This window comes from Pteronotus mesoamericanus, unplaced genomic scaffold (genome assembly GCF_021234165.1).
Source record: "Pteronotus mesoamericanus isolate MK-2021 breed Mesoamerican mustached bat unplaced genomic scaffold, CSHL_Meso_final scaffold_54, whole genome shotgun sequence".
NCBI lineage: Eukaryota > Metazoa > Chordata > Mammalia > Chiroptera > Mormoopidae > Pteronotus > Pteronotus mesoamericanus.
In genome coordinates this window covers 21,991,148-22,101,320 of record NW_026555321.1, presented here as the reverse complement: position 1 = coordinate 22,101,320, position 110,173 = coordinate 21,991,148, and the positions used below count along the sequence as shown (strand labels likewise).

The window sequence follows — 110,173 nt, the reverse complement described above, 5'->3', positions numbered from 1 at the left end:
AAGCTTTTAAGTCATCATGTTTTCTTTGCTTCTGCCCTTAAAAACTCGGAGGTAATTTTTCTACCTGCCTCTAGGAGCTGGACTGAACTAGATGTTCCTTTGTGAATCAACATTTACGGCCCTCATTTCCCCTTTGGCCCGAATCCACTGTTTGTTCCTTTTCGATGCATTTTTGTATTGCTATCTCAAACTGCTTCTAGAACAAGTCAGCACATTTCTTTTTCTAACCTTGCCTTTCTGCACTTGAATGCTATTCACGACAACTATTTGCTTGATATATGTTCTCAGTGACAGAGGTTTATTTTATAGTTATTTTTCTCAGCTGCAACTTTTAGGTACTAGACTCAAGCGTGTTTGCAAACAGACAACCATCACCCATAGTTTACCAGGTGTTAATGTACCTGTGTATGAGACGGAGGGCAGAATTTTTTGGAGTTAAGTAGCCATAACAGAAACACAGAGCATTGTATTTTTCCTATTCAATGAGTTACTTTCATAGCACTAGGCCAGGCACCCATCCAAGAGCTTTATACATGTTAATCTTCACAAAAACTCTATGAGTTAGGTATGATTTTTTGTTTGCTTGTTTGTTTTAGCCTCACCAGAGGACATTTTTTTATTGCTTTTAGAAAGAGGGGAAAGGAGAAGGGGATTAGAGAGAGGGGAAGAGCAGAAGAAAGAGAGGGAGGGAAACATCGATGTGAGAAACATCAATCGGTTGCCTTCTGTATGTGCCCTGACTGGGGACCAAACCTGCAACCCAGGCATGTGCCCTGATCAGGAATCAGACCTTATAATTTGCAGGATGACACCCAACCGAGCTACATCAGCCAGTACAGGTATAATGTTTTATCTCCCCCAGTTTACAGATGAGAAAACTGAGGCATGGAGAGGCTAATTAAGTTACCCTAGGTCTCACATCTAATAAATGGCAGAACTAGGATTAGGGACAGGGTCTTCTGCCTGCAGTCCACGCTCTCTACCCTTAGTCTCTGCTAGAGAGAACCTGGGTACTGGGATCCTGGGCAAGCCACTTACATCCTCCCTGTCACCTGGGGACAACGAAATCCACTGCACATAGACTTTTTGGGATTAAATGAGGCTCCATGGAAAGGCAGTGTCCAACCCACAGTGGGAACTCAACTTTGTCCTCTTCACCTAAGTCTGCAAAGAAATCCAGACAAAGCTTCAGGAGGCATCCAGGCCAAGAGACGTAACTCACCCAACAAAACACTATTGGTAAGCACCAAAAGCAGACTGTAGACCCTCGTCTTTTCATCTCATGCAGGTATCTGATCACTGAGGTTTTTCTAAACGTGTATGAAGAAACTAACTCAAATTTAGTTTTGACACATTTTAATAGTGGACATAATCTTCTTGAAAAGGAAGCTGAGAGATTTATAGTCAAATGTTCTGACAAACTCAGACAATCAGTTAACTACTTCAACTTTCAAAAACACAGTATAAATTTAAGGAAGGACATCGTACCTCATGATTCTGTAGGTATTTCCAGTGACAAGGGTCTGTCACTGTGCCTCCTAGTCAACATGTCCTATGACCATTTCAGAAGCAGGGGGCGGACCCTACATATTTTAAGCAGAAGCTTGGAACAGTCTGCAACTCCAAAATCCCCTCATATGAACCCACATGGGTGTAGTATTTTTAGTCTGCCAAGCCCTATCAGAGCTATATTTTCAGTAAATCCTCCTATCCCCATGAGTTATTATCACTATTTTACGGGAAAGTACAAGGAAGCCCAGAAAGGGAGAGATTTTCATCCAGCCAGCACTTGCTTAGCGCCTGTTTCAGGCAGCATGCTGACTGAGGATCCGGGCAGGACCTGGCCCCTGCTTTTAAGGAGTTTGCAGTTAAAAGTGGGAGAGACAAAATTCATAGAGCACAGCAGAGTATGGCCAGTGCTTTTAGGGGGGCACACATGAGAAATGAGGAGGAACTCTCCCCAGGTGCGGTCAGGGGGTGTGGGAAAGCCTCCCCAAGCAAGGTAAAGGGCCACAGGAATGTGCGTGGGAAGAGGGAGCCGAGCCGAAGGACCGCGTGTACAAGGGCACAAAGCGAAAATGGAGTGCACTTCTAAGGTAGAAATAAACAATAAAAACATAACTCAAATAAAAATATGATTTTAGAGAGTGGTGAGCACTATGAAGGAAATAGGGCAATGAGCCAGAGAAACGGGGAGAAGCCAAGTTTGAAGCGCAGCAGTCAGGGAAGGGGGCGTCTGGGTGCAGGCCTGAGGGGAGGAAAGGCCAGTCATGGGTGAGGTGAGGAAGGGATTCCAGATAAACAGCAAGCACAGGGGAAAGCTGGCTGCAGTTGAGAAACAGGAAGGCGGCCTCTTGTGGCTGGAGCACAATGAAAGATGCCGCAGTGAATGATGGGGCAGGGGGGTGAGGGCAGGGCAGGGCTTGTCAGCTCTGTAGCAATTTGGATGCTCCTGGGTGCACTAAGTCTTTGAAGTGCTTGGAGGGAGGGAGGGGTGACACTGCTCACTTACATTTCTGAAGGGCTACTCATTCTGAAGGAGAATGAGTTATTGGGGGCAGGGGTAGGGGTGATACCAGAGAGGCTATGGCCAGAATCTAGGTAAGAGATTGGGTTAGTTTGGATCAGGGTAATGGCAGTGGAAAAGAAGAGGCAGTGGCTGGACCAGAGATGGATTCTGGAGGCAGAACTGACAGGGCCTCCCAATGGCTTGGATACGGAGGTGTGGGTAAGGAAGGGATTAAGGATAACTCCTCACCACTGGCCAACAGGATACTGTCCTCATAGGGAATTATTGTGAGAATCCAGAGTTCTCTCTTGGGAGTGTTCAACATGAGATGCTTATCAGACATTCAAGCGAAAATATTCCATAAGCAGGTATCTAAGAGAGCAGCTCTGTGGGGAGACCAAGACTAGTTTTCAATGTAGGGGTCACTGGCCTGTAGATGGTATTCAAAGCTTGAGAATCAAATGGAATATTCTAGGGGAGTATGTTGAATGAGAAAACCCACGTCAGCCCAGGGGATGGAGTGGGAGCTTTAGAAGAGGAAAAGCCAGAAAACTACAATGAGATGGAGTGGCCAGTGAGGTAGGAGGGAGAACCAGGAGTGCCAGGCCATGAAACCAAGAGGCAGAGAGGGAGAGGCCAGCTGGGTGAAATCACACCCAGGGACTAACTAGGTCACTGGTGACCTCGAGAGCACGACAGCAGGTCCACGATGGGGATGGGAGCGGGGCTGGAGAGGGTTAGGAAGAGAGCGGGGAGCAGGAAGTGTTATAGTCACTGCAGAAATGTGGGCGAAAGGGAACAAATACATGGAGCAGTAGATAGAGGCATATGGAATTGAAGTTTGGTTTTAGAGAAAGGAGTCACAGGATGTGTTTATGTGCTGACAGGGAAGGCCCGCTGGAGAGAGGGGAGCCACAGGAGCAGGTTGCTGAGCTGGCAAGGACACCATGCATCACCTTCTTGCCTCTAGTTGCACATCCCAGCTTTCTGCTGACCTCTTTGCTATGATCCTCACACGCTGGCACCCTTCAGGGCCCCAGGCACGGTGTTCTTCTCTCCTCTCTCTCCACTCCCTCTTCAGCAGGTCTTACCGGGTGGGCCTTTCTGACTCTCCAAGGTTTCAAGTGCCTCCTGCACATTGACATCTTTGTCTCCACTTGATCCTCTCAGACATGGAACATTTCCACAGGCACCACTCACTAAAAACAGCCCCCGTCTGCTCCCTCTGCCTCTCTTCTACTTATGCTCGGAGCAAGAGAGGCCTTCCTGTCCAAGTTCTTTAACCTTTATTTTATATGCCCAGCCTGACTGCACGTTACAAGCCCAACCGGCTAGTAAGTGGCGAAACCAATCTATCAAGCCAGCTCAGTTTGACTCTGAATCCAGGCTTCTGCATACTTCCCTTAAAGAAGCTCCTGTAGGTACTTTATTTTCAACATGTACCATAAAATCATTTTATAGCTGTTCACATTTAAGTCAGCAAGAGAAAGTATCACTTTATGATAATAAATATTAATGAGAAAAAAGTCTAGCAAAGTGGTTTATTCTTACAAGTTATTGCTGGGAAAAAAATCCTTCCAACAAACAGGCGCAGTAGAAATGCCCTAGAAAAGTGTCAGGTTTTCAGATTTCTTCACAACGGCTTTACGATTTTTATATATTCATATTTTTAAAGAGCCACTTTCAGATGACAGTAACTCCTTGGTGTCTGTTTTTATTTCCAAGTTTGTGATTTTTTTTTAAGAGAGGCTACTTCAGGGCTGTGAATTGTTTCACCGTCTTTTCGCTCTCTCTCTTCAGTTCCTCAATGTGGGCGTCCAGGCGCTCTAGAATGTGATGGGACCGGAGCTCTTCCTCCTCCAAAAACCTCGTGGCTATTGAACCGAGGGGAGACACAGGCAAGGGACACTAGGAGGGAAACAAATTGTGACATATGTAAATTGAATAGTCTGTTTCTAAGACACATTATGCATGATATTTTCTAACTAGCAATATTAAAAGGTGATTTTTAAAAAATACTTTTTCCTCTGAAGGGATTTTTTGTATTTTTATCCTAATGACAAGAATACTTTTTTTTTTAAAGTTCAGCAAAGATTCACACAGCTTTTTTTCCTCTCTGACCTGAGTTGTGTAAGTATAAAATCCATATAATATAATTACTGGTCTAAAGAATATCCCACTTCAGACGTGTACATCCTCCTATAGCCCAGAAGAAAATACACTTATGCCTTGTTGTTCATACTCGCTTTTAAAATCTGAATGTTACTTTGACTTGAAAACACAAACTATCTACCTATAATAGATTAGAAACCATTTAAAAACCAACTCTTTCCCGCCTCCAAAATTTCCATCCCAGCCCGTGTGAAACCCTTGCGGCGGTGGTACTTCAGAGCTCCGACTGCAGGAGGGCAACACAGGACCTGCGCGCCTGCAGTCCATCCTCACCAGCTGCGAGGGTTTCCTGTAAAGTCACCTCAAGCACTGAATTAGTGAACAGAGGACCTGCCCCCAGGAGAAAAACACACACATCCATCTCAGAGAGAGTATCGCGCTAAATCCCACCCATCCTGGTAGATTGTGTTTTCTTTATTTTACAAAAGAGAAAACAAGGTTCAGAAGCGGTTAGGTACTTGCCCACGGCCAGCCTGCTAAGGGATGCCACAGATGGGGTTCAACCTCCGTCAAGGGGCCCCAGAGTCCGAGCTTCTTGCTACACTGCACAGCCCTTCCCCCCTCCAGCCTGTGGTCATCTCACAAGAGCTGAAACAAGAGGACAGAGCAGCCTCGGCCACCTCAGCTGGGAGTGTGCAAGTCTAGTCACCCAAAATTTTCACAGCCCTGCACCAGTCCATGAACACTCTGGCAGAGCTCTGAGTACAATATTTCAAGCAAGGAGGCAAATTCACAAATACCGAACCCACGGCTAATGAGGACCCACTGTATCACCCCAGTAGAGTCTGAGGTAACGTTCTATAATCAGATGCAATTCCTTTCTCCACCCCCGCCCACTCCCTTTTCCCTTTCCAACAGTTCCTTTTCTCTATCTTCACTGCCTCAGGACTATCCTGCCATCGAGAGATATTCCTTGAACCAACCATTCCAATACAAAAAAAGGGGGGGGGGGGGAATTTCCAATTAGGGTTAGAAACAAATGAGTATCTATAACTTATATTTCAGAACTAAGATGTATTTTGTAAGCAGTCACGGCTAACGTATCTTCATAAGTAAATCCATAAGACAGAAATACATGAGAATAATAAAGCACACTTAAGATAGAGAACCAGTAAGAAAACAAATCACACTCCTCACCCTTAAAATAAAAGGTAAAATCAAACTAAATCAACTTAATAAACTAGTAAGATCAGAAAGTTTCCATACCGAAGACATAAACTCTTCTTGGTCATTTATACTCTCAGAGATAGTGTCAGAAAAAACGGCTTCGTTTGGGTCTAGCACTGAAGGCAAAGAGTGAGCTTTATACAGAAAGTTGGAAGGCAAAGAGATGCTGGAGCTGCAAGAGCTGATGTGAGCACTCAGGGGGCTGAGGACCCTGGGCACGGGCTCTATGCTACCCGACGCTTGTCCTCTCGGAGAAGAAGGAAGACCTGTTTTGTAGCACTCGGTCTTTACTCCACCATGACTGTGCTGGCCATGGGATGGCCTGGAGAGCAGATTGGGAAACAAAACAAACAAAAATTGTAGCAATTTTTCTCATTCAAAACAGAAATGTTGTAGAAAGTTCACTTAAAAATAAAGGGACAGGCTAACTAGTAAGGCTGTAATTTATAAAGTAAGCAGCCCACTCAGACCAGGTGTTCCTTCATTCACTCAGGTTCAAATATCCAATCCCCACTGCCAGACCCCGGCCCTCACGCCCTTACAATATAGCAAGAAGGGCAGACAAGCTGCCAGAGGAATCTAGGTGGAATAAGGGGAAGAACTGTGCACATAAGAAGGGCACCTCCCCTCATTGGGGGTGGAGGAGGGTTAGGGCAGTGAGGGTGTCAGCAAAGGCTTATGGGAGGAAAACAGGTAAGCCCTAAAGTAAGACCTGAAGACAGGTGGTTTTTCACCAAACGCTGACTCACAGTATCAGCCTATAATTAACCAAAAATACAAAAGAAGCTTTTTCTATAAAGCCAACTTCTTACGGGGCAAGTGGGGTTGCGGAGGTGGCAGGCAGCATGGAAAGGCTCAAGGGAATAAGGATGTTGTCTATACCTACATGCAGAGCACCTCACACACAGGCTTGAATGGGAGTGCTTACAGCTCCCTCTGTTTCTTAACCTGATAGTATCTTTACTTGTGGATAGTGCACTTCAGAATTAAACGTACAGCCTTCTGATGAAGATTTAATATCTATAAGTCAGAAATTATTCTTAGAGAAATGAGAATTAAATTACAGTAATACACATTTTAAATAAACCGCAAAGAGATTTTACTTGAACTCTGTATTCTTGAACTCAGGTGCTCTGCTGTGTGTTGGTTTTAAGAGCACGTCCTGATTTTTTTTGCACATCTGAGTAGAAATCTCCAGCTTAGATTTGGTATCCATCAAATCTCTCTGTAGTTGTTGATTTTCAGACACTAATTTATTTAATGCCTCAATATAATTCTCCTGGAGGTCTGCTATTGAAATCTCTTTTGCCTAATAAAAAAGAATACTAGAGTCACTTAATCTGTATAAGAATACTTGTGATCAGTGATACCGCTGCTAGTGGAAAATTACATTCTTTTTTAGTTGTAACTAGTTCATCTATGGCTTTTCTTTGGAAAAAGTGAAGATCTGGTGTGGTGTAAGTGGGGTGAAGTGTTAGAGCACAGTGGGCTTCCCTGACGAGTCAAGAGACATGCCTGGGGCAGGAGGAAGGCTCAGAACTGGCAGGGAGGAAAGCTAAAGTGAGGACCAGAAACGGAAAAAGCAACGTAGTGGCCAGGGGTTCTTCTCAAAGAAAGAGGAGTTTGAACAGCCCCAGGATACCTGTGGACGAAAATTGAGAGGCCAAAACAAAAAGAAGAAGAAGAAAGAAAGAAAAAAGAAAAATTGAACAGAAGTTTCTAAAAAGGAACTCTGGCCAGCAGGGACAACTTAAATAAAACTCTCTGGCCTTAGATATTTTTACATTACATTGGCACCTATTCTTGTGCGTGAAATAAATTTGAACATGATAAAGCAGCACTCAAGTATAAAGTGGGAATTACTACTCTGATCTGGCCTGAGGTTTGTGATCATAAAGTTTATTGCTCTTTAATTCTAAGTGTTGCCTGGTAATAAAGTAAAAGTGGTCTGAACCATTTTTTTTCTGATGATAAAATATTTTCATTAGCAGTCTGAAAAATTACAGTAATCTCTGGAGTTTAATACAATGTTCAGCTTGTTTTTTCTGTAAAGAATTTTCTGAAAATAAGCTGATCAGAGTGGTTTGACATAGAATTTACCTAACAAAAACATACTTTAAAATACAGCCTTTTACCTCTCCGTGCCCCACTTGTGACAAGTTACAAAATCTTTCGGTAAGTTGTCAATCCTAAGTTAAAATCCACCCCACCTAAAAAAAAATTTTGCAGAGCACAGGATTTAAACTACAAACTACTGTTAATTTTTAAATGTGGTAAACAATTTATTTTACCAAAGCTATTGTTTTCATTAAGATAATTTATTTATTAAAAGTTATTTAACCCAAACATTCCTTTGTAAAAGTAATTCTACCTTCCTAGGCAGTAAAATGCAGTAAGACACTTTCTAATAACTAGTCTTAACATGTACACAATATCTGTACTGTGTGTAACTTCAAAACCAGATGAAGTTTAAACTGCTGACAGGTTTTCACCAGCCAGAGTTTGATACCTGATGTCATTAAAAAAATTTTTTTTTAAAGATAATGCTTGCCTTTGCCAGGCATCTTTTTAAATTTTCTCAAAGTTTATTTTATTAACAACAATTACAGGTAAAAGAATGTAAAATGTAATACGAAAAAAACTGCAGCAAGCACACACCTGGCTGTTTATAAAGAAAGGACAGCACTACCACTGTCTGATTTCAGGAGACTGCAGGAGAAAGAAAGCTGAACAGAATCTCTGGTCATGGTCAGGCTTAAGCACCCGTGAGAGTTCCCAACTCATATGTGAACTGGTCATCACTGCGTAAGAGAAGATTCTATCAATCAGTTATTGCCAAAGCCTGGGCCTTCTGAAGTTTCTGTGTTATAAGCCAGTTAGTTCTTGGATTTCTCCACTACTAGCTTAGTATTGGCTTTATTGGGGTACATAAAGCCATTTCCATCCCTCCATCCATCTTCCCCCATACAAGATGTTTAGCTGTTGTCTCCTCTCCTATTTTTACCATTTTTGTAAGTTTGTGCTTTAAAAATAATTCCTTTTGCTATAGATTTAGAGGGCTTAGGGAGAGAGCAAGGTTAGAGGCATATTTTCCTCTGCCACCTTAAGTTACAGCATAATATTTCATAGTATAGAAAGCCACAAATTAACCGTCTTTCTATAGATTAACATTTAGTTTATTTCAAAATTTTGGATATTGCAAACAATTCTGAAATAACCACTTCTGCTCATTTGCTCCTATAGGACGGGTTCTTTGGGAATGCAAATGGATACAACCTTTCTGGAGAATTATTCCACAATAACTATCAAATTCAGAAATGCACATGACCCAGGAGTTTATATTGATGGATATTGTTAAGTTGTCCCCTAGAAAGGCTTTATCAATTCACTTTCTCATTAACAGAGCATGAGAGGGCCTGTTTCTCCATATTTTTACCAACAATGGCTATATTAGTTTTTAAAAATCATTGTGAATCCAGTTAGCAAGAGAATAGTTATTTATTTTGTTCTGATTATTAGTGAGGTTGAGCAGCTCTCCTTGTCTACTGGATTTTTGTGAATTACTACTTCTATGAATTATCTGTTTATGTCCTTTGACCATTTCTGTACTGAATAATCTTTTACTATCTTTGTAGGAAATCCTTATATTAATATTTTACCTTCTGCATGTTTAAAGATTGTTTCCCCAGTCTATCAGTCTTTTTCTATGGGACCTTTTGCCACCCAGAAATTTTACATTTTTATGTTGTAAAATTCCTTATACTGTAAGAGTTTTTATTGTTTCAGGAGGTCAAGAGAATCTTATACTATAAAAATAGTGCCCCCTGATTTCTTTTAGTTGAAATAAAGTATTTACCTAGAGTTTCTCACTTCCTCCCACCCAACCTCCATAATCCATAACTGTGAAATCAGAACTACATGGGAGCAAATGGGGCACTGAGTAACTATCCATCTTTGGAGACACGTATTCTCTTGGAAGCACAGAAAGAAGGATTTCTACAGTCTCTGAGCATTTGACCTACATCAAAAAAGATGGGTTAGAATAGATGGGTCACTTTGCAAATTATAAGAATTTATAACCAAATAGTTAAAAGAGCATCAATACCATAACTCACGGTTAGCTAATCATGTGCTCTCAGGTTTCACAGGAATTTGTACACATTCCTTACGCTTCCTACCAGATTACCCTCAATCTCTTAAAGGGAAGAATTCTCTGTTCATCCTTGTGTCATCACCCACTAAAATGCTCCCAACATAAAAGATTTGAGAATATTTGATTAAATTATTTCTTACAGAAATATAATTAAAACTAAATTATTTAAAAGATGATACACTTTATAATGAAAAAAGTACTGTTAAAATAATAATAATATAACAATGACAGCATCTAACACTTTCTATATACTTACTAAATGCCAAGCACTATGCTAAGCCCTTTCTATACATTCTCCCTATTAAGAAACCAGACTGCATGTGTATTTTATCAAATACGTAATATAAAAAATACCTTCAAATTACTGGAATGGAGAATCATATTTTGCTCATTTCCATCACTATTTTCTGCAGAAGGATCATTCCATATTTGATCTTAACTCTCTCTACCATATGAATATTTACAAAGTGATTTCTTTAAAGGCTTGGATAGTAGAAAAGCTTAAGTTTCTATATATGTACCTCATGTAAACCCAATTCCAATTTCATCACCATTTCAGAAAGACGACGATTTTCTAACTTGAGTGACTCCAGCTGATCCAAAATGTCCTGAGAAGTGAAAAGCAGAAAAAAAAACAAATAACCAAAAAGAACAAATAAATAAATCTTGAAAAATTTTTTCACATGTAATTTTCATTGGGCAAAGTTACATTCTTCATTGATACATATAAATATTTTCTAAAAAGATTTCTTTAAAAGGTGTTTAAAAATGAATTAACACACATGTAATTAAAATACTGTTCTAAGAAGAGGACTCAGTTCCCTGGCAAATCCCTAGCCACGCTCCTGGGTTAGCCTCCTCTGATTTGGCTTCTACCTCCAACATCACATAGACAGCACTCTTTTCACATAATAATTCCTTACTTTCAGTCCTCATTCTCCTTAGCTTTTCTGCGTGACCAGAGAGTCCTGCCTTTCTTGGCTTCCTGCTTCCTTAGTGAAGACTGCTCTCTTCCTTAGGGCTACTATTTTTTTTTTAAGCTCCATGCCAATACCTTTTTTACCCTAAATGAGTAATGTCCTATGTTTGGTTCGAGTCTCTGCCCTTCATACGCTACATTTTCTCATTAAAATCTCTAAGTTTCTCAAGATGTTTCAAATGCCAATGCCATGCAAAGACTTCCATAACTGAATGTCTTATTCTGATTATAATCTTGAACTCCAGGCCATCTGCGGAATCAACTATTAGGTATTTCCATATGATTAATCATAAGCCAAATGTGCCAAAGCAATGTCCCCTCTACCAGCTTCCCTATTCTGTATACCTTTTGTATAGATTCATTATCCTCTCCAAAACTCCCCCCTATCTTTCTCTATTTCACTAAAATGCATCACTTTCCACTCAGGTGCCCAAGCTGGAATCGTGTGCCATCCTTCTTTAACTGTCTAACCCACCCTCCCTGTCCAATCAAGTACAAAGCCCCGTCAATTTTCCCAGCCAAGTATCTCCAACAGTCATCCGTGTCTCTCTCCCTCCGTTGCCCACTACTCAGGCCACTGTCTCACTGTTACAGCAGCATCTGGGCGGACCCTTTGTCCTCTTGTTTCTTCCCCGTATGATGGCCAGAGATTTTTTTATCCTGAGTAAAGCCATTGTCGACTGACCACTCCCGGTAACACTCAGACTCTTAGATGTGACTAACGGGACCCTGCAGGAGCTAGTTTCTGCCTTCCAGTTTCATCCCCTGTCATTTGCCCCACCTGGAGTTCACTTTGTCACAGAGAATATGTCACACTTTCACCTCACACCACAGCAACAGTCTCTTTACTTGTGTCCTGTCTTTGCTCCCCACCAATCCTCACTAGAGTGCTTGTTAGCCAGCATGCTCTCAGCTCAAAGCAGGGGTCTAAAAAAACTTACTGAATTAAATACCACAGAAATGGTACCTTTAATAAACTCAGTCCTCAAAAACGAACTTCAAATAAAAAGAGGTTTTGTTTGAGTGTCACCTTGTGCTCTACAGCTTTTTCTTCTGCCTTTTGTATCTCTGCTTTCAGTCGCTTTTCTATGTCGGAGGAGGAAGTTTTGGCAGAAGCAATGGTGATATCTCGCTGATGTAACTCACGAGTTAAACGAGAGATTTCCATCTTCATTCCTTCCAGTGCAGAACTGTAACTTTGATCAGCCTGTAAAATCTGTTCTTTCAGCTACAAAGAAACAGAAAGGAAAGCATGGAAAATTATGACAAAGTATGTAGATAGAAAAATATATTAATAGTTAGAATAATATGGTAATTTTTACCTTACTTCAAGACATGAATTTTTTCCTAGATTGACTCTGCAGAAAATTAGCAATTTACCAAGTTGCATATCTGTACTTAAGGTCAGCTAGTTATACCCATAATCATTTATTATATCTCAAAACAGGGAGAGATAAGTTATTCAAATACTGAGAAAAAGTATCAAGGCCCACGAACACATTATTTAGAGGACAGCACCTGGGACCTTCATTATTTTTTCAGATGCAAATCTAAAAATTTTGCTTTTATGGTCTCCTGGTCCACAGAAGGTAACAGCAAGACAAGGAGAAGAAAGGGGCTAGAAGCAATCTCAAAGAAGTAATTTAAAAAAAAAAATAGAATAACACACAGGACAGCCAGAGCCTGTTAACGCAGAGATAAACAGCTCTGCACACCTCACTCGCCAATGAGAATGTCACCTACACCATAGCACAGAAGAGGAGACATACCCACAACCACCTTTAGTCAATGAAAAAATATTAAATGCTAGCTCATGTAATACTTTTTACAAGCAGAGAAGTGTATCTAAATATATCTTAGAAATATTTCCATTTGAAAGTATGTTTTAAAATAAAGTTTTAGAGCACAAAGAAGAAAGGCTTCAACTACCTCAAAAATATTTATATGGCATCCCTGAGGAGGACAAAAAAGACACTTCGCCTAGGTACTTAACAGGTGCTCGTTTCCTCCTGAATATCAAGTGGCCCTTTGGACTGCATTTTCCTCTCATTAAAAATAACTCCTACAACCTCTCAACCCACAGCTCAATCCATAAATCAAACAACACTGTGGCTCCAAACATGCAGATTTTTACCTTCTTAATCTCTGTCCTGTACTCATTGTTAAACACTTCCATCTTTTTCAGTTCTTCATATTTTTCCATTAGTTCTTGGCTCAGCTGTTTACATGTTGTACTCACAGACTCCAGGCTGTATGACAAAAACAGGATCACAGATTTAAAACAAACGCTGGGCCCCGACCAGCGTGGCTCAGTTGGTTGGGTGTCCTCACATAAAGGAAAAGGCCGCCGGTTTGATTCCCGGTCAGGGCCATGCCTGGGCTGGGTGTTCAGTCGGTCCCAGTTGGGACATGTGCTAGAGGCAAACGATTGCTGTTTCTCTCTCACATCAATGTTTCTCTCCCTCTCTTCCTCTCTTCCCCACCCCCTGGCTCTCAAAATAAATAAATAAAATCTTTAAAGGAACAAAACAAAACTCTGAAACCCACAATTTGAATTATCTAACTTACCTTTTTGATGTCCAAGACATATCTCAAACATCACCTCCCACCCCAAATTAAAAATCATTTCCAATTTCCTTATCACCAGAGGCAGCTAAGCCCAATTCCAATTTTTGGAGATATTCTTGATTTCTGTGTTTACCTACAGTCTTTCCTTTTGCTTAAAATTTAACTGGTTAAAAATTCTAAAGATTATAGCTAATTTTTTTCTCTCTAGTTGTATGGGAGCTGCCATCATAATCTAACCTTCACTGCATTTAATTACAATCCCATTCTACACAGAGCTGCCAGAGTAATCTTCTTTAAAGAGTTTCCAACTTGTCACCCTCACTTAAGAATCAATCCCTTATCGGATATTAAGAACATCAGGGGCAGCATACCTCTCCTATCTCACTGCTCATCTCTACAAATAAAATCTTTTTACTCCTAAATCAAAAGGCTGCACTGTCTGCCATGTGCCATTTGCATCGCCTGACTTCTTGCCTCTGCATATACCATCCCCTTGACCACAAAGCACCGTCCTCTCCCGCCTGGCAATGGGTGGTCAACATCCTCAAGAATCAGATCAGCATTTTTCTGATAGAGCCACCCCAATCCTCATTCCCCTAATCACCTTAAAAATAGCTTATTTTAAATTTTTATAGCTTGAATGTGCACATTTTCTAGAATTGTCTACTTTAAATCTACTACTCTAAATCGCTCTCAGGTCCTCTAACATGTACATTTTGTCTCTTGAACTACAAAGTCTAATTAAAATCACGTCTTTTACTCATTTCCCTCCAGCTGTGCCCACCATCCCCACAGCCCCTGGATCAGTTGGTTCTAGACTGCTCAATAACTGCTTAATAATTACCGAGATTGTCTTACCCACGCTGCCAACTTACCAGGTAAGCTATCATTCAAAAATATTATCCTTGCAATACAAAAACACAAAAACTACTTGAATTCTTCCAGTCAAGGAGTATATTACTCAAACTGAATAACACAAATAAACTATCTAAAAGGTTCTTTTTTTACCCTGATCAATGTGGCTCCGTTGGTTGGGCATCATCCTGCAAAGCGAAAGGTCACCAGTTTAATTCCCAGTCAGGGCACATGCCTACAGCCTAGGTTTCGGGTTCCTTTGTCAGGACGCATACAAGAGGCAACCCATTGACATATCTCCCTCTCTTTCTCCTTCCCTTCCCCTCTGTCTGAATAAATAAATATTTTTTTAAGAAAAATAAAAGGGTTCCTTTTTCTAGTTGCCTTTCGATACAAAAAATTCATTTTTTTTATCCTTACCCAAGGACATTTCTTTTTTTTTTTTTTTAATGCTTTTAAAGAGAGGGGGAGAGAGAAACATTGATATGAGAAAGAAGCACTGATTAGTTGCCTCTCATATGCACCCAGACCAGGGATCGTGCCCAGACCAGGAATCAACCCACAGCTGAGCCACACAGGCCAGGACCAAAAAAAGAATTTTTTACAGCCATTGTTTCGGTACTGAGCACTGGTATTTGTATCTATTCATTCCCATTTTACCTGTTGTTAAAAACCCTAATATGCTCATTTACTTGGGACTTAGTATGTGATTACAATATGTCAAACACTGAGTTAGAAAGCTCACAGATAACCCTGTCCTACCAACAGGTGAGAAAATCAGGGCCTAAAGAGGCTAAGATGTCCAGGGTCACCCTACAAGTCAGAAACAAGAGGCAAGTCTTCAGAGCCTGAGGACAGCACAGTAAAATATATATATATGGAAAAGATGATCAAAAGCCAATCAATGGAAAAATCTAAAATAAAAATGTAAAATTAGTTCTGTCAAAAAGAATAATAAGATTTAAATTATTTTATTCAATCTGAAGAGTGTACATATATCTAAATAATGATAACCAGGACTATGGTAAGTATTCCAAGGTGAAAAAAATAAAATAAAACAAAAACTGTATATGCATGTGTGTAGGCACATATAAGTATTATGTAAAGAAAATACTTGTGCCCTGGCTCATGTGACTCAGTGGACTGAGCACTGGCCTGCAAACCAAAGGGTCGCTGGTTCGATTCCCAGTCAGGGCACATGCCTCGGTATGGGAGAGGTCCTCAGTAGGGGGCACGCGAGAGGCAACCAAACATTGGTGTTTCTCTCCCTCCCTTCCCCTCTCTAAAAATAAATTAATAAAATCTTAAAAAGAAAAAAAAAAGGCAATACTTGGTGGTTTCTAAAAACAGAAAAAAAAGCAAAAACAAAAAATGTATTACTTAAAGATAAAAGGGTAAAACAGCAGTAGTTTATATATTTTATCTTTTAGATACAGAAAATGTTACTGTACAAATGACCACGATTTGTATTTAAAATAAAATATCAAACTCTTCCCAGTCGAAACTCTTACAGAGGTATGACTGACAAAAAACGTTCACAAGTATGACAGCAATACAAGTGAGCTGGGCATGGTATAGCATAAGTCAGGATTAAAGTAACGCCCAAGAAAATACCAACAGCATTTCAGGACTAAAGGAAGGAGACCTCGTGTCCAGTGTGATCTCGCCAAGAGCAGTTCCAGGGAGCTGGCTAGTAGAGAGAAAAGCGTAACTGAAGGGCTTCCACACAGGTGAAAGGTGAAGAAGTGCTGGCAATCAGTACAGACAACTCTTGAAGAATTTGGTTTTGAAAGAGGGCAGAGAAATATGGAAGTAACTTGATGGGGATATAGGATTAAAGGAAGGTTTCATTTTTTTCCCCAAGATGGGAAATAGAAAAGCATATTTTATACCACTGGAAAAATGATCACAGAGGAAGAACTTTATGATGCAAAAGAGAAAAGAACAACTGTGGAAACAGAAAACGAGTGGCGTTTTAGGAGCACAGACATGTCATCCATCAATGAATCCACTGTAACGGATTATGGGCACAGGTACCAGCAGACTGGTAGATTTGGTGGCTGGAGGATTAGGAAGTTCTCCTTTAATTGCTTCTGTTTTCTCAAAGAAATAAGAAGTCAGGCCATTTGTGGATGTTAGAGAAAAAGAAACGTTTTTTTCCTAGTGACTATTATCTTAGTTTACTTTATCAATAGGATGATAAAAATCATTTTAAACAACTTGACCACTTTGAAAATGTGTATGTAAGCATCTACCTGGTTTCCAGACGAGTCACCTCTGCCTGCAGCAGTTCCTCACTGGTGTGGGTTAAATCCAGCTGGGAGAGCACATTGTCTAAGTCCTGCTCCTGAGAGGTGCACCTCCTTTCCATGTGAGACTCCTCCAGTGACCTGGGAAAGGATATAAGAGGACTACTGAAGGCCTTTTATCTGTGCAAACAAAAATAATGCATAAAATGTTCAAATTTCCCAACTGTTTCTGGGAACAAAACTCTTCAAGACTCTTCAGATTGTATCCTGCTTTATGAAAAGAACACTGGGAAAGTAAAGAGAAAAGCTATGATGCTTCTCAAAAATGTTGGCAGCAGTTTACTCCTTTCCCAACTGGAATTTTGGCCTGATATTCAAGGGGAAAAGACAAAATGACAAAAATCACTTTGTTGACACTTGATACCTTAAGTCAAAGAAACTGGAAAATTATCAGAGTTCTGGCAACAGAAATGTGCACCAGAGTTAAATCAAGCATATGGAGCATAGCTCCTTCTATTTCCTTCCACTACAAACCTCATAGCAGTAATTCACATACAGAAATAAAATCAGTTTTAGGAATTTTCTTAAAAGAGCTATCTCAATAGCTGGCTTATCGATGATATTGATGATAAAGAACTAATATTCATGACCTAACCTACACCCCTATCCAAGAGATGTGGACTATAATTCCTTTCACATTTGGAGTTTGGCCAAGGGTAGAGATTGACCAAGAGGTCTCTATACACCAGAGTCTCCAGGTTAGGGACCCAAATTGGAGGCAGAAAAACCATATAAAACTTTGTAATACTATAAAAATTTAACTCAAAAATTAAAACTGAGTAAGAAAACCCATAGTATGAACAAACACAAAATTATACAACATTAAAACTGGTGTTTGATGTCAAAACACCAAATAGCTATGATAAATAGTATTTAAAATGAAATATACCTTATGGCCTCGACTGTGTGTTGAGTGTCCATTGCCTTTAATTTTGCTTGTAGCTTCTCCTTTTGCATTTTTGCCTCATGAATGAAATTTTCTTGAGACTGAAGAGCCACCTTCAATTGTCTCTTTTCTTCCTGCAGAACCTACAAAATACTCAGAGAAATTATTACAATTTTTCTATTTCAAGTGAAAAGGAAGCCAGGGAATCAGATTATAAGTTATATAACAGACACGATATTAATAAAACTATCCATATCTGATCCATCAGCCTCAGAATCGGAATAAAACCCATAAATTTTGGAAATAGTTCTGGTTTAATTACTCTCTCTTAAAACATACATGCACACATTTTCCCACATTTCCCCAACTACAGTAACTTTAAAACACACCTCTAACAGTTTTTCAGATTCCCTCAATTTTTCTTCTTTTTGCCGCTGCTCTTGCATCACAGTCATATTGGTTCCAACCAAGTCGTTGACCTTCATGGTGAGGCGCTCAATTTCCAACTCATTGGCACAGATAGTGTCATTGGCCCGCTCCAGCTTACTGCTCAGGTGCTGGATTTCCGACTGACGGGACAGCTCCACAGACTCTAATTTCTGTTTCCGATTGGCAAGCTGAGCCTAGAAACACACAGATCACCAATAAGTAAAAGTGAAATGATGAAAGAATAATCAATGAATAAGGAAAATGAAAATGAAACTGAGTTTTACTTTCATAAAAACATAAAGCATTAGCTCATTAAAAATATAACCCATTCATAGGAAAAAAAACTCTCATGAATGATAAAAACTAGGCATAGAGGGAAACTTTCTCAACTTGATAAAGACTATCTATAAAAACTATACAGCTACCACATAAGGAATATAGTTAATAATGTTGAAATTACTATGGATGATGTCAAGTGGGTACTAGATTTATCGGGGATTATTTCACAAGTTATATAAATGTCTAACCACTATGCTGTATACCTGAAACTAATATAAAATTGAATATCAACTGTAATTTAAAAAACTAAAGAAGAATTAAAAAAAAACAAAAAACAAAGAAAAACCAGCCCTGGCCAGTGTGGATCACTTGGTTGGAGCATTGTCCCATAAACTGAAAGGTTGCAGGTTCAATTCCCGGTCAGGGCACATGCCTAGATTGTGGGTTTGATTCCTGGCTCACGCATGAGAGGCCACCAGTTGATGTTTCTCACATCAATGTTTCTCTCCCTCTCTCTAAAATCAATAAGCATGTCTTTGGGTGAGAACTCCTTTTTTTAAATGTACAGCTAACATTATACTTAACAGAGAAACTTGAAGCTTTCTCACTAAGCTCAGGTATAAGGCAAGGCTGTTCCCTCTCCCCACTCCTTTTCAACATCACACTGGATGTCCTTGCTAATGTAATAAGGCAAAAAAAGGAAATAAAAGGTAAGCAGATTGGAAAGAAAGACATACAACTGTCTTTGTTCACAGATAACGTGACATCCATTTAAAAAATCTGAAAGAATCAACCAAAAAACCCTCCTGAATTAATAAGCAAGTATAGCAAGGTGCAGATACAAGGTTAATGTACAAAAGCCAATCGATTTACCACATACCAACAATGAACATATGAAATTTAAATTAAAAACATATATCATTTACATTAACAACCTAAAAAATTAAATACTAAGTATAAGTCTTGGAAAAATATGTACAAGGTCTATATAAGGGAAATTACAAAACTCTGATGAATGAAATCAAAGAACTAAATAAATGGAGAGATATTCCATGTTCACGGATAGGAAGACTGAGTATTTTCTGAATGTCAGTTCTTCCCAATGTGAACCACAGATTCAACACAATCCCAATCAAAATCCCACGAAGTTACTTTATAGATATCAACAAATTGATTCTAAGGTTTATATGAAGAGGTAAAAGAGTAAGAATATCCAACACAATATTGAAGGAGAAAAACAAAGTTGGATGACTGAAGCTATCTGACCTCAAGACTTAATACAAAGCTACAGTAATCAAAACAATGTAGCATTGACAAAAGAATGACAAATAGATAAATGGAACAGAATACATAGCTCAGAAATACAGCCCCATAAATACAGTCAGTTGAACTTTACTGATAAAGACAAAGACAATTCAAAGGAGCAAAAATAGCCTCTTCAACAAATAATGTTGGACAACTGGTTATCAACATGCAAAAAAAATAAATCTAGACAAAGACCTTACACCCTTCACAAAAATTAACTCAAAATGCATCATAGACCTAAATGTAAAATGCAAACTATAAAACTCCTAAAAGATAACATAAGAGAAAACCCTTGATCATAGGAAACAGAGATGCCTTTTTCAGATAACATGAAAGACACACTCCCTGAAAAAAATTAATAAGCTGAACTTCATTAAAATTAGAATTTCTGCTCCTCAAAACAAGGTCAAAAGAATGAGAAGGGAGGCCACAGACTAGAAGAAAATATCTGCAAAAGACACACTTGGTAAAGGACTGTTATACAAAATTTAAAAAGAATTCTTAAAACTCAACAATAAGAAAATCATCCCATTTTTCAAATGGGCCAAAAACCTGATCTGACATCTAGCTGCATTCTGCCAAGTCCCACGGCTGCTATGCAGGTTAAGTATAGAAAAGGTTGGAAGAAACTTACTCCAAAATATTAATCATAGTAATTCTCATTTTATCTACATTTTCTCATTTTTCTAAAATGAACATGTACTTTAGAATTTCAATAGCTAACTAAAGAAAACAACTCTAACAAATATATAACTCAAGGAGTGAGAAGTTATTATGAGTTCCACTTTTAAATGTTAAGAAATATATAGGAAAAATTTACATCAAGAATTTTTTAAAATTGGGGGAAGTATGAATGTTGATATCCATTTACCCAATCTCCCAGATTTTCTACATTTATTGTTCAAAGTGATCCACATATGAACAAAATGCAACATGTCAGCTTTGACTGGATTCTGATTTTGAGCATCCAACTGTAAAAAGACATTATTTCCCACAACTGGGAAAATTTAAACATACCAGATATTAAATTATATTAATAAGTTATTTATTCTGCTAATGTGATACTGGTATACTAAACTTATGTTTTTTTCAAGTTTTTATTGTTGGGAAATAAGACACTGTCTGTTACATGCTTTGTAATATTTTATCCAGAAATAAAAAGTAAGGAAGGCTGAAACAAGATTAGCAAATGAGTTAGTTGTTCAGTGGGTACAGGGTCTGTTTTCCAAGTTGAAAAAGTTCTAGAGATCTGTTACACAACAATCTGCATCTATTGGGTTGGCCAAAAAGTTCATTTAGTTTTTTCTGTAAGCGGGCTCTAGTAGTGCTTAGCTGTTTTTAACCTCATTCGAAACAATTTTGTTAGACTGCATTGTGACAGCTGTCATATCAGTGAGCATTTTAAAAAACTTATCAAAATTGAATTTTTGTGCAGCCATTTTAAAATTGAAGATGAAAGAAAATATGCAACATTGTCAATGTATTATGCTTTATTATTTTTAAAAAGGTAAAAATGTCAATGAAACCCAGAAAAAAGATTTGTGCAGTATACAGAGAAGGTGCTGTGACTGACTGAACATGTCAAAAGTGGTTTGCGAAGTTTCTTGGTACTATTGACATTTTGGCCAAATAATTCTGTGGCTGTGGGCCTGTCTTATGCAGTGAAAGATGTTTAGCAAGCAGCACCCTTAGCCTCTGCCCACTAGAAGCCAATAGCAGGAGAGAGCCAACATACTCAAAATATCCATAGCAATAAAGGTATTGGTGAATATGAAAACTGTGCCTTTATTTTATGGAAAAAACTAAACAGACTTTCTGGTTAACCCAGTAGTTAACATCACTGTACTGTATACTCTTTAAAATGGTTAAGATGGCAAATTTTAATGTGCTTTTTACCACAGTTTTAAAAAAACTGGCAAAATGATATCATTAATGCTGAGAAACAGTGTACAGGAGTTTATTTACTTCTTTTTTATAATAAGGACCATACAGTGCTGCCACACACTGAATCACAGAAAGATTTCATTTTGCTTAGTTTGCTAAGGGAGAAAGAGGAATATAAGGAACTTTGTTTTTAGTTAAACAGTAGTTTTAATTTAAACAAAACTATGAGAAAAATAATTCAAATACCCTTGGAAGGGAAAACAAATGTTGGCATTTTAAACGCTTATTATTATAGCCCTGGCTGAATTTTGGTAAATAAAAATCTTATTTTTACTAACAATAAAGTTTTAATTATGCAGAGTAATTACAACAGTAATTTGAAAATAAAAGATCTGCAAACGATAATAAGTACATGCCATAGATGAATAATTTAGAACTATTAAAAACTCAATTTTCTTCTTTGTCAGTCTGAAGGCTATAATTAGAATATAACAACATCTTATGGGTATTTATGTTTGTTTAGTGGTTTAATTCGAGTTAAAAAACTCGGGTCTAGACACCCAGGACCCCCACCCCCGCCATTCTCAGTGGGGTCTCTCTCAGCAGAGCCGCTGGCAGTAGTAGAACAGCCAGCTAATATCTCGGTGGGGTGGGGGGTGGGGGGTTCAAAAGCCAATACATTACTGAGACTCCAAGCAGAAAATAATGCAGACTGTTTTTTTTAATAAATAAAGAAATAAGGCTTATCTCCAGCTCTCTTAATTTATTCAATCTATTCCCTCCTCCTACAAAACAGGAAACTACTAACCGCGACAGATTATCATATAAAATAGATAACACATAACTATATATTCTAGAGAACTGCACATAGAAGAAGCATTGAGACAGTGTCTAACATATAATAGACTGCCACAAATATTCATTTCTCTCAATGTTTCCCTTTATGGCCTTGGTTCTTAATTGAAAAAGCAAACAAACTGAGTATGTCTCAAAAAGAAATATTCCTAAATTAGTGTCTATATTTTAGCTTTGCTTAGGTCATTAGTTCTTCATTAAAAAATGGTTTATACTAATATTCTAAAAAGTGTTTCTGTTGCCACAAGATACCGCTTTTAATTAGTGTGCGCACCAATGCAGTGTGAATCTCTCAGCATTTGTGTCCAAACAGGGAGACTCGCTGCAGCTCCAGGCTGAGACACCTCAGCCAAAGTACCCCAGCTATAACAGTGTCAAGCAAGACACAGGCAGAAGTAGAGCCAGGGCAACAGCCAGAAACAGTCAGAGCCAGTAAGCCAGAGACACAGAGAAACAGAGAAGAGAGAACAGGGGTAGAAAGAGAGAAGTGGAGGGAGAAGGGGAGAGCCCAAGATTAGGAAATGAACATGAATGTGAACGTAGAGCGAGCATGAGAATGCAAGTTTGACAGAGTGAGCAAGAAGAGAAGGAGCGTGACTGAGGAAGCAGGGAGCCAGGGAGGAAAGCAGGCAAGCAAAGGAACCAGTTGGGCACAAGGACACACATGGACATGAGTAAGCACATGTGCGTTGCATTAAGCTAGTTCAAACTTAATCAAAACCTCTCTTCCTCTCGTTCTGTTAAAATGTCTTAAAGCCTACCTGAATTATCTCTGACTGTTCAGCCAGAGCTTTTCTTTGTGCCTCCAGAGATGATACCTGTTGCTGGTATATCAAACGTTGCTTTTCCCAGTCCAGTGATTTCTGACGAAATTCCTGAAAAGGCAATTAAGGTACTTAACTTCTAAGTGCTTCCCCTTGCTGTCATACTGGCCAGATTCACTTTTACTTTAATTTTTCCCCATGTCCCTGGTCCACATGCACCTTTCTCCACAGCAGGAGCCCCATTACTCACTTAGCTGATAGAACTGCAGAGCAAGACTGAATTCTACACATACTGTGCTTCTGAACATCTGTCTTTCTAAATTTAACACCCTAATGGTGAAGAGTATGAAACACAGAGGTTAAACCCAGGGTTAAAGACCAATTTCATAGACTTGCTGCCACCTATGGGCTGTTCTAATTTTTTAGTGATTTTTCAGAAAACTGATGCTAAGATAACTAAACTTCGAAAATACAGATCTCCCTCACTACCCAACTTCTTGATATCCAAACCCAGAATTAAATAGATTCAAATAAATTTTTAGATATGTCCCTTAGTAGCCAAACTCTTACTTCTCAGTACCTAAAACTCGGAACCAAATAGATCCAGATAACACAATATCCTTTGATACACACATTTTTACTATCTCAACAGGAGAACTGCAAAGACTTGAATAACGAGAGAAATCTGTACTAAATTTTAACAGATATTTATAACCCAAAGCAAATAGTTCAACGTTAATGATGGGTCACTAATACATTGAGTTACATGATCAAGAAAATAAGCCCAATATTTATGAAAATAGGGCATATCAAAGGGAATGAAAACTCAGTCTTTCTATCACTATCCTCCTTAAACTCCAGAAGTCTCATGCTAACTTAGGGTGATTATTGTTAACCAACTTTCAGATCATCACTCATTCATTCATTCATTCATTCATTCAACCGTTCGATCATATATGCCAGGTACAGTTCCAGATATTAGGGTACAAGTACTAACAAAACAAATAAAAATCCCAGCCTCACTCAATGTGAGAGCAATAGATAACACATTGATTGTATATAGTATATTAGATGGTAATATGTTTTAGAGAAAATGGAGCACAGAGTGTTCAGAGTTTGGGCTTGCAACTTTATAAATGGATGGTCAGACTAACTTTTAATTAGACACTTACAAAGATGGGAATGAAATTACACTATTCTGGGGAGAGGGAAGGAACAGCAAGTACAAAACATTAAAGTGGAAGCATCCTGGTATGTTTAAGGATGAACAAGGAGGACTGGTGTGACTGGAATGGAGTAAAAAAAAAAAAAGGGGGGGGGGAAGGGTCAGCGCATTAACAGAGAGAGAGTCTATGTAGGTCGGGGCGTCCAATGTGGGCCACATGCAGCTCAGGATGGCTATGAATGTGGCCCAGCACAAAATCGTGAATTTACTTAAAACATTAGTTTTATTACTAAGTTTTATACAAGTTTTATTACTTAGATATGTATGGGTGATCACAAACTTGGGACCTGCTCGACGATTTTAAAAGATTATCGAAAGGGCCGCTGCATAATTAAGATTATTACGTGAGGACCTTTTTGCTTATCTGTGGTGGTAGATATCACAAAAATTATGCATGGACCTTTTTTTTGCTCATCAGCTTTTTTAGTATTCGTGTATTTAACGTGCGGCCCAAGACAACTCTCTTTCTTCCAGTGTGGCCCAGAGATGCCACAAGCTTGGACTCCCCTGCAGCCTAGGGTATCCCAACGTTAAAGGCTGGGGAGCAAAAGAGTTTCAGAAAGAGTGGCTAACAAGGTAGGAGAAAACTCAGTAAAGCATGATTGTTCTGCAAGCCAAATCAAGAAACTGTTTTAAGGAGAAGGAGCGACGGCTGGGTCCAACGCTGCAGCCAAGATAAGGAAGATGAGGGCTAGCCACGGGCTTGAGTAATGTGGAAGTCACCTCCATGTAAGTAGCTTCTCTAGAGAGTGGGGCAAAAGCCCTACTGAGTTGGGGGAGAGAAAAATGGACAAAAAGGAGACAAGTATAGATGTTCAAAGTAAAGTCGTTTAGGTATAAAGGGAAGGAAGAAAGTGGGGCAGTATTCAGGGGAGGAAGAGAAAAGTCAAGAGGGAATATTTAAGAGGGAAGAAATTTGGATGTTGGTGGAAAATACCCAGTAGGGGTGAAAAAACTAAGGATGCAGAAGAGAGAAGGAAAATTCTGGAGCAATGTCATGGGGAAGGAAGGGGGAGCATGAACAGTTTCTCTAGCAGGAAGGCAGGGCACATGGGCAGATGCAAATAGGTGGCTAGACACAGTGCTGGAAGTTTGTGAAAGTCTCTTCTCATTGCTTTTAGTTTCCCAGCGAAACAGAAGGTGAGATCATGACCTGACGGTGCGACTGTGAGGAAAAGTGTTGCAGGTGTGAGAAAAGAGAAGGTATGAAACAGTCATGGAAAGCAGGAGAATGAGAGGAAATACAGTACAAGTGACCACCAATTTAAAATGAGGTCAATCCGCATGATTACATTTTTCTCCAGCCATATTCTGCAACACATGGCAAGTACAGAGTGGGCAGAAAGCTGGATTTAACCAGTTATGGGTTCTGCGAAGGAAATGTGACAAAGCAAGAGAGAAGCACAGGTGCCAAAACGGAATGTAAGGAATGTAAGGACGGAGTTTAAGCTGATTAAGGATTGGTAAGTGAGGACGCGAGGTGGGTGTGGCGCAGTGAAAGGGTGGCAGAACTCATTCACTTTAAGGGATGGGGTCAAGCGATGACTGAGAACCCAGCGACTAGAGGGAGTGAGCTGAAAAGGAAGGGATGGTAGTCAGAGAATGACATGCTTAACATGTGAGTCTAGGAGGCGTGCAAAAATTGGTAAAGATGACATCTAAGGAACAGTGACGGGAACGGATGAGGCAGGGAGGAGATGAAAATATCTATGGAGAAAAGAACACCAGGGAATTCAAAGACCAAGAGTTTTATAAGCATCATCCTTGTGGACCCTGAAAGCCTCAAGAACCATGGTAAGAGTAATGCCGGATGGAGCGACAGTGAACAGGGGCTGAAATCTTTGGGCAGGGCAGTAACCCTGGGATCGGAAGATGACTGCTTTGGCTGTCGTGCACTGGTAGATGGTATAGCTTCATGACGTGGAAATCAAAGAGGGGGCTTTGAGATAGAAATTGGTCAGGAAGTGGTAATGAGGGATTTGGCAGGGGAAGCCCAGGTATCACTGAAGAGGGCTGGAGAGAAAGCAGTACCTCTGCAGTCCTAAGATTCTAAGCTCTTCAAATGGGTAAAAATAGTGACATGTAAAAGAACATTAAACAGAAATTGCAACTCTAAGTAGCAATAATGCATGGGCATTCAACAGTGCGCTCTGAGTAGAATCACTATAAGTAATCATAAAAAGATACTGAACAATGTTTCTCAAATAAGAATCAGCTAGGGGAGCTAGATAAAATGCAGATTCCTAGGTCCCGTGCCATACTACTGGATCAGAATCTCTGAGAGCCTAAGAGAGTCCTGGCTGATTCCTAGGTGCACTGGAGAACCAAGGGCAGAGACAGGAGGGGAGTGGCAGATTCCAGGGAAAAAGGACTGTGCTGCTCCTGCAGCTGCTCTTGGCAATACTAACTCACCACCTCCCTTAAGCCCTTCAGAGAATCAATCCAGTGTACAATAATCAAGGTCAGCAAAGGGGGACGTAAAAGGCTTCCTACATCTAAATGGGAACTGACGGTAAGCAATCTGATATGTAGACTACTCTGTACAAAAGAGCCGCCTGCTTTGAACAGTTACTAAGCCTCTATCTATAGGTGATAAATAAGACAAAGACCACTGCTCGCCAAAGACTGCTAGTAACCGCTGGTCAGTGTTCCCAATATTGGCATTTTGGGTACAATAATCCTTCCTGTGTGGAACAGTCTCCTGTATGTTTAGTGTTCCTGGTCCCTGTCCCCTAAACACCAGAATCACTCCCAGTCACTTTGACAACCAAAACAGTGTCTCCACACATTCCCAAATGTCCCTGGAGGGTGGTCCTGCCCTGTTGAGAATTAGCAATAGCTGGTAACCCCATCAACCACAGGGAACCACACATGGTGATAGGATGAAGGAGCTCGGTGGCAGTCCTGGAGAGGGTGCAAAACCGATTTTGGAAACGAGCACTATTAGAAATACCACTTGGCTCCAAGAGAGCTGACAATTGCTATGAAGAAATTACTATGAACGTACCTCTATTTTTCCAGTTAACCTCTCAATTTCAGATCGATCTTCCCTGTGATTTTTGGTGTTTCCTCTGAAGTCCCTTATTTGTTTTTTTTGTAGTTTTTCATAGCTTCTCTTCAGTTTGCCTAACTGTAGACACAGTTATTTCTAGACTTAAAATGTAAGAATGTAAACAGTGGTGGTGGAACAAATTGGTATTCTGAAAGCAAGAGCAGTGCTAAATAGTACTACTGAAAAGAGCTTAAGAACATGTTTGATTTGCAAATTAAAATACAAAACAACTCAAAACTACATATAAAACATAAACCCTAGAGAAGGAATGCATGGAGTCAAAGAAAAATAGAGGGAAAATATTTTTCTAAACAAAGCTTTAATTTTTAGTACAAATACCTTGTTTTAAGAGCCCCACAACTCATCCCAACCCTCACGCACAGCATCAAGGCTGGTGGTTCTTGAGCCACTCCCCTGTGGGACACTGATACTCAGTAAGCAGGAGAGAAGTATTTGGGAATTGAGTAAAAATAAAAGCAATTTTTTCCCAATCTAAAGAATAAGATTGAGTTAATAGATATTATAGAATTTTCTTACTTCTCTTATTTATCCCCAAATGCTTCTGAAACCTTTGGATCCTCCATTACTTAAAATCTAGTAACTGATTTAACTTAAAAAAAATATTTAATGTAAGTTTTTGGTGTCAATATGCCACCATATTATACAAAAATAGCTCTATGTCTTTTGGGTACTCAACCAAGAAACTTATTTCAGAATCTCTGTTCTAGGTAGCATCAAACATATAATTAGGCAAAATTTCCAACCCTGTTCCTCCTATGGAACTTTACAAAGTAGAAATTAGCCCATTAACAAAATTCTCAAGGGTTAAAGGGACAAAATGATACCACACATAGAATTAAAATCTCACTTCTTCATGTAGTTTCTTTAACTCTTGCTTATAGTCCATGGCCATCTCTTGCTTGCCTTTTTCAAGTTCTTCTACCTGCTGACGCAACATTCCAACCTAGAAGTAGACAGGTGGTAGCATTTCTCATTATTAGCATTGAAACAATATCCCTGAAACATAAAAATGGAAAATAACCTTGGTACTCATTTATAAATACAATTTCTCAAATGTATACGGTATTACCCCACTTTTCAGTAAGTCAAATATCTAAGTATTTAATAACCTGTAACAATGCCAAAAAAATGGAAAACAACTGTTCTATTTCTAGGTTTAGGTGAAAACCTGCTCCCAGTGTCTATTTTCCCCAACTCTTTTTCTTTAAAAAAACAAAAACCTCATGAAACAAATTAAGAGGGATAAAGTTATAAGAACCTTGGAAACTAAGAATATTGAACAAAAATCTGAGTCATCAGGAGTAAGCTCTATAAATCAAAATGCAAAATAGTAATGTCAGACAGAAAAGACAGTAGGAGACTTGTACCTGCTTTACCATACGTTCCACTTCAGAGAAATCCGTTCCACCAACTAGAGCAAGGACGTTTTATCTTAACCCATTTCACCATGGTTTGATACCAGCCACAGCTAGTTCATGTCCAGCCCTCACCTCTATCACTAACCATCAGTATTTCTCAACCTCTCTCCCAGTTACAATTTCATCTATTAATAAATGAGAAGGGAGAGGGAGAAGGAGGATCAAGAGGTACTTTTCTCAATTACAATACAGAATGGTAATTTTAGAAACAAAACTAAAAAATAGATCCTGAAAGTTTTTATCACAAGAAAAATATTGTAACTGTGTATGATGATGGATGTTATGCAGACTTACTGTGGTGATCATTTTACAATATATACAAATATTAAATCATTACTTGCACACCTGAAACTAATATGTTATAGCTCAATTATACCTCAGTTTAAGAAAACAAAAAAAATTATTTTTAGAACAAAAAGTTAATGGAATTCCAATGAAAAATTCTAGTAGGATTATTTTGAACTTAAAAATGATCAAATTTCTGAAGTTCAAATTAGAAGAATGATTAAACATAGCCAATAAAATGGAAAAGGGAAAAGTACTTTTTAAAAAGGACCAAAGTGAATCTTTACTGGATTTCTGAGTAGGAGGAAACTTTCTGAGCTTAAAACTAATGAGTCATTTAAACACAAGAGAATTGACTACGTAAAAAATGTAAAACTTCTATATTAAAAAAAGTCCCATTAAAATTAAAAAGCAAATAAACTGAAAAAACCGCTTATAAAAATATTTCAAAAGATTTTTAATTTTTATGTATTTTCTTCTAAATTGTTTCCATCTTGTTCAGAGACCATACTCTGACTTCAAGGCTTTGAATTGTGTCGAGATTTACTTTCTGGCCCAGCAAATGCTCAATTTTGGAAAGAGTTCTGTTAGAAAAGAATGTGTACTCTGCAGTCCTCTTGTGCAACGTTCTGTATGTATAAATTAGGTCAAGTGTGTTGATCATGATGCTCAAGTCTATATCCTTACTGATGTTTCTCTTATTCCATCAGTTACTAAGGAAAGTGGGTTAAAACCCCAGCTACAATTGACTTACTCTATTTCTCCTTGTAGTCCTGCCATTTTTGGCATAGAGATAACACAGAGCAAGAGAGAAATTTCTTTTAAGACTATTTTATTAGAAACGTACACATTTATATATATTTTTGTCTTAGTTTGAGTTCCCCCAAGTGTAGCCTGAGACACGGACTTCGAGGCAGGTAATTGAAAGTGATCCCAGGTAGCACAGTGAGGAAATGAAAAGGGAGACCCAGAGAAGGGAGGAAAGCCAACAAAACGGTGTGTTACTGAGTCAATTTCTGCAGTTAAGCAGCTGGGCTAAATCACACTGGGAACTCACCAAGGAACCAGACAGAATGTGTTTCAGAATAGTCCCTCTAAGGGACAGGAAGCTGGAGAATTTATCCACGGATTCTAGTTCCTCCACTCCTTAAGGCTTGCCCCGTGACTCTTAACATCCCATGCTTCTAGGTTTCTCCTGAGCAGCTTTCCGGGCTCCAGAGAGAGAAGCATAGTGTAGTGAGATGCTGGCAGTGCACAGGAGCTGTATGAGTATGACAGCCAAGATGAAACAAGGAGGCAATGAAGTGCTAGAGGCCACACAGAATGTCTGCTACAGCTAGGTATACTGGAGTTTCGTATTTTATCATTATAAAGTGTTTCTCTTCACCTGGGTAATGTTCATTGCTTCTGCTTCAAATATTATATATTTTTCCTAATATAAATGTACCTATACAATATCTCTATTCAAAGTGTTTACATGATACATTATTTTTATTTTACTTTTTACTTTGAACTTTGCTGTACCTTTATAAACACCAAATAATTGAGTTTAATTATTTTTACCCAGTTGGACAATTTTTACCTTTTAATTGGGCCATTTAGTGCATTTACGTGAAACTAACATAATGTTATAGCTCAATTATACCTCAGTTTATGAAAACAGAAAATAGTAGATTTTTTTAGAACAAAAAGTTAATGGAATTCCAATGAAAAATTCTAGTAGGATTTTTTTTAACTTGAAAAAGTGATTTTGAAGTTCAAATTAGAAGATGGATTTTAATCTCTCATCTTATTAAGTGCTATTTGTATTTAATAAGCTCTATGTTCCTTTTTCTCTTTCTTGACTTCTTTGGAAATGATAACTTATCATTTCATTTTTCTCCTATTAGTTTAGAAAATACATACTCTATTAAAATGTTAATATATACTTCTAATGGTTCTCTCAAGATTAACACACAGGTCTGCAACTGAATAAATCTAATGTTTATTAGTAGTTTTACTAATTCCCAGGACTAATTCTCAGGCAACTGAATGACTATGGAAATACTTTTAATTCCATTTACCCCCAATCTGACATAAATGCCATTCTAATCCTATACATATGTTAAACTGAAAAGGATACTGTTGTTATATACAGTTAATAGCCATTTAGGTTTACCCACATATTTATGATTTCCTTTCATTTCTTCCTTCCTCTCTTATGCCCCCATTTGGGATCACTTTCCTTGTGCCTGAAGAATATTCCCTAGTATTTCCTTGGCACAGGTCTGTTAGTGATAAATTCTTTTCCATTTTTACTGATTTGAAAATGTCTTTCATCTTCATTCTGGGTATAGATTTCTGGTTTGCAGAGGAAAAGAGTCATTTCTTTGCCAAGGTCATTCTACTGTCTTCTGGCTTCCACTGTTTCAGCTGACAACTCAACTGCTGGGAACTGATTGTAGATAATCTGTCTTTTTTTTCTTGGTAGAAAAACTTTTTGGCTGGTTGTTTGTTTGCTTTTCAGATTTCTACTTTGTCTTTAGTTTTCAGCCTAGCTAAATATCTTTTATTTATCTTGCTTGAGATCCTTACATTCCTTAAATACACAGTCTTCCTCACTTTTGGCAAAACTTCAGCCAATTTACTTTCAAATATTGCTTCTGCCTATTCTCACTAATTTTTTTCCTTCAGGGATTCCAAAAGCAGCCATATTTACTTTCTCACTGTATCCTCTTTCTTTTGCTTTCTTTTCTATATTTGCTAGCATTTGGTCTGTTTTATTGTAAATATTTGCTTCTGTGCCATCTTCAGTTTACTAATTACCTCAGTCTTTAAGACCTTAATTTTAATTATTCTCTTTTTCAATACTTTCATTTCCACTCATTTTGGTATTTTCTTTCATTTCCAGCTCTTTCTTGAATTGCTCTTATCTCTTGTCTCTTTGAACACAGTAAATACAGCTACCCATAAAGTCTAAGCATAATAGTACCACTGTCTATATTCTCCTTGGGTCTGTTTTTATCTTCTACTGCCTTTCCTTTTTCAAATTTTTGTTGTCTTGTCTCCTTATGTGTCTAACCTCACTTTCTCAGTGGTTATCAAGCATCATGGTTGCAAACTTGTTAGAAAAAATACTCCAAGACCCAGAATGGTCTCTTTTTCCTTTGGAGAAAATATGTTTGCTTTTCCCAGGTTCCCAGAAGCCCTAGCACTTCAGAAACTGCCTGGGGACAGGATCCTCTAGGGTCACCTTCAACTAGTTCACAGATTTAGATGTCTGCAGCTTAGCAGCAGTTTGAAGAGGGCCTGTTCTACAACTGGCCCATCCTTATTCTTTGCAGGTTCCCAACCCAAAATGAGGGGGGTTCAGAACCACCTTGGACACCAAATCCTTTATTCTCTTAACCCCTTGAAGTTATCAAAAACCCATTCAGTCTCTATCCTCTCAGTGGTCTTCTCTCATTTCAGCTAATAATTGGCCCAAGCTCTGTACTCACCTCCATGGACCTTTTAGCCTCACCCAGATCCCGACCTGGTAATTCTTTACCGTCTTGTCAGCACTCTCCTTCAAGCAAATTATTTTTAATCTAACTTACCTACTTGTCCTCAGTAGGTGAATTGGCCCAAATGACCTAGTCTGCCATTACCAAATGTTAAAGTCTGAAAGATTCACATTTAACTAAAAACATCCGGAGTGAAATTTACTTCTAAAGCAGAATTCTATAGCTAATCAAACTTTCAATCAGACATGAAAAAAGAACAAAGACATTTCCAGATATGTAAAAGTATGTTCTACCAAAGTGAAGAAGTAGATTTATAAAACCTGCAGGATAATGGTGATGGGAGTTCCCAAGATGAAGCTATACTGCTAGCCTAGAGAGCGACTTATCCATATTTGACAATGGAGAGCTCCAAAAAAAGAAAGAAAGAAAGAAAATAGGTACATTAACTGATATGTCTGAAAACACTAAGAGAAGACATATTTGTGTCAGAGAGCTTGGGAAGAATCAATAGTAGGTACATTTTTTTTTTAATCCTCACCAAAGAGTATGTTTTTTATTGATTGTAGATAGAGAGAAAGGGGGAGAGACAGAAAGAGAAACATCGATCAGTTACCTCCCATACGCACCTGGACCAGGGATCAAACTCACAACCTAGGTACGTGCCCTGACTGGAAATCAAACCTGCAGACTTTTGGTGGACAGGGTGACCCTCCAACCAACTAACCTAGGGCAGTAGGTACACTTTTTAAAACCAAATAAAAATGAGACAATTATTAATTCCAGGGAAAACAAAAAAATTGTACAAGAAATAAGTTTGATTATCATTATACTATCTGACTCAGCTGTAAAGAATATTTTCCATCTTAATGATGTATATACTGAATACTGAGCTGACAAAAATTAAGACATACAATCCTGGCAGGATGAGGGAATGGAAATTGTATGGAAGACAGCAAACTCCTTAATTTTCATAGTAGCAAGTCATTAGGTAAATAACTAAACCTGAAAATTAATACGTAAGTATAAAAATGTTACTTAGAAGCATGGGGAGAATACCAAAAGGAAGACTTAAAGGCACTGAAATGACTGCTTCAGAGCAGCAGGAATCGTAGGCTTGGCAGGGGGGTGGGGGGAGGCACAGATAATTACTCTTTCATTACGAGCCTCATAGAAACATTTTTCTTTGTACTTACTATGCATGGCAGGCATAAATATTTCGTGTGAAGGAAAGACTCGTTAATTTTATGTAGGTACCAGGGTCTGGCTCATAATGAGCACTCAAAATATTTAAGTTTCTTAAAGAAAAGGAGGAGAAAAAGAGGTGAAGTACTGAGTGAAGGATGGCCTTAGATAGAGAAAAAGGAGCCAAGGTTTGAACGGTCAGTGTGGACGACAGAAGAGCTAAAATAATTGATTCTAGGTACAATTTATAGTTTTCAAAGTGCTTTCTGACACAGTAACTCAATCTTCACAACAACTCTCAGACATGGGTTTTTATCCTAATTTTACACATGATGAAACAGGCTGAGAAGTTAAATTATTTGTTCAGGGTCAGTCAACTGAAAAGAGGCAGAGCCAGGACTCCAAATTCCTTACCCGTTTCATTAAGTCTACCTGCTCTGTAGGGTGTGAGAAGGTAACAGCCGCAGGAATGTCCATGAAAACCAACCCAATCCCAACAGTGCAATCAGAAAACACATGACGCATTCCCTTACGAAGTGAGTTGTTTATACTAGTATCCCTCCAAAAAGGATGCTAGGAGGAGGGGCTGGTGCTGGTCACAACAGCCACCCAGCAGGATATTAGGAACTTGAGGCAGAATGTAAATCGACTTATGTCACCAAACACAGTGTTTAGTGCTACTGGCATTTCTATACAGCAAAACTTTCTATGAAGAGAGAAAGGTGCAATGCACTGATTTACACCCTGGAGCTAGCTCTTTATCTCACTGTGGGCCTGTCATCTAAGCCACACTAGTTAATACCGTAAGACTAACTGCTTCAAGGCTGACCAATAAAAATAAAAAAAACTTAAAGCCCTATTTTCTAGTTCTCATGTGATTTACTGTTCAAAGTAGAATTGAACACGGTATTACCAACACAATTTCAGAGACAAACTCTATGGAATAGAGTCCCATGACTAGTGTTTGGGAAAAGCCCTTTAGTTCTAGAAACTTCATCAACTTTCAGCAGCACATTCAATGAAGTGGCAAATTGACCAAACAGCTACCATTCTAAATTTCTTCTATGTGCCAGGCCAAACCTGTCATCTTCAAATCCTTAACAGGGACCTGAAAAATTCTCTTTGAGGTATTAAATAATAGCAATAATGTCCTTAATATCCAAACTAAGCTACAGAAATAAATTCAAACAGCATCAGAGTGACTAAATATTCTCATAATCACGTACACAGGAATTTCTTTAACAGGTTTCTAACAAAACAGATGACTTGGATACATATGTATAGTGATTTCTTAACTACAAAATCTCTATCACTTTAACTTACTAAACAGAACAACTTTTGTTTTGCTCTAAGAGAAATAAAGAAGTGGCAGCTAAAGCAGATTCCTGGATAAGGAGCACTAACCCTATATAAATTAAAATAAAAATAAACAATTGATTCCATGTACTTTTTCACCACCTCGATCTTTGCATGAGGTATAATTTTAAAATACGCTCTCAAAGTTCTATCCAAATCTGAAATAAATTCCAGTTTAGCAAGTGGCGTTCACAGAAAACTGAATTTTATATGGCTGTTTTTTTTACTACACAGTGTTTTGACCCAAAGTGCAAATGGCCAACGAATGAGAGAGTCATTTGAGAAGCATAAAAACACTTTTATCAAGGCTGGCTCTCTCCTTGTTAAGTGAAATAGTCTAAAATGCTCTAGATACGTGTCATCAGTAGAATCACAATTTCAGTGTGTGCCATTCACGGAGATGCACCTCAGTAAACTAAGTAACAGCACTGAGCGGTGACCCTCCTGGCAGGAAAGGCCATCAGAGTGGGGTTTGCGACCAGTGTTTCCCCACAACTCTTCCAATACATCTGAGGTTGACATTCATGCAATTTAGAGCCAATTCTTGTACTTATACATGCTTTCTGTTTCCTTTCCCATATTCAGTGGACTTTTACTGCACCAGCTAAATTATGAGGAATCAATCAGCAACCATTATTAAACTTTGCCCCCAAATCACCAATAACTGTGGGGGGTGGAATTGCAAGTAATTTTTATTTTCTTCTTTATTTGTTTTCCCCTAATTTTGAACAAGGACAAATATAAAATTTGTAAAGGGTTTTTGAATTTTGTTTTAAATCTAACCAAAAAAAGCAAATTATTGAATTCTGGGCTTAACTTCTTTACATGAGGCATACAATGAGGTCAAAAGCAACGTTCACTAAACTCAGTGGAAGTTGATATGGACATACAGGATGGCGGTTACACAAAGATCATGTGACACAATGACATTTTCATAAAGAAGTTATGCAGGTATTATACACGATCATTGAAATAAATGTTAATATTTTTAGGCATTTTCACAAGGAATTTTCCCTCTAAAAGAAACCATCAGAATTAAAAGACAACACAGAAACATATGACATAAAAAGGCTTTCTTCAACAAATATTTAAGAAATATATCGAATATAAAATGTCAAAATATCAAAAAGAGGAAAAAATCAACTGCTTCACCTCTTTGTGTTTTATGCCCAGCTGGCCCCTAAGAGTCTTCAGCTCCCGCTCACGGGTGTCCAGGCGAGTCTGCAGGGCGTGTGTCTGCCCTTCCCATTCGGATTTTTGATGAGCCACCATAATGTCAATCTGTTTCATGAGCTCCTGTAGTTCTGCTTCACAGGATGTCAGAAATCCCCTGTACATAAGAACAGACACGTAAGAACACAGAACCCATGTCAAAGTGGTTTTTCATCTTTCATATGCAAAAATAAAGATGTAAACCTACTTGAAGAGGAACAATGTTGATAAATAAATTATCAGAGGCAAAGAACAGGATTTCTGAGCTTTTCCTTTTAATGTTCCTGTTAAGGTGATACCTTATCCCACAAAATATTTTATCTTCCTCTCAAGGGCTAACCTAAAGCCTACGTCTTTTGGTCAAACACAAAATTGATGTTCTAAATCTGGGTAGGAGTGAGACATCGACAGCCAACGACTAGCACTTTGGAAATTTCTTAGGGAAGCCTTCAGGGAGAATCCAGGCCAGCTGATGTCACATCCTCGGCTAGCCAAAATCAAAAGCCTTGGAAGCAAGTAGGCTACTGGGGAAATAACACAATTTTATAAGCTGTTTCAAGAAATTCATCCTTGAGTCAGATTCATTTCAACTATTTTTTCCCACCTTATTATTAGGAACCTACTGCAACCTATCTGATTTTTGTAAACCTACCGACGGTCCTCCAAAGTTTCAGGAGGTGCCAGATACTACAGGGTTGGAAACAGAAGTAGACACAGACATACGGGATGCACAAAGGTTTCCAGAAACACTCACAGAGCTATGATTGCCAAGGCTTAACTACTTTTTAAAAAGAGCATTGTTCTTAGTGTCGCAAGGCCTCTGTACTTCTACTTTTGCTTTTAAGAATAGAACATTGAAAGAGGAATAAAGGCAAGCGTCCAGCTTCATGCTGCTAAAACGAAGCAAACACCCCAGGGAGAGATGCTATCCACAAACACCACGAACCAGCTCAGCTTTGGCTGGACACTTTTGCTTCTGTACCCAGAGAACAAAATGGCCAGACGCATACCTCAAATATGCTGTTTAAACTCAGAGAGAAGCTTCAGGACAAAAGCAAACTTACCCATCATGTCCCCGATTTTGTATTCCTTCCAACAAAGCCTCCATTGCCAAATCCCCTTTGCTTTGGCAACTGGAAAAGCAAAAATAGCAATCAGGAGAAAATTCAGTGTTTGAGTTCTAACATTTCCACTGACAAACTTAAGAATGTCAATGAAAGCATACAAATAACAATAAGAAAATGCAGCGCTTCTTAGGATGACTGTAGGAGCAGTCAAGGAGTATCACTTCAAAAAATATTAGGACTAAATACACTGCAGACTGAAACAAAGTAACTTAGAAGTGACCTGAATGGCGGTGGACACTCTCCCCACATGGCTGAAACCCAGTACCTCATTGCTGTGTCCCTACTTCCTACCACAGGGTGGACTGGGGTGAGGTGGGTGCTAGAAGCAGATGGACACGGACACAAACCCTCACACGGGAGAAATCAGGGGTCATACACATCACCCAAAAAAGTGTAGCTTATTGTTCTTGTTGTTGTTTTTTAAGAGATTATAAACAGGTTGAATGCCCTGTCTGAACCCCTTGGTCCATCACAGGAGCTCCTGTTCACCCTCAAAATGACAAAACCCCTGAAGCTTCTTGGAATACCCTCCCCTCCTCTGAAAGGCATCTATGCCGCCCTCCCCCGCCCCCCGCATCCTTCCTAGTCCTTAACATGTTCCTTCATAGGAGCTACACCCAGTGGAACACATCCTTTTTCCTTGTGATCCATTCTTCAAGGGGAGAAAACCGATTTCATTCATCCCGGCAACTCCAGAGCTTAGTGTAGCACTTCAGCATGGCATGTGCTGGATGCGTTTGGCTGAACTTCTGCCAATTCCCCTCCCTTTTATCTATTTCCCCACACAAACTGGTCACAGCTGGAGAACTACAGAGACGTCTGGCAGAGAAGGAAGAGAAGGGAGACAGAGAGACTGTTATAGAAAGGGAAGACCCCATAAAGGAAGGAAGGTAGGGAGAGAGGAAAGACCACCCTTAAATTCAGAATTGAGTAGCCAATGAGTAGCAATGCCTATTGTAGGTTTCTCACCTATTATCACAAATCTTCAAAACATTAATCAATATCAAACCACTCCTCACTCCTGAGATAATGCTTTTCTCCTTAAACCTTCAAAGACTCAATCATGAATTTGTCTTTTAGGTAATTCCCACATGCAGTGGTGTGGAGATTCTGCCTCTCTGTCCTAATGCCTTGTCTAAAAATTATAAATACTTCCCTGAGGATTCTTTCATTCAACAAAGAATTCAGTGTTGTACTAACCACTAGATACATAGTGATGAAAGACATGGCCCTTTTCAAGGAATGAATAGTTCAGTATGGAAAAGAAAAAATAACTAAAAATGCTCTCCCAGACGGAAAGTTTAATGACAGAGACATTCTCCTGGAAACACAGAGGATGAGAAAACTGGAAACTATGACCACTGTGTGTTATTTGCATCTATTTTTGAAGTTCTAACAGGAATATTAAGCTTCATGCATAAATATGGCAGAAAGGTTTTTTTCCCCAGTTGGTTTGTCCTTCATTAGACAAAATAAAAAACTAAAGAGAAAGGTTTTCATGTTCTAGGCCACTTTCTTTCAGACCACAATACAGTCCATCCCGGCACAACCGAGACTCCGTGATGTGGTCCACCCTGGAGAACGGAGAGGCAGCAGAGACTTAACCCAGTTCCATGCAGGTGGAGAGCCAGGATACAGTCCTGCTCTGCCACTGACTAGCTTTGTGTCCTTGGACTTCAGTTTTTGCATCTGTAAAATGAGGAATATGAACTATAATCTCTAAGCTTTCTTCCAGCTTTTTCATGGGATTCTAATACCCAGTTAAGTGCCCGCTTGTAACTAGCACGCTCTTAACAACTATACATGGATATTTTTTAAATATGTAAGAAAGTGCTATTATTCAAAATTATCATTAATAAAATTATAGTTCTAATTTAGGTCATGTTATTCTGAAACATTAATATACTTAAAATATATATTATTAATACTTAGTAATATATAACACATTGATATATTTTCTGGATGACACTATTTAATAATTAGCAATATTTATAACAGAAGCTAAAAGTTATTGAGTGCTCAACTGTTCTGCCTTGTATATACTAATTCAACACTCATAAAGATAAATACTTTCAGGAAACTTCTGAGTCTCAACCAATGTACAATATTTATATATTTTATAGTACTCCAGATCTTAAAATACCTTTATATCTCCTTTTGATTCATTAGAGCCTTCCTGACAATAATCAAAATCACACCAAATTGAAAAATCTGAATATAGGAAAAATGTAACCTGAAGGATGGCATCACTATTATGGCCACCAGGTGGCAGTAGCACAACAATGAAAATAGCCCACATAAGGGGAGAAATTGCCATTTCAGGAATCAAAATAATGGTCTAAGATAGAGATCCCTGTTTTTAAAGCAGGGGAGGGGACCAGCAGCATTCTCTGTGTGCAATAAAGTAATCTTACTACTGTGTAATGTGTTTCTTTAACAATACTCTCACCATCTGCTTGAGCAGCTCTCCAACAGCATCAATTCTCATTTCTTAGGATATGCTAACTAGCAAGGACTCAGATTTGTCTGTGGACCTTTTTCTCATTTCAGTTTCTCATAGTTGTATCTCTAATTCCTTTCCTAACCCTCACTCGGCTCTATGCACTATGTCACTGCTTTCTTCTTTGCCTATGCCATGTGATAATTATGTAAAGTTTGATATTCTTTGTTCATGGTATTAAACACAAATTTAAGTTACTACTGTTTGGTAATCTGCCACTCCTGACCTCTAACATCAATGCTAATGTGGTTAAATGGAAACTGTGTAGCTCTACAATTGTTACAGGGCAATCTTAGTCATTTCTACATTTAGACCAAGACATCAACGAACAAGTTACTAATTATCAACTCTCCTTTGGAATGAAAGCTGTTTAAAATAGTGAAATCTGGAATAGGATGGTTAAAAGAAATACAAGCTTTATCACCAAGTCTGGGAAGCAGGAGAACACACTTTATATTTTAGGGGGAAAAAATAATCCAAATAGGATATCTGATAATGGGCAAATCCTTGAAACTCATTAACATATTCCTAGGACTTCAAGAAACAGAAAGCACCTGAAAACCTTCAATTTAACCTCTTCACTTTACAGATCAGAAAAAAAAATATCTAGAGTATATGGCCAAGATAAAATTACTCACAAAATGGGACACAGGAAGAAAAAAACTCTAGAATTACAAATAAATGTGCACTAACAGAAGGATATGTCTACCCATCAAATCTCACTAAAGAAGGATAACAATGCTCTGTCCCTTACCTGCCTTGGTGTTACTATGATTACAAAGATCCATGGTGCTGTCAGGTATACTATGGCTGCTCTAATAAACAATCAGGATAATTTGCCATTACCCAGAAGGGTCCCTAAACGTAAGGGGGAAAAATATCAGCAGATAAAGTATCAAAGAAATTTTCTAAAATAAAAATAAAAATTTAAAACTCTGTCTAAACTGTGACTCAAAATCCAGAAAGGATAAAGGGAAAGACTGAGAAATCTGAGTAAACAAAAATACATTTTCAGGGAGGGGTGGGCGGGGAAAAGGAAGGGAAGGGTCAAGTCAAGGAACATATAACAAGGACTCATGGACAAAACCAAAGTGGGAAAGGGAGAAGGAGAGGGAGTTGTGGGGCCGGGGAAAGTGGTGGGGGGTAGGCAGAGACAAATGTATTTGAAAAAAAATTAATTAAGAAAATACATTTTCATATGGGGAAAATGCCAAAAGCAAAGTTAAAAGACAAATGACAGTGGTATTTGAAAGTCTTATCACAAAGGTTTACTTATGCAAATACACAGAGAACCTAAAAATTGAGGGGGAAAAAACAAATAGAAGACATGAAAAAGTAGCTCATAGAAAAAGAAATGCAAATGAACTTTAATGTATGAAAAGGTGCTCAATCTTGCTCAGCAAGTTTAAGACACACTGTTATCCTTTCTTCTGTATTAGATTAACCAAAAATTAAAAGTTTGACAATATACACTCATGAGACATGGGAAGACAGGCACCTGTGTACAAGGCACATAGGTATGCAAAGTGGTACAACTACTACAGAGGTGATTTTGGCAATATCTAACAACCGATATGTGTGCATTTGTTACCCTTTGATTCAAAAATGCCACTTACAGGAAACCATACCAAAGATACATTAGCAAAAATACAAAATCACATATGCACAACTATATACATTGCACAACTAAATAGTAGGAAAAAACACAAGCACCTATCAACAGGGGACTATGTGAATATTCATCCCTCAATGAAATACTATAAAGCTATAAAAAGGGATAACAGTCTCTACATATTTCTGCAGTTATACAGGGTATATATTATTAGGTGAAAAAAAGCAAGATACAAAACAGTATATACAAGTACTACCATTTATCAAAAGGGAATACATATATGTGTGATATATACACAAAGTGAATATATAAAACATGTATATGTGTGTATATGTATACATACATAGATCTATAGATATAATGCATTTGTTCTCAGGAACAGATAAACTCAAAACTAGTAAATATGACACCTATTAGAAAGGGAATAAGATGGAGAAAACAGGGATGAAAGCTCAGCTTATCTGGATGTACTTTGTTTTATAGGTACTTGTTTTATAGAAATCATGCTAATGTCTTACATATAATAAAACAAATCCAAATGGGGAAAAAAGCAGGATTGAAAAATAAAAATAAACTTAAATCAACTATCAACTAGATATCAGGTTGGCAGCATAACGATATAACAAATTGTTTCATGGCTTTAAAATGGAATAATTGTACTGTGCATATCCAAATGGAATATATACTAAGAATAAAAGAGAACTACAAAAAAAATCCCTGCACACTATTTAGGAATCATATTTTTGATAATAAAATTGGTATTGTTCATTTGTAACAGTTACATATAAGAAAAAAGTAGTTATATTAATGGTACTATGTACTAATATTTTCAGCAAAAGAGAAAAAGATACAAATATAAAATCAAATATGCAAAAAAACTATAAAATTGAAAATAAATTGGAAATACCAGGGTGAATTCTACATATTTCTCTTTTAAAAATATATTTCCTGAATCTGGCCACTGTAAATCTAGCACTAATGACCAATCCAGCAGTAAGAGCACCTCCAGTGCCCAGACTGTAGTCTCTAAATACCATCTCCCATTCAAACGAACCAGGCTTCCTGGTGGCCAGACATATATAAATGGCCAGGAACATGTTTTACCAGAAAATGAGAAAATTATCAAAGACTGCTGGTCATATTGAAGTGGAAAGGACCAACTTAAAGGGGCCACCACTAGCCGAAAACAGGATAATTTGAGTACCAAAAAAAAAAAAAAGAAAAAAAGAGGATGGCTGATAGGTTGAAACAGTTTAAATCTATGCAAGTCAATAAGTTGATGATTTTTTTTAAAAGGAAAAAACCCTCATGGTTACCTTTGGAGGTTGTTAGGCCACCAACTCATTACTGAAGTCTGAAAAAAGAGGGAAAGAATTAAGCATTTTTCTTGCCTTTCCTGTCCAAATTGTATTTCAAATGATTGATGGTAGTCAAATAGCTCATAGGAGAAAGTTCTTCTTCATGAAGGATTTCCAGCTATTAAATACTGAAGGAACGATAGAATTAGAAAATCACCACATTACAACCCCTGACGCAATAATGGATATGGCAATCTAAATCCATGAAAAGACTTAACCAATATGTGAAAAGTTCACAGGGAATTTCATAATGGATGGACAGGGCTGACAAGACCTAAACCCACTGCGCTACTCAATCTTAATATCACAAAAAGAGAGACGACTCATTGTGTGCCTCTGTCATAATTAATGCAACAAGAAGTGCACTGCACCACCTAGGAAATCTCCCTATACCCCTCCCCCCAAAAAACAAGGCTGTCTGATCAAGCTTCTAGATCAGTGCTGTTCAACAGAACTTCCTGCAATTATGGAAATATTTCCTATCTACACCAAACAGTAACCATGAGGTGACTACTGGGCACTTGAAACATGGCTAATATGACAAGGGAACTGAATTTTTAGTTTCATTTTAATTCATTTAAATGGTCACAGCTAGCTGGTGGCTACTATAGATGGATAGTGGCATTCTAGACCTAACTGCTAGCTTAAAGAAAATATATTTACATGTTAAAGGACATCAGGCAGATGCAATCAGCTGAACCTAGAATATTAAGGGGAGAAAGGAGGCAAGGGAACTGCTATATTTAATAAAAGATTTACAAAGTGTATCAACCAAATGCAACATGTGTATCTCTACAGGATTTTGATCCAAACAATTATAAAAAGATATTGAAGGGACAGTGGGGAAAACTGAACCCAGACTGAATACTGACGTTATAGAATTTTTATTTATTTTCATAGGTGGTGACCGTGCTGTGGTTTTGTATAACTGAAAAACAAACCTAGCTCTTGAAGGAAAAAAATAAATGAACATAACATAAAAACAAAAAATTCAGATCGTGGAACTTGTGTCAATGTTGGCTTCAGCTGAACTTCAAATCAGGGGGACATTTTTTTTTTAAGTGGGAGGTTCTGAGAGTGGACTGCTGATGCTCACTGTCGGCCACCTCTACCACATACAACAGGAGGGACCACGCACAGGTCTTCCTTTTAATGGGAGGAAGATGGCATCAGTACGATTAACATACAGTTATTACAAATAACTTCTAAAAACCAGAATCTACATACTGAATGTTTATAAATCTCTAGTAGCACATTTTACATATTTTTTACTATATTGTACTGATCATTCATTGTTAATGATACAATCAAAGAGCAAGGTCAGGATAAGATGGCACTACACCAAATAACACTTTTATTACATCACTAAGTTACAGCTTTAAATCTAAATGTAAATATTTTAAGGTAACGTGTAGTTGATGATCCTTATTATGATTTCCTTTTCATATCTATAAAATTAAGTGCAAGCATACGGGTGGGGGGTGGGGTGGAGGTGACTGCATAACTATAGGGTACCTATTCTACAACACTTGATTAAATGAATGAATAAACACAAGATTTCAGGAATCCGATGAAAAGCTCAAAAAAACCACTTTGTGCATGTTAAGTTTACTGTAACTGCAAATGAAGACTAGTCACCGACATCGTGCTCATCTTCACTCTCTGATGTTGTAAGAGACATACGGAAAAAACCACATTATGAGCCTAGATGTGCCGTATAGATATCTTCATTCAATTGTTCCTAAGGAATCACCCCTTTCATACCCGCACTCTTATCATTTACTTCCCATCCATGATTTGCATGGAGCAATCCACAGTTCAGTCTCTCCCGATCTCTACATTTCTCTCCCTTCTGTACTAACATTTACGTTTTTAAACCAACTCTTGTTAAAATTGCTAAACTTCCCACCATAAATGAGCCGGCATCACCTGCCTTTGATGATGTAAGTAGCTACAACACTAGCAAGCTAACCAGATAAGGCAGGATAGGCGGGAAGGTAGCCGCAGGGATCCCTCCCCCGAAGTGGTGGAAGGACCCACAGCTGGCTCCGCCCCGGGCGCTGAGGGGTCGGGAGCACCTCGTCCGCCCCGCCACCCTCTCGCCCGCCAGGCCTCGGGGAAGGGCTGACCACCTGGCTGGGCCGGATGGCGCGCCTGGCAGGGCCATATCCGCCTTCGCGGGTCTGCAAGGCGTAAGCAGAGTGACCGAGGGGCGGGGCGCCGGGGCGAGCCCGGGCCGGTGGAGGCGGGCCTCGCGGCCTACGCGCTGCTGCGGAAGCCAGCCCCCGGCCATACTGCGGCCCAGCCGGCGGCACCATCGCGGCCAAGGCTGCCTCTGGACTTGGACACGCCCGCCTCTCCCCTGCCCTCCGTGCGCACAGGCGGTTAGAGGGCTGCCACGCGCGCGCGCCCGAGCCTTCCCGCCGTTACCTCCGGCCAGGGGCGCGCGCGCGCGTCACCGCCAACCTGACGTCCAGCCTTCGCCGTCGGCACGTTTGTTCCGCCCCCTTCCCGCTCACTTTTAATGGAAACCACCTCCTCCCTAACCACCCCTACTCCACGCAAGCTAATGGACTCACTCACATCCGGGGATTGGAGGAAAAGGCGTGCAGATGACGTGGTGCCGAGGGTGGGCTCCGGCGGCCGCGGGTGCAGCGTTGGGTCGGGTGCCGGTAAGGGTTTTCCGCGCCCCTAGCCTAGGTTTTGGAGGGCGGGAACGAGTTCGTTCCACAGCGTCACATTTCTCCCCAGCCCTATGGGCCGAGACTGACTGTCGTCACTTCATCCGCCTCATCGCTGCTCTTACCGCACCCCTGGTCGGATAGAAAGGGACTTCGGTGGCGGGATTGGATTTGTTCCTTTCCCGCCACCCTCACCCACACCCCCCGCCCCGCTTCCAAGTTTGGTATGTCCAGCCTGAGGCCGGAAGTCGGTGCTGTGGGGCGGCCTCACACACCTGTTCACATGGTGGTAGCCTGCGAGGGTCATTTTTAGCGAGGGCGAAGTCCTTCTTGCTTTGATCTTGTAACTAGTATTTACAGAGATGGGTAAAAAGTGCCCCTGCCCTGGGGAACGCACGCACCGGTGTCTTGAAAGAGCATGAAACAGGCAGTGTGACAAGATCCCCATCGGATCATTCAGCGTGCACGGGGACCGGGGAGGGCGGACGCTGCGCTCTGCCTGGGGCAGAAACAGCCTTCTGCAGGAACCAAGGTTTTTAGACTGGCTGTGGGTAAGCTAGAGGGGCGCGCAGGGAGCGCGGGGGACAGCATTCCAGGATTAGGATTATCACACGTGTAACAAAAATTTCTTCAGGAAACTGGTAGTGGTTAATTATGTCGAGTGTAGCAAAATCGTGGGACACGTCCTCAAGTGGCCGCGTCCTGAAGTTGCCTCTCATGATGCTTTCCAGCCCCTTAAGAGTGAAAACACCTTAGCGCCTAACTCAGGAAATGGGATGTTGACCCTGATGATCTAAGGGCCATGTTGAATTTGGAAGGAAAAGTACAGGTTAGTGATGGGAGAAAGAGGCGTTTAAGTGCAAAGGATGGAAAGTATGATAGGATTAGAGGTGCTGGAAAGAGTAACGGGTGAAAAACACTGAGGCCAAATTGGGGAGATATGTGTTAAGGCGTCATTGATACAAAACTTAGACATAACAATTGGAGATGACAATACCTGAGCAGTTGGTCACAGACAGGACCAAATAGGTGTTTGGTGGATCACAGGACAAGAAGGAAGTATTCGAGGGCAGAATGCCTGCTGAAGCTGGAATGATTTGAGAACACTATCAAAATGGGGGAATCTGGGCCTGGGGAAATCAGCAGGTTTTGATCAGCAGAGAAAAGGGAGGAGGGTATTCCGGAGGCCAGAGCCTCAAGGACAAAGGAATGGCAGCTGGAAAAAGTGATTTTGTAAGGCAGGGACTCTGGAAATATAACTGGAACTGGGGTAACGACCCCTTATGTGTAAGTTTCCTAAAGGTAGGATTGTTCTTGTTTTGAGTTTTTCACAGGATAATTGTGGATTAATTCTTGGGTGAAACATCAAGACCTCATCTGGTTCGCTGGTCGCAGAGGTACCTGGGCACCTTTTGCTTCAGTTTTGCCTAGTTCCTTATCATGGGGGTGAAAACCTCTCCCCCATCCAAACCTGTATAATTATTATCTAACTATTAGGGCAGGTTTGCAGTCATACTGTTGGGGGTAAGCACAGGCCTATATGAAGGACTTGTATTCCACTCCCAAAGACTGTTTCTTGTATGAGTCTTCATACTGTTAAGAAGTGGCTTTGTATTCCACTCCCAAAGACTGTTTCTTGTATGAGTCTTCATACTGTTAAGAAGTGGGGGTGACTGAGTACCTTTGGTGCCATTGGCTTCCAGGCCATGAGGAGGGCTGTTTTGTAGCAAGGAACATGGTAGGGTGATACCTGTGATGAATAATAGCTCAAACCTGGAAACAAGGAACCTAGAGGTACCCTCTAAGCTGACTACAGCCATTTGGTGGGGGGAGGGCCAGGGATGGGCAATCAACCATGATAAGTAAGCATCTTGATCCAGCATTAAAGGGCGCACAACATTGAGAATCAGAGGAACCCCAAAAGGAAAGGAAACCAGCAGCATGGGGTCCTGACAGTATTACTCACCTAGAGGTGCTTCTTTCAGGGTCCAGTCCAGATGCCCTTCTTAAGAAAGGAGGCCTTGTCCTTTACAAGCTCAGCTGAGGGTTTCTGTCAGGTCTGTGGTTGGTCACTTGTAGAACCCAGTTCAGTGTCACCTCAGTATGTTCATTTAGCTTCTTAGCCTAAAAATGCCAGCATTAGAACCCAGGCAGGTGGTGACTCTTGTAAAAATGGTGCAGGAAATGCTAGAGGGACCAAAGAGGAGACTTGGTTATGAGCCAGGGAATAGTCCAAGGCATCCTGAACAGGGAAAGGTGAATGTGCAAGATAGGAGAGAAAAAGCTACATTCTAGGTGTTTTATGGCGTTGTAACAGAGGATCTCAAATATATTGCCTTCCTGTCACACTGTGACACTGCTTTGTCAACTGGGCTGTGTCTCATGTCTAGTGTACACTACAGAGCATCCATCGCCAGAAGGGGAGAGGAGGAGTGGAGTGGACAGATAGGAGGGACTGTGATCATAGAAATAAGTTGTTTGTGGCCCAGATGCGATGAGTCTTTCCCAGGGTGATACTGTGCCAAGAGACACATCCAGGCTAAAAAGCCTGGTAAAGCCTAGTGCTGGATTACAACCCCTCATGAGTCTTTATGTATTAGAAATAACCTCTTTGGCCCTGGCTGGTATGGCTCAGTGGATTGAGTGCTGGCCCATGAACCAAAGGGTCGCTGGTTCGATTCCCAGTCAGGGCACATGCCTGGGTTGTGGGCAAGCTCCCCAGTAGGGGGCGCTCAAGAGGCAATCATACATTGATGTTTCTCACCCTCTCCTTCTCCCTCCCCCTCTGTGTAAAAAATAAGTAAATAAAATCTTTTAAATAATGTCTTTGGCTTACAGATTTGACAAGATCAAAGCTGCAGGAAAATGGACAGTGAAGTACAGAGAGATGGAAGGATCTTGGATTTGATTGATGATGCTTGGCGAGAAGATAAGCTGCCTTACGAGGATGTTGCAATACCACTGGTAAGCTATAATTGGTGCTAAGGATGACGGGTTAAAGGTGTGACCTGGTGAGCCCTAGGAGAGGTAGAATATCAAGGGCAAATAAACTAGTAGAGCAAAGAAATCAAAGCTGTGGAGTCCACTAACTTTAGAAGCTTCAGGAGAGCATCTAGACTTTTTATTTGAAGAGAAGTGTGATTTAGAGAGCCAACGTAACCAGCTCAGGTACGGGTCATGTCAGGACTGGAACCCAAGTCTTCTGAGCCATTTTCGGTCAAGTACACCAAAGCCAGTAAGCCAAATAATGCGAGGTCAGTGCAAAGGTAGGGAAGAGTACAAAGCAATGGCATATAAGCTATATAGTATTTATTACTTCCCTACCTGTGGCTTGTGAGTCTGTTGACATTTTTAAAAGCTCACATTCTTGGAACACACACCTATCCTATGTTCCCTGGAAAATATTCAAAAGACATCTGGCTTTTCTTCTTTTGCCTTTAGACCAACGGTCTCCTGGAATATGCTTTTCTGGAAAAGTATATAGTTCTCTGGAAAACTGCCCTGAAAGGAGTTTGTTAAACTTTATGTACTAAATGATCTAAAAGCTTTGCTTGTACTCATGCTTATTAAATACGCTGTTTATGTCATAGAGGCCTACAAAGGACAAAGAGATCGGACACCAGGGACTGTTTTTCTTTAGAATATGCCAACAGTCCTGAGGAGAGCAAGAGATGAGACCTGGCTGGTGTGGCTCAGTGGATTGGGTGCCGGCCTGCGAGCCAAAGGGTCGCTGGTTTGATTCCCAGTCAGGGCACATGCCAGGTTGCGGGCCAGGTCCCCAGTAAGGGATGTGCGAGAGGCAACAACACAATGATGTTTCTCTCCCTCCCTTTCCCTCTGTCTAAAAATAATTTTTAAAAAAAATAATAATAATGTGTTAAATGAGTAATATATATATATCCAATAATCAGCCAGAGCTTAGTTCAAGTTTAGAAAAATAGTCAAAAGAGAGGGTGTAATGAAGAATTACAGCTGCCACTTTGGGAACGCTAGTTTTATGCCATGGACCAAGGCTGAAATTTGACATACATCATCTCCAGTCTTAAAACCACCTTGCAAGGGTGGTGGTGTTATCCCCATTTTACAGGGAGGAAACAGGGTCGGAGAGCAGAACTTGCCCAGGGGTTGGGTAGCTGAGAAGCTGGACTTCACACCTAGGTCTGTGAGGTGAGGCTCCAGACCTGGTCCTGTAAACTTTGGTTTCTTTCATTCCGCAAGCATTGCAATAATTATTATAATTATTTACTTCTGTGTGTTACCTCTCTAGACCCCCACAGGGGCTAGATTATATGCCAGATTATGTGAACATAAAATATAGTTTCTGCCCCTGGCCAGGAGGGAGGTCTACAGTGGTAACACATAGAAATAAATAATTATAATAACATGGATTCTAAGTAGGGGTCATGAACAGCCACCATAGTATAAGAAGTGGCTCATTTCCTGGCGGGCATCAGGAAAGACCTTGGAGAGAATATAACGTTTAAGCTGGTCCTAAAGGAGGACCAGAAGTTTAGTGTAGACGAGGGCACTCCAGCAGTGGGGACACATGTGCAGAGGCTGAGAGCTTTAAACGTCTTCAAGAGACAGGTATTCAGTGTGGATGGAAGACATGCTTGTCATGTAAGGTAGGCCCCAACGTTTGGCTTGGGCCAGATATTGAGAGGAACATTTGACACTGTGCTTAGAACTCATCCTGGGGGTATTCAGGAATGAATGGTCTGCTAAACAGAAGTCTGCCATGCTTAAAATCAGGTTTTGGAAAATCCTTTTGGCAGCGTTGTCACAGAATGTCTACCATGAAGAAGGGGGCAGGTGACAGGGCAGAGACCAATTAGAAAGCCATTGCAAGGGTCTAGGCAAGGGAGGTGGGACATGCCTATGGCAGGATTTGGGGACCATTGTGTGGTAGGGGATGAAGGAGAGTGAAGCTTCCGTGCTAACTCCCAGGATGCAGCCTGGCCCTGTCGCTAATCCACGTCTTTTCCCTTGTCCTGTGATCCTAAGGCATTGTGCGCATCAGTTAGCTTTTGGTATTGTCTAACAAGTCTCCCTAAAACATAGTGGCTTAAAACAGTAGCGACTTCCCTTACGATTTTGTAGCTCAGCTGAGAGGATCTTCTGGTCTTCGCCAGCTCCCTGCTGGACTGGCTTGTGTTCTGCAGTCAGCCAGCAGGCCAGCTGGAGGCGGGGCAACTCAGGACACCTCCTCACTCTGCCAGTTAAGCAGGCTGTGAGCTGGGACGACGAGGTGGCTAGTCCGCCGTCTCTCATTATCCAGGAGACTAGCCCAGCTTCACATGGCCATCTCAGGGTCCAAGAGCACCTTCAGAGCAAACTGCAGGCTTCCTGGAGCTTAGGTCAAGCACCCACCCACTGGACTGCACCTGCTTTCTGTTGGCCAGAGCAAGGGACCTGGCCAGTCCCCGTCCAGGACTGGGGAAACAGACTGCCCTTCCTTTTCATATGAGTAGTTGCAAAGAATTATGGTCATTTTTATAATATGCCAGAACAGATGGTTGTGTTTATGATGCTTTGTTTTCCAGGCACATATGTAACTGTATATGTTGGCATTCATTGCCAAGAGACAATAGTGACCAAATGAAAGACATTATTAGAACGCATACTAGAATCACAGATGGGAGGAAATTCAGCAAAGTTGCCTGCCTCTGAATTAAATAATTTATTAAGCAAGGACTTGTTTATGTTTTGTCAGCTATAACTAATTATTGGAACCGAACTTTCACTTCAAGTTTGAGCGTATTATTGCTTTACAATAAGTGATAGTTATGTTCAATTTGTGCAAGTATGTTTCAATTTCGGTCTTAACATTGGTAGAGCAAGAAAATGTATGTGATTCAAATATATTTGTCATATTATAAATCATTTAATGTATACTGAACATAACTCTAAGGGAGAAAAACATTATATTCATATACTGTTAATTGGAATCCATTGGAAAACCCTTAGTCTGGATATTGAGTAACAGTCTGCTAACCCTAAAAAAAGTGTAAATTCAGATAATTAAAAAGAAACATATTGATATCGGTGAAGTCTGATACAAAGCAGAGTCATGGTAGTAATAAATTTAAATTTAAAATATAAGGAAACTTTCTTAAAAGTTCTCACCACACACACAAAAATGGTAACTATGTGAAGTGATGGATGTGTTAACTAACCTTATTGTAACTATCTCACAGTATATGTATAACAAATCATCACATTGTACTCTTTAAATTTACAAAATACTGTATGTAAATTAAACCTCAGTAAAGCTGGAAAAATATATATACTTTTTACAATATATGTTATAAAATGTGTGTGTGTGTGTGTGTGTGTGTAGACTTGTTAGGCAACAGCAAAAGCTAACTGGTATGCACAATGCCTTAGGATCACAAGACAAGGGAAAATATATATATATATATTTATAAATATATATAAATTATTCCAGATTGTATGTTAAGTGTGGCAAGTGGCTTACCATTTTAAGAAAATGCTGGCCGGGGGCGAATGGGTCATTTGCCATGTTTTATATTGCCTGGCTCCACCACTAGGGGGTAGTCTTAAATTGTTAAATTTTCACTGCTCCCCACTTAACGCCATTATAATCTAGGCATGTTGGGTGCAGGATAGTTTTTGAATACATTCCTTCTGCTAAAGGACTATGCCAGCAAATGTGATATTCTATTAAGCACCCCCCACCCCCAAAAAAGACAATATTGGCTCTTTGTAGTTTTCCCGGCCACTACTAATGACAGCAGATACTCCTTCAGCACTGGATGTCCCATGCAGGGCTGAGCACTTGGTCTAAATTACCACATTTAGTCTCACAGCAGTCCTCTGAGCTGATGGCTCCATTGTTCTTGTCTTTCCAAAGGGTTTGAGGTCCAGGGGTTTGAATACCTTGCCTGAGTAACCTAGCAAGCGGTGGAGTTGTGGGCTTGGATCCCAGAGGCTTCTGGAAGCTCATGCCCTTAGCCTTCTGCCACGTTGCCTCCTGCACAATAGCCATAAGGCCTTCAGTCCTTTCTGGAGAGGACCTGAGTGATAATTCTGATCCCTCCTCAGGTCTCTTTATTCTAGCTCCTTCTTTGGGATATACTTCTATCAGTTATGCTGCCTGTTTCCAGGAACTCAGGTTTTAATTCTATGTGCTCTTGAGTTTTAAGGAGTTTGTTAATGTACAGGATACTGTCATTCTGAATGTCCATTGTACCTTTTCAGAATGAGCTTCCTGAACCCGAACAGGACAACGGTGGCACCACAGAATCCGTTAAAGAACAGGAGATGAAGTGGACCGACTTGGCCTTACAGTACCTGCATGAGAACGTTCCCCCCGTAGGAAACTGACACCTGGCTCCCTTCTCATGGATGGATTTTAAAAAAAAAACAAAAAACACAGATACAAACAGTTTTCTTTCAGTCTCCTAAGTCAAATCTTTCACTGGTAGATCAACACTCAAAAATGTACACCCACTTAGTTTGTGGCAGCAGAGTGCAATGTGCAAATACTCACTAGAATGAGAAACGGATTGAGATTTTTCAGGAATGCAGAATATTTGGCTCTTTGAACCTAATGTTCTTCATTCCCTAGCCTGTGTTTAAACACGTTTGGTTAAACATTTGCCTTTAACTCTAATTTCGCTTTACTGCCACAGTTCAACACTTCCAACTGCTTATGTGGGTCCTGTGACAGGTGACTGAAGATATGAGAGGGAAGGCCTAGGAAGAGGAACCCAACATAAGGAGAATCGCTAACCTTTCCTGTCCCCCTGCTTGGCAAAGCATCTAAGTGCATGGGTAGGAAGCCTGGAAATGTAATAGATATTTAGAAGTGCGTTCACTGACTACTAGGATTCCTGAGATTCCCCTGTGATATTTTCAAACTTTGGATACATTTATAAATTAAACAGGATCTGACAGTTCCCTCTGCTCGCCCTACCACTTTTTTGATGCTTTGGCAGGGATCCTTGGCCACATGGACTACTAGTTTTATCCAGTAATGGGATTTATCTCCTCGGAGCCCTTTGAGACATAACTGAAACACTATGGAGTCAGTATTTAGTTACACATTTGTATGAGAACTTGTATTTTGCAAAACATATTTATCTCCTGGAATTATTCACCTTTGTTAAGTGGTATCTGTCTTGTTCTCTATATCCAGGTTATAAACTCTGTGGGATGAGGCCCGGCTTATATATCTGTATCCATCATTGAAAAACTGAAAACACTGAATAATTGAAATCTTTCTTCTCATCCTGTTTTTACTGGATTTTCTGTTTACCTAGCTTTTAGGAGGAAGAAGTATATCACAAAACAAATGAGCTGATTTTAGGGCTTCAATAACAACACTGTAGCAACCCTCCAGTAATCGAAACACATCCAGGCAAATATCCCTGTGCATCATCGTTTTGCTGAGAAGTGCAGCTCAGAACACAGACCCCAAGGCACCAGTCCCTCAGAAAACTAAAGAAGACAACCCAGTAGAAAAAAGAATTTCAATGTTTAGGAAAAAAATTTATGCCAAGAGACAGCTTCTCAGAAAAAATAAAGTACCTAGAGTATTCTTCCACATTCTAGTTAGATGAGGGTTTTACTACAGCTGTATTTGTAGTATGCGATATCTCAGATACCGACGTCTATGTAAGAACTTAGCAGATGTTCCTTTGAATCCAGCCTTGCTCATGGGTCCAGCCTTTCCCGGAATAGTGGTAGACCTATAAAACATTTAGAGTTGTCTTGATTTGAGCTGAATCAGTATGATACCTGTAAGGTAGACAGCTGTTGGTTTATCTGCGTGGCTTATTACCCTCATCTGAGAATTGCACCCATGCCAAGTTTGTGACCTGTGAGGTGGCAGAATCATAACTCATTGTGTTAGGATGTAGGCGGCCAAGCCTGCGCCAAATTGTCAGCTGGGGCGTTGGAATCTGCTCATTTAGGACTGGTTTGAGGATGGTGAGCAGAGAGTCAAGGCTGCTGTGGCAGGGTGGCTTTCAACCATACCTGTCAAAACACCCAAGGGGAAGGTGCAAAAGTAGGCAAGAGGCTCTGTGGCTCTTGGTGCCTGCAGCTTTCCTGGGGAAAGCCTGTGTATTCTCTGCAGGAGGCACCTGGCTTGGTGCTGGGAATATAGCAGAGAACAAAATAAGTATGGCCTCTGCCTTTGTTTAGCAGGATAAACAAGCACTAAACCAAGAACCATACAAACCTGTGATTTCCAATTGTGACATATTCTGGGAAGAAAACCTAGAGGATGTCACTTAGGTTGGGTTCCTAGGAGCAAAGCCTGCGGCACTTTCTTGTGCAAGGGATTTGTAGAGGCTGCTCAGGAGAAACCCAGGAAGATAGCAGGATAGGGGCGGGAATGGGGACGGTGAGCAAAGAATGAGGCTTCAGCGGAAGTCAGGCGTCAGGCAGATCCTACAGGATCTATGGAAAGTGACGGCGCCAAGAGTTTTTCCACTTTGAGAACAGAGGCTAGGTCTGTGAGCAGTATGTTGTTGGTCAGTTGCTGTCCGCCTCCCTCCCACCATCCCCCAGGGAGGGCATTACCTCCCAGGCATTGCCAGGGGACGTGACTCTCCAGAGAACAGGGCAACTCTGAGCTCTTGGAAGCCAACCCTCAGTTGCCAGGGAACAAGTACAGACGGTCCAGGAAGAGAGCGACTGGGCTGTGGCGGTGACCACAGGGTATAACGTGTGACTGGGGGGACCTGATTCAGATTGGATAGTTATGGGGAGACCTTGTGGTAAGTAGCTTTTATAGCACATATTTTGAAATCTAATTTTGTTCCTGAATTTTTCCCACTCTCCAAGGAAGTGGCCAGGCCATTTTTGCATCCTGTTTACAGCAGAAAGCAGACGTACTCAAAAGCAAGCCTACCCCCTGTTTGGGAAGCAGAGAAGGGAGGGAGAGAAGGACCCTCTTAGGGAGGAGTAGGAAGCGGTGCCCCAGTGGCTGGTGGTACCCAGGGACATGGCAAACTTCAGAGGGTCATGGTTTGAGGGTGCCCACAGGAGACCTGAAGCCCAGCACTGAGTCTTCCCACCGAGACAAAGACCCTGATGCATCAGAGCCACCTTCTTCAAGGGCGCCTCAGAGCTGGCAGTGAGGAGAGCAGCAGCAACCCAGACAGACTGAAGCGTACAGGTCCTTGCCCAGTTTCCAGATCAATTGTGAGCATCCTAAATGCTTGTGAGTCCCTAAGAGGAGAACACTCCAGACACCACAGATTTCATTTCTGCTTCAGCACAGCACAGTGAGGCCAAAAAGATTTGAAGAAAATGTGATATTTCTTGGACCCTCCTTGAGTTTGTGAGCCAGCACCTGGAGGATGGGTAGGAGTAGCCAGGGGAAGAATTTGGGGGCCAGGGGGGTGGGTAAGGAATGATCTCAGAGAGAGGAAATTGCATAGAGCGGGAGCTGGAACTGGCAGTACAAGCGAGGCAGGTGGGCAGGCAGGAGGAGCTGGGGTGGCCTGATCAGATTATACTTTGTATTTTTAAATGTAAGTCACTCTGACTTTGAGGAGGCGGGAATAGAAGTGGAAAGACGGAAGAGCTTTGCATTGGCTCAGGTGAGAGGGGATGGTGGCTTGGACTAGCAAGATGGAGATGGAAACAGAGGAACGTGGAGTAGCTCTTAGAGGTGGAATTGTCCAGCTACGCCCAGTGAGAGGCGTATTTCATGAGGACAGCACCCTGGGTTGGTTCGTGGGTTCTAAAGAGACTTGAGTGCCCAGGGTGAACCCTGCACTTGTGACCCAGGGGTGAATTCTCTGAACCAGACCCAGGACCCCGGATGCAGCCTCTATCCTCCAGAAACAGAATCTGAGTCCAGGAACTGCCCCCTTTGAAGCCCAAGGAAGACCCACTTGTAAATAACATAGTAACAGACCCAATTATAAATAATATAGTAACAATAACAGTGATTAACCGAATGTTTCTGTGTGCTTTAGACACATGATTTCTGGCCCTCATGTCTACTTTCAAGGTCAATATTTTTATCCTCATTGATCCTGAGATGGCAAGTTAAAATTAAATGGCATGTTCCAAGTTAAAAGATTTATTCTAAGTCATTCAAATTGTAAATGAATTCCAGTGTAGGCTATCTGATCCCAAAACCAGTGTCCTCTCCCTAGACCACATGACATCCCCATAAAGCCTTCTGTGACCACTCCATTCCAAAATGGGAAGAAAATTCTATCAGAACATTGAGAACTTCAAAATGTTAACCTTGTTTATACAATTGAGATAAAGAACTGAAAGAATTATTTTTATGAGGAACTCGGGAGTCATACAACATTTAAAAATTCAACCTATTACCAAACCCATATAAAACTCATAATTTCAGCAGCATGAATCATATTGTTGTCACTGGTTTTTATACAAGGTTAAATCTCCAGGGCATATTTTCCAATTTTGGTACATTGAGAATGGATAGCTTAGTGTTAATGCTAGTTAGTACTACACCAGCAGGGGGCGCTCAATTCCTGTAAGAACGTCTGAATAGCTGGCAGATCTTTTAGTACATTTGAAACTGAACATAACGAATAAATGTGTTTTGCTAAGAAGTGAATCTGCATATGTGAATCCCTGGGATTGTAGCCACCCACTCTTGGACTAGGCAGCTCCCCTAGTGGGCTCCTCACCTGTGCGCCGTAGGAAGCCAAGTGAGGGCACCTGGAAGGCGAGGGCAGTGCAAAACTTTGCCCGCCTATGACCACAACTTATACTCTTAGGGCTGGGTACACTTACATTAAGATTTTCCCCCAAGTTTTCGTGTTAAGTCATTTAGATAATTTAGGTATCATCCTGAATGACTTTTTCCAAAGCATCCTTTTTTGATTCAGCCCTGTCTTACCCATGGTTAAATTCTTCTCCCAGTTCCTTGCCACTCCATAGGCTATCAGTGAGCTCCTGTAGGAAGCAGTGGGGAGTTAGGGGCTGACAAGGAAAGGCAAAACATCCTTCATTTAGTCATTCACTGGTTGATTCTTGAATGTGCCCGGACCATGTGCCGCAGCCTTGGCATATGAGGATAATGCTCCAACCAACTGAGCTACCCAACCAGGGCCCAAATGGGTAGTCTTGAGGAAGCTTCAAATCTGTGGCCTTCCTGCCCCCAAGTAATGACCTTGGCCTTTGACCCTCAGCCAACAAAGACTGGCTTTGGGGGGTGCAATCTGGGCAATCACATGGTCCCACATGCAGAAGGACCCACTGTGCCTGTCTTGAACTCTCAATAATTTTTGATCAAGGGACCCACGTTTTCATTTCATACTGGGCCTCATCAATTATGTAGCTGGGCCTTAAATCTATGGTAACCAGCTGTAGGGGTTCCCTGCTGGACAGTGACTAACTTGACCCAGCAAATGCCCTCACCTTGGGACTGAGAATTCAAGGCACCATGAGAGTTGTCCTTTAAAGTGACAGAAAAGCAAGCAGGTCTGGGAGAAGTGGCAGAAAAAAAAGCTGGGGCAGACCTCCAGGCTCACTGCGGCATCCTGACATTCAGCAGCTGCCGAAATCGTTTTCCCCGCGCTCAGCTGCGTCCTGTGTCATTCCTGCCACTTGAACACTAGCCTAACTGACCTGCGAGGTATAGCGGGAGGTATAGAAATGCTGGAAGTGCAGCAAAATGGATTTTGTGAATAGCTAAGAAAATCTGAAGCAAGGTTATCACCTAATCCCAGGGCATGTCCTTGCCTGAATTTCATCTGGGTCTTAATCGACTACTATATGAATTTGCACTCTGTTGCCCTGGGTATAGCAATGAAGTTGTCTCAGAACAGCCTCTGACTAAAATGAGATACCAGAAGCACAATTACGGAGCTGGGAACAATGGTCAATGCATTAGTTTATGAAGGGTTTCTACCTGGATACTTAATTTACCCTATTATGTTGAACTATAGGAAGAAAAATGTTTTTATAGGTCAGAAATGGTCAGTCACCATTTCCTATGTTCTTAGCTAATTTTATTCTTACCTAGAGCCAGCTGAGCACAGACACCCACAAACACAGAGACACACACAACACACAAGAACCGGATTTGATGGGTAGAGGTGGGGAGCCGGGAAAGGGTGGAGAATTTGAAAACAACCAAATGACTCGAAAGGAAGTGAGGGAGGTGGGTGTATAAACCCATCCCAGTTATTCCATGCCTTCCCTGGTGACTCAGATGCCCTTTATCATGGTGCCACCACCCAAGGGCAAAAGGGGTTTTCCTCCACCCATGCCACGTCCTTGCCTCCACTTTCTCGGCACCTCTGCTATGCTCCTTCCCACCTTCACCTTAGTCCCCAGCCGTTCCCTGCCCCCACCACCATGCTCACAGACTGCGGGTCACGCTACCATCCCTGCCTCTTTGCCAGTGGGATGCCCTAACGTCTATCACTGACGAAGACCCTGCATGGCCACTCTCAGCTCAGCACAGACAGAAAGGCCCAAGGCAGGTCTGGTGTGGCGCTTCTCTCCAGCCCCTTGTGTTCCTATCTGCCCTCCTCCCAGCCTCTCTGAGGACAGTGCAGATGCTGAGACATATCTTCCTCTCCGCTCGCCGCTCCTGCTCACCCAGGGCTGCCCTCTGGGAGGTTAGGCGCTTGCAAGTCTGAGTTCTTAGCCCAAGAGGCAACATTGGCTCCAGGAGTATGAGAAAAATGAGCATCCCGCTGGGCTGGGGAGCCCCAGATGGACTGGACTCTCTGCAGGAGCGGAAAGGGCTGCAGTTCTGGTCCCCTCTCTCCCACCGACTGCTTCTGACCTCTTTGCCCAGCTTCTCCCCTCCTCTCAGTCAGCCAAGCAATCAATCCGTCTTTGTGTGTGCGCGCCTGCTTCATCCTCTCTAGCTGTTTTTCTCCCTGTCTCTTACTCAAGCATTTATCTAAATATCTTACTCCATGCACTAGACTTATCTTTATTTTTTTTTAAGATTTTATCTTTTTTTTTTTTTAGAGAGACAGAGAGAAAGGGAGGGAGAGAAACAAAAATGTGAGAAAGAAACACTGATTGGCTGCCTCTCTTACGCGCCCCAACCAGGGACCAAACCCGCAACCCAGCCATGCGCCCAAACTGGGAATTGAACCTGCAACCCCTCACTCTGCAGATGATGCCCAACCAGCTGAGCCGCACTGGTCAGGGCTAGATTTACCCTTCTTCTTTCATATTGCGCATACCTTTAAAGTACAATTCACATCAAATTTGCACCTTGCTTTATTTTATATAATGTTATTTATTTGAAATTACATGTAAGTAAAATGTATAGGCTGCTAGAAAGTATAAAGGCTAGGAGTACAGACGTTGGAGGCAAAAAGACCTAGGTTCAAAATCCAGTGTAGCACGTCCCAGCATCCCCAAGTCAGTTTATTACCTTTCTGAGCCTCAGTTTCCTTGTTGGAAATAATGCTGATAATGCCGCTTACATGATAGGCTTATTGGAGGATAAAAGTGGACAATGCAAGTAAAGTGCTTAGAACAGTTTCTGGCACATGGTAAGCAACCTGATAAATATCAGCTGTTGTTTGTTTTCAATAGAATAAAATAAGCTTTCAAATGAATTCCACATTGGTATTCTGAAGTCAAAGAATAATCTCAATATGTAAATAATCATTCCCAAATAACCCTCAGGGGTTATTTTGTATGATGGAAACAAAATGAATTAGGAGACAGAAAACCCGGGTTCCAGTTTTAGCTCCCCTGTGTATGGGCTGTGTGACCAGAAGTCTGCCTGTCAACTTCTATGAGCCTACATCACCGGGTTGGGGAGTAAAATGAGTACAATGTATTCAAAACCATTTTGTAATTACAAAGAACTATATACTCTTAAGTTAAACATCATCATTGACTTATTTTGTAAATCCGTAATTTATTCTCAAATTCGTGTTTAATATAGTTCCTCAAATATGTGCTAATTTAAACATAATAAACGTACATGTAGGCATATCTGTATGTGAATTTGTATTAAAATGTTTTTTAAAGTCTCAAAGACAAGACAGCAAACTTTTAGCACTCATTGCCTCTAAGGGTAAGATTAGACTGGCTGAGGAAGGAAACTGTCACATCTTTATTCCCTTCTGAAAAAGTGGTGGGGTTATGGGACATTTTCAAAATAATAATGTAGATATTGAAAAAAATCAGAATAGCATTGTTTTAAAAAATATTCTCACTGCCTCTGAGTAAAGATTTGGAAAGTACATTGAAATGTGTGTCAGCATTCCGTAATTTTCATCCCACTATCATTCACCAGGAGCCCTCTGGGGGATGCAAAGGTGGGTAAGACATGGCACTATATGAGATTCTAATGTGTTAGACCAGACAGAACGCTCACACAAAGAGCCATAATCTAAGAAGAAAGTGGTCAATGTGCCTAGTGCGCTGTAAGTGCTCAATAAATACTTACTAGAAAAATGGACAGATGGGTGGGTGGGTGGATGGGTGGACAGATGGACTGGTGGGTGGGTAGATGAAGACATGGAGCTAATGTCGTGGAAGAGGGGAATCAGAAGAGGAACAGATCTACAGCTGAGGAAATTTAGAAAAGCCTTGTGAAAAAGATAGCGTTTGAAAGAAAGACAGGCTTGATCTGAACATCTAGAGATTCAAAGGGGAGCTAGGAAGGTGACTTATAGTGATATCCTGTCATGTCTCACTTAATAGCAGTTTTTCCCTCCCTCTCTCCCTTCCTTCCAATGAAGGGGCGGAGCTGGTGTGCTTGGAAACATTCAGGAAATCTTTTTGGTTGTCACCATGACCAGAATGGTGGGGGAGAGGGGTGTCAGAGAATACTGCTGCATGCCATGGTAGATTTGCCAGGGCTTTTAAATACACTTCAGTAAAGAATTGTTCTATCCAAAATAGTGACAGTGGCCACATTGAGAAATACCAGTAGGTGAGAGAAGCATCATAAACAGATCATCACAAGGTCATAAAGAAACTGCTGACATAGTTATCTGCACATGTTTTCTGCTTTTGCAGCCTAATCAAATGGCATAACCCCCTTCTAAGCAAAGGAACAGGGAAATAAGATTGGAAAGGCCTGTTGGGGATACTGAGTAGACAGAAAGGTAGTCAATGGAGATTAAATGTTGGACTTGAGGAAAGGAAACCCAGTCAAGGTTTCTGAATAGGGGAATGATCTTGTCATAGCTGTGCTGTAAGATATGCCAAACCCCTACTTTTTAATGGCTTTTAGAGAACAAAAATGTGAAATGATATGTTCATTTTTTTAAGCTTTACCCTGTCTCTGCATCAGAAAAACTAAGAGGTTATTCTATATTTTAAAAACTTCCCCAAATTTAAAATATCATAAAAATAAATTCATGCAACAAATTATTCTAGAAAAGTTGGCTTTCTATTTAAGGAAAACATATTAAACTAGATCCCTACTTCATGCCTCATATTCAAGATGGTTTGAAGAATTAAACATTAAAAAGTTATAAAGATGTTAAGAGAAAATGCAGTTGAATGTTTTAGGAACTTGAAAGTATAACAATAGATAAACTTAAGATTTCCACATGACAAAAGATATAAGGTTTAAAGGACAGAAGTGTTCATAACATATATAACAGACAAAAGGTTATTTTCCATATACCCATAAAGCTTCTATAAATTAATAAGAAAAAGATGACACAAACAGGAAAATGGGCAATACATATAATCAGGAAATGCACAGGAAAAATATAAAAAACATGAAAATATGATCACAACAGGTATTTCAGATTGATCTACTCAACTCCATGCCCACCGCTTTGTAGCTTGGCTTGCTGCATGCTGGAGCTCCAAAAGCTAATGCAAGCAACTGCCAGCCAGGCACCCTTGGAGCTAAGCTTCTGCATGTGACCTGGCTTCCCCTGGGCAGATGTACCCTCAAGAGAGCTGAGGTACATCTGATTCTGGTGGGGTAAAGTGGTCCTTATTTTTTGTGTTGGTTAGGCCTGGGTTCTTCCTGCATCAACATGGAGACCTCAGTGTCTAGATGAAGTCTCCAGATGCTTCGTGAGTGTTGTAGACAGGATGCAGCTGAGGCAGTGCAATCCGGGAATCAGGTGCAGAGGGTGCTTCTTGGTTTCCAGATTGCTGAGTCAGCAGCTGGGGCACAGCTTCTAGAATCCCCAGATTACTGGTTATAGCAGAAGGAAGGGCTCCTTTGGTGGGTCAGCTCTGAGCTGAAGTTCTGGGAGCCTAGGAGCTCAACCGAGAACCCGCTCTTCCACCTGATCTGACAGAATTGTAAGTACATATGTTGTAAGTGTCCTATATTAAATCATGCAGTTTCCCTAACCTCCCTTCTACTTATCTTTCAACGTAAACTATCTGTTATCTGTTGCTGAACTCTGACACAGTGGTCAACCTTGCTAATCAAAGAAATACAAAATAAACCTTGATGAAGTCATTTTGCATTCATTAGAATGTGAACACTTTGAAAGGCTGATAAAATTCAGCATTGGTGAGGGTGAGGGAAACGTGCTCTCTCTTGGAGCTTGGGTAGGTTGGAGCAGGCACTTGGAAGAGCAGTACGACAGTATCCATCCAAGTGTAAAACGTCCATTGAGTCCAGCCCAGCATTCTACCTCTAGACATCTGTCAAAGAGAAATACTGCCACATGTCCTTAAGGAAACATTTTCCATGGATATTAATCACATCATTGTAAGAAATGGAAAAAATAACAATAAATAGCTAAAATGTCCGTCGAGAGGGAATAGTTAAAAAAAAATTTTGTACAATCACTCTTTGGAATACTCTGCCGTGGGTAAAGAATGAGGCAGAGCTCCACGCACTAATATGGGAAGATCTCAGACATATCCCCAAGTGAAAAACACATTGCCAAACAACATGTAAAATATGATCTCATGTATGTTTTCAAGCATATACAACAAAAGTACACGTTTCTATTTAAGCATGCATATGTCTGTATAAACACAGACCAAGGTCAGGAAGGGCAAAAATCAAGCTACCCCGCAGGGTGGGGGCGGCGAGCTGAGGAGGGGCCTGTGCAGGACGTTTGCTTCTATTTTCTAACTTCTGTTTCGACATCTGAATGTTTTACAGCAAGAATATTATTTATATTTATGTAATTATATTAATACATAAATGGTTATAAAACACTATATGAGCAAGATTTCAACTTTCAAATGTCAAAGCAAAAGCCATGCAGAGATTGATCATACCTAGAAAGAGAGAAAGACAGCAAATATGACAAAATATAACACATTGAATCTGGGTGGAAGAATATAGGTATTCATTGGACGAGCCTCTCAACTTTTCTTTATTTTTAACATTTTTCAAAATGTAAAATGGAAATAAAAACACATCAGATATGCATCCTTGGAGACACACATACACTCTTCCTGCGCAAGCAGATTTTTCCAGATGTGGAAGCATAGGCTGTGGCTCGCTCAGCGGCAATTATGGCCAAAAGGCACTGGCAACCTTTCCCCACCGTTTGGTAAAGCAAGTATCTCTCACTCCTGGGGCCAGTGTCTTAAGGACCCTGCAGATGCGTCAGTGTGGACCGACTGGGGTGGCCAGCAGCCCTCTCTCCCTGGTCTCTCTGGGGGCTCAGTCAGGGCCTGTCAGGGAGCAGCTGTTCCTCCTCTCATCTCCCCGTAAAGGCAGAGAGCCCATGGCTAAGGGCACCTTTAACATCAACTATGCCCCGACTTAGGTGCATTTTGAAACCAGCCCCATGAAGGGAGAGAGGGCCATGAGTAAGAAGAGGTAGGGGCTTCTTCACGGCCGCAAAAAGATTCCCCTCATCGGAGCTGGTAAATTCAGGACGGCTCATTCAGTTTTGAGATAGCAGTTTATGGATAATGGGGGAGGGGGGGAAAGGGAGGGAATAGCAGAAAAAAAGGAATTGGAATTTTAATGAGAACCATCTGGAGTGCTTGCAAGGGATGTAATGTTTTTAGTACAAGAAAGTAATTTCTCAGCTTAAATGAGGGTAACAGTAATGGAGAAAACTGTTAGTTTATGCTTACGCCCGAAATTGACTTGGGACAGAACCACCTAGAACACGCACAGCAAGCACGCGGGCCGGGCGGGGCGGGGCTGCGCGGAGCAGAGCGCCTGCCTTCGCGCTGGCTGGCGCTCCGCGGGGAGGAGGAATGTTTCTGCTCTGCCAGGGAGACTTTGAGGGATGGGTTGCGGAGGGCCCTGGGCCAGCGCCTGGAATCTGGGTAACCATGGAAACGGGCCCGCGGGTGACAACAAACACGGGATGGAATTTCAGCGTTTGCAGCCAGGCCGCAGAGGCAGAGGAATGGGAAAGTTCGGGAAAGTTTTTTTCTTTTTCTTTTTTTTTTTTTGTTTTTAACCCGGGGGTGGGGGGAAGCACAGGAGGGAGCCGCAGGATTCGGAATCAAGGCTCCCTGCCCAGCACCCCAACAGAGTCACCGGGAGCCAGATGCTAGCGTCTGGATTCTAATCAGTATGTAAATGGCAACTATCCACGTGGCTGAAGAAAAGTGGGCCTTGATTGAATAAGAAAATATACATGGGATGGAGGAAAATTTTTTACAGAGTTACTAGGCAGAAAAAGTTCTAAAAAGACTCTATGGACTCCAGGATTTTCTGAGGCCTTTGGAAATAGAATGGCTAGCATCATACCTGGGCAGAATCAGGGCCTGCGGCGGAAGGAACCACGGAGACATCCACTGCAGGCTCTTTGCTCGCCGATGGGGAAGCCAAGACAGAATCGGAGACTGGGGCCCATGTCCTGACTCCTGATACAAGGTTCTTTCCTTGACAGCATGTCCAGGGAGCCGGAAACAAGCTCACAGTTAGACCCCTGGAGTCCACGAATGAGTTTAGGTGAAATAGTATAAACTGGCGGTTGTAGAATAAGGAATAACAATTGCTTCAGAGCATGGAATTGTTAACCCTGGGATTAGAAAAGGAGAGAAAAATGCATAATGGATTGGCATTCTTAGAAATTGAGGTAAATATGATGGAAAATCCACTCCAGTTTCACTGCTATAACGAACCATCAGTAGTTGAGAAGGAGCCTCTGTTCTGAAAAGAGAAAGAGACTCAACAGTTAAGAATTTAGCAAAGAGAGTTTTAAATAAGCAAAGTTACATAACTTTATAACCATTTCAAGAAATCATCTTGAAACTTCATTAGCAAAAAATGCCCCTGAATCAGCCAACAGGAAATAAGAAGTCCAAGGAATTTCTGGAAATAAGAGAGTTTTTTTTGTTTGTTTGTTTGTTTTTCAAGTAGAAAAAAAAGTTTTTAAGGAAAAAGGAAGCCCTGACCCATATAAAGATAGAGTTTCTGTAAAACTAATTGGAGAGCAAGAGGGAAAGTGTAAGCCTCAGGAATGGCGCACCTGGGCCCTGGAGGGCTTTGGGTGGGGCTCCGAAATCGACCCCGGCCCCTGGAAATGGACGCAAGAAACAGCCAGTTTTACACTAAAGATGAAATTCCATTCACTGACAAAATAACAAATCTGCATGAGGCTGACCACAGCCCTGTTGATGTTTACAGAGAAACTTAAAAATTGTTTCAGCACTCGACAATCCAGAAATACTTGCTATTTCTCCTGAAATCACTGATTTTTCCCTAAAGCTCTGCTTTGTAACTTTTTATCCCAAAAACCCTTATTTTCCTTATTCAGTCATTAAAAACGGGCGAAGTGTTATTTATTTTCTCAGCAAATGTTTTGGACAATTTATGTCAGGCCCTGAATATAGTGCTGTGATCATATCTGATTATTATTGCCTCTTTGACTTAATACCATATCTGAGTTTTTAATATTAAAATGCAGAGCTGGCTGGGAATCTATGAGCCTCTCATAAAATGCTGAGAGTTGTCTACCTTCAAATACTTGAGTACTACGCAAGCCTAAAGAAAGAGGCCACTGCCCATTCCTAATGAGAATCTTCTGTTTATGATTCATGGATTAAACCCCTGTAATGGCTTTATATACATGCCCAAAATATGTGGATCCACAAGAGGTCTGAGAGTATTCATGTAAGTATGTATGTGCTCGTGAGAAAGTGTGTGTGGGAGGGAGGGAAGGAGTAGAAGCTGTTTTCATTTTAAAAAGCTAGAAGGGCAAGCAAAAGCTATTCGTGCTCATCATTGAAGACGTGAGGAATAGGGCATACGAATGGGAGAAGCCAGAGCCCTTCCCAATCATCATTCCTTTAGCCCTTGAAAAGATTACTCTTTCAAGGGAAACAGGGCTGGTGTTTGCTTTCCTCGGTCATACAATTACACTGTTTTGGTCGTTTTTTTAATCTCGGTGATTTTTAAAAGGTGAAAAACCTTTTATCCTTTCATGAAAATCTTTATTTAAAAAATCTCAATCACTGAGGCTTTCATTATCTCAGCGATAATTATTACACCAAGAAAAAGGTGCCCTGCTGTTGGCGTGGTGGTCTCTCCACCATTAATTCCGTCACACAGTCCTAGCCTAAATGGGAAGCACCCTAAACGAGATCCCCTCAGGTCAGGGTGCCCACAGGTCTGTCATGAGAAAGTGTTCTCCAGGCAAGGTGTCCCATTCTGACCAGCTCCAGATTGCACCCGCCGGATGAACAGAAGATAACATACCGGATGTGCTCTAAGTGAGGGGCACAGACCCATTCCTCTCCCCTCCCTGACCTGTCCCCACGACTTGCTTCTAGTCTTCATGGAAAGAAGCAACCAGAAACACTGGAGCTATTACTCAGATGTTCTACATATGCTCAACAAAACTGAAGAGTATAACTTTTTTTTTCCCCAAATGCCTATGTGAAACTGGATTTTTCAATAATTAATCTAATGAATGAGAATATGTTGGACTCTAGTTTGTACTGTACTGTCAAATATAGAAGCCCAGTAAACACTGTATCCAGGCAATGTCCTATATCCAGCTAGGAAAACTGCAATGTCATTTAGGAGGATTTTGGTTGCAAGTAATATGAAAATCAACTAACGGGCGCTGAGGCAATAAAGAACTTATTATTTCACATAACCAGCCCAGACAAGGATTGGTTAATTCCACAATGAAATAACATCACCCGGAACCCAGGCGCTTGTCGATCTTCAGCTTCTTGTGTCTTCCTCAGCTGTCATCTTGCTCCCCTGATAGTCACAACATGGTGGCCAGAACTCTGGGCAACACAACCTCACATTAGAAGCAGAAAAAGGATTATCTCGTCCTTCTTGTTGAGGAATGGACAGATGGAGGAATCAGAGCCACTGAGAGTTTAGTTGGGAAAGGGGAACACGCACGCACGCCCACTGGATGGATAGAGCCACGCGTGCTCCTACAGCCATCCTGTAACTAACTATGTGGTTAGTGCCTATCTTAGAATGACCTGGCTCTTCAGAGGACAGAAGAACCAAGCCAAGAGACAGGGCAGAACTGGATACAAATGTCAACTCTGTGTGGGTTTTCTGTCACTTGCCACACAGAGCCCTCACTCTTCCAGCCCTACGCTAGCCCTCCAATTTTGTTTTGTTTTTTAAAAAATATTACTGGTGAGGATATTCTACAAAATACCTCGCCAGTATTCCTTAAAATGGACAAGATCATGGTAAACAAAGAAAGACAGAGTATTGGTCACAAATTGTAAGAGACTATGGAGAAATGAAAACTAAATGCAACATGGGATCCCGGATTGGACCCAAGAGAAGATAAAGAATAGTAATGAAAAAACTAGAAAATAAAGTCAATAGCTTAGATCATGGTGTTATACCTATGTCAGTTTCTTAGGTTTGACAAATGTGCTTTGCTACCTAAGATGTTAACATTAAGGGAAGCTGGGTGAAAGGTATATAAGAGAGCTATCCTATCTTTGCGACTTCTCTGTCAATCAAAAATAGTTCCAAAATAACAACTTCATAAAATATATAATTGGTCACTAATATTCCAAAGTCTTTGAACACTGAATGAGGCTGACTTCTTCAAGTCACAGATCATAATGGTAAGTCCCAAAGAGGTTAAGGGACTTGTCCATGACACCTGGCAACTTATGTCAGAGATGAGCCTGGAACCCAGGTCGTATCACCTGGACGCACACTGCAGCCCAGGGATCCAGAGGCCTTGCTCAAAGGATTTAATTTCCATGGAAATAGCTCTTCTCTGAGCACATCAAATTCCCTTGCTGTTCTCCATATTAGCTCTGGACTATTACATTTCAAAGTCCATTTTTCACATTGATAAATTACACAATTACAGCAATCCAGGAATGAGCTATAACAGCATGCAAAAGGAATTTGTACCAGAAATTTAAACTGCCATATGGTCAATGGATTAACATTGACCGTAAATAGAAACCATCACATTCTCTGGTCTCTGCCAAAGGCATTCATATGAATTAAGTGTTTTCTGAATAGCAATACATGAAAAAAATGTTAATGTAAAATAAACCCAAGCCACACACTTTCCAAAGACAACTTTTAAAGGGGCTACGTCTTAAATGACTTAGGTGGGAGTGAATGGGACTTTCTGGAAAAAATGACATTAGATGACTCAAAAAGTGGTTCTAGTGATGACACTAATGTCAACGATTCATTTTGGATAATGGTAAACTTTGGCAAAGTTTGGATAAAATATGTCCCATAGAATCTGAAGGAAAAAGCAGAGTAAACTCCAGCCCCCAAGTGTGATCTCTTGTATCATGGCGAATTCCTCCATGTGGAGTACGATAATACAGCTTCAGGGTGAGTGTGAGTAAAAGGATCGCTGCTCACATGCTTTACCCCCAAAACATCCCAATCCCATCCTCCAGAGCCCCTCCCTGTCGTGCTCCTGTTACCCACACCCAGGCACGCAGACCTGGGCACAGAGTCGGCCACAAATGTTAGTTCTCCCTTCTTCCTCTCTTCCCTACCCAATAATTATTCCTCTTCCATCTTGTGAGCAACGGCCCTTAGGCAGAGCCCAGACATCCCCGGGGATGCTGATCACAGAATGTCAGAACCCAGGGGCTCCCTGAGAAACATGGACTGAAGTATGCTAATTAGCACCCTTCCCTATGATTGCTGGTGACTATTGGGATTATCTGATGAAAGTTATGAAAATAATTCCCTTGCCTCAGCACAGAGGTGATTTAGGAAGCACATCTTGATATAGGAACAAGCTACAATTTCTGATGTTGGCCACAGTGCCCCTCATTAGCTAATGGTTATAGGACAGAAGATAAAAAGGATCTTGACAAGCAGGAATAATGGGCCCCAAATTACAAAATGTAATTTAGAAGGAATGTAGGCAGTGCCCTACAGTTAGGTTCCAAAAAGTGCCTCGCAGAGGCCCAGAAGGCAGCATGTGATGACAGTAAGAGCAGAGGCCCGAGCCTGGGAGTGCCAGGTCCCACCCGAGCCTCTGACCAGCTGGCCAGGCTTAGACAACTGACTAGCTTCAGGGAATGCAGTCTTCTCATCTGGAAAATAAGAAACTCAAATGGGATGATCTTGAAGGGATTCTTTGCCAACAATAGGACAATGATTCAATGAATTATGCTGCATTTCCATGGTAGAGTATCATGCAGCTGTTCCAAGCCCTGTGTTTCCCAAGAATATTTGATAACATGAGAAAGTGCTTATGACATAATGTTAAGTTAAAATTGAAATTTAAAATGGATTCTGGTTCTAATATTGCAAAAAGAAAGAGATGAATGTGACTGGAAGATAAATGTGCATTGAAGAGGTAGGGGAGTTTTTTGACAACCGAAGTCGTCCATCAAAGGGATCCATTCCTTCAGGCGGAGGTGGACTCCCCATTGGAGGAACACTCCTGTCAAGGGTGGACGGCCGCCTGACAGGGACATTGGCCCTGAGATTCCTTTGGTGCGTGGGAAGCGTGAATCTCAAATGACTCTTCTGACACTAACAGTCAACAGAAAGTAGGAGAAGAGACTGTCACTGGGGGAAATGAGTGGAGGTGCTGCAAACTCTGCAGAGCCCTGGTTTGATCCGTGAGAAGCTTTGGTGTTAAATCTTTGACTCGGATTTGATCCATAGCCCGGGGTAGCATAGCAAAAGAGTTACCATGGCAGAGGCATCGCTGGAAAGCACAGAGAGCTAACCACTTCCCTCTGATTATTCCAATGGGAATTCTGTAGTTGGTTTGGAATGCTGAGTTTGCAAAGCCACTTCTGTTGACTTGGCAAAGATGAGAGTAAATGTGTTAGAGACGAGCCAGAAGCTTGGTGGGAATGAAGGACTCTGCATACACCTGCACACATGTGTGACTGTGGAAGTGACTGAAGTGAGCTCAGATCCCACATCCTCTTACCAATAGGCACCTTGTATTAGGTGCCTCGAGATGAGATGGGTATGGACTAGTCGAAGTTTTCCGTAGTATGGCAGATTGGTTATTTTTATCACATAATCTGTATCTCTGACCTCTTCCCCTCCCCCTAGTTCATTGTACTTCAGCCACTTGGACTTCTTTTGATTCCTTGAACGCACCTACCTTACTCCCATCTTAGATACTTGGCCCTTGCTCTTCCTTCTACCCAGGAAGCTCTACCTCTAGATTTTTGTATGCCTGGATTCTTGGGTATAGCTCAAAAGGCACCTCCTTGTTGACCACCAACCCAAATTAACAACTCTGTCCGCAGCAAGTGCTTTGGCCCCAAGAGAGCGCATTCTCTCCATCACGTTATGTTTGATTGTCTTTCTGGAATTCATTACTATTGGAAATTGTCTTGCTCATTTATTTCCTGCCTATTTGTGGTCTTGTCTCTCCATTATAGCATAAGCTCTGTGAGAGTAGAGACCTTCTCTGTTTTGTTCACTGACACATCCTCAGCCTTTAGAACAATTCTTGGCACATGGTACAGATATCATGAACATTTGTTGAATGAATAAATGATTAAATGAACATAATCTTTCCTGCCTTGCTTTTGGAGAAACTTCCTCTTATTTAATATAATGTTTTTGTGGAAGACAAAGCAAGTAAGTGAGTGAGACTCAGGTAAAATGAGACTCTTGTTCAAAGGACTTGTCCCTGGCAACTTGCCCTTTAATTGGCTTAGTGTCCTGAGGTGAACAAGGAGGAAAGGAACATGGGACTTTTTCCAGAATTCTAGTTGCTAGTGTACTCAGTGCCTGAGATAATTGTTAGACGACAGCTTTGAAAGTCTGAATGTTTATCACCAAAGCTGAGCTCTGATCACCTCCAAGGGACTTTGCCCCATGGGGAACTTCTTTCAAGACCTTGTGTGGAAGAGACCTATAATTACTTAAAGGAAAGAAGGTGGGAGGAGCTCTCTTTGGAATGTCATCTCACAGGCTTTCCTGAGTGAGGAATAATCTCAGGGCACCCTAAACATATTGGCCAACACAGACAGAGCTGGCTTTAGCCTCTTGGGAAAGTCCATGTGTAGGGATGGGGAAGCAGACTTTCTATAAGGAATAAAAAAAAAGTTGGAATATGAGAATGTCATCTCCAACACAGGGACAGATATTTGGGAGAAAAGAATTGCTCAGAGGTGAAGTGAGAGGGTGAATACACAGACTACGGGAACCGTGCCCATTAGGAAGGAAGCCATGGGGGGTATATTTTTGGCTAAAATACTAAACTGTTGGGGTGCCTTTTATTCCTTGGTTTGCTTATAGCTGCTGGAAGCATAAAAAGTGAATATTCTTCATTTACTTATTCATCAACTAATATTATTGAGTAACTGTTATGTTTCCGATACTACTTTTGGTTTTAGGGAATCAACTCTGAACAGGACAGATAGGGTCCCTTTGCGCATAGCTTACATTCTGGAGATGTAGATAGACATTTAAGAGGTATTTGCAGATGTAATTAACAACAGATGTGAACTGATATGTAGGCAAGTTGGCTAAATGAAAGAGGTTTTCAGTGCCAATTTCTTTCCTGTTACACTCCACCTCTTGTAAGACCCCACAAGTCTTGAAGGTGAACAGCAAATAATAGCTCAAGGAAGGAGGTGAACACCGGACCTGGATCCCAGGGCTCCTAGGCTCTGTAGAAAAGGAGCTGGATCTAGGGAAGCAGGAACCAAGAGTCCCACAGCTTCCCCCATTTCACTACTGGCTCAAGCCATGCTCTTCTGGGCAAGTGCTTTGGGCAGGTCGCTGTTGGCCCACTCTACCCTCAAACCATTTCCTCCCTCTTTGCCAACAGCTGGAAGCCACATGTGTCTTTTTGGACTCAGTCTTTCTCACTTATGTCAGCTCCTCCAGGAAGCAGACACCAGGATGGAGTTAGGCGTGCAAAAAAATTATTGGGGGAGACGACTGTGAAGGAGGAAAGGGAAGAAGGAGCAGAAGTAGGCAGGGAGAGACACAGAGTGGTACAAGCCCAAGGAAACCTTGGCCATTCAATTGGGAGCTTTAGAACAAAGATTGCCCGTTAGAGGAGTCCTGCACTGGACAGAAATTGTCAGGCCCTAATACCCCTGATTATGCAGTCACTGGCTATTGGGGACCAGGAGAGTGTAGTCACAGCTCGAACAGCAACAGATTCTGAAGTCTTTGCAGCTGAAGGCTATCACCTCCTATTGACAGGTCCCCACGGCTGCCGCATAAGTTTGGCTTGTCGTAGTGCTCTCACCGATAGCTCCATTCTCCATTGTCATGACTGATAGCCAAGGGAGGGCTTCCATAAGCACAGGCTTTGGCATTCAGGGAAGATAGTAGGGGTGACATGGGGAAGGAGGGCACAGAAGGCACAGGCAGCCCCTGGTGTTTGAGGACACACCAGAAACATCATCAAGACTGAAGCAGTGCCAGCTGAATGGACAGTGGAGGGGAGGGAAACACAGTGAGCCTCCTTCAGAGAAGACTGGCAGGTGGCTTGACAGTGGACAAGCCACTGATGGGGATGCAGGATGAGCTGTACTGCACAATCTTCACACAGAGGCAGCCCAGCCCACACGTTTAGTGCCTCTTCCTTGGTTCCCTGTGTTCTCCTCATGGGAAATCTAGACACTTGCCTATATAAACACTTACCTACATCCAGCGGGGTCACTCCTGATCCTCAATAGCTTATTGGCTGATATTAAAGAAAAAAGTTGAAAATTGTTTTGATTTAAAAAAAAATCTGAGATTCAAGTTGAAGCCATCTTAAACTAATTTTAAATCATATTTCTCAAAATACATGAGAACTATCATCTTAGCAGTATGTTTAGTCTAATTCAGTGATTTTCAACCCTTTTCATCTCATGGCACGCATAGACCAATTACTAAAATTCTGTGGCACCCCAAGAAATATATTTTTTGCCAATCTGACAAAAAATAGGTATAATTTGGATTCATTCACATCAGAAAGCTATTGTTGTGTTGGCTGTTGTTATTTTTTTAATTTGACAGTCTAAGGGAAAAGAAGTCAGTGCCCCTGACTAAATAGTCAGGTGTTGCATGTTTTAAAAATACTTGTGGCACACTGGTTGAAAATCGCTGGTCTAATTTGATGGTTCTCTGAAAACTTCACCCTGATTTTCACATCCAATGTTAAGAGGCTCTTGGACACACCAAAGATGACATTGCATTATGAACTGAGGGATATTCTGAACTAAAATCTCTGTATCTAAGATCCAAAGATAAAGTCAAATGAAATATAACAATGATGATCCAGCAAGAAGGGCCCCATGTTTTTAAGCACCCCACTTCTTACAAATACACACAAAATCCTAAACATCCACCCTCTTGAAAAACACCACTTAGAGCCAGGAAAATCCATCTCCAGACCTTTTGCTCTGAATTATCAAGACAGAGGTGACTGAGCTGTGAAGATGTAGCATCGGAGATGGGCAGTGTGCTTAGATGGCAATGGAGTGCTTAGGTCCAGAAAAGGCATTTTCACTTTCCCAGTCCTCCCTCTCAGAGAACATGAATGCAATAAACTCTGGCATAACAGAAAATAATTTCCCAGTAATGCCGAGCATTCACTTTCTGGCTTCTCTTCATGGTCCAAATGTGTGATTATGGACATTCTCATTCATTAGTGCTGCCTTCACAGCATTTGTATATATACGGTAGCTAAGGAACATTTTGCAATATTAAATAATTCACATTGCTATTAAATTTGGTTGTTAACTGAACTTTAAGTGGATAGAACTCCATTTGCACTCTTGGCCTGGGCCCCACAAATGTGAGGGATATGCCTGGACAGCGGTGTCCTAGTTACCAAGCAGACGTCAACAAAAGGATCCATGTAAATTGGGCCACAGTTCATGAAAACATTCCCAAGATGGATCATTAGCAATGAAGATAACCACAGCAGCAGTCCTGTAAACACACCCGAAGGCACTGGGTCCTACACATTTTGCTTGAACAGTCAGCTCTTCGCCCTGTTCTGTGCGGTGTCTCTGTGTGCTGTGGGAGAAGTGCTGAGGAGCAGCCCACAGGCCCTGGGTGTCAGCAGCCCCCAGGTGTAAAGGAAGGACCCACTTCTAGTTCTCCCCTAGGTCTTGTGCTTCCCAAGCAGGGAATCTGGGCTCTCTGAAGGTTGTGCTCCCCAGATGTTCCTTAGAGGGCTCCCAGGTGCCACCCCTCATGGTGTCTAGAGCCAGGCTTCAGACATGCTTGTCACTCATCCCCAGCCCCAGCACTGCTGCCTCTTCTGCCCAACGTCCTTGTGAGGTCATCTCTCTGCTGGTGGCTGGGCTGCAGGGCCCCCTGCCAGAGCAGCCCGGAGGTCGGGCTCCCCCATTGGCCCCTTACCTTGCGCACTGAAATTCCCCTCTGCCACTGCTCCGAGCGTCTCCTCGGAGAAGCCCCAGCTCAGCTTTTCTGCAGGGTCCCTTTTTACTCTAGCTTCTCTCAGGTCCCAGACATCCTCCAAGGACAGGGCCCTCTTATGGCATCCTCTGCCTCGTTATCCACTCTCAACCCGCCCAATCCCCCAGAATCCCCATGGCACGCACTCAGCCCAGAGAGAACAGACCTTCTCCTTCTTGTGCCACCAGTGGAAGTGCTGAGTGGTCTCTTTCAAAATAGACATTTAGTCTTCCCTGAATGTGACCCTTATGAAATTGTCATTTTCCTAAGTTTTGAAGGAAAGGAAAAGAAAGTTTGTGTGAAGGTCCAATTCCACCACATGCTCTGGTTCACATCCAACAACCCAGCTGCCATCATCTCGGCTGGCCAAGATTTCCAACCTGTCCCTCAGAGTTGGCCCGCTCCGGAGGGCACATCAGAGCCAATACCCCACAGCCGTCACACATCTCTGAAGAGAAAGGGGTCCTCAGGACCGAGCCCTGGGGAGGTCCCCAAGGGACACAAGGGTTCCTGCACATGTCCAAATTGTCAGAGAGGGAGGACGAGGGAAACCACGCAGCTTGGTCCCCTACTTTTACAGGTGGGGACATTGAGGTGCATAAAAGGGAAGCAACAGACCCGGTCACTCAGAGGGAGGGCAGGGCAGGGGCTCTGACCCACGGCGCTTTCCATCACAGAGAGTCTGTGGGCTCTGTTCCCAGGAGACAAGCCCACACTTCCTCGGTAAATAGGAAGGGACTTTCAGTGCCCTCTCATCTCATTTATGCAGGACAGTGGCCAGGTAGTGTGGGCAGAAGAACTTGGACAGTTGCCAACCAAGCTGGCTAGCTCCAGACCTGCCTGAGCCTGGCAAAGGGGAAGGAAGGTGAGAGCAGGAGGAAAGGATGGAGCAATGACAACCCCCGTCTTCACCTCTGCTCTGCCTCCCCCTTTTTACCCCTTCCAGAACCCACACTCTCCTCCCTCCCCTCCACTGCAACACATCCAACCTGGCCTTCCCCACTGTCTCATCACCTGGGCTTCCTTCTGAGCAGAACAAGGGCAAGGTGAGAAGGTGCTTATGGAAGTAAAGGAGGAGGGTGGTAAGTAGGTGAGACAAGCACCCGATACAGCTCTCCAAGGAGAAAGAGCTGCAGCCCTCGTGTTGGCTGCGGCGCACCCTGGAGCAATGGTTCTCAACCTCAGGTGCACACTGCAATTGCCTAAGGATCTTTAAAACTGCAAGTGCCTGGACCCAACCCAGAGACTGACTGACTTCTCTTCAGTACAGCCTGAGCATCAGGGTTTGTAAAAAGCTCCCTTCATGTTTTCAATACCTAGCCAAGGCTGAGATCCACCTCTTAGAAAAAAAGGCCATGGCCCATCTTGTATTGGGTTCTCTGCTTCAAAAAGGAGCAAAGAATATTAAGGTAGAAAATACTCAAATCCTTTTCCATCCTATTCTCAGCCTGCCCTCCAGGAATTACAATTGTTCTAACCTGAACCGTCCGATTGTCTGTTGAGATTGTCTGCTGAGACCCCGGGCCTCTGCTACCACTGTCAAATCTCCACACCTCAGATTCTCCAAAGTCCTCTCTGAGTCTCAGAGTAACCTTGCATGTGACTGTACGAAAAACACTGGGAGTCTCCACTGCTGTGAATGTAATCTCAAAAAGTCATCTTCCCCTTCCAGCCATGATAGAGTAACTGATACCAGACGTCTTCTCACTATAAAAAATGAGAAAATTGGGCAAACAAAGGAAACAGCTGTTTCCAAACACTGGACAACAAGCAGTGCAGGACTGTGACCGAGGAGAGTCAGGAGAGAAAATGAGCCCCACAACGGCCCTGGCTTTCTGCCAAGAGCCACTTTTCCCGATGGTGGCACGGAAGAGCACATACAAATAAAACCACATGAAGGCATATTGCTGACAACCAAGGATAGAAGAGAAGCTTAAAGGCAGATAGATAATAAAAGATACACAACATAAAGGGGAAAAAATGAGGATCATCATAAATGTGTCCTCATGGGGGAAAAAAAAACAAGCTCAAAGATAATGGAATGGCATCTTTAAGGTGCTGAAAAGAGAAAGAAATCAATCTAGAGCTCTGTAAGAATTGAAAATATGCTTCAAAACTGAAGTAAAGACATTTTTGGACAAACAGAAGCTGACAAAATTTATTGTCAACAGATCTATTCCACAAAATGTTATTAAGGTTTTTAATAAATGTAAATAGAAACTTTGAATAAATATAACTAGAACTTTTTCGGTTTGAAGAAAAATGATTCCAGTGGAATCTTGGACTTACATAAAAGAACAAAACATGTCACCCTGGTCAGGTAGCTCAGCTGGTTGAGCATCGTTTCATACACAAAGAGGTTGTGGGTTTGATCTCCAGTCGGGGTGCATGTAGAAGGCACCCAATCGATGTTTCTCTATGTTTTCTCTCTCTCTCTCTCTGCCTTCCTCTCTCTCTAGAAATCAATAGAAATATCTTCAGGCAAGGGAAAAAAATGAAATATGCCAGAAATAGGAAATGATTGGTAAATATGAAAGATTTTTTTCCTTATTTTAAAATGTATCTAAAAGATAATTGGCTGTTCAAAGAAAAATAAGAATATATTATGAGATTTATAACAGAGTAAAATGTATAATAACAACGGTGCCAGCCCCGGCCCGGCCGTGGGTGTGGGGCTGCCAAACCAGAGCTTCCTGCGGCGCGTCTTCCATGGGGCTGATGAAGACAGGAGCGGAGTGATGCCCGGACAAGGAGCTGATGCAGCAAGCACGGTCCGACAGCGCCTGCACCCCATTTAATCCTGTGACTGTCGGTTCAATCATACTGATGTTTGACCGGGGGAACAAGGCTGGCGTGAACTTCCGCGAGTTCACAGGCGTCTGGAAGTACATCGCAGGCTGGAAGAATGTCTTCTGAACTTACGACAGGGACAATGACAAGAACAAGCTCAAGCAAGCACTCTCGGGTTTTGGCTGTCCACTCTCTGACCAGTTTCACAGCATCCGCATTCAAAAGTTTGACAGACATGTACAGGGACAGATCACCTTTGACAGCTTCATCCAGTGCTGCATTGTCTTGCCCATCTAAATGCCTGTGGTTTCCCCCAGAGTTTGATAGATACATTCAGACACTACAAGGTGGATCAGCATGGCTGGATTCAGGAGTCATAGGAACAGTATCTCTCCATGGGCTTCAGCATCATATTACACTGGCTTTTTACAAATGGCAACACAACTTATGGAAAAAAAGACTGAAAATGTCAAATCTCTTATCTTTAATGAAACAAAGCACAGATGCAGTAGATGCTGTTCTTCACTTAGACTTTGTATAATTAATATTTGGGGACCCAACTGTGCATATCTGGATAAGGTGATTAACATTTTTGTAGTCACAACAACAGACATATTGTTATTCAGACACAGGCGTTTGATTTGGGACTGTTTAATTGCGCCATGAGGTAAGATATAATAATGTTTCGGGTATTCTGCATGTAAAACATTTGTCATGTGCTTTTCTATGTATCTCCAATTCTATAGTGGAAATCCTTTTATTAGCCAATAGGAAGTTTAAAATAATAAAGAATTTGCACAGAAGGCTTTTCATGTGACTTACTTTAAAAAGGGGCAGGGGAAGTTATTGTATTCATTTGAATATGCAACATAAAAAATAAAGCAATGTATTCTTTTTTTAATCCTCACTTGAAGATAAGTTTATTGATTTGTGACAGAGAGAGAGAGAGAGAAACATGGATGTGAGAAAAACATTGATTTGGTTGCCTCCCACACGTGCCCTGACCAGAGATGTAATCTGAAAATTTCTGGTGTATGGGATGATGCTGTAAGCAACTGAGCCACCTGGCCAGGGCTAGCAATGTACCCCTTCAAAAAAATTTACCCCCCTATGGCAAAACCATTGTTAAAGATGCAAATCACTCAGGGCTATCTGTATAAGCCCCACACTAGATACTTCTTTGGAATTAAGCTGTATTTTTAAAAACTGTCCGAGAAATGTTTTCTCCTTTATTATGAGAACTCTCCGTGTGTGTGTGTGTGTGTGTGTGTGTGTGTGTGTGTGTGTTTAGCCTTTCCCATCAGGGCGCTCTAAGCTCGGAGCCTGATGAGGCTTTGCCGCTCCTGGGCTGGCACCGCCTTCTCTCCCCTGATGCTGTGGCCTCGGTGACACGGACACTTCCGGGGCTGTGCTGGTACTGCCGCTGTTTAGGGTGTAGCTCAGAAGTGCCTCAATGAGAAGAATGGGGAAAGTGGAATTTATTTATGGCTATTCTCCTGGCTCCTCCCCTTCCCACCTCAGCCTTGCTCCTCACCAGCCCCTCTGAGGAGGGACACTGTGGGGCTCCAGGACTGGAGGCCCACAGATGGAGGCCAAAAAGGCAAGTCCAGACACAATGAAATCACACTCCAGATTCCTGAAAGATGCTTTAAAGGGAATGGGAGTGGCTTTGTAGGTTGTTTTCATTGTTAGCACAATTTCAAACAGAATTATCATTTCTTCCAGGAGGATGACTTTCCTCAGGGTTTCTCTCCCTCTTTGTTAATTTCACACCTCGAGTCTGGTGGAAACAGCCTGGGAGTGAACTGCTCCCCCCTCCCCAAATGTAACCCCCACTCTCCCTTCCCCACGTGTGCCTTCACGCACCCCCGAGTGTGCCTTCACACACCCCCAAATGTGCCCCTCCGAAGAGCTGCAGCCTTTCCTTAGAACCTCTCCCGCCCTCTTACACCTAAGCATCTCACGCTGAGACCCTCCACCAGGCAGCCTGGCAAGCGTTCATTCTCAGCTGTCCCTGGCAGTGCGGGGACCTATCCAAAAGCCCTGGGGGCCAGATGTGTTTCAGAATCCAGAACTTCTTGGATTTTAGAAAGTTAGTGTAGTGCTTATTACCTGTATTATATAAAATCCCAGTGGGGCCTGGTGCAGCACCCAATGATCAAATGTATCAGTATTTCTGCACCAATGTTCCCACTCAGTGGGACAGAGATGACAAAGAGCTTCAGGTCAATTCAGTTCAGGTTGTGCTGCCAAGCGAGTCTTTTAAAAATGTGCAGTTTCCAGAGCTGTTTAACCTGCTGGAATTGCAGATAAGGAACAGTAGGTCTGCCTGGCTTGTCTTTTCTCTTCTTTTTATTGCCTGAGTTACTTCCCAAACTAATCTCCCATAAAGAGATTCCTATGGCATTTGTGGGCAAAGTTTGAAAGGCAGTTAATAAATAGTGACGAAATCCTTGTACTCAGCCCAACTTTAAATAAAAAAGAAAAAAAAAAGGTCTTTGTTTCACCTGGGCAAACCCTTTCACAATGACCCAACATCTGCCCATCTGTCATCTTCTGTGTTCCCTAATTTGTCTTCAAAGAGCCAAACCATCTGGCACCTTACAGCCCAGCCACCTTGCACCTGTGCCGTCCAGATGGCCACCTTTCCTTCAAAAGCACCTGATCCCCTCCTTTAATCCCGCCTGACATCCAGAGTCAGCGTGTGTTAAGCACAAAGCTATGGAGTGGCTTCATCCTTGGAAGAAAGGTGATAGGGACTAATTATCTGAGAGCCACTCACAGACCCCTCTTAAACGTAATCAGTGTGGGAGCACAGGAACTCTCCTGATAAACTGCAGAGACTGTTCCTGAGGACCTCCCTCAGGAAAACACCTGCACCGATTTCAAGGTGACCATGTGCAGCTTCCGCTGCCTCCCACACACTTTGCACAGGGCCTTCTCTTAGCAAACTCACACAATTCCCACATCCCTCCCTCCAACCTCCCTCAGCCGGTGTGGATGTTGTTTTAGAGGGAATTGGACATACCTGCTCCTACTTCTGCTCTGTTTAGAATTCAGAAGTTGGCCACCTGGATGGTCTCACCCCCTCCAGCCATCATAATGTCCCAGATTCTTATTTTACATGATATCCTCAGGTGGCCTCAGGCCCCTTCCCTTTCTCTTGGTCAGCTTGCTCTCATTTCCTGCTCCCGCTGAATTCCCCATCTCCTGGCTTTTGTCTCTGAGTGTAGCTAAACTAGAGGACACATCCCCATTTCTTTGTTCATCTCCAAATACCTGTCATGTCAGGTGCTCCTTCCATTGAACAGCTGGGGTGGGGGAGGGTGGGAGCTAGGCTACAGGCCCAGCCATTAGCTTAAAAGAGACTATCTGAACTTCTAAAAAGAGGCTTTGATCTCCTGGGCCCAGCTTACTTTTTGTTGTTGTTTTTTTTTAATATTTTATTTATTTATTTTTAGAGAGAAGGGAAAAGAAGGAGTGAAACATCAATGTGTGAGAGAAACATCAATCAGTTACCTCTTGCATGCCCCCAAATGGGGACCTGGCCTGCAACCCAGACTTGTGCCCTGACTGGGAATCGAACCATTAATCTTTTGGTCTGTAGGCCTGTGCTCAACCCACAGAGCCACAGCAGCCAGGGCAGGCCCAACTTTCTGATTCTGCTCACACCCTCCCTCTTTCCCTGGGCTCCATCCATGCTCCATCTCATAATTCTGCTCATTTGAAATTGCAGAGGGATTTCATTTCCTTTGCTGCAGTCCAGCTGAAACAGACCAGACCCAATTCGGCCAAGGCCAAACCTTGTGGCCCCACCACACTGCCACTGGGGGGGCTTCTCTTGGCTGGGCACCCGCACATTGTGCCAGGGGTCAGCCTCCAAGTGTGTGTGTGTCTGTGACCGGACCCTGCTGGTCTGGGTATACCGTGTTCCCGTGCCTGCATCTCGTGAGGGCTTCTAGCATAATACTCAGAGCTGGCAAACACTGAGTGTCTGCTCTGGGCCAGGCCGTGTTCCACACACCTTATGTATAATCCTAACATTCCCATTGTATTATCATCCATATTCGTAAATAAGAGACCTGATGTGTGGAAAAGTTAAGTAACTTTATCATGTAGTTGAGTGTCTGGGGGTCTCTGGGTTTATGTGTGTTATAGGATCATGTGTTCTCTTGTATGTTCGTGTTCGTGTGTGTGTGTGTGTGTGTGTGTGTGTGTGTGTGTGTGTGTGTTCATAGCCCTAGATTCCCCTCATCCTGGCCCCTTGCTCATCCAGGGCTGATCTCTCCTTCCCTGGTCCTGGGAAGGTTAGCGCTTGCAGTGATGGGTCTTGGTGTATGGTCCATGGACAGCAAAGAGAGAAGGGAGTGTCTGTGCCTCCCCATGACATGACTGGATCCAGGCAGCTCACCGGCTGTTTCAGCAGGACCAGTGTCCCATGTCTTCTGTGAGCTCTTTAGTGGGAACTGGGCGAGAGGTCCTGTAGGTGGCCAGGGGTCTGAGCACCTCTCTCCAGTGATAGTGCCCAGGGGCTGCCAGGCTCATGTAGGGCGAACCCAGGGAGACGGGCTCAGCTGCCATGCAGAGATACAAGGTGAGACTTCCTAGCAGTGACGGTTGACGAGTAAAGAACTAGTGCAGGGCACTAAAAACAAAAATCCACCTCTCAGATGGTTTGAACATTTTCCTGCCTGTACCAAATACTGGAGAGCTACTTTCACCCTCCACCATGCAAACACCATCTGTAATCCTTGAAACACTAGATAAGGATAGCTTATTGCAATTGTCCCCTAGCTACAGATGATGACATGAGGCTCAGAGAGGTTAAGTGACTTGCCCAAGGCCACCCTTCTAGTGGCAGATCCATAATGCAAATCCTAATCTTTTCAGCTGTGAAGCCTGGACTCCTTCGGTTACACCAAAGTATCTGGGAAGTACTTGATCACTTTCTTGGGATTTTTCCAATTACTTGAGTAAGGTGCCACCTCACAATGAAGAGGCTGCTGTGTTTCTGTGATTCCAGGGTTTGCTGGCCTGAACAGGGGCTAGTCAGCAGCCTCTATCTGGGTTTTTCCATGAACAGAGCATGAGGCTCCCCTCTAACCACTGCTATTGTTCATCCTTAGGAACTCGACACACTGACCCAAGGCTTAATCGACCCATTTTACAGTAAAGGGAGCTGAAGCACTTGCCCCCAGTCCCCCGCAGTGGGTTCGGGCAGGATGACACCTAGAAGCCAACCTCCTAGACCAGGACGTCTGGTCCCGAGCTTCTCTCTGACTCACGGGCTCTCACCCTTGTGCAAGTGTGACTGAGGATGAGGGGATCAGAACACTCGACCAGCAGAATCTGCCAACTCCCCTGCAGGGCCACCGGGAGCCCAGTCCTCCCCCTCCCCTGCCTAAGAACTCTTCTTAGGACAAAGCCAGGGGTCCTTGGAGGGGCCTCCCAGGCCCTGTCTGACCTGAATCCTGCCCTTCCTTTTTCACTCCCCTCCCTCACATAGCCCCGTAGCCCACACTGCCCATGGTTTGTTTTTTGGTTTGTTTGTTTTTTTTTGTTTGTTTGTTTGAGGAGTGGGGAAGGGAGGGAGAAAGAGGGAGAGAAACATCAATGTGTGGTTACATCTCGAGCGTCCCCTACTGGGGACCTGGCCTCCAACCCAGACATATGCCCTGACTGGGAATCAAACCAGCGACCCTTTGGTTCGCAGGCTGGCACTCAATCCACTGAGCCACACGAGCCAGGGCTAACCATGCTATTTCTCAAAGTCACTAAGCTCTCTGCTTCCTCTGCCTCCTCTGTTTGGAATAACCTAACCTTTCCTGGTAAACCACCCATTCTTTCTGTCTCATCCTACATGTTATCAAGGAAGCTTTCCTTGGCCCTCCAAATCCTGCTGAGACCTTTGTTAGATGCATTCAGAGCCCACAGGGCTGGGTTCATTTAATGTTCTGTGAGGGCAGAGACCATCTGTGTCTCATTCATCACTGTATCCCCAGGCCACACTGCCTGGCACATAATAGCTGTTTAATAAATATTGGAAAGATGAATGTAGACATGATAGAAGGGAGGGAGAGAGGGAGGAGAAAGGGAGGCAAGGAAGCAGGGAGGAAGGCAAAGGGAAAGGGAGGGTGGAAGAGCAGCAGGGAAGAAGAGCTCAGCCTCTGAAACCCCACAGCTTCCACCCTTTGGGAATCTGATGCGCACTTGCTCATTTTGCTGAAGAAACATCAGTTGCAAAGCTGTCATTCTTTTGAGGTCACTCAGGGGAGAAAACATCAGAACAAGGCAATAGAAGAAGCCATTCCCAGGAATGCAAAGACCTCTAGTCTGTTGGCCCTTGACTCACTTTCCAGACACATCAGTGACGCTGTCCTCCCTCAAGGTGCTCATCACTCATGGTGTGACTACCCTGCACTCCATCATCCCAAGATGACTCAGTCTACACTCCAGCCAGACTTCCTGCTGTCTCCTGCTTGCTATGCCAGCAGGGCTCCCAAGCTCTGACACTGCCCAGGCTGAGGCTGAGGTCACCATCTCCTTGACCTTCACTACTACGATCTCACTCACAGGGTGGGGTGGTGGGGTGGGGGGGGGGCAGGAAGGTGGGAGGTGGGGAGGGGCTATTTGCCTTGTCCTTTCCTTCACCAAGAATGGTTAATTTGTCACCTCTTTGTGGAAGGAGGAAACTGTAGACTGGAGATGGACCAGCAAGAGAGGGAAGGGAACCAAAGACTAAGTCTGCCTGCCTGATAGTCCCGCCCCCTCTTTTATTTGTAAAAGCCAAGTGAGGTGACTTAGACAGGGGGCCCCACCAGGCAAGGCAGACCGGCCCCTCCACAGAATAGTCTGAGCATCACAATTAGTCTCACTTGCCCGAGAATCTTAGAAAAACCAGGAAAAGGTATGAGAAAGCCAGGGTCAGGTGCCCTGCATGGGGCAGGGAGCATTGAATGGCCTGCTTGCTGGACCTGCAATAGCTGTGCCCCCGATAGGTCTCCGACGGGTCTGCCCACTAACCACCAGCCTGCAGAGAAGTCAAGCTCCACCGCAGCTGGAGCAGCTCAGCGGAGGCGGGTTGTGACCACAAGCCACAGGCCAGAGAGGGTGCTCAGACCATCACATCCTCAGATGGTGTTCAGATGGTGTTCTCATGCCCCAGACCCCTCTGACTGGGAAAGGCTTTTAGAAACCCACAGCTGACTCTTTCCAGAAAGCTTCCTGCAAACACCTGGCAGTAAGGGGCTCTGTGCCCCGGCCGGCGTGGGCAGCCCAGGCTAGAAGCCATATAACACAGCTGACCTTTCCCCCGCAGGCCTTCTCAGGATGCTCCTAAAACTGCCAGCAGCTCATAAGCTTGCTGTCTAAAGTACTCTCGTCACCAATGCATCTCATGGGACTGCTGTACATGGATGACATTTGGGGGAATGCTGATCTAGGTCAGTCTCCTCATTCTACAAATGGGGAAACTGAGGCCTGGGTCATACTGGTGGTAAAAGGCTGAGCTGGACTGGAAAGGAGATCTCCCTGGGAACTCCCTGAGTGTGGGACCTCTCCTCACCCTTGCGCGGCCTCCAGTGCCCGCACCCAACCTTGCTCAGAGATAAACTGTAGGTGCCTGTCCCAAAGCAAGGATTCTAGAAAAAACAAAAGGGCAATAGGGAAGTGTTGCTATACAAAGAAGATTGTTTTAGACTCTTTTCTCCCAAAAGTAAGCTGTCCTTCTGAAACCCCAAGCAGAACTAATGAAGGACCTTCCCGACCGTGAACTCTTAGCAAGCTGGATAAGCAACTCATATAAAACTATTCATAATTAAGTCAGAGAGTACAATGGAGGAGAGTATATATTTACACATTTTTTTAAAAATGATTTTCTGCCCTGGCCAGGTCGCTCAGTTGATTGGAGAGTTGTCCCCTACACCAAAAATGTTGCAGGTTCATTTCCCCGTCAGGGCACATACCTAGGTTGCAGGTTCTATCTCCTGTCAAAGCGCATACCAGAGGCAACTGATTGATGTTTCTCCCTCTCTCTCTTTCTCTCTTCCTTCATCTTTCTCCAAAATCAATAAATATACCTTCAGGTGAGGATTTTTAAAAAATGATTTGCTTACATTTATTTCTTTGTCTTTTTTTAATAAAAACATTTTTCTTTTTTTCCTTGTCTTTGCTCTATATTTTAGAATTGCTTTTTATACTCTTGTGGATTAAATTAATTCATGGTGTTAAGGTTCATTATTACAAATAAATTTGGGAGAGAAACTTGACCCTTGATGATCAGAGTGGTATATTCAGAGAACCTCTTCATTTCTAAATTGAAAGCTTCATCCAGGAACAACTCTCAGTCCCAAAGGGCAAGGCCCCAGGGAGAGAGCAGATACCCAGACACCAAGGAGAAAGCCTCAGAGGTGTATCATGTACATCTGTTTCTGGACTTCCCTCTGCTGTCTACCAAACTTCTGACTGCTGAGGACTCCGTGCTTGGCCTGGGTCTGCAAGACATAGATAGGAGAGCAAACACAAGGCGGCGGGACAGATGGCTAAGGCAATGGTGAGGATTCTCAAAGGGGAGTGGGAGTATCCTGAGCACAACAGTGGGCATGGAATCGCCTAAGAAAGGTGGAAATAAGAAATGTAGGCAAGGTGAGAAGAAAATTAACATTTGTTGAGTACCTACTAAGTGCCAGGCAATTATTTGGTGCTCTGTAACTTACTAACTGCTTTCCCAAAATCAATCAGTCAATCAATAGGTCCCTTTCTCTCTCTGCCCCCCTTCCCTCTTGTCATTCATGATCTTTCTCACTTCTGTATTTTAGATTATGTATGTCTCTGTTTGTTTGCTTATTAACTCTCTCCCCAATAGATTATAAATTCCAGTAGGTCTTCTTCGCTACTGCTTTCCCAGCATCTAGAATGTAGCCTAACACATAGTAGTTTATAGTTTAATAAATTTTTATTCAATGAATGGATGAATAAAATTCATCATTATAACAACTGTTTTTTGAGAGGGATTATTATCCCCATTTTACAGATCAGCATGTTGAGGTTAAGAAAAGCATGATATTACTTAGATTAAGGTAGACTCTAAATTAGTCAAACCCACAGAAACAGAGGGTAAAGTGATGGTTACCAGGGGTTGGGCTGAGGGGATAAGGGGGAAGTAATGATCAAAGAGTAGAAAATTTCAGTTACGCACAACAGATAAATTTTGGCGATCTAAAATACAGCATAGTGCCTATAGCCAACAATAGTGCCTTGTATACTTGAAATTTTACAAGAGGGCTGTTAAGGGTTCTTACCGCACACATCATCATCATCATCATCATCATATAAATAATACAATAATCACAATAATAATAATAATAAAGGGAGCAGGAGGAAACTGGGAGGTAATGGATATGTCTATAGCCTTGATAATGGGGATGGTATTGTTAGGTAGGATAGAAAGATAGTAAACCGAGGCAGGGAGGGGGAGGGAGACATGTCTCACCAACTGACTCAGCAGTCCTGAGCCCAGTCTGATAAAATTGCCAGCTGTTCCAAACAACACCAGAAACACCATGATAGCGCAGGAAGAGGAAGCGGGGAGGGGGTCCATAGTGCTCAAAGGAAAAGCCCGTAAAGTAACTTGGGTGAATTGCCTGCCTCTGGTCACTATCTCTTTTAAGAGGGAGCCCACAGTGCTCAAAGGAAAAGCCTATAAACAACTTTGGGTAACTGCCTCAACTTTAACTGCCTCCTGTCACGTATCTATTTTACAAGAAGATGAACAAATGTGGACGGAGCAAGATAAGAATTCTGGGGAACAGACCGCCACATATGCCTACATTTAGGTGGTCGCATCCCCCCTGAGGGAACCTGGTACCACCATTATCCACCAATCAGTATGTAACTCCCTCACCCCAACCCACCACTGTACCAGTCTTCAGGACAAAGGACCTAATGCTTTGCCAAGGCCTGTTCTCTTCCATGAGAATTGTATCACTAATAAACTCTGCCTATATACTAATCAGCTTGCTGATCTTTTATTCTTTACTGTGTCAGCAAGAAGAGCCGAGTTTTCCCACAACAGTATCACAAATGCATGCTTATCCCCAAACTCATTATGTTGTGTACGTTAAATACATACGTTTTTACATGCCAATCATACCTCAGTAAAGCGGTTTAAAGAAACAGTCAGAGTCTGAGGTGTGGGACACAGCAGGGCAAGGGTGAGTGCTGAGGGGAGGCGGAGAGGAATTAGAGCAGGAAGGAAAGGACCCCAGACGGGGCGGTAAGGCTTGACCGAGGGGCTCTGGGTGAAGAGCCACATCAGCAGCTATGCTTGTAAATGTGTGTGTGCCTATTCCTCCATTTTTGTCCCATTTTTATGTAAAGGTAGCTGTTAGTAGTTACCTATAGAATTTGCTTTTAGCTTAGAAAAGAATCAGGTGGGACGATAAGTGAATTAGGGAAATACCACCACCCAGAGGCAGAGACTAAGGCCGGTTTCCACAGATGGATCCAGTAACGGTGGCACATTTTGTACCCCCATTTTGAAGGAGGGTGAGAACATGTTTGTTTTATGAAGGATAATTGCATCGTGTTACAAAGAAGCATAGAGTTGTGATTGTTGGATGGGAGTTCAAGTGTTTACGGAAGGGTTTGTGTCAATATCAGTAGCCAAAAAGGGAGACGTGTTGGTCACTAAGTCGTTATCTCTCAGTCCCAAATCCATCTTTCCAAACACTCACTGCCTCGTGATGCTGGGATGAGGGCTCCACAAACTCTATCTCTCCTCTGCTAACATGGCTCCCAGTTAAATTTCCCTAATAGGAGTTGCTAGGTAGAGGCAGACTTGCTCCTTCCTCTTTGCTTCCTGTCTCAAAAATGGCCCTTTTAACCATACAGCAGCCTAGAGGTCCAGCTCCCACTTTCCTTCTAAACTCCTAGAACCAGTCTCAGCATGGCCTTCATCAGAGGCCCGAGGAGGCTCCTCATATGGCCCCTCCTTCAGAGCGCTGCATCCCAGCTGCAGGGGCCCCACGTCTGAAGCGCAAGTGGAGGTTACAATAACCTCTACTTCTTTTTGCTTCCCAGCCCAAGGGTGGTAGCTGCTCCCTAGTCACTATTTATTGGGAACCAATTCTCCACGCATTTCTATACATCTTGTGATAGCTTTTGTTCGGAGTATCTTTGCAAAGAGATTTGCATAACAAATAGCCTTGGAAACTGCAGATAGTGTCTCCTTCTGGGGCACAGGGCAAGTTTTCTGACCAGAATAATAGAGATCAAGGCTCTTGGCTGGGGCAAATTTGGACAGGTGTTATAGACTGATTTTTGTCCTAACAAAATTCCTATATGGACGTTCTAACCCCCAGTACCTCAGAATGTGGTTGTGTTTGGACATAGGGTTTTCAAAAAGGTAGTTAAAATAAGATGACTAAGGTGAGCCCAAATCCAGCATGCCTGGTCTCTTTACAAAATGAGGAGACCAGGACACACACACATACAGAGTAAAGACCATGTGAAGACCTAAGAAGGAGAGAGCCATCTACATGCTAAGGAGAGAGGCTTCAGAAGAAACAACCCTGCCGACACCTTGATCTTAGAATCCTAGCCTCCAGAGCTGTGAGAAAATAAATGTTTGTACTACACTTCTTAAGCCACCCAGTCTGTGGAATTGTCACAGTAGCCCTGGCACACTAACCCAGCAGCTTTGCTAGCAGCCCCCTTTTAAGACTGAGGATTTCCTGAGCCCAAGTTCCTCAGCTGTGATGCAGACACACTGTGTGTTTAGCAGACCCACTGTGTGTTTAGCATATATGGAGGCCCACCTCTGCATGGCCCCATGGTGGGGGCAGGGAAAACCAATGCAAATGTGAAGCTCATGAGACCTACTGTGCAGTGAGTAATAATAAACTGTCCAAGTCCATTTTAGCTCATTGTCATCTTACCAGGCAGATCTACAGGTGTGCGGCAAGCCAGCCTCGCTGCTGCCAGCAGGCTCCTGTTTAGGAACCACTTGCCCATTGACGTTACCTTTAAATTACCTCATGTTGCCTTTTTGTTTTGTCAGTTCTCCAGCAGCTGGGTTAGCAGTTCCCTGTATTAATTCCCCTTGGTTGAAATACCCAGTGTGGTTTCCCTTTTCCCAGATGAACCCTGACTGGTATCCCAGGTCTGAGCTCTACATTAGCACACGAGGCCCAGGCTACATACCTATCCCATGAAGTCAACTGAGTGCCAGCCACATGTGCAGGTGAAGGAGCTGGTGAGGACAGGGAGCCAGCGTGGGCCCAGCCTCAGAAGCATATGGTGCTCTTCCCTTTGATGTACTTTCAGGACGGTGAGTGAGCAGTGGACGGCGACACACCAGGCTGGGGCCCTGGTGAGCACTGCCGGGAATGGGTCCGGCAAACGTCAAGAGTGTTCTCATGTGGTGGGTCACCATCCATTGGGTGTCCATCAGATCAACTAAGTGCACAACATTCAAGGATTTTAAAAATGAAATAGAAGACAAGAAAATAGCATAGAATAGAAAGTAACAAAATGCATTGTACATAATAAATATGTTTTATTTCACTAAACTTTTGTACCAGGGGGGTATGTGTGTGTATGATTATACTACTTGGATTGCAATATAAAATGGCTTTTTTAAAAAATTATAGATGTGGTCAAAGTGTTTGAAGAAACCACTGGTATAGAGATCTTACTTTATTATTTTTTCTTTTCAGAGACATGGGAAAGCCCTCCCTGAATGTAAACATATTCTATTAGTCCGGTAGGCAGGCACTGAGCGGCTGTTCCTGTTGAGATTCAGAAGGGGTGCCTGCTCCTAAGGAGTCTCCACCCCTCAGTCGGGGCTGGGACAAGAGCCAACACAGAAGCAAGACGGGAAAGGCGGGGTGCCCTGTGGGAGGGCAAGAGTGGCGCTGGATAAGAAGCTCTATGTTTTTGATGTGACTACCCTGATGCCACCTTTTTGACACTTTGACAGGTTATGTCAAACTGTAAAACGCTTTCTTAAAATCCTCTATCAAGGCACACAACAGACTCTTATAACCTTTACTCCATTCCTGACCCTCACCCCCTTGGCTGGGGTGAGGGTCAGGATGAGCTGTGCCCCGTTTCAAATGCCTGCCAGCCAAGGGGGTGAGGGTCAGGAATAGCACAGAGATGTCTGTGTACTCGGTTCTTTCTCTTTTTTTTTCTTTTACCCTTAAGCCTAAAGTTTAATGGTTGGGTTTTAGGCTGAGTCAAAACGTTCCTTCATCAAAACAACTGTGTGTGAAACAGCTGCTGCAGTTGTAATGAAAATGGCCGCAGGAAAATTCCATGGACCTTCCCTGCGGGAGCCCCTCACACAGACTCTTATTTCTCCACTCTGCCAATTTGAGGTCAGTATGGCTTTAAAAGGGTGCCATTTGTGTCAGCCAGCCCCGGCCTCCCAGGCGGGAGCTAAGTAAACAGGAGTCCTGGGGAAGACCATTTCTCCATGAGGGCCCGTGGTGGATTTTTCCAAGGGAATGAAAGGTTGCCTTTGTACAGAGGAGAAGGGAAAGAAAATCTGCTATTTCACGACTGCCCATTCTCCATGACCTCATCAATGTTGACTTTCTCACCATTTCATCTCTCTTGGAGCTAGAGAGAAGGCTGGGAGGAGACAAGTGAACAGTGCCACCTTCACTCTGTGGCAGGGTCAGAGAAGGCCAGGAAGCCACTGAGTCACTGACCGTCACCCCTCATGCTAGGTGACAAGGGGGCTAAAGAAAGGGAGGAGGACAGTTGACGAGATCCTGAAACAAAGCTGCCTTGCCTTGGATGAGGTGTGCCCCGTTTCAAAGGCCTGCCAGCCAGACTTTGACTTTTCGGGCCTGTATTATTTTTCTCAGGAGGAAGCAACATGGAAATGACACTTGCCCTATAATTTAGGCACTTCCTGGAAAACCATAATTACCCATCACATTATAATTACCCGCCACCACTCTCTTCCACTTGGAACCCTTGCTTCCGTGAGTTCTATTCTTAAATTCCTTCCCCACCTTGAGAAACAAGACAAAGCACTTTAAATGTTTTCTTGATGAACATCTGTCTCCTCCAAGGATCTTTATATATTGCATGCTACCCCTTGAACACCTATTTTAATTTTCATATAAATGAGATTATGTCTGTGACTAAAAGAAAAGGACAAAGAATTTCTTTTTCATGACGAGCAAGAATAGAACTGACCGTCATCTCCGGATTTTGTTTCTTTTTAAAAAACGTCTAGCAGGAATTCTGCTCCTTCAGGAAAAGCTAGCCTGGTGAGACAGAAAAGACATGCTACCCTCCAGGTGTTCGACCTGGCATGAGATGCCATCTTTCCAGGGGTTGGTTTTCCATGATGAATCAGCCTTTGCCCAATATGACATCGGGGATCTGGGGTGGCACAAGAACACAGCATCAAATGCCATGGATATTAATCAGTGTCACCTCAATAAATTTAATAAAATTTTTAAAAATGACATTGAAGCAGGCACTGAAAGAATGCCTTCCTTGTCTTTTCATTCTGTAAGAGAGAACGTCTCAGTCTGGTGCTGGTGGGCCTTTAACATCCCTCTAATGACTTAAATCTTCCTTCAGGACAGATGGATCAGCCCTTAGGCCCAAGCCATCTGCTGACAATAGAAAGCTGGGACTTAATAACACCATTTTTATTTTATTTATTTTTCTCTGACACCTTCCATTTATTTTAACTATATCTAATTTTCTCTTTATGTTGATAATTTAGCTTCCCTTTTAATTTGTAGGTTTTCATTAAAATGGGCTTCTCATTTTAACATTGGGGATGGGGGTGGCAAGTAAGAGTTAGGGTAATGAGTGTGCCTTAAGTAAACCTGTCAGTATTAGAAAGGACCAAGGAAATCAAAGGCACTTGCAAACTGAATTGAAGATGATCAATTCGAACATGCACCTTACAAATGAACCCTGACTTACACTGCTTTGTTATCTATCCAGATCCTCAGCAGAAATAAACACCTCTGACTATTACCAGGGAATCAGAAGGTTTTGTTTTGTTTTCTCACTTGCTTATTTGAAAAATGATGATGGTTTTCTTTCCTTTAAACAAAAAAATCCATGCATATAAAGTTTAGGCACTATTTGCTCAAAAAAAAGGGGGGGATTATGGTGTATACATTGTCCTGCATTCTGCTTTTTTTATTCAAAAATACCTCTGGGAAATTTCTGCAAGTCCACTGCTATAGTTCTAATTCATTTTTTTAAAAAAGCTATGCACATCCTGTATATACCATGGTGTGGATTTGTCACAGTTCTTTCAACCGTTCCTCTACTGATGAACACTCACAACGATTCTGAGTCTTGCCCTTTGAAAACAATGCTGCTATGAATATGCTCATGCACACATCTTTACACACTCACGGTTTAATATCTAAGGGATAGACTCCTAGGAATGAGATTGCTGCTCAAGGAGGAGCCACGTTTTTATTTTAATAGAGGTTCATAGAGTATATTTCCCATACACACGTGTCCCCCAGGCCCATATGATAGTACCTTTGTTGAATCTTCTTCACCAATCAATACTATACATTTTTAATTTTTGTTGTCAAGTAAGCAAAAATTGTTATTTCATTTTTAGTTTAATTGGTATTTCCTTGATGGCCGGTGTTTTTATCATCTTCACTTTTGTTTATTGGCTTCACTAAAAAGTTTTAAATTTTTTTTGAAGAGTATCACCTGGCTCAGTGTCAGCCTTCTCCTGGGGCCCCCAGATCTCTAGGGTCCAAACTCTGCCCAGGCTCCACCTTTTCTGAAACCTCGTTTCAAGGATCCCCAGTGTTTTCTGAGCTGATAGGGGAGAACGACTCTCCCTCTTTCATTCCACTGGTCCTCTTATGGGGCGGGGGCTACCATATTCAGATTCAGGGTACCATGTCCCCGGAGTCACCTCCAATATATGATTTTAAAGTTAAAAAAAGCAAGCGGATTTACACAAACATATTAACTAAGGAATATTTCAGGTGGTACCTAATAAGACAGATTACTAAGGTGGTGTGTGAATGACAAACCCTGAGAATACTGCACTAGAAAAATTTCGAATTTCCCATCTAACTCTGGCGTGTTATTACTCTGCATAGCAGAATTACTGGAATGTTCTTATAACAGGGAGTTATGTGTTGTTTTAAAGAAAAAAAAGAGATCACAATCAAGATTAAACTAGTAAAATGACTTCTCCATGGTCAGACAAGTCATATGTATGTATACCTTGCATGTATGATATATACATATCATATATATGGCATGTACATAGACAGACCTCAAAATGGAGGCAGATAATTAGAGCAAGGAGGAAGGAAGTATAATGTTTTAGATATAATTTAGCTAAGTGACAGTAGCAAGGACCCAGAGCCCTGGAATTATTAGGGAAGCGCAGGACAGGACAGGAGTTGTGACCATTATAAGGGACTTAGTTTCACAGGGCACCCCCTCCGCAAGGGGTCTAGTGAAGATATCAGAACCCAGCCAGCCTTTACTACAGAGAGGAAATTTTTCCAGAATAAGAGCCGTACCTGTTTCTTTTGTTGTGTAGCTTTTATTATCACTGTTCACTGCGGTGTGAGGGAGTAGGGGCTGGAGGAAGGTACTCCTGGAGGCCTGAGGGCACATACACCCATCTCATAGTTTAAAATCCGCCCACTAAATGTTACTGGGCTCCAGGCCCAGTTCACCTGGCTGCCATTAGCTCTTCAACAACAAAGGGGTCCTGGCACCTGGAGCGGTTGGGTCCTGCCTTCATTTGCAATGGACTGGCTCAATTGTCAGCGTCTTTTGTGGATTAAGGCGACTGCCCTAAGGACTGAACTCTCCACCCAGGGGGCTCACACAGGCGCCTGTCTGGCCTCAGGAAAGCCTCAGGACTGACAGAAAGGGTGCCTGTGGGTCACGTGCCTTGCCGGGTTCAGATTTACTGTCAAAGGAGCGTCTGGGTGCTGAAGTGAGCACTCTAAAAAAGCTGCTCAGCCCCTCCACCTTGCCCCGCCCCCCACCAGTGGCCAGGCCACCGCTTGGCCGCTGCAGTCCAACTCCCAATCTCTCTGTGGCGCCCTGCCTGAGCCTGCCAGCCCCAGGGTTTATGCTAGATATTGAGCATAGTACTCAAATCCAATTGCCACTTCTCTCTGAAGTCAATTATTGTGCCCAGTGAAGAAAACCATTGTGTTCTCCGCACTGGGCTCGCTACATACGTTACATACGTGACCTTTTCAAGGACTCACTTGCCCAGCGCGGGGGGGGGGAGAGGGTGTGTGTGTGTGTGTGTGTGTGTGTGTGTGTGTGTGTGTGTGTGTGTGTGTACACACAAGAGCGCACCCGCGGCTCTGGCCCTTCGCACATGAAGGACCCGATCCCGGGAGCTCCGAGGGCTTTGGGCGCACGAGGATGTACTAGCAGGACCTGCGCAGGACAATGGCCCGCTCGCCTAGCTGGCTCGTGGCCGAGCCCGGGGGGTTTCGGAGAATTCTGTCTTTGTTCGCGGGTCTGGGCAGCCGCCGCCTGCAGCCGGCGGGCTGCAATCTATTCACAGGGCAGCCGGGCGGCCCGCGCACCTGCCGGAGCCCCTCCCCTCCCGCCCGCCATCTGTCGTCTGAACGCCATTGTAAGCAGCGGCGCCTGGCGTCCTGGACGACACCCAAGGGGACCCGAGGCTTAGGCCGGGCGAGAGGCAAACAAGGAGGGTTTATTTCCAGTCCCGTTTGGAGGTGACCTTGAACAAAATAGTCAAGCCCGGGGGCATCTGCTCGCTCCCCTGCCCTCCAGCTTTTGGCGCAGGGTTTCTTTGGGGGCCCCTCCTGGACCCGGAAACCCAGGGTAAGCAATCTGAGCCCAGCCTCCTGCTTGGACTTTCTGACTGTTATCTGGGTTGGAGGGACCCGTCAGCGGCAGATCCCGCCGCAAGCCTCCCAGAAGAACCCCGGGGAGCCCGTTTCAAATGCAGATGCTGGTTTTGTCTGTACGCGGATCCTCCGAGTTCACCCCAATTGTCCGGGCCCCTTGGGACACGGGATTGAAAGAAGCCTCTTTGCTACAACTGCAAAGGCAGGCCTTTCACGTCCCACCAGCCAGCCTGCTGCCCCAGCAGCCTTTTCTTCGCCCACATTTAATATCTCACATCTTCCTTTATTGTTACTGGAAGTTTTAAATACTTTGCTATATCCTAACCAAAAAGAAAACAAACGTAACAAAACAAAACAAAGCTATGGTCATTGTGGTCATGACGTCCTTTTCAAATTTCCCCCCTCTCTTGTCCTGCAAAGATTCTAATCCACCTCCCTCCTAGGCACCAACCCTGCCCCTGGCTTGGAGAGCTGGCCCTTCCCCAACCTCACTCCACCCCATTGTCTTCCACACAAGCACATCACCCCTTTACATTGATGGGAAACTGAAAAAAAGGAGACAGGAGGAGCTGTGGACAGAGGTGGCTTTATCTCTCCGAATTTAAAACAAAAGACACCTGCCCTCAGTTTGGGCTGCTATTACTAGCAAGCAGAACCAGGCAGAGAGGGATGTCTGGGCTTAAGAGAGGAGGTTGGAGGCTGATCTTGTAGGTTGGGCCTCTTCTCCAGGTAGGTCTGTCTCTTGACCCTGCTGCCAGGAAAGAGGGGTGCCAGCACTCCAGAGATTTCAGACCTCAGGAAAAACACACAGGCAGGGCAAAATCCCATACAAAGTGGGACTCTTTTCTAGAAATGTTTAATGTTAGCAGCTCACAATTCTTCATTCAAAGGACCGGCTGGAGGGGTGAAATCAGACGAGGGAATGGAGAAGGCTTGCTGTGGTACTGCACTTCAGGTCCCCTCTACTGGACAGACCTAGATGAGGCGGCGGGGGCGGGGGCGGGGGGGAAGAGCACACTTCTCTGAATTCTCTTTCCCATCCCCTTCAACTCACAGGTGGTTTCTGTCCTTGAGTGTGTTAATATTGGTAATTATTCCTGGGCTGTGTGTTTACACACGTGTGTGTATGAGTGTAAGTAACACTTGCAACAATACAGATTTCAAAAGAAACAAACGGTTATTCACTGAAAACCAAGTCTCCCTTCCGTTCTGTCCCCAGAATGCCAGTGCTTGGTTTTCTGTTCCTGCTTGACTATAAGAAGGCCTAGGCTTCCATCCCAGTCACTGGGCTTCTGCTCGCCTGCAGCTGTGTGACCCGGTGCAAGATCTTCCTTCTTGCTGAATCTTAGCTGCCTGCTCAGTAAGACAACCTACTACATAGGTTGTTAGGACCAAATGAGACCATGTGAAAAGTGTTCCAGGCCTCCTGAAGGGCTGTGTGTAAAGCTGACATTATCCCTTTAGAAACAAAGAACTACTCTCATTCCCCTCACCTTATCTAGCAAGGTTCAAGGGGATAGGTATTGAAGATTTTGGATGGGAAAAGGAAAGATTTGACAGCTGGGAGGCTATAGGCTGTTACAATGTGGAAGAGAGCTGGAGTTAAGAAAAAATGGGCACAGGAGGCTGAAGGGATGTGCGTCAGTTAGGTTATGCTGCATACCAACCAACCACAAAACATATATGACAAGAAGCTGCTTGGGACCTTTAGACCAGTAGCAGCTCTGCTTGGGGCTGTGGGTTTGTGAGGCGGCTGGGGCAGTTCTGTTCCATGTGTCTTATTCTGGGGCTGCTGAGGCTAGCCTGGCTACATTGTTCTGTCAATGATAGAATTATGAGGTACCAAGCCAAACTATGCAAGCATAATAGCTACTACCATCTTATTGACCAAAATAAGCCACCCAGCCCAATACAAAGTCAAAGCGGGTGGAGGGAATATTCATTCTACCCGCTGTGAAATAGTGACAAAAGTATGTATTACCATGGAGCAAAGAATTGGGGGGTAAAATTTCGATCACTTCTCTCTACATTCCCTTCCTAGATAGCACCCATCCCCACAGCCTTAAATACCATGCATTTGCTAAGGATTCCCTAACTTACATTCCAGGCCACAGCTGTCCCCTAAGTTCCAAACACCTCTGAGTTCCCACAACCCCCTGTCCCCCTAATATCTGCACTTGCATATCTTACACACTTCTCCAAGTAATTCTTGGTTCCCTGTCTCTAGCCCAAACCTGGCTTCAACAGTGGTCTCTCCTTCTACTCTCTTGCTCAAACAAGAGGCAGAGGATCACCTTTCACCCATTTTCCTCCCTAACCACCTTCCTACCACATCCAAATCATTAACATGATGCTGTGTGGCTGTAAAATGTGCCTTTCCCTTGTCCAAACCCTCAGCATCTCCCACCTGGATGACCACCACAGCTTCATAACTGCTCTCCTTACTCTGCCTTTGCCCTCTTCGGTCTTTTCTCAACACAGCAACAGAGTGATCCGCATAAGCTGTATGTCAGATCATGTCACCCCTCTGCTCCGAACTTCCGACGGCTCCCATCTCAGGAAAAAAAAAAAAAGAGTCTAATAATGTTCTACAAAGTCCTACATAACGTGCCCTCACTCTTCCACCTCTCCAACTTCACTCCCTAATGCTTGGTCCTCACATATTCTGTTCCAGTCACACTGCCCTTCCTACCGTTCTGCAAACACCATCAAGCACACATTGGCCTCAGGGCCTTTGCATCTGCTGTTTGCTTAACCTGGAAAGCTCTTTCCCAAAATTTCTATACTGCTAGTGCTCTTGCTTCACCTTCCCAGGCAAAGTACCCCTAGCCACCATACTCAGAACATCACCCCTTACCCAAACTTTCAGATTCCCGTCCTTGTCACTGTCAAACCAATGACACAATTTTACTTGTTTGTTTTGTTTATTTTCCATCTCTAGTGGACATAATGTATGTTCTGTGTATGGTGGCCATCTCAGTTTTCCCAGGACAGTCACAACTGCAGCACTAAAATTACCATGTCCCAGGACGTCCCTGGAAAACTGGATGGTATGTCACCTACAGGGCAAAGATTGATGTCTCTCTCTCTCTCTCTCTCTCTCTCTCTCTCTCTCTCTCCCTCTTCTGTCTCTCTCTCTCTCTCTCTCTCTCTCTCCTTAGTGTGTTTCTTGGCACTCAATAAATAGTGGCTGAATGAATGAATAAACAGCCAGGGTGATCCTCTGAAAACTTAAATCAGATCACATCTCTCCCACGCTAAAAGCCTTTCAGTGGTTCCACACTGCACTCAAAACAAAACCTAAACTCCTAACCATGTCAGTGGAGCTTGTCTCTGCTGGCCCTTGCCTGTAACATCTCATACCTTCTCTTTCTTCACAGTGCTTGATCTCTGGAAATTCTGACCCCTTTCCAGCTTCTTTAAGTATGCCATCCCTCTTCTTACCTCCAGGCCTTTGCAGTTGCTGTTTTCTTGCCCTGAAATATGCTGCCCTTGGAGGCTCCTGCTCATCCTTCCAGGCACAGTTCAAACAGTGTGTCCTCAGAGACGCCTTCCTGGGCTGCCCTTTCTAGGAGGCTTCCTGCCCTGATTTATCTCCTGCATGCCATTCACGACTGTGATCACTCTTGTTGGTTTATATGTTGTTTGTTTGTTTGTGACTTGTTTACATAACACCACCATCTAGAATACACTGAGTACTTTCAAATATCTTCCATAGCATACGTTGTGGTCAGGAAAGGAGAAAAGAAAATTGAGAAGTTTTCATGCCCAGAGTGAGGAGCTAATTTCACTGGGGACCAAATGGGCTTTTTGAGCAATGAGGGAATTCTTTGGACCTTGCCAAGGAGGATACTAATTATATTAAAAATAATACATACCATTTATCTAGCACTTAACATGCGCCGGTGCTGAGCACCTTATATATGTCATCTTGTTTAATCCCACAGCAGCCTCATTATTATCTCCATTTTCAGGTATAAGAATTAAGTGTGAAAGACACTGTCTCTTGCTTACCTACTGTCCATTCTCCACATTCTCTTTGTTAAGAGGACCTAAGTTTTGCATAGGGTGGAAATGGGTCCAGCCCTCGTGATGGACATATGAGCCAAACAAACCCTTATTTGCTGAAGCCACCATTAGCTACAATCACTGTTACTAACAACTGAACACATTCCTAGATGATACACTTGGGCTCAAATAATTTTGGAGAGAGTCAAACCTATACAAGAAGAATCTGGTCAGGAAGTTGTGACTGTGAAAGACCAGCAGGGTAATAACTGGAAATAAAGCCCAGCTTATGTTGTGGTAACCGAACTAAGCAGATTCAGGAGACATTGCTGTTGAGACCACTTAAAAGAGAGAAGGCAAAAAGCAACAACAAAGAGGTCGCATCCATTGTTGACCAGGATGTGAGTGTGGAATTTCTAAGAGCAACAGAGGGAAATCTGTAGAGAAGATTAGGGGTAAAAGAGGCAAAGTTTTGACATATGACAAAGTATAAAAGAACTAATACTTCTTAATCTCCATTAGGCTTCAGGTACATGTCAGAAGTTTTATATTATAAGCCCATGTGGACTTGCCAATTGCCTTGCAAGGCAGAATCATCTCCATATTACAGAGGAAGAAACTGAAGCTCAGGGAGGAAGTAAAGAAAAATATGGAAGAGTCATAAATTCAAAGCAATCCCAATCAAAAGCTCAATAGGAATTTTTTTGATAAATTGACAAGCTGATTCTAAAATTCATATGGAAATACAAACAACCTAGAATACCCAAAACAACCTTGAAAAAAGTTGGAGGACAAACACCTGATTTCAGAAATAATTATAAAGCTACAGTAATAATCAGCATAGCATAGATGCAAAGACAAACAAATAAATCAGTGGAACCAAACAGAAAGTCCAGAAATAAACCAATGTGTACATGAAAAGCTGATTTTTTACACAGGCCCAAAAGTAATGCAGTGGGTAAAGGACAGTCTTTTCAATAAATGGTGCTGAAATAATTGGATATATGTATGCAAAATGAAGGTTATCAAGGAGGAGGCAGAGGTGGAGGAGGAAGAAGAGGAGGAGAAGGGGAAGGAAAGATCATGGAATCACTTCTTGCATCATTAATAAAAATTAACTCAAATCATAGAACTTAATGTAAGAGCTGACATTCTACAAATTTTAAAAGAAAACATAGGAGTAAATCTTCATAAACATGTGTTAGTCATTAGTTTCTTAGATATGACATCAAAAGCATAATCTATAAAAGATCAAGTGAATAAATTAGACAACAACAAAATTAAGTTTTGCTCTCAAAAGACACTGTGAAGAGCAGGAAAATATTATTTGAAGAAACGCAAAACACTAATTCAGAAGAATATGTATGCACCTTTATGTTCGCTGAAGCATTGTTTATAATAGCCAAGATTTGGAATCAGCCCAAGTGTCCATCAGTAGATGAGTGGATAAAAAAATCGGTGGTATATTTACACAATGGAATACTACTCAGCCATAAAAAAAGAAGAAAATCTTATCCTTTGCGACAGCATGGATGGAACTGAAGAACATTATGCTTAAGTGAAATAAGCCATTCAGAGAAAGATAAATACCATATGATTTCACTCATATGTAAAATCTAATGAACAAAATAAACTAACAAACAACATAGAAACAGACTCATAGATAAGAGAACAGACTGACAGCTGTCAGAGGGGAGAGGTGTTTCAGGGCTGCGTGAAAAAGGTGAAAGGACTAAGAAAAAAATACTAATAGACACAGACAACAGAACGGTGACCCCCAGAGGGATAGTGGGGTGGGGGAGGTAGAAGAGAGTAAAGGGGGGATAAATGGGATGAAAGGAGACTTCACTTCGGGTGGCGAAAACAATGCAATATACAGATGACGTATCATAGAATTGTGCACCTGAAACCTATATAATTTTATTAGCCAATGTAATGCCAATGCATTCTATTTAAAAAGAAAAAAAAGAGAGAGAGAGAGCAGGAAAGGAAGTCACGGATCAGAAGAAAACATTGACAAATCATGTCTGGTAAAGGACTTGTATCCAGAATATACAAAGAATTCTTAAGCTCAACAATAAGAAAACAAAGAACACAATTTTAAAAAGGGAGAGCAACATATTTGAACATGCTTCACAAAAAGATATAAAATTGGCAAGTAAGCACATGAAAAAATGTTCGACAAGAACAGTCATGTGGGAAATTCGAATTAAAATCAGAATGAGATACCACTGCGTGCCTATTAGAATGACTAAATTAAAAAAGACTGGCCATACCCATGTTGGTGAGTATGTGAAGGAAGTTATACTCTCAAACACTGTGTGTGAGAATGTAAGTAGTAAACTACTTGGAAAACACTTCGGCAGTTTCTTTAAAAGTTAGATATATACCTACCAGATTAACCAGCCATTCCTCTCCTACCCAAGAGAAAAGGAAACGTATGTTCATATCAATGTTCATGCATGAATGTTCATAGCAGCTTTATTTGTAATAGTGAAAAGCTGGAAAAACCCAAATGTCCATCAAAAGATGAATAGATACACAAATTGCGGTGCTTGCATACAATGCAATACAACCTAGTAATAAAAGGGAACGAGCTATTGAGACACACAACAACATGGGTGCTTAGTGAAAGAAACCAGAGAGAAAAGAATACATCCTGGGTGTACAAAAGCGTTTAGAAGACAAGCTAATCCACAGGAATAGAAAGCAGATCAGTGGTCACCTGGGTACGCGAAGGGAATTGAAGAGAGGGGTTGGTAGCGGGACATGAGGAAGATTTGGGGACGATGGATATGTTCGCTCTGCTAATTGTGGTGACCATTTTATGGGTGTATATATTAAGTTACAACTTAACATGTTGTTCAGCATAGTTTATTATATGCCAGGTTTTTACAAAATGCCCGAGACCATGCAGGAGGCCGGCGGAGAAGCCCATGCAGAGCTCATCCCACCCGCACAGGCCGCGCTCAGATGGCCATAATCTGTTGGCAGGAGCTGTGTGTGTGTGAAAACTCCAGCTGGAATAGCTGGAATTCTTCATCCAAATTCCAGGAAATCCAAGGACTTCTGGGCACCATATGAAAACATATGAGAAAAAAAATGGTTTATTTTCTGAGAAAAATGAAGCACATTTTATGGGGTCATGGAGCCTCTGAAACACCACCATCAGCCCTTTTCCTCATTGGGACTGGGGGTGCTCGTTGGAGCGGGGGGTGAGGGTGGGGGTGGGGAAGAGAAAACTCCAGTCTGCCTGCCTTTCCCAGGCAGAGACAGTCCTAACACTCATCGAGGCTGGCAGGGCGGGAGTTGAGAAGATGAAGCTCCTACAGTCTTCTGAGGATGGGGTGCGGGTGGGGGATGTGCTGGCTGATGATACAGGGCTCCAGCCTGGCAGAAGCCCCGTGCTCAGAAGCATGGGAAACTAGGCTGTGTGGCCCTAAGGGAAGCTGTGTCACCTGCAGCTTTCCCTGGTGTCCAGACTGAGGTGGGAGCTATTCCCAACAAGGGCAAGCGCTTCTCTGTAGGTAAAGACACATATACACACACGTGCCCGCCCACACAGTGCGGCTTCCCAGGCTGTGGGTGAGACAGAACATCGATCACCTCGGTCCTCCTAACCAGATCAAACTCCTCATCAGTAGAGCTTGTCACTTTGTACCAAGGCCTCAGTTGTGTTATTTGCTCCTTCCATTCAACAAATACTAAGTATTTACTTTGTGCCCAGCACTCCTGTAGTCTTGGAATCTCCCACCTTTGCCCTGTGGAGTTTAATGTTCCAGTGGAGAAAACAGACTGCATGCCAGACAAATAAATAAGCATACAATGTGTCAGATGGCCATAAGTGTAGTGGAGAAAAATAGAACAGAGACAGGGGACAGGAGAAAGGATGGGGTTGGGGGTGGAACTGGGAGGGGCAGGATGGGGTTCCGCACAGTTCTAGTGTGACCCCGCCCTCTTCTTGCCTATGACGGTTTTTTCCCCTAATCTTAGACCACAAAGAACCAGGGTGGGCTTTATTGGTCGCCTGACAGTCATGTCCAAGACCCAGTCATCTTCTCAGCGGCTGCCCCAGGACAGAGGAAGGCACCCCGGCCGCCGCCCCATCCCTGCCCCATCAGAGGCTATTGCTGGGGGCTGCTCATCCTTGGGCCCAGTCATCAGTTACCTACCCCAAGAACTGAGTGCGTTCTGCCTCTCCTTTCCAAGAACTAGTCCTGCTTAGGAATTTAGTCCTTCCTAAACTTACAAAGGCCCTGCCCCTCAGTCTCTCATTCTTCTCTGAGCCATTACTACGTCCCTTCCATTTATTTATTCAGGCCTATTTCTCTGCCCGTAATCATGCCCTACAAGTTCTCATTTCTGTGCTTTCTCTCCTGTGCTCTCCTCACCCAGAATGCCCTCCTCCTCTCAAACACTTCTCATGCTCAAAGTGACGCTCTAACACACCTATTTCCAGAGCCCTCCCTGCCCAGGCCAGCCCCACAAATCCCCTTTTCTTGATCTCTGACATCACACCACACCCAAGCCGCACAGTTGAGGCAATGTCGTCTCTGTCTCACTGCTGTCTCCTGGGGTCTGGTCTCTCTAGTTATCTTGGGTGTTCCTCCTCTATCTTTAATTTCTTCTGTGCCCCTGAGATGCAAGCCCATGCTGAGCTACAAAAGGTATGCCACATATATAGCTCATTTCTTCCTTAAAAATAAGCCTTTGCCCAAAGTTCCTCCTCTCTGAAGTGGTTTGGAAAATTCCAGTATGGGAGTACTCAGCCTTATATGAGTTGTGCAAGTGGGGGGAAAAACGCGCTTTTCCCAAAATTAATAAATTCCCCCAGCCTTTTTTATGAAAAAACTCACAAACTTCTGAGCCCAGTATGTAAGCTCAGCAGTTTCTTCATTTCTTCAGAGAATGACTTGTCCTCCCACTTATGTGTATGCACACACATATTTCTGGGTAAATGAGGAGGATGGAATCAAAGTAAGAATTAACCAATCTTGAAAATGAAGCATGTGACAAGTGGAAAGTGGCAAACTCTTTGAGGCCCATGTCCCCTGGCTTTCCAGTGTACTAAGAAAACTGTGTTGTAACAGCAGTATGCCTCTACTCATGTCTGTCTTCCCTCTGCATTTACCCAAACTCATCCATTCATCTATTCAACAAACACTAATTGGAAGTCTAATGTGGTTGGCAGTTTCTTAAATGACTCCCAAAGACCCCGTTTCCTGGTATTTATGTACACATGTGAGGTCCCCTCCCCTTGAGTGTGCACTGGACCTACTACCTTGCTTATATCCAACATTAGTTTCCAAAAACGGTGACGTTCACCTTGCTCCAACTCTCTTGGTGGTTCTTCTTGTTTGCTCACTCTGATGAGGTAAGCTGCCAAGTAGTAAGCTGCCCTGTGGAGAACCCCCCGTGATAGGAAATGGAGGGCAGATTCTGGCCAACAGCCAGGGAGGAACTGAAGCCCTCACTCCAATAGTTTGTGAGACACCAAATCCTGCCAACAACCGTGTGAGCGTGAAGCAGATCCTCCCCACCTGAGTACTGAGATGAGGCTGCAGCAGCTGCCAGGACTTTGAAACATGCTGAGCTGGGGGACCCAGACAAGCTGCATCCAGATTTCGGACCCACAGTAACAATAAGGCACTAAATGCTATTTTAAGCCACTATATTTTAAGTGCAATTTGTTATGAAGCAATAAATAAATCATACACCAATTGCGTGCCAAGCCCTGTTCTTGGCCCTGGGACGCAGCAAAGGATAAAACATACATACATCATGCCCTCATGTAACTGACAGTCTAGTGAAGGGATGAGGATGATAAATAACATGTGTGACAAAGGAAAATAAAGCAGTGAAGGGGAATGGGGAATTACTAGGGTTTAGAGTGGACAGTGAGGCGGGGGTGACAGTGATTGTAACTCTGCATGAGGTGGTTGGACAGTGCCCGAGGGGAAGGTGGTATTTGAGCAGAGACCTGCAAGGGAGAGCATGCACTGAAGGCTGTCTGAGGGAAGAGTGTTCCAGACAGAGCAAACAGTCCAGAATGCGTTTTTGTTTTGCTCGGCAAAATAAAATTTAGAGAGGGGAAGGCTTCCAGCTTTTCTCTTTAGCCTGTAGAAAAATAACTAAGTACAGGCAGCCCACCAGAAACGCTTCCCAGCTTTCCTCCTGCTCCCAGAGAGCTCAGAGTCCAGACAGAGGTAAGTTTTGTTTCTGTTTTGTTTGTTTCCTCTGTCCCCGATATAGGCAGTTGCTCACCTCGACAGGTAGGGCTCCTGTGACTTTGGCGGGGGAGGAAGGAAGCGGCCTCATGTTCCTTCGTCTTGCCCTCTGCCCTGGTGCTGTTTTCCTGCTTGATGCAGAGTATAGGATGCAGGGGTTGGGCAGCTGGGACCTCAGGCCAGAGGGTAGGCCATCTGGAGAAGACTCGAACTGCCCAATTCACTCTGGGACCCTCTAGGCCACCAATTCACACTGAGCCAGACCCCCCTCAGGGTCAAAAAAAATTCTGGCAGAGCCACTCTGATTGCTGAGAACTAGTTGGAGACAGAAGTGCTGATGACCTCTCACTTCTGCCTTTACAGGCTGTGGGCTTACCTGAGGAAGTCAAGGGGAACGCAGTCTACAAAATGTGGTTTTAATTGCCCTTAAAGGAGGCCTGATAAGGTTATTCTGCTGCGTGCAGAAGTAGGCCCAGAGATCCTCCTTCCCACACGCCCTGCCCAGAGTGAGGCTGGGCACTGAGGCCGGGATACCACAGCTGCCCAGTAAAGAATAAGGTTGTGAGAGGACGTGCCAGCAGCAGCTTTCCTTTTGAAATCTGACCAGAGCCAGATCCGATCTTTTGGCCCAAGTCAGAATTGAATAAGTGCCGCTGATTTCTGTCAAACGTTGGCTTTACTGATGCCTCTCATGCCCAAGAAAGAGGGTGTGAACTTTCCATCTAGCCCGTAAGGTCCAGAAGGGCAGCCCCGCTCAGCGTGGGCCTGACCTTGGCAGCCAAGAGCGCTCTGCTTCTCCACACACAGGGAGGAAGTGTAAAATAAAGACATTTTCCAACCAATAAAAATGGGAAGTTATCGTCATCTACAAGCCACATTAAGGTGGGAAAGAAAAATAATCCCAAGTGGAAACATGAAGATGAAGGAAGGAATAGAGAACAGTGAAAGACTAAATGTATGGGTAGATCTAAATGAATATTGATAATGTAATAAGAAAATAATAATGTCTTGTGAGGTTTAAAATATATATGGAACTAAAATACATGACAAGTATACAGAAGATGGGAGGGGATTAAATGGAGTTCAAGCGTTCTAAAATCTTTTCATCATCCTGGAGGTGGTAAAAGTATGAATTTACATTAAACTTTAATGTCAAGGGTACATTTTGTAAACTCCAAGGTGACCACTAAAAAATAATAAAATAATATATAATTAATAAGCCAAATGAAATGGTTGATAAAAAGTACTGAAAAAGCAAGAGGAAAAAAGGAACATAAAACAAGTGAAATGAATAGACAAATAATGAGATTTAGGTGGTTTGAACCCAAATATATTAGTGAATTCATTAAATATAAATGGGCTAACTGTTCCAGTTAAGATCAAAGGCTGTCAGACTGGGTACTTTTAAAGACATGTTGACCGAGAGGGTATGCACCCTTCTGCCTGGCTCCCTCTTACTACATGGAAGGCTGCCGTGAAGCTGGAGCTGCAGTGGTCATCTTACGGTCACGAGGCTCAGTCTAGAAGCTGTGGTCAATGGACGGAAGAGCAGAAAGAGGAAAGGAGCCTCATACACTGAAGATGCTTTGGAGCTACCATACCAGCCCTAGATGACTCGTCTCCTGACTTCATGCATTGGGGGAAAAAGTAAATCACTAACTTTTCTAAGTTTAAGCCACTATTTGCTTGGTGTCCAGTACTCGGGGCAAAACAGTCCTTGATACACAAGTTTAGGCATTACATCTGCAAAACCCACTGAGTGTCAGATACTAACCTTAAACCAATTAAAAAGACTGGTTTGTATACCATGTAAAACCTCTTATGAGCACAGTGTCACCTCAATGCAAAGGCAGAGGCCACTCGGAACAACAATCAGACCACAGGGGAGTTTAATCGGTTGGGGCCAGTCCCAGACATTCCTCATCTCTCACGCCAAAGGAATACTGATTAAGGTACTTTATAAGCAACTTAAATGAGTTGGAGGAAAAGTGATTTCTTGTTAATGGCCATCAATCATAAAACAATATAGGTCATCCCATGGCAAAAATGAATGTCCATGACTTGTTTCATTCATTCAGCAAATATTTATAGAGTACCTGCTATACATTGTTCTAGTCCTCAGGGGTACAGCACTAAACAAAACAGAAAAACTCCCTGGCCTAGTGCAGTTTACATACTCGTAAGGAGGACAACAATAAGCATATATATGTGAGACAAATCGCATGTAGAATGGTGATAAGTCAATGGAGGGAGAAAAAGGAGGAAAGAGAACAGGGCATGGGGTAGCTTGCAATTATAATAATTAATTGGTATGATTAGGGAAGGTCCTACTGAAAGGCGGTGTTTGATAAAGCACCTGAAGGGAGTGAATAGGAGATGAAAGACTTGGGAAAAGCACTCAGTCAGCTCATGTCAAGGCAGGAGGAAAGGTCCTGGAAGCTACAACTTGTCCTTATGAATGGCTTTGGCTGAGGGTGCTGCTTGCTTGAGGGCTGCCCTTGAGTCTTAGGGAGTGGGAACGGGACATAGGAGGTCCCACGGCAATGTGGTGGGAGATGAGAATTTACAGAACTGCTCTGTGGAGAAGATAATTACTGAGCCCATTCTGTCTGGGCGCCATTAGATAGATTGTTCCACTTCATGCTCACAACGACCCTATGTATGAGGTGGGTTTTATTATGGCGCTTGTTTTAAACAAGATGAGAAGAAGGATCATCTTTTTACCCAAACTAGCAAAGCCAGTTAGTAGGGATGGAGGCACCTCACAACCCACCCCTCCATCTCCAGGGACTGTGCATCTGGCCGACATGCAGGGAAGAGCAATGGCAAAAGAGAGCACAGAGGGGGAAGTAAAGAGAGGGGTGCCCAAGGAAACTTGGCCCCCTCAGAACTCTGGGCTGAGCTTTTCCTCCTGACTGTGGCATGGAGGGGGGTTTGCGGATCCCGGAGGCCGGTACAGGGGCCCATGGGCCAGGTGACCAGCATGAAGCAACTCGCAGCTGCAGAGAGGCCAAGGGCTCTGCCCTCCCTCCACCCCATCCCACATCCCACCGCCACGCCCATCCCAATGGCCCATCCTCCCTTGGCCTTTGTTCCTCATGGAAATGAGGTGGCTGGGCAGATGCTTTATTGGCAGTGCCTTTGAAGGCATCTGACCCAAAAGAAAAGGTCTGGAATGTGCGGACAATACTAGCCTCTCCAGACTGCTTCTTGTAAGCAAGACATTTCAGCCACTGGGACAGGGATGTGAGCTGGCCTTCAGTGTGTGCCAGGATGTGAAGGCTGATCAGTGAGACGCCCCTCAGGGCTCCACTTCCCTGAATGGGAAGGAGGGAGGGAGAGCAATAGAGTTCCCAAGTCAGTGTCCAGGAGGGTAGACACAAAGTTCTCTCTCCTTCCTTCTCCCTCCCATTTATTAGGTGTCAGGCACTGTGATCATGCTTTACATGCATTATCTCATTTGGCCCTTACCACGGCCTTGTGAGGAAAACCCCATTTCATAAAGGAGGGGACTGAGGCAGACGTGAGGTGCCAAGATGACGCTGACACATAAACCCTGGCTATGCAGGGCGGCGATGTAGTCCTCTTATGTCCCCTCCCTCCTTTTTCCCCTTTCTGGACCTTTAGTCCCCCCTCTGTCTTCTTCCTTTCTTCTTATCCTCTTTCCATTTCTTCTTTGTACTATTTGGTCCAGTAGGTATTTGTAAGTCAACTATTATGTTCTGGGCACTGTGTTTGGCACTGAGAATAAAGCATTGCAGAAAGACACAGTCAAGGGTAGACTGACCAAAGGGAATAACCAAACACCTCACTAAATAAAGGATTAGGGAGTAATGAAGTAGCTTGTTGCTACAAAGAGAGCAAGATGAGGGACAGGCCAGAGAGCAGGTCAGGTATTTTAAATTGGATGGCCAGGGATGGCCTCTCTGAGGAGGTGACATTTGAGATTAGACATAAA

At 42.6% G+C, this 110,173-nt stretch overlaps 2 protein-coding genes and 1 pseudogene across 10 annotated transcripts; 2 read left to right on the top strand and 1 right to left on the bottom strand.

Moving 5' to 3' along the window:
• Positions 1–4,073: 4,073 nt before the first annotated feature.
• Positions 4,074–45,757, bottom strand: CEP63 (centrosomal protein 63). 4 transcript variants are annotated; one of them, XM_054595732.1, is made up of 15 exons: positions 45,531–45,757; positions 37,415–37,483; positions 36,291–36,468; positions 28,260–28,355; positions 27,347–27,469; positions 23,112–23,225; positions 17,988–18,221; positions 17,602–17,741; positions 16,659–16,793; positions 13,115–13,229; positions 12,011–12,208; positions 10,523–10,609; positions 6,952–7,157; positions 5,888–6,170; positions 4,074–4,417 (listed from the first exon to the last, which is right to left on the bottom strand). In XM_054595732.1, exons 2-15 carry the CDS (start codon positions 37,456–37,458, stop codon positions 4,259–4,261), a joined length of 2,112 nt encoding a protein of 703 aa, XP_054451707.1. In that variant the 5' UTR covers positions 37,459–37,483; positions 45,531–45,757; the 3' UTR covers positions 4,074–4,258. The 4 variants fall into 4 exon arrangements, with proteins under 4 accessions (XP_054451707.1, XP_054451709.1, XP_054451710.1 ...); XM_054595734.1 differs by lacking the exon at positions 45,531–45,757 and adding an exon at positions 45,378–45,467; XM_054595733.1 differs by lacking the exon at positions 5,888–6,170 and having other exon boundaries at positions 4,248–4,417; positions 45,531–45,740.
• ANAPC13 (anaphase promoting complex subunit 13) lies at positions 45,430–53,026 on the top strand. 6 transcript variants are annotated; one of them, XM_054595741.1, is made up of 3 exons: positions 45,430–45,576; positions 48,467–48,592; positions 52,850–53,026. In XM_054595741.1, exons 2-3 carry the CDS (start codon positions 48,494–48,496, stop codon positions 52,973–52,975), a joined length of 225 nt encoding a protein of 74 aa, XP_054451716.1. In that variant the 5' UTR covers positions 45,430–45,576; positions 48,467–48,493; the 3' UTR covers positions 52,976–53,026. The 6 variants fall into 6 exon arrangements, with proteins under 6 accessions (XP_054451716.1, XP_054451711.1, XP_054451715.1 ...); XM_054595736.1 differs by having other exon boundaries at positions 45,433–45,619; XM_054595740.1 differs by lacking the exon at positions 45,430–45,576 and adding an exon at positions 45,771–45,852.
• Positions 53,027–77,944: 24,918 nt separating this feature from the next.
• On the top strand, positions 77,945–78,571 carry LOC129088111 (programmed cell death protein 6-like; annotated as a pseudogene).
• Positions 78,572–110,173: the final 31,602 nt, after the last annotated feature.

Coding starts and splice junctions, on each gene's coding strand:
- ANAPC13 (XM_054595741.1), top strand. CDS start 48,494: ATGGACAGTGAAGTACAGAGAGATGGAAGGATCTTGGATTTGATTGAT. Junction 48,593..52,849: donor AGGATGTTGCAATACCACTG/GTAAGCTATAAT, acceptor GTACCTTTTCAG/AATGAGCTTCCTGAACCCGA.
- CEP63 (XM_054595732.1), bottom strand. CDS start 37,458: ATGGAGGCTTTGTTGGAAGGAATACAAAATCGGGGACATGATGG. Junction 18,222..23,111: donor AACAGTCAGAGATAATTCAG/GTAGGCTTTAAG, acceptor GTGTGTTTCTAG/GCTCAGCTTGCCAATCGGAA. Junction 13,230..16,658: donor GTGACTCGTCTGGAAACCAG/GTAGATGCTTAC, acceptor TTTGTCATACAG/CCTGGAGTCTGTGAGTACAA.